The following is a 144,179-nucleotide window of genomic DNA, read 5'->3' on the forward strand; positions in this document are numbered from 1 at the left end:
GTCGTCAACCCTTTGGGAAGGGGAAGAAGAACAAGAAGAAAAAAAATAAGAAGGTGCAATCTCATGCTGGGACAGTAGCACGGGGTCAGACCAAGAAGCGCAAGCATGACCAGAGCCAGGCAGAGTGCTTCTTTTGCAAGAAGCACGGGCATTGGAAGAGGAACTGTCCTCAATACATTGCCTCCCTGGACCCGAACAGGCCAAAGAAGAAGCAAGGGTCTGCAGGTCAGTAGGAGATTTGATGAAGGCGAGAGGTTCCTGAATGTTGGAGATGGAAGCAAAGTTCCAGTTCTAGCTTTAGGAATCATGAGTCTTGTAATCAATTCTCGTAATGTAATTCTGAGTGAATGTCACTATTGTCCAAGTTTTTTATTAAATATTATTTCTGTAGGCCTTTTGGCCATATACGGTTATGATTTTTTAATAAAAGAAAATATTTGCAATATCATTTTGAATGGTGTTACAATATTTGTTGGATAATTAAATAATGAAATTTACTTACTATCACAACCTGTTAATGTGGTTCAAAAATTCGGTAAACGCTCTAGAATAGATAATGTGTCAGAAGTCTACCTTTGGCACTGTAGGCTAGGTCATATCAATAAGAACAGGATAAACAGGTTGGCTCAAGAAGGAATTCTTGAAGTTAGTGATTGTGAATCACTTCCAACCTGTGAGTCCTGTCTTCTTGGAAAGATGACCAAGTCACCTTTTACTGGAAAAGGTGAGCGAGCCAGTGAACTCTTAGGTCTGGTACATTCTGATGTATGTGGACCCATGAGCTCAAGTGCAAGAGATGGATTTTTCTACTTCATAACCTTCACAGACGACCTATCTAGGTATGGGTATGTCTATTTAATGAAGCATAAGTCGGAATCATTTGAAATGTTCAAACTATTCTGAAATGAGGTAGAAAAACAAACTGGAAAGTGTATTAAAACTCTTCGATCTGATCGAGGAGGTGAATACCTTTCCAATGAGTTTCTGACGTATCTAAGGGAGAATGGGATTCTCTCTCAGTGGACTCCTCCTGGAACACCATAGCATAATGGTGTGTCTGAAAGGAGGAATCGGACCCTGTTAGACATGGTTCGATCCATGATGGGGTTTGCTGATCTGCCGATCTCCCTTTGGGGATATGCGCTCGAATCGGCTTGTTACCTTCTAAATAGAGTTTCGAGTAAGTCTGTAGCTAAAACGCCATATGAGATATGGATAGGACGTAAGCCAGTACTCTCGCACCTTAGGGTTTGGGGGTGTCCAGCTTATGTTAAACGTTTAATTACAGACAAGCTTGGACCTAGGTCTGACAAGTGTAATTTTATAGGGTACCCAAAAGAGACCAAAGGGTATTATTTCTACCTTGCTGATGAGCAAAAGGTGTTTGTCAGCCTTAAGGCAATCTTTTTAGAAAAGGAGTTCCTTAGTGAAGGAACTGTTGCCTCTAAAGTCGAACTTGACAAAGTTCGACAAGTGAAAAAACCGACACATGTTACTGAACCTGAACCGGATTTGATTAGATCAGATCCGGAGCCCATTGATTATGCACCCTTAAGGCGGTCTGGTAGAGTACCACATCAACCGGACAGATATTATGGTTTCTTGGTCCGGGATGGTGATCCTATCGAACTTGATGAAAATGATGAGGATCCGATCACCTACATGGATGCAATGCAGAGACCTGACTTTGAGAAATGGCTAGAGGCCATGAAATCCGAAATGGAGTCCATGAAGGTCAACGATGTGTGGACATTGGTTGACCCACCCGAAGGAGTAAAACCCATAGGGTGTAAGTGGGTCTTCAAAAGGAAGAGGGGCGCAGACGGAAAGGTGGAGACCTATAAAGCCCGTCTGGTTGCCAAGGGATATCGTCAACGTTATGGTATAGACTATGACGAGACGTTTTCTCCTGTGGCAATGCTCAAATCCATTCGGATTATGCTTGCGATAGCTGCCCATCTGGACTATGAAATCTGACAGATGGATGTGAAGACAGCTTTCCTAAATGGAGAGCTGGACGAAGAGGTGTATATGATACAACCTGAAGGGTTCACATCCACAGATGAGTCTAAGGTGTGCAAGCTACAGAGGTCCATTTATGGACTTAAGCAGGCATCTCGGAGTTGGAACATACGTTTTGATAGGACGATCAAAACGTATGGCTTCGTTAAGAACGGAGAAGAACCCTGCATTTATAAGTGGGCTAATGGTCCAGCAGTAGTATTTCTTGTATTGTATGTGGATGACATTCTCTTAATCGGGAATGATGTCCCTGCATTACAGGGAATAAAGATTTGGCTATCGTCACAGTTCTCCATGAAGGATCTGGGAGAAGCTTCCTACATCCTAGGGATGAGGATCTATAGGGATAGATCCAAAAAGTTGCTTGGCTTATCCCAGTCCACGTATATTGATACTATGCTGAAAAGGTTCAGCATGAAAAATTCCAAGAAAGGCTATCTACCGATAGGCCATGGAATTTCTCTCTCGAAGAGGGATTGTCTAACAACACCTCAAGAGAGAGAGCGTATGGGTAGGATTTCATATGCTTCGACAGTGGGATCTATCATGTACGCCATGACATGTACACGACCAGATGTGGCATACTCACTAAGGGTAGTGAGTAGATACCAATCTGATCCAGGAGAGAATCACTGGAAGGTTGTTAAAACCATCCTGAAGTATTTGAGAAATACTAAGGACCAGTGGCTTATATATGGTGAATCGGACTTGAGACTTATAGGGTTTACAGACTCTAGTTTCCAGTCTGATCGAGATGATAGCAAGAGTGTGTCAGGATTTATTTTTACCCTTAATGGTGGGGCTGTCTGCTGGAAGAGTTCCAAGCAGCACACTGTGGCTGATTCAGTATGCGAGGCGGAGTATATTGCTGCATCAGATGCTGCCAAAGAAGTGGTGTGGCTGAGGAAATTCATCACCGAGCTCGAAGTAGCACCCTCCCTTGTTGGTCCAGTTCTGCTCTACTGCGACAGCTCTGGAGCCATTGCTCAGGCGAAGGAACCAAAGGCACACCAGCGGACGAAGCATATTCTGCACCGCTACCATCTCATCCGGGAGATCGTAGATCGAGGTGACATCGACCTTCAGAAGATCGACGGGAAGGAGAACCTGGCCGACCCATTCACTAAAGCCATTGCGGTGAAGGAGTTCAACGACTACAAGTCGAAGATGGGTATTAGATACTGCACCGATAGGCTTTAGGCCAAGTGGGAGATTGTTGAAAATAGTGTCCCAAAGCCAATCGTCAGCCTGTTGACGGTTGTGCTCCTTTTGTATTAGTACATGAATTATAAATAAATAAAAGTTATTTTGGTATTTTTTCATCACAAATGTTTCATCTTCTAATGAACTCCTGTGTTGTGGTGAAGTCCTTAGGACTATTTAGACTCGACAAAGGAGGATTTGTCGCTTAGTCCTTAAACATGTTCGCGACCAAATGATACGTTGTTACCAAGGACGACAACATTTATCGAGCATAGGTCGTTGTGTGCCATATGGGTTGGTTGTCCTCATAACCAAAGAGTGTGGAGACACTGGTATGGCATACAGGTGAGATGTAATGGTACATCTGCACTGAACGTGACCAACTCCGGAGCTATTTCTGCTATCAAGATTTACTCCGATGGGATATGGGTATAAATGTCCCTCCGACCTGAGACCGCCACGGTGACTTGCAAGCAACTCACTGCACTTAGGCACTGGACTACCTGAATTTCTAATTCAGTGATGGAAGGTTGCTGGGTGTAGTCAAGTACTTGACTTGTCGGTGCGTGTGTCAAGATGGGATTGACCACTCCAGTTTAGGAGCTGTGTACAGTCGTGTTTCAATTTAGCAAAATCTTGGCCAGGGTAGTCCTAGTGAGGAGTCACAGGACTAATTGAGTTGAGCACGATTCGGATGATATCATCAGGGTTGACAGTTTAACCCTGAGTCATCCTAAACACAGGGGTCAAAAGGGATGAATTATACGGTAACCATATTCACGTAGGTTCTGAATGTTGCGATTGCGATTATTCGACCTATCCGGTCGTCGGGTACCATTGCTAGATGGTCACTTCGATTAGTACAGAAATTGGTTCCTGTGCTACCGGCTTAGGTTCGAACCTGCGGGGTCACACACATTAGAGGTTCCTTTCTGATTTGATGGCTGATTATGAGTCTTATCTATCTGGAACTCTATGATTGAGAATTAGGATTCTCTAATCATGAGTTCCACACATTTTGGGTACCGGGGTCAAAATTTTGAATTTCGAATTTTGAATTTGAAATTTGAACTCTTTGATAAGGGTTTCATATCGATGGTCTCTGATGCCTGATTGCCCATCGGATTTGGACTCAAAATTTATGAGAGATTTAATTAGTGATTTAATCACTAATTAACTCAATTTGATTGAGTAATTATTTTTGGATCAAGTCTAATTGAATTGGATTCAGTTTGGATTGACCCGATTAGGTTAAATATTGACCTAATCGCTAAGGTGGTTTAGTCCCTGATTTGATCAGGGGTTAGGTTTAGTTAATTCTTGATTTGATTAGGATTTTATTAAGCCTAATTAAGCTTAATTATGTTGGGTTTAATTTGGTCTAATTGTGCTCAACCTATTTTAAACTAGGTTGGCTCAATTTGAATCAAACCACCTTGTTTTAAATTCCCTGCGTCACCCAACTTCCTTGCACCCATTTGAATTCACGAGAAGAAACTTCTCGTGAAATTTTTCTCACGCAAAACCCTTCCCCACGTCCTCATTTGTGCACCATATGGATGGATAAAATAATTAGTTAGCCATTCAAATTCAAAGCATGTTTGAATTTGAATGGATAACTTATCACTTGCCCATTCATCCTTATCCATTTTGTGCGCCACATTACTTACACGAGAAAAGGTTTCTCGTGAAACTTTTTCCACACACAAAGAGCCATGCCCCTTCTCTTCTCATGCTCAAAAGGATAGGGATAAGTTGGTTTTCGTTTGAATTCAAATTTGATTTGAATTCAAATGTGTAACCTCTTGTCTTTATCCTCTCAGGCGGATAAGACACGTTCGACGTTGTTTTAAAAAGAGGAGAAAGGTGGGACGTGCATAGAAAAATTAGGAGAGAAACTTTGGGGCGTGAGGAAGGCTTCTGCACAAGGTGAAGGTCCAAAACCTTCCGAGAGAAAAAGAAAGAAAAGAGAGAAAATTGGGCGCAGGGTTTTTGGTGTGTACCCTAGGGTTTCTACCTAGGGTTCGGGAAGTGAGATTGGTGTGCCACGAGTGTCGTGAGTCCACCAAATTTCAGAGAGAGATCCATCAGCCTCTCAAGTAACTGTGCAGACGATCCGGAGCATCCGAGAAGTCAGCACACATCGATCGAAGGAGTTCGATCAACATCTGTCATCAAAAGGGTGAAATCACGAACTAGCATTCGTGAGGAGCTGATCAGACGGGAGCTTCGCGTGGATGATCCACAGAGGCCAGACAGTTGGGTGGCTGTGATGTGATGATCAGAGCCCTTCGACGGTGATCAGATTATGGTGATCGACTACCCGAAAAAGGTGATGTGTTCTGAACACAGTACTGTAAAACGTTTACTGATTCAAATTTGAATTTCAAATTTAAATGCATGCTGTTGTATCATATTTAGATCCTAGTGTAGGGTTAATTAGTATTAATTAATGAGATTAATTAATAATCTTGCTGTAAAATAGTAATTTTGAAAAAATTTTAAAATTACCATTTTGCCCCTGCACTAAATTTTCGCTTCACTCAGCCCTTCGTCTTCTTCCTCCCATCAAATCAAAAGCTCTCCATCTCTTCTCTCTCAAACCAAAGATTTCTCTCAAATATCTCCTCCCATCGATTTTCACTCTTCAAATCGTCCGTTTAGGAACCAAGTTCCTTTCCTCTTCCTTCTTCATTTGGGGCGGTTCGAGCTTGTCCTAGAATCATCCCCTCTTCTCCAAACTGATGATTTAACTCCTCAAATCCTTGCCTTTTTCCTTCCAAAATTCTTTCCTCTCTGCCTCACATTTAGTCTCCTAAGCTCCTTTCAAGTCTCTCTTGACCTAATGCTCCCAAAATGAAGCTTCCACAGAGAAAAGAATCTGTTCGCTAGTTGGAAGAGAGTGTGCACAGAAAGAGATTAGCAGTCGAGCCCTCTCCTGCTCCAATCCCTGCTCCAGGTCCTACTTCAGCTTCCACTCAGCCTCCAATCAGCCCAAGCAAGGTACCTCTCTCTGACCGAAAAGTGAAACTCGAGAAAAATATTGATTTCAAGTTTTTTGAAAAAGAAGGGTTCACTATTGGATCGAAGATTAAGAATCAAGGATGAAAATTTTACTGCTCTTTAAAGAAAATACTTATGTTGATCTAGTTAGAAAATTTTACTTAAATTTGAGCTATAGCAATGGAATAGTGAAATCTACAGTAAAAGGTGTTGATGTTATTCTTGATCCAGTCACTTGGGACAGATACTGCATTTGCCTTGTGAAGGCTATACCAATATGGAGCTCCCTATTAAAGAAGAAGGAATTATTATTATCTTAGGGAGAACTTATATTGGAAGTCTAAATAAATTGAAAGCAAAAATTCTTTCTATTGAGATGAGGCTGTTACGTCACTTGATAACCAAACTGTTTGTCCCTAGGAGTGGTAGACACGACCTTCTATCTAGTAGGGACATTTGCATTATGTACCATATGATCACACAGACCCCCCTGAACCTTCCAGCATTGATATTTGATGCCATGAGGGAAACCCTGAACAGGATCAAGGCTCACTTGCCTTTTGGTATGGCACTCACCTTAGTTTTTAGAAGGTTCGAAATCAGTTTTGAGGGGGAGGCAGTTGCTAGACTATCTCATTCCGACACCATCAACCGCCACACACTGCATCGCATGAGTTTCTCTAAGACTGATGGCGGTTGGACAAAGGATGTTGAGGAGAGAGCAGAGGATAGAGCAGAGGAGGAGGGACCATCTTCACCTCTTCATGATCACAAAGCATCCTCAGATATTTAGTTCATATCTGATCATGAGGCTGGTCCTTCAGAGTCTGTGAGGAGGCATGCTTCAGTTCCACAGTCAGAGAGCAAGGTACATCCTTCAGAGTTCAGACTAGCAGATGATCAGATTGAGATGATGTCCCAGTGTGTAGCCTCCATTCTATCTCAGCAGTTTGCCACTTCAGTCTTTGCACAGAGATCGACATCCCACTTCAGTCTTTGCACAGAGATCGACATCCCAGGATGACTCAGACCAGACTCTGATCCCTCACATTTCTTCTATTTTTCAGATACTTACTGATCAGTCGGTACGCATTGAGCAGCTTGAGGGATGTATTTTGAGATTGACAGGCAGAGTATTAGACTTACAGGGGCAAGTATTAGCTTTAGCCCATCCCCAGCCGTATGAGGATATCACAAAGGTCTCAGACCTATCTGTAGAGGCGGCTAGACTTCGAGGAGTTTTAGAGAGTGGCTTTGACTTCTTGAGGAGAGAGATCAGGGGCTCCAGTGAGAATGCTTCTACTCAGTTTAGTGCCCTGATGCAGTCTGTATCGAGAGCCTTGAATCTTTTGGACACCATCAGACTTTCTCTTATTGCACAGTCCATAGCTTCTCAGGCTCCAAGATCCTCTCACCTCTCTACTCGTGCTGGTACCTCTACCCGTGGCCAAGACAGACGTGGTCGAGGTCGTGCTCGTGGACTTGATCCTACTTCTCCTCACCCTATCTCTGATTCTTCAGATTCTGATCCCTCTAGCCATGACATCTATTAGATCTAGATTAGTTTGTCTCTTATGTCTAGGATCTATCTTATGGACCTTGTATTTATTGGCTAATTAACTCTTAAATAGTTTCTATCCATGACTTTTGTATTTTGAGTTGACTCATATGTATTGGGATACCTTTTGTATTCAGTGACTTTTGAATATAAATATATATAAATAAATATATATATATATATGTGTGTGTGTGCTTTGACTTTCAATGAATGTGATCAAATTGAATTGTTTTAATTATGAGATATGAAAAATAACTCATATTAGGGCTGAAGAATACTATGAATTGCAATATCTTCTAGATGAGCAAATTGATATATCCTTTATGTTTGCTATATTGAGGGGGAGTAGAGAAATAAGCAATCGAAGAAGGAGGCTAAAGAAGCAAAATATGGTATCAAAAAGGGGGAGTAAAAAAAATATATCCTTTTTGTCATTTTTCTTTTCTTTTCTCGATCCTTAAAATCCCTTAAAATCTTAATTGATGCTATCAAAAAGGGAGAGTAAAGAAAATTTATCCTTTCAAGATCTCTTAAAAGAAGGAGTAGAGAATCTTAATTGATGCTGTCAAAAAGGAGAAGTAGAAAATCAAAATTGAATTTGAAAAATAAGCAATAAAGAAATGAGCAATAAGCAATAAAGAAATTAGTAATACGCAAAATTGTTAAGCAAATGTGTCAAAGAACCAAAATCGTCAGCTCTTTTTTTTTATCTAATTTTCAAAGCAAATAAACTTATAAGCAAATTTTAAATTGATTTTCAAACTGCTTATGATGCATTTCGTTCAAATACTTGGCTATGATATTGAAGTGATGCATCTTCATAAATTTGAAATTCATGTTCAATGCTTTATATATGCTTTTGCTCAAGTATTTTGTCATCATCAAAAAAGGAGAGATTGTTACTCCTTGAATTGATTTTGATGATTACAAAGCATTTAAGGGGTTACTAATGATTTTGGCTTGAAAAAAGATTTATTGTATTTCAGAGGCAAAATCATAATTTTATCAAGTTATGATTCGGAAGCCTCAAGAGCAAGAGCAAAATATTTGTAATCTATTGGAGGTAATTTTAATATTTTTGGATGTGTATTTTGAAAGAAAATTATGTTTATAAATTTGAGTCGACCCCATGAGTCGACTTATGTCAAAAGGGGCTGAAGGGCACGTTATTTTTAGCTGGCACACCCAATTGAGTCAACCCCATGAGTCGACCCCTGTGCATGAGTCAACCCTATGAGTCGACCTCTGTTGCTGTGCAAGCCAAAGATATAGAACTGTCAATTTCTGTTCTGCGCCATATGAGCTGACCCCATGAGTCGACCCTTGTGCATGAGTCGACCCCATGAGTCGACTCCTGTGCATAAGTCGACCCCATTAGTCGACCCCTGCGATGGAAAAACTCCGCAACGGTTAGTTTTTAACTCGTTTTGGCTGTATTTAGTGCTCATTTAATGTGCTCCAATGGCTCTATTTCAGTCCAGATTACTCTCCACCATCATTTGAAGTTATAAAAGGCACTTAAAGGAGGGAATCAACAAGATTTTGAAAAGGTTCTTCAAGCATTTATTTCAACCCTAAGCAAGAGCCCTCTTAAAAGTTCAAGAAGCTTTTATTTCAAGTTTACCAATCCCTCAAGAGCTCATTTAAGTCTTCAACCACCTTGAGAAAAATCAGAAGAGCTTCATTCTTATTGTGTAAAGTATATTTAAAGCTTTATTTGCTCATTAAAGGAGCTATATCTGTATTTCTATGTGATTAACTGCTATACTCTATTTTGAGTTGATAGTTTATTTTGGAAGGGTTCCAAAATGTGGAAAGGTTGATCCGAACTTTGAATCGGATTGTATTGGGTTGGTTTGTATCCAGAAAATAAGTGTTCTATCTTGGAATAGCTAGAGTCGGAGGTTCCGACGTTGTATTCGGATTGAATACAGTTTAGTGGATTTGAATTCCCAAGTAGGAGCTTGGAGAGTGGACGTAGGTGCAAGGTTGGCACCGAACCACTATAAATCTTTTTGTTTGTGTTGTGCTTACTTGCTCTCCTTTTAAATTTCTTTATCTTCTTGCATTCTTGCATCCAACTTCTACACCTTGCATAAATTTTACTCTCCACATTTATCCTACTCATTGTTAAATAATCCTTATAGTGGTAAGTTAATTTTTAAATTTTTTAAAAAAATCCAATTTACCCCCCCTCTTGGGTTGCATAGCTAGGCAACAAACATTGAGTAAAACTCTTTCACAATTGCTTTTGATGTGTCACATTAACCAAAATCTCTATAAGTTTTGCTCACGTTCTAGCTGTTTGCATTCCCTTTATTCCATTTTACAATTTGTGCCTTAAAAAAATGATCTTTTGGTAAGCTTTATTAACTAAATCTAATGGCATTTCTGCCAACAATTTTGACATATGGAACTTTTTTGTCCCTCTCATATTATAACAAAGTATAGATATTTGTATTGAGTTTTCCTATCCAAATAGGACTTCATGGGACAAGCATGTTGATGTGCCTCAATATTGGTATATCTCCTCGATCTTGACCATAACTGCACTAGACAAGGAACCTATGTAGAACACCCTAGTACAATCAATATAATCCTTTAGAGAGCACTACTACATTCCTTTTATGCTATTATTTAATTTATCATTTATCACTGGATGTCTTTCCCCCCACGTACTATTCTAAGCTGCCTCTTCTCTGCAAACTAGTTGAAGTTTAGGTCTTTCTAGGATCAGGTAGGATGGTGTTTAAACACATTTGGGGCTTGGCCCAAGCTCACTATATATTTAAGCTCAACTTATGAGCCAGTTTAGCATGAGCAATTTCTTATATTTGTTTGTCAATGGCTTTTTGGGTCTGCTGGGTTATAGTTGACACTGATGTGGCTTGAATTTGGCTTGTGTTTTAAATTTTATATTGTTTAGGAGTTGTTATTGAGGCACAACCTATTCATGAACATGTTCGTTCATTCATTGCTCTGGTCATCAATTCCATCCTTTATTTCATTCTTGAACCCAACAAAGGATGTATTTCTAGGTATGGATCTTTGCAAAATGTTTTCTTCATGATAGAAAAAGGTCATGGGTTGTACCAATCTTAATTTAGAATAGTTGTGCAATGTTCTGAAAAAGAAGAACAATGTAAGCAATACAACTAGCTTGTATCTTAGTGACCAAGGTTTATACTCTTAATAATATTTGCTGATCCTAATAAACTCTACGTTTCTCTCTCCATGAATTTTTTTATAATTTTCTGAAGTCAACGGTTCCACTGAGGATACCGCTCCAATTTTACTATGTGAAATTAGTTATATAAGAAATTAAACAAGGGCGAAACTATGCAAGCCATATTGAATGTCTAGCATTTATAATGTTAGGTTGATGCAATTGATGAAGATTTTGCTATCATCCTTTTATTTACTAAATGCTCTATGTTAGCAATAATAGAATTTCAAGGTCACTTAAATGATGTCACGGTGATAAAGTGATAACTCTGAATTTTGAGGTAACATTTGGTGGTTCTGATCTCTGAAAAGAACTCATCCATGATGAAGCATCTTTTTCTTGGAGCTATCAACTTCAAGCACATAATGATTTTTTTTTAAATTGGAGTAACGATTTTATTACTCCCTTCCAAGTGTTTCTATGGAAGTTAGGGTACTCTTATCTTGAGAGAAGAGTAACTTATTTGTTAACTTTCAACCTTATTAAACATGCATTTATTTAACGTTTAATATAGGGTTTTTTGCATGTATTCTCTCTAGTCTCTAATATTTAATATGTTCAATGACATCCTTTATCCTCTCTTATATTATTCAAGATAGTTTGGGTCATTCAACTTTGTTTTATTGTATACACTGGTAGTCTCTATGTTCTCTTATTCTATACATGATATTACTTGAGGATTTTATAATTGGATGTGGCTTTTACCTTTTAGGGGCTTCAATAAATGCTTTTGGGGCAATTGTTTTGGGTGCACCTGTTGGCATTAAGTAAGTATAGTGATACATACTTTATCAATGCTGGCAGTTTTTTTTCCTAATATTATGTTTCAAATTTTGATTATTATAAACATTAGTGGCATAGGATAAAAGACACTCAATTTAAAGCCCCTTTTTTGAGCATTCAATTGAAAACTATTTCTTGAATGTGTTATGGATAAATTTAAAATAAGTACATTATTCATCACTATTAAGGCTTTGATATTTTTTTTATCGGATGCAGGTATTTGACAAAGACAATCTACTGGTCTTTCCTCATGTCCTTATTCACTGTAAGTGACTCATTCTTTGTTGTTTATAATTAACTCGGGTTGAGCTTAGCAAAATCTAAATGACAATGCAAAACCTGCATAGATAGATTTGTGGTTTGCTATTATGCAGATGATTTGTTTTACCAACTTATGTATTGTTATTTTAAGCATTCGAAATCACAAAAATCGGCAAAAACCTTGTTGCTTGTTAAAGCCCTGTAAAATACCTGTGAATGTTGACTAGGAATTACGCCAAAGGATTTTGATATGAATGAGTCTACATGTAGGAACTATGAAAGCAATGCCATTGCTCACAGCCCCATGAGTTGGGGGCTGCAGGGGGTTACCTGCTACTGAAAGAGTGTGGCATTGTATGCTGTGCAGAGCAGATGCTCCAAATATGGCTTTTAAAATATTATCATCTCTTCATACAAAACCATTTTCAATTCAGAAAGACTATAATTGACTTACTATTTGAAGCAGACTACTTCCAAAACAATTTTTATTTTTTTTACTTGATTCTTCAGATGTAGGATAAAATGAATTTACAATACCTTCTGCTCTCTCTCTCTCTCTCTCTCTCTCTCACACACACACACACACAAGTGGTCTTATCTTGGAAACTAAAAAAAATTTGTGACTTTTAAAATATGTGTTATCACATAGGCTCTATTTGGTTGTCAAGAAACTTAGAATATAGAAAAATCAGCCAGAGGAAAGAGAACAAAAGAAAAGGAAAGAAGAGAAAATTGTTTATTTTCTCATGTTTGGTTATACAAAGAAAATTGCAAATAAAGTTGTTGAGGAGGTAGTTAAGATATGATAAGTTATCTTAAACCAATAGTTTGCATTCCATTTTCTCTCAAAGTCACTATGTTTTTGAAGAAGAAAAATTCTAGAGTTGTTAGAGACAATTTGGTCCCATATTTTCCCTTTAATTTTATCTTCCTGAATTTTCTTTTTGCTACCAAAAAGAAGATGCTTCTCTTACAAACTTTCTTTTCTTTCATTTTTTTTGGCAACCAAATAGAGTTTTAGGTTTGTTTGGTTCCAAGAAAAGGAATGGAAAAAAATGATAAATACGGGAAGAGATGAAAGGAAAAGGCAAGGAAATGAAACCAAGTATTTTCTTATGTTTGGTTGAAATAAGAAAATTGTAGAGTTGTGGAGAAAGTGGTTAATATATGATTAAGCTATCTTTAATCCTTTGTCTACTTGTAACTTCTTAGAATCACTTTGATAATACCGATACCAGCCATGGCACTGGTTTTCTATTGATCAACATGGTCCTAGTTCACTACCGTACCAACTCATGTATGGTGTTGCGTATCTATAGTTCTATACTATATCTGATGCCCTTTTTTGATTTTTCAATTTTTTAAACCTTATTGTTCTCTAGAATGAATATTAAGTTAATTTTATTTTTGTTTGTCCATGTTTAAGGGGGTGAGCCTTGTGCATTGGTGAGGTTGCACCGTTGTGACCTAGGAGGTCATGGGTTTGAAATATAGAAACAACCTCCAAAGGTAAGGCGGTGTACGTCTGGCCCTCTCCAAAACAATGGTAGGAGCCTGAGGCACTGGCCTGCACTCTTTTTTCCATGTTCAAGTAGTTTTTAATGCATGTGTGATGTGGGAGTGCCGGTATGGATTCAAACACTTGTGACTTAAATAGTGTTTAAGAAACTAGAAACAAATAAAAGATAAACAATGCAAATCATTCATAATATTGTACTAGAATAATGAGTTCGAGTAAATCATCATCCTCTCTTTCAATTCCAGGTGGAGTGTCTGTGGTGCTTGTGTACATGTGAGCCTTGGTCATAATAAGAAACTTGGATCTGATACTAGCTTGGATGGTGTCCCCATCCTTGCTGTTCATATGGTAACTAATCTTGACTTGGATAAGCCTCCTGCTATTGTGGCTGCATGTATGTTTGGTAGTTGGAGTCCGGCCATTCCTGCTTAAGGTAATAGGCCCATAATGTGACTCGTGACTATTCCTATATTGGTAGAAGGGGTCATACCTTGGAAAATGATGACTTGGGGTTTGCATATGGATTGTATGTGGCTTGACTATACTATCAACTTCGGCTATCCGATACACTTGTAGATACGGCTCCAGTATATGATGATGACTGTTGTCCACTCTAGCTACTCTATGCACCAATAGATCCATCTCCTCTTTGTGACAAAGATGACTATTGGGTAGATGCTTGTTCGTATGAGTCTATAGGAGCTTCAATATCTACTTGCAATCACTGGGAAATCTCTTGACACTCTTATCTCTTTGATGCTGATGATCTTGAGCTTGTCTCATTTCATAAATTTTTCCCATGATTTGACCATCTAGCATGCCATGTCTTGCAACAATTCTCCATTCCCTCTTCCTCTTTGTTTCTAGCTCTTCCTCATATCTCTTTCTTTCTACTGGATCCAAGTTCTGATCTTGCATGCCACGTCTTGCACTAGTTCTAGATCCTCTCCAATAGGATAATAGCTCTTCCTCATGTCCTTTTTTTGCTCTGGCCCTGTGATCCTGATCTTGCATGGAATGGGTGCATCTTGCCTTGCCAGTGTGGACTAAGTTACAATAAATAATCAAATATGTATGTGTTGTTGATTATAAACTTTTATATGATTCTTTTAAAAGAACTAATTTTTCCATTAAGAAGAAAGGTATAAAGCACATGCCTGTTCCATGCACTTCATCCATGCCCCATAGTTATGCAGGGAATGTGTTAAACTTTCCTAAAATTCAACCTGCTAATTACAATTTTCACCTTTAAAAAGTTATTTATTATTGATGATGATTTAAAATTAGCAATTTAGATAATCACCAAATTATCCTTAAAAATGAGCTTGTAAATTATCTACACATGTTCCAGTTTTTTCTTCACATTTAATCTGAATTTTATGATTTCATTTTTTTGTCATGTCATTTCTTCTGAAAATCATGGAAAATTGAATTATTTTTATAATTACTAAAATACATGATAACTACCTTATAATATATCCAAATTATCTACTTTGGATCCCTTTTTTATATTTAATCTAATCTTATACTTTTATTTTTTTAAATGAAAAAGTAGTTTAAAATTTACAGAAATTCTGAAAATTAATTTTTCAGTGTTTTTATAGGCACCCCATGGGTGCTACATATATTTTTTTGTGAATCAATAGAAGCCTTTTTGGTGGGATAATTTCCAATTGATGCCAACTTTGAGCATTGGTTTGGGTTCTCTTAATTCCCTGGAAACTCATCCAAATTGTGCAACAAGTTACTAGCATGCTTGCACTTCTAATGTAAGCATGCTACAAATCTTCCCTGCCCTTTTTTTTCAAATAATTAACTTAATTTAAAATCATATTATTTAGTAAAACTAATATGTATGTTGCAAAATAAAACTATTTTTAGAGTGATATCCCTTTTACAACATATTCAAATTTCGTGTCAAATGGAAAAATGTAGCATCAATTGCCCCTTGTTTTTCCTTTTTTATCCAATTAGTGGCAAAAATATGTGGGGGTGTGGAAAGTCACTATATCCAGTGGGTACCCAGAGGGATCAAGTAGGCCCAGTAATGGGAGGAGAGGCATGAAATCCCTCCTTGCACCTCCTCTCCTTACCTCCTGTTCTCCTTGATTCTCTTTCTATCTTTGGCCCCCCTGCGCAAAAAAACCATTCTTTGTCGGTCAAAAGTCATCCCATGGAGTCGTAGGTAGCATAAATGAGAGAAAGAGAGAGAGAGAGCTGACCTCCCCCTCATATTTTTTGGAATTAAACCTAAACCAATTGGTTCAGACTTCGTAATGGCCAAGTTGGCGATGATATTGGCCTGAACTAGCCGATGCTAATAGATATGTATAATACCAGCCCAAAATCTGAGAAGTCCAAATCCCACAAAAAAAAAAATTGAAGAAGACTCCATACAGGAGTCTTCTTCCTCCCGACCGGCTCCTAATCGGAGCCGGAAAAACCCCAGGGAGAAGTCAAACTCCTTCTCCTTTGGCTCTATTTAAGGAGGAGATCTCTCCCCTCTCCCTCCCATCAAGAAATCGAGAGCCAACGGTGAGGATCATTGGAATTTTGCTCGCGGAAGCCATCACTGTACTCGCTCCTAATTCTCGTCGGAGATGTCATTAGAGCTCGAGGTAAGCCCTTCTCTTCCTTCCTATTTTTCTTCCCCACCTTTCCATGGCACTGTGCACCCTCGCCGGTCGTCGGGCTCGTCAGAAAATCCATAAAAAGATGAGATTCTATATTGTCCTGTTTGGGCGAGCACTTTTCTCCTCTTTTTCGGCCATTGGCGCCGTTGTTTGCGGCGTCTCACCCCTATGATGGGACCCTCATCTCTCTATCCCTCCTCTCTGAAGGTCTTGGCCACCGATGACCAGCCAATGATCGAAAAATAAAAAGAAAAAGGGGCGGGTCAACTATTTTTTGAAAAAAAAAAAACTCATCGGCCGAACCTTGCCACCGGCCATTCCTTGCCCCACTGCCATCGACCGCCGCCGTCGGACATCCGGCCACGCCATCACCCCTCGCCGAAACTGAGCCACCGAGCCCCACTTGGTCCGTCCCCTGTTCGGTCGAGAAGAGAAAGAAGAAAAGAAGAAGGAAGAAAGAAAAGAAAAGAAAAAGAAAAAAAAGGGGAAAAAGAAAAAGAAAAAAGAAGAAGAGAAAGAAAAATAAAAAAAAAAAAGAGAAAGAATTTTCTCTTTCTTTCCTCTCTCCTCTCTTTACCTTTTCTCTCTAGTTTCTCTCTCTAAATTCTCTCTTTATTTTCTCTCTCTAGACCTTTTATCTCTTTTTATGGATTTTATCTCTTTAGGGTCATTCTCTCTCTTTGATTGCATCACAGACCATAGGATAAACTTGCGATGAAAATATGATGACCTGAGATTGCTTCAAAATTCGTGCAGTAGATTGGATCTCGATCCGATCCTTATTCGAAATTGATAATATCGATCATAATTAATCCATATTAAGTCACCCTGATATGACCTCTGATGATCTCAATCATGATTGCCATTTTTGAAAGATACGAAGATTCTCTCTCTACTTTCTCTCTCATGATCGACTTTCTCTCTCTAAGAAGATCTATGAATCCTGTACCGAGTCATGTCTTCATCTTTTAGGGGCTCATATTGACTCTAACAAGATGATCCAAAGTTGCTTTGATATCCGTGCTATATGTCAACCTCATTTGATTATATCAAGTATCTTTCAAATTCATTATTAATGAACTCTATTGATTGATCTTGATCTAATCTGTACTTCATAATTTTTTGATCAAGTCATTTAAATCTGACCCTCAGATCAGAGACCCTGAATTATCCTGATATCTGGATGGTCCGACACATCCGATCAATAGTCCTCTTTCCTTATGATTTAATCTTATTATATTTATGAAATAGAAATTGATGATGATTTGATATTTTAAATAGGATTAGCTGATCCTTCTAACGAAGTCTGAAGATCTAAGATGAATGAGGTAAGTAGATCTTATACTCCTTATTTATTTTTAAATAATCATGTTTCTATGCAAAGAATTATTATTGATGAAATTATATTTTTCATAAATTAAAGATCAGCACATGTGAAGTCAAAAATTATGTTTTATTATGAGCATTGATTTCATAAATATATTTATGAAAATAGCATGATTATGAAGTATGAATTTTATTATTTTTCCCATCTATGTACACATATGTTTTAAGAAAAAGATATAAGGATTTCAAATCTCTCAGATAGCTATGAACGAATCCTTTTGGGAAGGTCGACATCCGGAGCTAGCATCCACATGAAACATGGCCCTGCCAGCGAGTATAAAGTTAGCACATGAAACAAGAACTCTATCGATTAAGAAATATGACCCTGTCACAGGTATAATAGTAACTTTATCATGAATATCTGGGAGCAATATTTTGAAACTTGACATGAATACATGACAAGAATAATTTATGATTCATGATTGTGAAATATACATGATTTTATGCATACATGATTGATTTATGATTTATTTTATTATATGCTCTATGAAATACTTTATTTTGTATTATCTGTTATTTTTCAAATATTACATTATCATGAAAAACTTATGCTTGATCCGATAAGGAAGCACAAGTTCTACTTACTGGGCTAGTGTAGCTCATATTCTTTTTATTTTTTTTTTTATACAGAGAAATAAGTTTAGGATCAGTGAAAAAATTCAGGCTTGAAGATCTGCATAGCAAGCTTAGAAATTTGATAGCGAAAGTTTAGTTTATTTTATGATCACGGATTTATAGTTATTTATGAATGTTGAGATTTGGGTTGGTACTTGCTTTTGGATTTAGATGCTCTGAACCAATATTGGTTCAATTACTTGATGAATAATGGAATTGAATCTTTTTATTTGATGGATTTTAGATGATTATGATGGATTGACTTTGTGTTATCGTGGGCTCCATCCCTCGGTAGCATGGCCGTGTTATGTCTTAGATTTGAGACATGACATTTTATGGTATCAAAGCTTAGATTATGATCATTGGAGATTATGATATAAGTGATTAAGACATGATAGAATAATATCAGAGCTTAGGTGTAAGACCACTGAGATTATGAAGTGATAACAAAACTTTATGTATGATCAATAGGATGTGACAGAGTAGAGTATGATGGATAATATCAAGCTTAAGATTATGATCATTAAGGACGTGATAGAATGATATAAAGTTTAGGTTATGATTACTAGAGAATATGACTTAAGTAGTATTTTTGCTTAAGATTATCATTATTCGGGATTGTGATTTTAGTGATATTTGAACTTGAGGTTAAGATCATGAGGAACATGATAGATATAAAAGAAAAGATTCAATAATTTGATTTCGAATCAATAGGTATTATGATGAATTTATGCATAAGTGATATATGAAGTCTATAATAGAATTGACGAGTTATATCTTGAATTTCAATTAGTAGGGTTGACCTAAGTATGAGAAGAGTTGACCCTGGAATGAAGTGCGAGGTATTGATAAGTTGTGTTGGGTATATTCGATGATATTAGAATGTTAAACTTATATGGATAAAGGACATGATAACTTTGCTGATTTTGATGTTAATCTTTTTGCAAAGAAAGGTTGGTTTAGAAGTTGTCTAAATGATTGTAAGGTAAATCAAAGGTTAACTCAAATTAATTCTAGACATATTAGATTCTTGAAGAGTGGTGAAACTTATGTAATAAGTTCAAACATAGAAAGTGGATGAAGATTTAATTTTGATGTGTTATGCCTAAGAGATAGTAATGACAAGGAAACCTAAAATTTTACACTAAGTTTTATATGAAATATGAAAGTTAGATCTATTTTTGATTGATTTAACATACAAAGATATTTTTATTTTTGATAGATTTAGATAATTTGGTAAGTTGAGATTAAAGTGCGCAGCAAAAGTGAGGTGGTCCGAATTGATTAGAAATATTAATCCTTTAAACCAAAAGATATTATAGAATACATTAGTTATAAATAAGGAAGAATTTTATTGATAATGAAAGGATACTATAAATCTTTATCAAATCTGATCATAGTCCCATAATTTTTGCCAGTAGATTATTTTATTGTAGATAATGCCAAGAAGAATCCTAGATATCTTAAACAACATAACTTAATTTCGAGGATGAAATTATTTGAAGGGGGGAGAATATAATATCGGGCCCATTTGGGCTTTAGATCGGGCCCAAAATCTGAGAAGCCTAAATCTCATTAAAAAAATTTGAAGAAGACTCCCTATGGGAGTCTTCTTCCTCCCGACCGGCTCCTAATCGGAGTCGAAAAAACCTCGGGGAGGAGTCAAACTCCTCCTCCAGCTCTATTTAAGGAGGAGATCTCTCCCTTCCCCCTCCCATCAAGAAATCGGGAGCCAACAGTGAGGATCGCCAAAATTTTGCTCGCAGAAGCCGTCATTGTGCTCGCCCCTAATTCTCATCGGAGATGTCACCGGAGCTCGAGGTAAGCCCTTCTCTTCCTTCCTCTTTTCCTTCCCCTTTTTTCCACGGTATTGTGCACCCTCGCCGGCCATCGGGCTCATCGAAAAATCCATGAAAAGATAAGATTCTATATTGCCCTGTTTGGGCAAGCCCTTTTCTCCTCTTTTTTGGCTATCGGCACCGCCGTTTGGGGCATCTCACCCTTAGGATGGGACCCTCATCTCTCTATCTCTCTTCTCTCAAGGTCTTGGCCGCTGATGACCGGCCAATGATCAAAAAATAAAAAGAGAAAAGGGGTGGGTCCCCTATTTTTCGAAAAAAAAACTCGTCGGTCAAACCTTGCCACCGGCCATTTCTTGCCCCACCACCGTCGACCGCCGCCACCAGACATCCGACCATGCCGTCGCCCCTCATCGAAATTGAGCCATCGAGCCCCACTCAATCTGTCCCCTGTTTGGCCGAGAAGAGAAAGAAGAAAAGAAGGAAGAAAGAAAAGAAAAGAAAAAGAAGAAAAAAAAAAAGAAAAAAAAAGGGAAAAAAGAAAAAGAGAAGAAGAAGAAGAAAAATTAAAAAAAAGAAAAGAAAAAAAAGATAGAATTTTCTCTCTCTTTTCTCTATCCTCTCTTTACCTTCTCTCTCCAATTTCTCTCTCTAAATTCTCTCTCTATTTTCTCTCTCTAGACTTTTTATCTTTTTTTATGGATTTTATCTCTCTAGGGTCATTCTCTCTTTGATTGCATTACAGACTCTAAGATAAACTTGAGATAAAAATATGATGACCTGAGATTGCTTCAAAATTCGTGCAATAAATTGGATCCTTGTTCGATCCTTATTCGAAATTGATAACATCGATCATGGTTAATCCATATTAAGTCACTCTGATATGACCTCTGATGATCCAATCATGATTGCCACTTTTGAAGGATACGAAGATTTTTTCTCCACTTTCTCTCTTACTTTCTCTCTCATGATTGACTTTCTCTCTCTAAGAAGGTCTATGAATCCTGTACCGAGTCATGCCTTCATCTTTTAAGAACTCATATTGACTCTAACAAGATGATCCGAAATTGCTTTGATATCTGTGTTGTATGTCAACCTTATTTGATCACATCAAGTATCTTCAACTTCATTATTAATGAACTCTATTGATTAATCTTGATTTAATCTGTGCTTCACAATTTATTGATCAAGTCACTTAAATCTGACCTTCAGATCAGGGACCCTAAATTATCCTGATATCTGGATGGTCTGACATATCCGATCAACAGTCCTCTTTCCTTATGATTTAATCTTATTATATTTATGAAATAGAAATTGATGATGATTTGATATTTTAAATAGGATTAGCTGATCCTTCTAACGAAATTGAAAGATCTAAGATGAATGAGGTAAGGAGATCTTATGCTCCTTATTTATTTTTAAATGATCATGTTTCTATGCAAAGAATTGTTATTGATGAAATCATATTTTTCATAAATTAAGGATCAGCATATGCGAAGTCAAAAATCATATTTTATTATGAGCATTGATTTCATAAATATATGTTACTCCATGAATTGATTTTGATGATTACAACATATTTGAGGGGGTTACTAATGATTTTGACTTGAAAAAAGATTTATTGTATTTCAAGAGCAAAATCATAATTTTATCAAATTCTGATTCGAAAGCCTCAAGAGCAAGAACAGAAGATTTGTGATCTATTGGAGGTAATTTTATATTTTTTGGATGGATATATTGAGAGAAATTCGAATTTAAAGAATTAGATCGACCCTATGAGTCGACCCCTATCAAAAGAGGCTGAACGGCATGCTATTTTTAGCTAGCACATCCAAAGGGGTCAACCCCATGAGTCAACCTCTGTTGCTGTGCAGGCCAAAGATACAAAACAGTGATTTTCTATTCTGTGTCACAGAGGTCGACCCCATGAGTCGACCCCCTATGATGGAAACTTCCGTAACGGCTAGTTTTCAACTCTTTTTGGCAATATTTAATGCTCTTTTAATGATCTCCAATGGCTCTATTTCAGTCCAGATTTCTTTCTACCATCTATTGAAGCTATAAAGGTACTTAAAGGAGGGAAAAAGAAGAAAGATTGAAGAGACTCAAGTATTCATTTTAGCCCTAAGCAAAAAGACCTCTTCAAGAAAAAGAAGCCTTCAATTCAAGTTCACCAGCCTCTCTAGAGCTCATTCAAGTCTTCAACCACTTTGAGAAAAATCAGAAAAGCTTCCTTCTTATTATGTAAAGTGCATTTAAAATTTTATTTCCTCATTAAAGGAGCTAAATTTATATTTTCGTGTGATTAACTTACATACTCTATTTTGTCTTGATCTTTAATTTTGGAAGGGTTCTAAAACTTGAAAAGATTGGTCCGAACCTTGAATCGGATTGTATTGGGTTGGTTTGTACCCGAAAAATAAGTATTCTAGCTTGGGATAGCTAGAGTCGGAGGTACCGATGTTGTATTCTTGTTGAATACGGTTTAATGAATTTGAATTCCTATGTAGGAGCTTGAGGAGTGGATGGAGGTGCAAGGTTGGCACCGAACCACAATAAATCTTGTTTATTTGTGTTGTGCTTACTTGCTCTCTTTCTAAATTTTCTTATCTACTTGCATTCTTGCATCTAATTTCTACACCTTACTTAAATCACTCTCTACATATATCCTGCTCATTATTATTTAATCCTCATAGTTCTAAATTAATGTTAAAATTTTAAAAATCCAATTCACCCCCCTCTTAGGTTGCATAGCTAGGCAATAAGTGGTATCAGAGCTCGGTACTCTAGCCCTACTTTGATTTAACCATCAAAGAGTTAAAGATCTATGGCAACTCAAGTTGGTGCTTCACTAGCCGAGGGACAGTCTACAAACCAACCTCCACTTTTCAATAGGTTAAACTACACCTATTGGAAAGCTCGAATGAAAATTTTTATTCAGGCACTTGACTATGATATGTGGAGTATCATAGTTAATGGACCACACACACCCATTAAGATAATTGATGGTGTAGAATCAACCAAATCCGAAAGAGAATGGGATGAGATTGACAAGAAAATGACTGAACTCAATGCTAAAGCCATTAATATTTTATATTGTGCTTTAGATACTAATGAGTTTAATCGTATTTCAATATGCTGTCCGCTAAAGAAATATGGGATAGATTAGAAGTAACACGTGAAGGCACTAATCAAGTTAAGGAATCAAAAATTAACATGCTTGTGCACAAATATGAACTCTTTAAAATGGAGCATGATGAATCAGTAACTGAAATATTTACTCACTTTATGGATATTATTAATGGTCTAAAAAGTCTTGGTAAGTCTTACTCTAACAGTGATCTTGTGAGAAAGATTCTTAGGTCTTTACCAAAGATGTGGGAGGCCAAAGTGACTGCAATCCAAGAAGTCAAAGATCTAAATATTTTATCCTTGGAGGAGCTTCTAGGATCGCTAATGACACATGAGCTAAGCATGAAACAACATCAAGAAAAAGATGTCAAGAAGAAGAGGACAATCGCCCTCAAGTCCACTACTCAACTCGATGAGAAATCTGAAGAAATAGAAATAAAGAGCAAGATAAAGAAATGCCCTCATCACTTGAAAGTTTAAAAGATTTTTGAAGAAAAAAAAATAAGGGATGAGGATGAGGCCACCTACCAAAGGAGAGCATAGCAAGGAGAAGGATAAGGAGCAACCCTTTATTTGTTATGAATGTAAAAAACCATGGCACTTCAGGTCCAAATGTCCACAACTTAAGAAGGGCCCTAAGAAGTACAAGAAAAAGGCTATGGTGGCTACATAGAGTGATAGTGATGAGTCAAGCTCCGAAGAAAAAGATTCACATGAGCAAGCCAACTTGTGCCTTATAGCACATGAAAATGAGGTAAACACTGAAACTCCTGATAACTTTACTTTCGAAGAACTTCAAGAAGTATTTTATGATCTAGTTGATGATCTAAACAAGTTAGGGGTAAAGAACAAAGAATTAAAATCAAAGAATCAATCTTTACTAAAAGAAAATGAAATTATTTTAAATGAAAAATTGATCTTGACACAAGAAAATCTAAACTTGAAAAATAAAATTGCTAAGTTAAAATCTATAATAGAAAAGTTCACTCTTAGTTCAACTAAACTTTAAATGATACTTGATAATCAAAAGGCTATTTATGATAAAGCCGGTCTTGACTACAATCTTTTAAAGAAACAAAAATTTTTGAAAAACATCTATGCGAACTCATCAAGCAATAAATTTTTAAATATTACTTGCTTTAAATGTGGTAAAGTAGGACACAAATCCTATACTTGTTTCTCTAACAAATCTGAAAATTCTAATGTACAGAAAATATGAATTTCAAAAGGAACCACTGTGACTAACCAAAAAGGATTCAAGAAAGCTTGGGTACCTAAAGTAAAAACTTGATTTTTGAATGCAGATGTGTCTTGCATTCCAAGGAACAAATCGAAAATGATATCTTGATAGTGGGTGCTCAAGACACATGACCGATGATGAATCCCAATTCATCACACTTGATGCAAAAGATGAAGGGATGGTCACCTTTAGAGACAATAGCAAAGGAAAGATCATCGGTATAGGTAATATTGGTATCACTCCCTCCAAGTATATTGAAAATATTTTATTAGTAGATGGTTTGAAATATAATCCATTGAGCATTAGTCAATTCATGTGTTCTTTTTGGCATATAGGGATGAAATTTTTCATGTGTTCTCAAAATTTTATCGAAAAGTTACTAATGAAAAAAAATTTTTAATTCAACATATTCGAAGTGATCATGGAATCGAATTTGAAAATCAAAATTTTGAAAATTTTTATGATGAAAAAGATATTGACCATAACTTTTCAGCACCTAGGACTCCCAACCAAATGGGATAGTAGAAAAGAAAAATAAAATTTTTGAAGAAATGATCTGTACCATACTATGTGAAAACAACCTCCCAAGGTACTTTTAGATGGAAGCAATTAACACGGTATATTATATATTAAATCATGCTTTAATTAGACCAATTCTAAAGAAAACATCTTATGAGCTTTGGAAAGAAAGAAAATCAAATATTGCATATTTACACATTTTTGGTTGCCGATGTTTTATTTTGAACAACAATAAAGAAAGATTAGAAAAATTTGATACAAAATCTAATGAAGCTATTTTTCTTGATTATTCCTCTTCTAGAAATACTTTGAGTTTTCAATAAAAGAACTTTAGTAGTAGAGGAGTCAATACATGTTGTTTTTGATGAGACTAATGATCTTCTCTCAAAAAAGATTGAAGATATTGATGATGCAAATCCTCTTATAGAAGGGATGAAGGAGCTCACCTTGAAAGACTCAATAATTCAAAATGAAGAAGAATATGAAAACAAACAGAATGATGAAGGTGAAGAACAACAAGAACAACTTCAAAGTACAAATGATCTATCCAAAGAATGGAGGTATGATCACAATCACCCCAAGGAACTAATCATTGGTGATCCTACACATGGAGTAAGAACTCGTTCTTCACTTAGAGATGCATACAATCATTTTACATTTGTTTCTCATCTTGAACTTAAAACCATAGATGAAACTGAAAAAGATTATAATTGGATAAATGCAATGCAAGAAGAACTTAATCAATTTGAAAGAAATAATGTATGGACTTTAGTATCAAGACCTAAAAATTATCCAGTAATTGGCACAAAATGGGTATATAGAAATAAACTGGATGAACATAAAAATATAATTAGGAATAAAGCAAGATTGGTTGTAAAGGATAATAATCAAGAAGAGAGAATTGATTTTGATGAGATCTTTACACCTGTTGCTAGATTTTTACTTGCATATGCATGCCTTATGAATTTTAAATTATTCTAAATGGATGTCAAAAGTGCTTTTCTAAATGGTTATATTGCTGAAGAAGTTTTCATAGAATAACCCCCTAATTTTGAAAATCATGCTTTTTCTAATCATGTTTTTAAATTAAATAAAGTTCTATATGGTCTAAAGCAAGCACCTAGGGCTTGGTATGAAAGGTTAAGTAAATTTTTACTTAACAATAGTTTTTTAAGAGAAAATATAGATACAACCTTTTTCACTAAAGAAATCATAATGATATCTTAGTTATACAAATATATGTTGATGACATTATTTTTGGGTCTACTAAAGAAACTCTTTGTCAAGATTTTGTTAAGCTCATGCAGGGAGAGTTCTAGATGAGCATGATGGGAGAACTTACATTCTTCCTCGGACTCCAAATCAAACAAACAAAGGAAGAGATCTCCATCACCCAAAGCAAATACACAAGAGAACTACTCAAAAGATTTAAAATGAAGAGCTCCAAAGCAATTGGTACACCCATGAGCCCATCATGTAAGCTTGATAAGGATGAAGGAGATAAAAATATAGACTCAAAACTTTATAGAGGGATGGTTGGTTCTTTATTGTATTTAACTGCTAGTAGACCAAATATTATGTTTAGTATTTATTTATGTGCACACTTTCAATCAAATCCAAAGGAATCACACTTAAATGTAGTTAAAAAAAATTTTAAATATTTAAAAGATACACAAACTCTAGGATTATGGTATTCTAAGGACTCATCAATTGACTTAATAGGATATTCAGATGCCAATTTTGCTGGATGTAAATTAGATAGAAAAAGTACTAGTGAAACTTATCAATTTCTTGGAGCTAACTTAATCTCTTGGTTTAGCAAGAAGCAAAATTTAGTAGCACTGTCTATAGCCGAGGTCGAATACATTGCAGCCGGAAGTTGCTATGCTCAAATCCTATGGATTAAGCAACAACTTGAGGACTTTGACATCAAACTCAATGAAACTCCTATAAGATGTGATAACACTAGTGCTATTAATCTAACTAAAAATTCAATTCAGCTTTCTAGATCAAAATATATTGAAATTAGATATTATTTTATAAGAGAACATGTCCAAAATAAAGATATAATTCTTGATTATATTTGTACGAAAAAATAATTGACTAATATCTTTACCAAAGCCTTAAGTGAAATCAGATTTTGTGAAATTAGAAGAGAATTAGGAATCCTTGATCCTTCAGCTTGAGTATCTTTCTAATTCTAAGTTCAATTTGTCAAAAGTTCATTGAACCAATTTATTTTTTTTTTTGAGCAAATTTCACATCTCTCCTTTCTTAAAAGCTCAAAATTATCCTTCAAATAATCAATCTCTCAAATAGACACCCTTCTTTCAAATTTCAAGCTTTTTTAAAATTTCTCCATCATTTTTTTTTCTTTCTTATCATGAGTCGACCCCAAGGGATGATCCTAGGGTAAACTTATAATTTTTTTTATTAAAACCAATCGGGCTCTGTTTTATTGGGATTTCACCAATTGCAAAGAGCCGACCCCTTTGCCGTTCGTCTTCCCCATTCCACCAAACAAGATCACCTCCCTCTCCACGCTCATCTCAAAATCTCTCTTCTCACCAAATTTTCTCTTTTAAATTGCCCCATTAGGATTTAAATCTCTCCTCTTTCTTCTTCGTTTGGGTGGTTCGAGCTTACCCTAGCTTCAAACTTTTTTTTCCAAACCGACGGTCTGTCTCTCCAAAATCTTTGCTTTTCCTCTAAAAATCTCATCAACTCTCCTAAGCTATTTGCAAGTCTCTTCTATCCAAAATGACTCCCAAATCAAAGCTACTGCAGAGAAGAAAATCAGTTCGAGGGTTAGAGGAAGATGTGCGCAGAAAAAGAATGGCTACCGAGCTTTTTCTGCTCCAACTCCAATTCCAGATCCTGCTCCAGCTTCTTCACAGTCTCTACTCTGTCCAAGCAAGGTACCTCTCTCCAATTGAAAAGTATAACACGAGAAGAATATAGATTTCAAATTTTTTGAAAAAGAAGGGTTCACTATTGGATCAAAGATTAAAAGTCAAAGATGGGAGTTTTACTATTTATTAAAGGAAAATACTTATGTTGATTTGATAAGAGAATTTTACTTAAATTTGAGTTATTACAATGAAACAGTAAAATCCTTGGTGAAAGGGGTTAACATAGTTCTTGATCCATTGCACTTGGGACAAATCTTACACTTGCCTTGTGAAGGCTATACTCATATGGAACTCCCAATCAAAGAAGGAGGATTAAGTGCTATTTTAGGGAGAGCATTTACTGAAAACTTGAATAAATTAGAAGCAAAAATTCTTTCAGTTGAAATGAGGCTTTTGCATCACATAGTTACCAAACTTTTTATCCCTAGGAGTGGCAAGCATGACCTCTTATCTGGTAGGAATATTTGCATCATGTACCATGTGATCACCCAGACCCCCTTGAACCTTCCTGCTTTGATGTTTGAGGCCATGAGGGAGACCCTGAATAGGTCTAAAGCTCACTTGCCTTATGGTATGGCACTCACCCTAGTCTTTAGGAAGTTCGGAGTCTATTTTGAGGGGGAGACAGTCACCAAATTATCACACTCTGATACCATCAACCGCCACACACTGCACCGCATAGGTTTCTCAAAGACTAATGACAGTTGGTCGAAGGGTGTTGAGGAGAGAGCAGAGGAGGAGGGACCGTCATCACCTCCTCATGATCACAGAGCATCTCTTGATATTCAGTTCGTATCTGATCACGAGGCTGGTCCCTCAAAGTCAATGAGGAGGCATGCTTCAATTCCACAGTCAGGGAGCAAGGTACATCCTTCAGAGTTCAGACTTGTTGATGATCAGATTGAGCTGATGTTCCAGCGTGTTGCCTTCATTTTATCTCAGTAGTTTGCCATCTCAGTCTTTGCTCAGAGATCGACATCTTAGGCTGACTCAGATCAGACTTTGATCCCTCATATCTCTACTATTTTTCAGATGCTCACAGCTCAGTCCGTACGACTTGAGAAGATTGAGGGATGTGTTCTGAGACTGACAGGCAAAGTTCTAGATTTACAGAGGCAAGTATTAGCCTTAGCCCATCTCCAGCCACATGAGGATATCACAGAGGTCTCCAACCTGTCTACAGAGGTGGCTAGACTTCGAGGAGTTTTGGAGGGTAGATTTAATTTCTTAAGAAGAGAGATCAGGGGCTCCAGTGAGACTGTCTCTACTCAGATTGGTGCCTTGATGCAGTCCATGACGAGAGCTTTGAAATAATTGGACACCATCAGACTTTCTCTCCTAGCACAGCCCATAGCTTCCTAGGCTCCAGAATCTTCTCGCCCTTCTGCTCGTGCCGATACTTCTACCATGGCCGAGGTAGATGTGGTCGAGGATGTGCCCGTGGCCTTAATCCTGAGACTCCTTATCATATCTCTGACTCTTCAGATTCTGATCCCTCTAGCCATGATATCTATTAGATCTAGCAAAGTTAGTCTTTTATGTCTAGGTTCTAGATTATGGCCTTTGAAATTGTTGGCTGATTGACTCATGGATAGTTGTATTTTTATCCATGATTTTTGTATGGCCTATGTACTTTGACTTGACTCATATGTATTGTGACACTTATGTCACATTTTGCATATATACATATATATGCTTTTAACTTCTATGAATATCTTTGAATTGATTTTTATGAATGGCATTAATTGAAATATCTTAATATGATATGAAAAATACCTCATATATGTGTTATGAAATATTATGAATGACAATATCTTCTATATGAGCAAATTGAAATATCCTTTATGATTGCTATAGTGAGAGGGAGTCTCTTTTATTTTTTTTCTTAAAAAATAAAAGTAATAATCTTAATTGTTGTTGTCAAAAAAGAAAAATAGATGAACAAAATCGAGTAATAAGCAAAATTGTCTCAAATCGAGCAATAAGCAAACTTGTCTAAAATCGAGTAATAAGCAAAATTATCAAAGTAAATTTGTTAAAAAATAATCTAATAAGCTATCTTAACACTAATCTTTAAACTACTCATGATGCATCTTATTCAAATAATTGGATATAATGTTTAAGTGATGCATCTTCATAAATTTGAAATTCTTGATAAATGCTTTATACATATTATGTTTTGTTTTTGCTCAAGTATTTTGTCATCATCAAAATGAAGAAGATTGTTACTCCATGAATTGATTTTGAAGATTACAATACATTTGAGGGGGTTACTAATGATTTTGGCTTGAAAAAAGATTTATTATATTTCAGGGGCAAAATCATAATTTTATCAAGTTCTGATTCGAAAGTCTCAAGAGGAAAAATAGAAGATTTGTGATCTATTAGAGGTAATTTCATACTTTTTGGTTAGATATGTTGAGATAAATTTGAGTTTAAAGAATTGGATCGACCCTATGAGTCGACTCTTGTCAAAAGGGGCTGAACGGCATGCTATTTTTGGCTGGCACATCCAAAGGTGTCGACCCCATGAGTCGACCTCTGTTACTGTACAGGCCAAAGATACAGAATAGTAATTTTTTGTTCTGTGCCACAAAGGTCAACCTCAAGAGTCGACCCCTGCGCAGAGGTCGACCCCATGAGTCGACCCCCTATGATGAAAACTTCCGTAACGGCTAGTTTTCAGCTCTTTTTGACAGTATTTAATGCTCTTTTAATGATCTCCAATGGCTCTATTTTGGTCCAGATTTTTTTCTACCATCTATTGAAGCTATAAAGGCACTTAAAAAAGGGAAAAAGAAGAAAGATTGAAGAGACTCAAGCATTCATTTCAGCCCTAAGCAAAAAAATCTCTTCAAGAAAAAGAAGTCTTCAATTCAAGTTCACCAACCTCTCTAGAGCTCATTCAAGTCTTTAACCACCTTGAGAAAAATCAAAAAAACTTTCTTCTTATTATGTAAAGTACATTTAAAGTTTTATTTGCTCATTAAAGGAGCTAAATTTGTATTTTCATGTGATTAACACACATACTCTGTTTTGTCTTGATCTTTAGTTTTGGAAGGGTTTCAAAACTTGAAAAAATTGATCCGAATCTTGAATCAGATTATATTGGGTTAGTTTGTATCCGAAAAATAAGTATTCTAGCTTGGGATAGCTAGAGTCAGAGGTACCAATGTTGTATTCTTGTTGAATATGGTTTAGTGGATTTGAATTTTTAAGTAGGAGCTTGAGGAGTGGATGGAGGTGCAAGGTTGGCACCGAACCACTATAAATCTTATTTGTTTATATTGTGCTTACTTGTTCTCTTTCTAAATTTTTTTATCTACTTGCATTCTTGCATCTAATTTCTACATCTTGCTTAAATCACTCTCTACATATATCCTGCTCATTGTTATTTAATCCTCATAGTTCTAAATTAACGTTAAAATTTTAAAAATCCAATTCATTCCCCCCCTCTTGGGTTGCATAGCTGGGCAACAAGTGGTATCAGAGCTCAGTGCTCTAGCCTTACTTTGATTTAACCATCAAAGAGCTAAAGATCTATGGCAACTCAAGTTGGTGTTTCACTAGTCGAGGGGCAGTCCACAAACCGACCTCCCTTTTCAATGAGTCAAACTACATCTATTGGAAAGTTTGGATGAAAATTTTTATTCAGACACTTGACTATGATATTTGGAGTATCATAGTTAATGGATCACACACACCCACTAAGATAATTGATGGTGTAGAATCAACCAAATCCGAAAGAGAATGGGATGAAATTGATAAGAAAATGGCTCAACTCAATGCTAAAGCCATGAATATTTTATATTGTACTTTAGATGCTTATGAGTTTAATCGCATTTCAACAAGCATGTCAGCTAAGAAAATATGCGATGGATTAGAAGTAACACATGAAGGCACTAATCAAGTTAAGGAATCAAAAATTAACATGCTTGTGCACAAATATGAACTCTTTAAAATAGAACATGATGAATCAATAACTGAAATATTTACTCACTTTACGGATATTATTAATGGTCTAAAAAGTCTTGGTAAGTCTTACTCTAACAGTGATCTTGTGAGAAAGATTCTTAGATCTTTACCAAGGATGTGGGAGGCCAAAGTGACCATAATTCAAAAAGCTAAAGATCTGAATATTTTATCCTTGGAGGAGCTTCTAGAATCGCTAATGACACATGAGCGAAGCATGAAACAACATCAAGAAGAAGATGTCAAGAAGAAGCCCTCAAGTCTACTACTCAACTCGATGAGGAATCCGAAAAAATAGAAAATGAAGAGCAAGATGAAGAAATGGCCCTCATCACTAGAAAGTTTAAAGATTTTTGAAGAAAAAAAAATAAAGGATGAGGAAGAGGCCACCTACCAAAGGGGAGCATAGCAAGGAGAAGGATAAAGAGCAACCTCTTATTTATTATGAATGTAAGAAGCTGGGGTACTTCAGGTCCAAATGTCCACAACTTAAGAAGGGCCCCAAGAAGTACAAGAAAAAGACTATAGTGGCTACATAGAGTGATAGTGATGAGTCAAGCTCCGAAGAAGAAGATTTACATGAGCAAGCCAACTTGTGCCTTATGGCACATGAAAATGAAGTAAACGCTGAAACTCTTGATGACTTTACTTTCGAAGAACTTCAAGAAGCATTTTATGATCTAGTTAATGATCTAAACAAGTTAGGGGTAAAGAATAAAGAATTAAAATCAAAGAATCAATCTTTACTAAAAGAAAATTAAATTATTTCAAATGAAAAATTGGTTTTGACACAAGAAAATCTAAATTTGAAAAATAAAATTGCTAAGTTAAAATCTATGATAGAAAAGTTCACTCTTAGTTCGACTAAACTTCAAATGATACTTGATAATCAAAAGGCTGTTTATGATAAAGCTGGTCTCGGCTACAACCCTTTAAAGAAATAAAAATTTTTAAAAAATATCTATGCGAACTCATCAAGCAATAAATTTTTAAATATTACTTGCTTTAAATATGGTAAAGTAGGACATAAATCCTATACTTATTTCTCTAACAAATCTGAAAATTCTAATGTGAAGAAAATATGGGTTCCAAAAGGAACCACTGTGACTAACCAAAAAGGATCCAAGAAAGCTTAGGTACCTAAAGTAAAAATTTGATTTTTGAATGCAGGTGTATCTTGCATCTCCAGGAACAAATCGAAAATGATATCTTGATAGTGGGTGCTTAAGACACATGACCGATAATGAATCCCAATTCATCACACTTGATGCAAAAGATGGAGGGATGGTCACCTTTGGAGATAATAGCAAAGGAAAGATCATCAGTATAGGTAATATTAGTATCACTCCCTTCAAGTATATCGAAAATATTTTATTAGTAGATGGTTTGAAATATAATCTATTGAGCATTAGTCAATTCTGTGACAAAGAGTACAAAGTCATTTTTGAATCTTCATTATGCATAGTAACTAGTCCCAATGAAGAAGGCGTTAAATTTGTTGGGCATAGATATGGTAATGTTTATATGGTAGATTTGAATAATCTTTTCAAGTTAAACTTGCAATGCCTAGTAGCCTTGAATGCCAAAATTAATGAGACTAGTTAGCTTTGGTACTGTAGGCTTGCACATATTAGCATGGATTTACTTTCAAAACTTATTAAAAAGGAATTGGTTATCGGTTTACCTAAATTAAATTTTGAAAAGAATAGAATTTGTGATGAATGTCAATTAGATAAACAAACAAAAGTATCATTCAAATCTAAAAACATTGTTTCAACTTCTTGGCCATTAGAATTATTGCACATAGATTTATTTGGACCCACTAGAACTACTAATTTGGGTGGAAAACGATATGGCTTTGTAATTATGATGATTTCTCTCGCTTTACATGGATTTTCTTTTTGGCACATAGGGATAAAATTTTTCATGTGTTCTCAAAATTTTATCAAAAAATTACTAATGAAAAAAATTTTTCAATTCAACATATTCGAAGTGATCATGGAATCGAATTTGAAAATTAAGATTTTGAAAAGTTTTGTGATGAAAAAGGTATTGACCATAACTTTTCAGCACTAGGACACTCCAACAAAATGGGGTAGTAGAAAAGAAAAATAGAATCCTTGAAGAAATAGCCCGTACCATGCTATGTGAAAGCAACCTCCCAAGGTACTTTTAGGTGGAAGCAATTAACACGGCATGTTACATATTAAATCATGCTTTAATTAGACCAATTCTAAAGAAAATACCTTATGAGCTTTAGAAAGGAAGAAAATCAAATATTGCATATTTACACATTTTTGGTTGCCAATGTTTTATTTTGAACAATAGTAAAGAAAGATTAGAAAAATTTGATACAAAATCTAATGAAGCTATTTTTCTTGGCTATTCCTCTTCTAGAAAAGCTTTTAGAATTTTCAACAAAAGAACTTTAGTAGTAAAGGAGTCAATACATGTTGTTTTTGATGAGACTAATGATCTTCTCTCAAAGAAGAATGAAGGTATTGATGATGCAGATCCTCTTATAGAAGAGATGAAGGAGCTCACCCTAAAAACTCAACAATTCAAAATGAAGAAAGAACATGAAAACAAATAGGATGATGAAGGTGAAGAACAACAAGAACAACCTCAAGGTACAAATGATCTACCTAAAGAATGGAGGTATGATCACAATCACCCCAAGGAACTAATCATTGGTGATCCTACATATGGAGTAAGAACTCGTTCTTCACTTAGAGATGCATAAATTATTTTGCATTTGTTTCTCATCTTGAACCTAAAACCGTAGATGAAGCTGAAAAAGATTATAATTAGATAAATGCAATGCAAGAAGAACTTAATCAATTTGAAAGAAATAATATATGGACTTTAGTATCAAGACCTAAAAATTATCCAGTAATTGGCATAAAATGGGTATATAGAAATAAACTGGATGAACGTGAAAATATAATTAGGAATAAAGCAAGATTGGTTGCAAAGGATAATAATCAAGAAGAGGAAATTGATTTTGATGAGTCTTTGCACATGTTGCTAGATTAGAAGTAATTAGGCTTTTACTTGCATATTCATGCTTTATGAATTTTAAATTATTCTAAATGAATGTCAAAAGTACTTTTCTAAATGGTTATATTGCTGAAGAAGTTTTTATAGAACAACCCCCCAATTTTGAGAATCATGCTTTTCTTAATTATGTTTTTAAATTAAACAAAGTTCTGTATGGTCTAAAGCAAACACCTAGGGCTTGGTATGAAAGGTTAAGTAAATTCTTGCTTAATAATGGTTTTTCAAGAGAAAATGTAGATACAACTTTTTCATTAAAAGAAATCATGATGATATCTTAGTTATACAAATATACGTTGATGACATTATTTTTGGGTCTACTAATGAAACTCTTTGTCAAGATTTTGCTAAGCTCATGCGGGGAGAGTTCAAGATGAGCATGATGGGAGAACTTACATTCTTTCTCGGACTCCAAATCAAACAAACAAAGGAAGGGATCTCCATCATCCAAAGTAAGTACACAAGAGAACTACTCAAAAAATTTAGAATGGAGAGCTCCAAAGCAATTGGTACACCCATGAGCCCATCATGTAAACTTGATAAGGATGAAGGAGATAAAAATATAGACTCAAAACTTTATAGAGAGATGATTGGTTCTTTATTGTGTTTAACTGCTAGTAGACCAAATATTATATTGAGTGTTTGTTTATGTGCATGCTTTCAATCAAATCCAAAAGAATCATACTTAAATGCAGTTAAAAGAATTCTTAAATATTTAAAAGATACATAAACTCTAGGATTATGGTATTCTAAAGACTCATCAATTGACTTAATAGGATATTCAGATGCCGATTTTGCTGGATATAAATTAGATAAAAAAAGTACTAGTGGAACTTGCCAATTTTTTGGAGCTAACTTAATCTCTTGATTTAGCAAGAAGCAAAATTCGATAGTACTGTCTACGATCGAGGCCGAATACATTGCAACCGAAAGTTGCTGTGCTCAAATCCTGTGGATTAAGCAACAACTTGAGGACTTTGACATCAAACTCAATAAAACTCTCATATGATGTGATAACACTAGTGTTATTAATCTAACTAAAAATCCAATTCAGCATTCTAAATCAAAATATATTGAAATTAGACATCATTTCATAAGAGAACATATTCAAAATAAAGATATAATTTTTTATTATGTTTGTACAGAAAAATAATTGGCTGATATCTTTATCAAGATTTTAAGTGAAGTCAGATTTTGTGAAATTAGGAGAGAATTAGGAATCCTTGATCCTTTAGCTTGAGTATCTTTTTAATTCCAAGTTCAATTTGTCAAAAATTTATTGAACTAATTTATTTTTTTTAGGTAATTTCACATCTCTCCTTTCTTAAAAGCTCAAAACTATCCTTCAAATAATCAATCTCTCAAATAGACACCCTTCTTTCAAGTTTCAAGCTTTTTCGAAATTTCTCCATCATTTTTTTTTCTTTCTTACCATGAGTCGATCCCTAGGGTCGACTCTAGGGTAAACTTGTAATTTTTTTTATTAAAACCAATCGGGCTCTGTTTTATTGGGATTTCATCGATTGCAAAGAGCCGACCCCTTTGCCGTTCATCTTCCCCATTCCACCAAACAAGATCACCTCCCTCTCCACTCTCATCTCAAAATCCCTCTTCTCATCAGATTTTTTCCTTTAAATCACCCCTTTAGGATTTAAATCTTCCTTCTCTTTCTTCTTCGTTTGGATGGTTCGAGCTTACCCTAGCTTCAAACTTTTTTTTTCCAAACCGACGGTCTGTCTCCCCAAAATCTTTGCTTTTCCTCTAAAAATTCCTTCCACTCTACCACTCATCAGCTCTCCTAATCTATTTGCATGTCTCTTCTGTCCAAAATGACTTCCAAATCAAAGCTACCACAGAGAAGAAAATCAGTTCGAGGGTTAGAAGAAGATGTGCGCAGAAAAAGAATGGCTGCTGAGCCCTTTTCTACTCCAACTCCAGTTTCAGGTCCTGCTTTAGCTTCTTCACAGTCTCCACTCAATCCAAGCAAGGTACCTCTCTCCAATCGAAAAGTGAACCCGGGAAGAATATAGATTTCAAATTTTTTGAAAAAGAAGGGTTCACTATTGGATCAAAAATTAAATGTCAAGGATGGGAGTTTTATCGTTTATTAAAGAAAAATACTTATGTTGATTTGGTTAGGAAATTTTACTTAAATTTGAGTTATTGCAATGGAACAGTAAAATCCTTAGTGAAAGGGGTTACATAGTTCTTGATCCATTGCACTTGGGACAAATCTTACACTTGCCTTGTGAAGGCTATACTCATATGGAACTTCCAATCAAAGAAAAAAGATTAAGTGCTATTTTAGGAAGAGCATTTACTGAAAACTTGAATAAATTAGAAGCAAAATTTCTTTCAGTTAAAATGAGTCTTTTGCATCACATGGTTACCAAATATTTTGTCCCTAGGAGTGGCAGGCATGACCTCTTATCTGGTAGGGATATTTGCATCATGTACCATGTGATCACCCAGACCCCCTTGCACCTTCCTGCTTTGATGTTTGAAGCCATGAGAGAGATCCTGAATAGGTCTAAGGCTCACTTGCCTTATGGTATGGCATTCACCCTGGTTTTTAGGAGGTTCAGAGTCTATTTTTAGGGAGAGGCAGTCACCAAATTATTACACTCTGACACTATCAACCACCACACACTGCACCGTATGGGTTTCTCAAAGACTAATGGCGGTTGGTCGAAGGGTGTTGAGGAGAGAGTAGAGGAGAGCAGAGGAGGAGGGACCGTCTTTACCTCCTTGTGATCATAAAGCATCTCCTAATATTCAGTTCGTATCTGATCACGAGGCTAGTCCCTCAGAGTCAATGAGGAGGCATGCTTCAGTTCCACAATCAGAGAGTAGGGTACATCCTTCAGAGTTCAGACTTGTAGATGATCAGATTGAGCTGATGTCCCAGTGTGTTTGCTCTATTTTATCTCAGCAGTTTGCCACCTCAGTCTTTGCTCAGAGGTCGACATCAAGGCTGACTCAGATCAGACTTTGATCCCTCATATCTCTACTATTTTTCAGATGCTCACAGCTCAGTCTGTATGACTTGAGGAGCTTGAGGGATGTGTTCTGAGACTGACAGGTATAGTTCTAGTTTTGCAGAGACAAGTATTAGCCTTAGCCCATCTCCAGCCACATGAGGACATCACAGAGGTCTCCAACCTGTCTGCAAAGGTGGCTAGACTTCGAGGAGTTTTGGAGGGTGGATTTGATTTCTTGAGGAGAGAGAACAGGGGCTCCAATGAGACTGTCTCTACTCAGATTGGTGCCTCGATGCAGTCCATGACAAGAGCTTTGGAACAATTGGACACCATCAGACTTTCTCTCCTAGCACAGTCCATAGCTTCTCAGGCTCCAGGATCTTCTCGCCCTTCTGCTCGTGCCGGTACTTCTACCCGTGACCGAGGCAGACATGGTCGAGGACGTGCCCGTGGCCTTAATCCTGAGACTCCTTATCATATCTCTGACTCTTCAGATTCTGATCCCTCTAGCCATGATATCTATTAGATCTAGCATAGTTAATCTTTTATGTCTAGGTTCTAGATTATGGCCTTTGTAATTGTTGGCTGATTGACTCATGGATAGTTATATTTTTGTCCATGATTTTTGTATGGCTTATGTACTTTGACTTGACTCATATATATTGTGACACTTATGTCACATTTTGGATATATACATATATATACTTTTAACTTCTATGAATATCTTTGGATTGATTTTTATGAATGGCATTAATTGAAATATCTTAATATGATATGAAAAATGCCTCATATATATGTTATGAAATATTATGAATGGCAATATCTTCTATATGAACAAATTGAAATATCTTTTATGATTGCTATAGTGAGAGAGAGTCTCTTTCATTTTTTTTCTTAAAAAGCGGAAGTAATAATCTTAATTATTGTTGTCAAAAAGAGGAAGTAGATGAACAAAATCGAGCAATAAGCAAAATTATTTAAAATCGAGCAATAAGCAAACTTGTCTAAAATCGAGCAATAAGCAAAATTGTCAAAATAAATTTATCAAAAAATAATCTGATAAGCTATCTTAACACTAATCTTCAAACTACTCATGATGCATCTTATTCAAATAATTGACTATAATGTTTAAGTGATGCATCTTCATAAATTTGAAATTCTTGATTAATGCTTTATACATGTTATGTTTTGCTTTTGCTCAAGTGTTTTGTCATCATCAAAAAGGGAGAGATTATTACTCCATGAATTGATTTTGATAATTACAACATATTTGAGGGGGTTATTAATGATTTTGGCTTGAAAAAAGATTGATTGTATTTCAGAGGCAAAATCATAATTTTATCAAATTTTGATTCGAAAGCCTCAAAAGAAAGAACAGAAGATTTGTGATCTATTGGAGGCAATTTCATACTTTTTGGATAGATATATTGAGATAAATTCGAGTTTAAAAAATTGGATCAACCCTATGAGTCAACTCCTATCAAAAGGGACTGAACGGCATGCTATTTTTGGCTGGCACACCCAAAAGGATCGACCCCATGAGTCGACCTCTATTGCTGTGCAGGCCAAAGATACAGAACAGTGATTTTTTATTCTATGCCACAGAGGTCGACCCCATGAGTCGACCCCCTATGACGAAAACTTCCATAACGGCTAGTTTTCAGCTCTTTTTGATAGCATTTAATGCTTTTTTAATGATCCCCAATGGCTCTATTTCAGTCCAAATTTCTCTCTACCATCTATTGAAGTTATAAAAGCACTTAAAGGAGGAAAAAAGAAGAAAGATTGAAGAGACTCAAGCATTCATTTCAGCCCTAAGCAAAAAGACCTCTTCAAGAAAAAGAAGCCTTCAATTCAAGTTCACCAACCCCTCTAGAGCTCATTCAAGTCTTCAACCACCTTAAGAAAAATCAAAAAAGCTTCCTTCTTATTGTGTAAAGTGCATTTAAAGTTTTATTTGCTCATTAAAGGAGCTAAATTTGTATTTTCGTGTGATTAACTTATATACTCTGTTTTGTCTTGATCTTTAGTTTTGGAAGGGTTTCAAAACTTGGAAAGGTTGGTCCGAATCTTGAATCGGATTGTGTTGGATTGGCTTGTACCCAAAAAATAAGTGTTCTAGCTTGAGATAGCTAGAGTCAGAGGTACCGACGTTGTATTCTTATTGAATACGGTTTAGTGGATTTAAATTCTCAAGTAGGAACTTGGGGAGTGGATGGAGGTGCAAAGTTGGCACCGAACCACTATAAATCTTATTTGTTTATATTGTGCTTACTTGCTCTCTTTCTAAATTTTCTTATCTACTTGCATTCTTGCATCTAATTTCTACACCTTGCTTGAATCACTCTCTACATATATCCTGCTCATTATTATTTAATCCTCATAGTTTTAAATTAACGTTAAAATTTTAAAAATCCAATTCACCTCCCCCCCTCTTGGGTTGCATAGCTGGGCAACAATGTATTTTATGAAAATAGCATGATTATAAAGCATGAATTTCATTATTTTTTCCATCTATGTATACGTATGTTTTAACAAAAAGATATAAGAATTTCAAAGGCTCTCAGATAGCTATGAATGAATCCCTTCGGAAAGGTCGACATCCGGAGCTAGCATCCACATGAAACATGGCCCTGCCAACGGGTATAAAGTTGGCACATGAAACAAGAACTCTATCGATTAAGAAACATGCCCCTGTCACGGGTATAATAGTGACCTTAGCACGAATATCTGGGAGCAATGTTTCGAAATTTGATATGAATACATGACAAGAATGATTTATGATTCATGATTGCGAAATATACATGATTTTATGCATGCATGATTGGTTTATGATTTGTTTTATTATATGCTCTATGAAATACTTTATTTTATATTATCCGTTATTTTTTAAATATTGCATTATCATAGAAAACTTATGCTTGATCCGATAAGGAAGCGCAAGTTCTACTTACTGGGCTAATGTAGCTCATATTCTTTTTTTTTTTTTTTTGTGCAGAGAAATAAGGCTAGGTTCGGTGAAGAAAATCCAGGCTTGAAGATCTGCGTAGCAAGCTTGAAAATTTAGTAGTGGAAGTTTAGTTTATTTTATGATCACGAATTTGTAGTTATTTATGAATATTGAGATTCAGGTTGGTACTTGCTTTTGGATTTAGATGCTCTGAACCAATATTGGTTCAATTACTTGATGAATAATGGAATTGAATCTTTTTATTTGATGAATTTTAGATAATTATGATGGATTGACTTTGTGTTATCGTGGGTTCCATTCTTCGATAGCATAGCCATGTTATGTCCCGAATTTAGGGTGTGACAGTATGTGCAGGATGTACTAACTTCTGCCAGATTCGGCACCCCAAAATTGGCACTGGTTTTTAGTCTAAATAATGTACTGGTTTTACTGTCCCATTTCTATGGTATTTCAAACCTTAAGCGCTGCCTTTTGGAGAAGAAAAACATTGTCTAATCATAAAGTCCTGTAATGCCTGTTATGCTTCTGTTATGCGTCCTTTTTCTGATCATAAGGTTCTATATCTCCTGCCTAATAATTAGGAAGCTTGCTTACTGTATCTAGAAAGAAAGCTTTTAATTATATACTGAATTCCCACCACCGTCTTTGCCTTAATATGCAAAATTCAAATCCATACGCTTACCACCACTATTATCACCTTGCTATTTTGCTTTATTATTTATTGTATTTTGCCTCACTTTGCTTTCCTTAGCTTTCACCATTTCATCATCCATGGCTCAGCTATTTTACTTCATTTTGCTCCCATTTTGAACATATAATAAATACATAAGTTTGCCGATAGCTACGCTTTTCCTCCATCACAGAATGCCTAATCTAGCCCCTTTGCTTTATTTTTCTTAATTTTTTTCCTCCATGATCCTTATGGCTTCCCACGCTGTCATTATCATAATCAATCTAGAAAGCTCATACTTCCCTTTATTTTTATATCACTTTTATCCTTTATATCAGCTTTCTTGATCGAACACTTTGCTTCCACGGAATATATTTTAAACAGATCTCCTATTTTAACAATTTTTTGAACTCTGCTGTAATCCTAACACTTGTCCACGTTGGTCATCTTGTCTTACATCAAAGGTCAGTTCTTAACTCAGCCAGCATCTAATCCATCAATTCTAGCTTCAACATCCTATTTTGCTCCAAGCAACATGGAACTTTGAACCACTATCCTTCAATTTTAGGAACCTTTCTAAGGCATTGTTAGAAAAATTCCTTTCACTTGAATTGGACATTAATTTCACTCATCTAGTCCTCATTCTCTTCTTACCGATGATGATGCTCTATTTATCTGTTAAAGTGGCAGTGTTGCTTTGCAGGCCTGATTATCAATAGTAAATATGAGAATTTTGGATTTTGTTTTGTCATCTTTGTAGTGAGCCAAAAATTAGTAAGTAGCCATGGTGATGACTGGAATAGCTTTAAAGGGAGGACATCTAATGAAAGTTTGTTAATGACAAAATAGTGGCCTTAATCTATGTTACATTGACGTGAATTCCGGGTGCAGCTGCATGTCTAAGCATGAGAGCCTTGCAATATCTTAGAATTTCTTATTGCATATCCATATCCAGTGTCATACTAGTGCCTATGTTTAAGCATCGGGTTTGGATATTTGAGGCCTAATTGAAGGGTCTAGGAAACGTAGGCCTTGATTAAACGGGCAAAGATCAGGGACTTTACTGGATGGTTAGTGGTCCTCCTTTCAAGTTAAAAGAGGCGAAGACCAGCAGGTAGCTGGCCCTGGCCACCAAAATACTAATGGACATTACTTTATGGCATATGTGACTGTTACATTGATTTTCTTCTCTACAGAATCAGATCACATCAATATTATTGAATTAAGAAACTAGCTAACAATATGTAGATCTACCACCTTGAAGTAAAGTAGTTTGAAAAAGGATGGAAAAATCAGCAACTCATGACTTGGGTATTTTGAGAAAGAAATAGACGTAGCTGAATATGGGTTAATTAATTAACCTAGTTAAGAAGATGGACTTGACTTTAGCTGTGCTCCCTGTTTTTATTAAAAGTGTTGCTAATTTCTGCTGGGGAGAAAGATTCATACTCTACAAGCAATATACACATGAGACAAGTGTGCAGATTCAGTCAAATCACTGGCAACATATTCTAGCTCATTCCAAGTAGGTATTCCCACGCTTCTCTGTGTGCCAATTCACATTCACAAGTTACTATTACATGAAGCTGCTAGTCCTTTTGCTTTCATTCTAAAGTGTTGTTCATCACTAGTTTGTTGATTATTGTTATTCCTCTTAGTTTGTTCTAGCATGTTGCATTTGCTTACAAATTGGTAGCGTCCAATATGCTTTTTACACTATGAAGTATATTGTCTTTTGCAGGCCAATGGAAGTTGTTGACTATATGATTTCTTTACCGGCACATGGAGCTTTTATTGGTGCATGGCTTGGTGCCTGGCCAATGCCACTTGATTGGGAAAGGCCATGGCAGGTGATAGTTCTTTTGTTATTTGTTCTTATCTGAAGAGGTTATAAATTGCATGTTATATATTTCATATCTCCTGTTGGCTTTTGCTTCCTTATAGATTCCAGCCCTAATGTGTCTTTGACAGTTTTGACTATCCAATATCTCTGCTGTCTAAATTTATCTTGGATTTTGCTGGATATTAATGGAGATACAAGAGAAAACTAGATGAAACAAAATTTTCAACTGCCAGTTGGAGATCCAGAAATAATGGTCTTATGGTTGATTTTAATTTAAAGGCATAAGTAGGACATTCATTTGTGTCATTTCCATTACTTGATAATATTATATCTTTAGTATTGCTGAGCAGATCTAGATTTGGCTACACTCAGGTGGATCTCCTCTTAGATCTAGTCAGGTCTATACTGGACAATGAGGATCCCATTTCGATGATTTGAGCAGTTGGATGTGATCTACTACTTCGAAACAGTCTATGCATTAGTGATCTAATATATATATACATATATACATACATACATATATATGTGTGGGGGGGGGGGGATAATAAAGAAAGAGGGTGCCATTAGTCCCATATTAGATGTGAGTTAAGGGGAACTACGGCTTATATAGAAAGGGCCCACCCTTTGTATGCGAGGCCCCTTTGAGATTGGAATCCAAAGAGGCAAAACTGTAGTTCTATGGGCTAGAACGGACAATATTTCATGTGCTAAGCCATGAGCTTTTAGCCACAATATTGGTTGCCCATGTAGGCTTCGAACGTGCGACTATAATACACTTTTCATCCGTACACAAACTCCCGCTCACCTAGAAGGCTGTGGGTATATGTGTGTGTGTGTGTGTGTATATATATATATATATTAGTGTTACAAAATTATATAATTTTTTTTTTTTTGTATGTAAGCAATGCAAGGATAGTAGATCACGGATTATCAATGTGGGACTCTTATCATCTAATTTAGAGCTGACCAGATTTGAGTGGAGTCGAGTATAGCCCAAATCTGGTTAGTATATCTGCTTTGAGCATTGCATGAAGGTGCTACAGTATATCTGCTTTGAGCAAACTCCAGCACAAGACATTGTCCTATAGGAAATTAGATTTGTACATGCCCTTGAAGCCCACATAATCCATGATCGATCTCTGTTTTCTTTTTGGTTCTTGAGATATTATGTCCGGTGACCGTTCTAATTGCATGAAATATAAAAATTGAATAAGAGGGTACTGGTGATGGTCCTTGTAAAAAAAATTTATTGTATTACATCTTAGCCTGCTTTGGAGTTGCAGGAATGTGGTCCTCTTTCTGGTGAGGTTTTGAGATTATCATATGACTAGAGCATTTGCTGAAATAGTTTAAGCAATCTACATCCATGTAGCATAGGGAGCAACACCTTCTCATTGTTTTGGTAGAACTAGAATATTGCTTTAATTGCTTACCTGAAGTATTGATGATCTAAAACTTGGCAATCTCCTGTATTGTTCAAGGGAGCTCTCTATAATTTCTAATGGCTTCTAATTATGAGGCAGCCGTGGAAAATCATGTAGCACGCCTCCCAATTTCACCAACTACTTATCCAACAAAGCCTTTTTTTTTTTTTTTTGCTTTTCAATCTTGAAATCTTGATGGTGTAGTCTTTTCTTTTCGTTCTGTTAGGTTCTAATATTTATTATGGATGTAGGAATGGCCTATTTGCGTCACCTATGGTTCTGTTGCTGGATATTTGGTCGGGATGTTGGCTTCCTCAGTGTTCATACCAGTGCTCAGAAGACAGGATCCTGTCAAAGTTGACTAACTACCAGATCATAAAGGAACTTATTTTTGAGTAGATGGCCTTGATCTCTTGTAACCATTGTCAGCTTTCTAATGTCAGGATGTGTGCTGTTAGTACTTGTGCCATTACATGAGGGTTTAGCCATGCGGTGGCAGTCAGTTTTGATTTTAACTTAAAATCGCTCGATTGTCCTCTTTTACATGAGTCCATCATCTTGTTCTTCTAAAATTTATCTACATGATTCTCCATTTCTGATGAGCTGATGGTACATAATTTATTGCTTTCCTTTTTTGGTAGAGGAAATAAATCCTAGCAACCATAACCAATAAATTTTGAGACTGCAGGTTGATAATAACCATAACCTTAAGGTTTTCCCAACCATCAACACATTCTGGCAATAAGAGGACTCCCATCTCTTGTAACTAGTCTCTTGTCAAAGTTACAATTATTTGAAGAAAACATCCCATGTATACTGATATTGTTCGTGTGAGAAGGGATAAAACTGTTGTGTTTGATCATATTAAAAGTTGTTAAATAATGTTTAAGCTATCAGGGAATGAGTTAATGATATATGTCTGGCATAACATCTCTCTCATGTGTGGTTGGGATCATGCATATGGAGTTCCAAAGGAGCAAGATAACAAACACTCCGGGTTAACTACATAAAAATCAGTATAGAAGGTGTTTTAATTCATGATCTTTGGTGACCTGAGCTTTGATACCATCATAGCAATTAACTAGTCGTCCCCAAAAGCTAAAATTACTAGAGAATTAGCCAACAGCATATTATAGGCTAAACATAAATTGATTGCCAGTCTGCCTCCTAAAGTTGCCCCTTTTTTGATGTTTCTTTTGCTTCAAGGACAATTGTGCATGCGTTTAGCTTTTAGAAAACAACATAAAAGCTCCAGACTTATGGGGCATGGTAGTGTCTTTCAGGGTAAAATAGTTTTGTGTCAAGGGAAATGATGAGGGCGGCATATCTTTGAAAGCTCTATGGCACCAATTTCGTCGAGTGAACAAATGTAGAAGTATAGCACTAGCCTATCCGAGGGCTTGTGTAGTCATCTGGTTTCCTGCCCACATGCAGCTTTAAAATGGTTTCAGCAACTTTGAATGAAGGTGCTTAATGTCTTGCATCATAGATATCTTGAGGATTAAATGAATTCAAGCTGGCAGCTAGTGTATTGATAAAGTCTCTTAGTTGGTGAACAAGGACTTGGGATATAATTTTGCCTTTGTGAGGGTTTGGGAGGTTTGAGATATTGGGAGGATTAGACCAAACTGCTATAGAGAAATTTTTTGTGCACCACGGGCAGTGTAGAAAATCCGACGTGGAGCACATCGTCTTGTCCGATTAGTTCATGTAGTCATCGCTGTCTAATGCACATTTAATGCCTGCAGGTCGGTTTTTTCATTTTAAAATTTTGTATAATGAAAATATCCCCGTCTATTGAAAAAAATTATGACATCCTATAGTGTATTATCGCTTAGGATGTCATAATATGGCCCAGGATATCATAATATGAAAAGGACATTTTTGTCCAACCATTTTTCAACGCGCATTTAATGCCTGCATATTGATTTTTTCGTTTAAAAATTTTGAATGACGAAATTACTCCTATTTTTTAAAAAATATTATGACATTCTGTGCATATTATGATGTCTTACGTTATATTATGATATCCTGTGGATAAAAATTATGACTTTCTGAATGCACATAAGATGTCATAATTTTACCAAAGATCATGAATATTTTCGTCATATAAAATTTTTAAACAAAAGAACTGATTTGCAGTCATTAAATACACGTTGAAAAGTGGTGACTACATGAACCAATCAGACGCTACGCTCCACATCAGATTTTCTACACCACCTGTGGTGCACAAAGAATTTGCCTACTGCTTATCCCAAAATGTCAACAAACCTTGTCAAGGAAAGAAGAGGAAAAGGGATTTGATCGGCTAACATCAGGTTATCTTGTTATACTTTTTTCCCCACGTTTCTATTGCATAATGGGCAGTCAACTAAGATGGAATTAATTTTTTTCCCCCCCACTCCCCTCCTTAACCATTAAAGGTTCTAGTTGGATCATCTAAACTTTTATCTGATTAATCAATAATTAAATTCTACAATCACATTTCATGCGCTTATTTTCTCCACATTATCAAGACAAATCCAGACTTAAAAATAGTACTATATGATCAGCAATCTAAGGTATGCTTATTTTGCTAAACAGCATTTATTTTTGGAGGGAGTGATTTAAGTGATTACATCCCAAATCATGAACAAGCAGATTGATTAAATGGCTTGCTTTTATACAGCCACATTTCATTCAAATAAATTATGCTCGTCATCAAGCACAGTAACTTCCTCAGAGAAGCCTATCCAGAATTTAAGCATGATCACATGTAAATCCAAATTTATGGAATTCTAAATTCAATGATTTGATGCATGAACTTTAAAATTTATATATCCGAGACCTGCAAGTAAGGCTATAGCTGAATGGTTTTTATTTGAAGGAGATTCTGTGTTCGAGCTGCGAAAGGTGTTAAACCGGGACATTCTATTCTTCTTAAAAGGAGTAATTATAATTAAATAAAAAACACATAGATCCCCTCTAAAACTTCAAATTCCCGCAATTCCATGAGCAAAACAGAGAACCAAGTTCGTCGGTCATGATGTCGGTGTTGTATCATGGCTATGATTCAAGATCCAGATCCTCTCAGTCCTGACTTGAACTACAGAGGGCCTATCTTCGAGTTACGGTCATTCATGATTGGCATGATGGTTGTAATTGGATAGGTCTAACCATTGCATTGGGGCAGCTTGCTGGTAGACTTTATTCAATCATGGCCATCATGCCAATCATTCATGGTTGTAGTTGAAAGACAAGTCCTCTCTAGTCCAAGTGGAGACCGGAGAGAATCCTCATCCCATGATGCAACCAAAAGATGCTAGCCAAAGAGCTGGAGTGCATTGATTTCGGTTGGATGACCCATCTTAGGAACTCTATCTTGAGTATGTAAATCGAATTTTATTTGAAAGGATCATTGGATGAAGATGACATTTAGCATTTATGAAGCAAGCAGACATGCACAAACACCAAGTGCTTAGTATTAGAATGTGGCATACACAATGCACATATTAATTTATTTTTAATTTAAATTATATTTTAGAATAAAATTTATATAAAAAAATAATGCTAAAAGCACTTGAATCTTTGATTTAGTGGTTAATAGTTACTGTTGGGTATAAAATACCCTCAGCCGAAGTCCTCAACAAAATCAACAACTCCGCCAGCAAGGCCGACCTTAAAGGCAAGCTTCGTCCGGACTTCGCCCTCGACTCCAACGGCTGCAAAACAGACTGCGTCCGGACTCCTACGGGAGCCGGACTCCGCCGACGACTTCAACAGCAAGGGGATTCCGCCCGGACTCCTACGGGAGCCGGGCTCGGTCCTCAACATCAACTGCTGGCAAGCTTCGTCCGGACTCCTACGGGAGCCGGACTTCGCCCTCGACTCCAACGGCTGCAAAACAGACTGCGTCCGGACTCCTACGGGAGCCGGACTCCGCCGACGACTTCAACAGCAAGGGGATTCCGCCCGGACTCCTACGGGAGCCGGGCTCGGTCCTCAACGTCAACTGCTGGCAAGCTTCGTCCGGACTCCTACGGGAGCCGGACTTCGCCCTCGACTCCAACGGCTGCAAAACAGACTACGTCCGGACTCCTACGGGAGCCGGACTCTGCCGACGACTTCAACAGCTAGGGGATTCCGCCCGGACTCCTACGGGAGCCGGGCTCGGTCCTCAACGTCAACTGCTGGCAAGCTTCGTCCGGACTCCTATGGGAGCCGGACTTCACCCTCGACTCCAACGGCTGCAAAACAGACTGCGTCCGGACTCCTACGGGAGCCGGACTCCGCTGACGACTTCAACAGCAAGGGGACTCTGCCCGGACTCCTACGAAAGCCGGGCTCGGTCCTCAACGTCAACTGCTGGCAAGCTACGTTCGGACTCCTACGGGAGTCGGACTTCGCCCTTGACTCCAACGACTGCAAAACAGACTGCGTCCGGACTCCTACGGGAGCCGGACTCCGCCGACGACTTCAACAGCAAGGGGACTCCGCCCGGACTCCTACGGGAGTCGGGCTCGGTCCTCAACGTCAACTGCAGGTAAACCCCGTCCAGACTCCTACGGGAGCCGGGCCTCACCTTTAACTTTGATTACAGGAAGACTCCGTCCGGATTCCTACAGAGGCCGGACTCCGACCGCTGCCGAGCTTCAGTCGATAGATCTGCGCCCCTTGGCGGCCCTGCTCCACTTCCTACAACGGATCCCGCACTGCTCCATCACCCCTGACAGGCCACAGTAACGGTCGCAGCCCTGCTCCACTCTCTGCGGCGGACCCTGCGCGACCCCATTACTCTCTGACAGGCTGTATCAACGGCCATGATTCTGCTCCGCTCCCTGCGGCAGGTGCTGCGTGACTCCACTACTTCATGGCAGGCCGCAATAACGGTCACGATCCTGCTGCACTTCCTGCAACGGATACCGCGCGATTCTCCCCTCCGTTGGCAAGTCACGACAACGGACGCTGCTCCACTCCTCGCAACTGATTCCACATGGCGAGCTACGGCGATAGCCACGATTCTGCTCCACTACCCTTCGCAATAAAGTCCCCCTGACTACGAGCGGCCCACTACCAGACGGTTACAAACGTCGCCATCAATCCGTTACCTCCTCCGCCTATAAAAGGGGGACCCAGATACGTTATTCTCTAAGCTCATTTCTTATCTCAAAACTCTGCTAAATTCTCCGTTCGAGCGCTCCATTCTTGTTGAGGCAGAGAACTGACTTGAGCGTCGGAGGGTCTTGCCGGAGCAACCCCACCTCCGGTTTAGACTTCCCTTGCAGGTCCCGACGGCGACCGCGACTTCCCCGACTCCAGCTTCTCCGGCGCAAGCGGATTTTTGCACCAACAGGATTGGCGCTAGAGGAAGGGGTTCGAACCTCCGCAGTACCCTTGTTCTTAAAGGAGCGCTCAACGGATCCACTTCCGACCATCTTTTCCGGCATCCACTCCTCCTTCCCTCATCTGATGCCTTCTCACGAGGCCTTTGCACAACTGCCTCCGGCTATGGTCGCCGATAAGGAGTGGCCGGATGACCGGCCCCTGACGGATTCCGTCAATGCCATCTCGGGGGAATCCCGGCAGGAGGCAACCAACATACCAGCTGCATCCCCCAAGCGGCAAAAAGTTGAAGAACCCATAACTTTTACCGAAGAAGACACCCAGGGAGTCCAATTCCCTCATAATGACGCGGTCGTAGTTTCTCTGAATATAGCGAATTACGACGTCCGTCGCATTCTCATCGACAACGGAAGTTCGGCCGACATCTTGTTCTACGATGCCTTTTCAAGGATGTCCGCTCTTGGCGGTCATCTGAGATCGATTTGCTCCCCCTTGATAGGGTTTACCGGTGACGCCGTTCCGACGGAGGGAATGATAGCTCTGACTGTGGCCGCAGGTCAGCATCCAAAGCAGTCCAGGGCTCTGGTGAATTTCTTGATGGTAAAGGCGCCATCCGCTTACAATGCAATCCTTGACCGACCCGGCCTCAATGCTCTCAGAGCTGTCGTTTCAACCTACCATTTGAAATTGAAGTTCCCCACCAACCAGGGGATCGGAGAGGTCCGGGGAGACTAAGCCCTGGCCAGACATTGCTACAACATCGCCTTGCAAAGAAGCGACCGGGCTGACCCCTATCCCGTCGATGGATTGGATGCTCGCGACGACCTCACCGAAGAAAGGGGCGGCCCAATCAAAGATCTGGTACCAGTCCCCCTGAATGATGGGAACGTGGAGCATGTGGTGTTAATTGGCTCCAGCCTGGGGGAGGAGGTGCGGACGCATCTTATTGATTTCCTCCGAAGGAACGCGGACGTTTTTGCTTGGGTTCCGATGGACATGCCAGGGATTGACACGGAAGTCATGGAACATCGTCTAGCGATCGATCCTAAGCATCGACCGACAAAAGAAAAAATCCGAAATCATGCCCCGGAGAGGCAGAGGGCGATAGCTGAGGAAGTGGATAAGCTTCTCAAGGCCGGATTCATTAAGGAAGTCAATTATCCTGATTGGATTTCCAATATTGTTTTGGTCAAGAAAGCAAACGGCAAGTGGAGGATGTGTATAGACTTCAAAAAGCTGAATAAGGCTTGTCCAAAGGACAGCTACCCCCTGTCCAGAATCGACCAACTGGTTGACGCTACCTCAGGCCATGAGCTCCTCACTTTTATGGACGCGTTCTCCGGCTATAATCAAATTAGAATGGCGTCAGAAGATGAAGAAAAGACAGCTTTCATCACTAATCGCGGCCTTTACTGCTACAGGGTCATGCCATTCGGCCTCAAGAATGCGGGCGCAACCTACCAACGGCTGGTGAACAAAATTTTCAAAGAGCAGATCAGCCGAAACATGGAGGTCTACGTGGACGATATGCTTGTAAAAAGCAAGTCCTCCAGAGATCATGTCGCCGACCTCGAGGAAACCTTTGGCGCTCTTCGAAAGTACAGAATGAAGCTGAACCCAACTAAATGCGCTTTTGGAGTAATCTCAGGGAAATTCCTGGGCTTCATAGTATCAGGGCGCGGGATTGAGGCCAATCCAGAGAAAATTCGCGCTATCCAAGAGATGACCGCCCCAAAGTTGATCAAGGAGGTTCAGCGCCTCACAGGGAGGATAGCGGCTCTTAATCGCTTCGTCGCGAGGTCGGCTGAACGATGTTTGCCCTTCTTTCAAACCCTCAAGCAGCCGAAGAACTTCTGTTGGACCTCTGAATGCCAACAGGCGTTCGAAGAATTAAAAAACTACCTCAGCTTACCCCCGCTGCTGGCAAAGCCTGAACCTGGGGAGGAATTATTTTTATACCTGGCGGTCTCTCCCATGGCCCTTGCGGCCGTCCTTGTCAAAGAAGAAACGAAAGTCCAGTGACCAGTCTACTACATTAGCCACGCGCTAAGGGACGCCGAGAGCAGGTACACCAAATTAGAAAAACTGACCTACGCCTTGTTGGTTGCAGCTCGGAGGCTCCGACCCTACTTTCAAGGGCACACCGTGACGCTACTCACCGATCAACCGATCAAGGCGGTTTTGCACCGGGCTGACGCCTCCGGAAGAATGGCAAAATGGGCGATCGAGCTCACGGAATTCGACATCAACTACAGACCTAGACCAGCAGTAAAGGCCCAAATATTGGCAGATTTCATAGTAGAGTACACCATCCCAGAGGAGGCCGAACCTGAGCAAAGCAAGGGTGACGACCTAAAGTCTCAACCGAATTCCCCCAACGAAGAAGCCAATCCCTCCGATTGCTTTTGGACCCTCTATGTGGACGGATCTTCCAACATGGCGGGTGCGGGTGCAGGCCTGATTTTGGTCAGCCCGGAGAGAGTCATCACAGAGTACGCTCTGCGTTTCGAGTTTCCTGCAACAAACAATGGAGCGGAATATGAAGCTCTGATCGCAGGATTAAGGATCGCCAAAGAGCTGGGAATAGGTCAACTCCGGGTATACAGCGACTCCCAACTAGTGGTGGGACAAGTCAGCGGGAGTTATGAAGCGCGGGAGGACAGTATGACCAAATATCTTGAGAAAGTAAAAGAGCTTACCCCCGCCTTTAGCAGTTTCGACATTAGGCAGATTCCAAGGCTGGAGAATACCAGAGCCGATCTTCTTTCCAAGCTAGCGACATCGGCTCCGGCCGAATTGCCCAAAGGTATCCTTTTTGAAGTTCTGAAACATCCGAGTACGGAAGAATCGCGGCCCGTAATGGAGGTCGACCACGAGCCCAGCTGGGTCGACCCGCTGATAACCTATCTCAGAGATGGAGTTCTCCCCCAGGACGCGAAAGAAGCTCGGAAGCTCCGAAATCAAGCCTCTCGGTACATCCTTTATGAGGGCAAATTGTACAAAAGATCATACTCCTTGCCCCTCTTAAGATGCCTCCGGCCCTCGGAAGCTGACTACGCTTTGTGGGAAGTGCACGAGGGAGCTTGCGGAAGCCATTTGGGAGCCAGATCTTTATCCCACAAGTTACTCCGCCAAGGATACTACTGGCCAACGATGCATCATGATTCGATTGAGTATGTCAAAAAGTGCGATCGATACCAGAGATACGCCAACGTCCAGAGACAGCCCGCCACCGAGCTCACACTTTTGAGTGCCCCATGGCCTTTTGCACAGTGGGGGATGGACATCCTTGGCCCCTTTCCCATGGCGTCCGGACAAAGGAAGTTCCTCCTTGTAGCGATCGACTACTTCACCAAATGGGTTGAAGCCGAACCACTAGCAAAAATCACAGAAGCGAAAGTATAAGATTTCGTCTGGAAGTCAATTGTGTGCAGGTTCGGTTTGCCTAGAACCCTAATCACTGATAATGGACGGCAATTCGCGAGAGCAAGATTCGCCGAATTTTGTGAAGATCTAAACATCTCCCACCACTTCACTTCAGTAGCCCATCCTCAGGCGAACGGCGAAGCTGAGGTGACTAACAGAACCCTTTTGCAGAGGATTAAGACAAGGCTTGAAAAAGCAAAAGGAACTTAGGCGGACGAGCTTTATCATGTGCTATGGGCGTATCGAACTACCCAGAGGTTACCTACGGGGGAGACTCCCTTTGCTTTAGCCTTCAGAACGGAAGCCATCATCCCGATCGAGCTTAAACTCCCATCGGCACGAGTCGTGGCATTCGACGAACACCAAAATTCACAAAGTCTTAGAGCCAACCTCGACCTGCTGGAAGAAAGACGGGAGATCGCTCAGGTTCGAATGGCAGCCTACAGATAGAAAGTTGCTCGATATTACAACGCCCGGGTCAAGAACAAAGCCTTTAAAGTGGGAGATCTAGTGCTTCGACGATCTGCTGTCTCGCAACCTCAGGATCGGGGGAAGCTCGTCCCAAACTGGAAGGGACCTTATGAGGTCAAAGAAGTAGTCTGGCCCGGAACTTATTATCTTAAGGAGCTCGGAGGGGCCGACCTCCCGCGACCATGGAGCTTAGAAAACTTGTGGATATACTACCAGTAACTTCATTTCAATCAATCATCGCATACCCATACATCTTTGGACAATTCAAACAAACTGTATCAAAAACAAAAGGGCAACCTCATAAAGTCGAAGGCCCGGTTCCATTTAGACCGGATGGGGGGAGAGGCCTTACAATGCCCATATGTGCCCCCACAGCCCTGTTAGGGACAGGAGGAGAACCTCGCCCTAACTTGAGCAAAGTCGAAGGCCCGGTTTCATTTAGACCGGATGGGGGGAGAGGCCTTACAACGCCCATATGTGGCCCCACAGCCCTGTTAAGGACAGGAGGAGAACCTCGCCCTAACTTGAGCAAAGTCGAAGGCCCGGTTCCATTTAGACCGGATGGAGGGAGAAGCCTTACAACGCCCATATGTGCCCCCACAGCCCTGTTAGGGACAGGAGGAGAACCTCGCCCTAACTTGAGCAAAGTCGAAGGCCCGGTTCCATTTAGACCGGATGGGGGGAGAGGCCTTACAACGCCCATATGTGTCCCCACAGCCCTGTTAGGGACAGGAGGAGAACCTCGCCCTAACTTGAGCAAAGTCGAAGGCCCGGTTCCATTCAGACCGGATGGAGGGAGAGGCCCTACAACGCCCATATGTGCCCCCGCAGCCATGTCAGGAACAGGAGGAGGACCTCGTCCTGACATGAACAAAGTTAAAGGCCCGACTCTTTTAGACCGGATGGGGGGAGAGGCCCTGCAATGCCCATATGCGCCCCCCCCAAGAGGAAAGCCTTGCCCTAGCTTAAGCAACTTCGACCGGTGGTAAGCCCAGCCCGGACTCCTACGGGAGCCGGGCTCTGTCCACGACGCCGAGAAAGGCTCCGCCCGGACTCCTACAGGAGCCGGGCTCCGCCCACAACTCCAACTTCGAGAGGGATTCTCCGTTCGGACTCCCACGGGAGCCGAACTTCACCTCGGCTTTAGCGGAGAAAGACTCCAAGCGAAAAAAGAAGGCAATGGATTGCAACAGTGACGATTGGAAAACAAACAGCGCCCGAGGGTGACAGAGGCTCGGATCCTCGAATTCAAACCTTGGGAGGGACCCCAGATTCGAATGACCCCAAGCGAACCTGCAGCCATTGACAGAATGACAATCGGGTATCTTCGAACGGCGTAAAAGTCGAAAAGGAGCTCGGCAAATAACAACCCTGCACGAATAAAAGGGGTCGTTGATGACCTTAAGACGACGTGAAAAAGACAAAAGGAAAATGAAGAAGTTCGACAGACAACTATTCGATGCAAGGTACAGACAAGGTAACAAAATTTCCTCTTCATTTAATAAGATATACGTTACAAGACCCGGTGGGTTGGGAAAAAAAAAAAAAAAAAAAAGATATACATCATTGCGAGCCTCGCGAATACGGCTTGGAAAGGATATACCGAAGGCCGCTCCAAGCTACGAACTCCTCTTCCCGTCTCTGTCCTCCTCGGCCGCGTTCTCCAGTGCGTGTAGCAGACCTATCAGCTCTCGTCCCGTCTCACTTCACTTCATCTCCGAAGTCCCAACCCTAGGGGAAAAGGGTGGGATAGATTCCCGGGGGCTATAAAGGCAACGGCGGCAGTGACGAAGACCTGTTTCAAGAAGAGCCGGAGTCACTTTGGAGGCAGCGGCGATGTCAAGGATATGCTCCACCTCCGAATGCTCCACGACAGCCGCCACCCAACATGTTCCGGCAAGGTCGGCATGCGCTACTTCTACCGTCCCCGCAACAAGTTCCACTGCCCCACCATCGACGCCGACCGCTTCTGGTCCCTCGGCCCCGGCGGCATCAAGGATCCCGCCACAGCTTGTGACGGCGGCTCTGCCCTCTTGACCGGTATCACCCCACCTTGCTACTCCAAAATTCTCGGGCAGAATAACTTTACCGGCGGCCCCCGTTATTAAACCCCTGTTGTTGAAGGAATTCTTCCTTGAGCCTCCTTTGAAACGACGGGGATCCTCACCGGCCGCTGTTCTCCTCCTCGCCTTCCTCCAAGCCCTAGATATCCCTTCAAGGAGGGCCTCCGGGGTAGAAGACATGGTGTGGGAACCCTCAGAGAAGAAGTGGGGGGCTGAAGAAGGCAGGGACTGGTGCAAGGGAAGTAGCTGAGTAGCTAGGCTCTCAGGTGAAAGAAAGGTACCGTCCTATCGACAGGATGAAGCCATGAAGGGAGATTAGGGGGTTTAAATAGCCGACGGATCCTAGCGCAGTTATGGCGGCAGGTGTTCCTGGGCCAACTGGTGCGTGCCACGCGTCCCGCATGTCCCTTCACCGCTATCGAGGGTTGATCGTTCACGAATTTCCGTAGCACAACGCTTGGGATCGCGTTCCGACAGGGGTTCCGAAAAGACTCTTCAAGTTGCCTTCACCGAAAAACGGGCTCTGACGTGCACACATTAAATGCCAAAATATCTGGAGGCGGCAGTGCACAGGATGCGAGGGGACGGCTTCGGCTGTGCCCATCTCTCTGTACTTCCTACGTTCGAAATTCAAACTCGGAAGTAGGGGGACTAGTGTTGGGTATAAAATACCCCCAGCCGAAGTCCTCAACAAAATCAACAACTCCACCAGCAAGGCCGACCTTAAAGGCAAGCTTCGTCCGGACTCCTACGGGAGCCGGACTTCGCCCTCGACTCCAACGGCTGCAAAACAGACTGCGTCCGGACTCCTACGGGAGCCGGACTCCGCCGACGACTTCAACAGCAAGGGGATTCTGCTCGGACTCCTACGGGAGCCGGGCTCGGTCCTCAACGTCAACTGCTGGCAAGCTTCGTCCGGACTCCTACGGGAGCCGGACTTTGCCCTCGACTCCAACGGCTGCAAAACAGACTGCGTCCGGACTCCTACGGGAGCCGGACTCCGCCGACGATTTCAACAGCAAGGGGATTCCGCCCGGACTCCTACGGGAGCCGGGCTCGGTCCTCAACGTCAACTGCTGGCAAGCTTCGTCCAGACTCCTACGGGAGCCGGACTTCGCCCTCGACTCCAACGGCTGCAAAACAGACTGCGTCCGGACTCCTACGGGAGCCGGACTCCACCGACGACTTCAACAGCAAGGGGATTCCGCCCGGACTCCTACGGGAGCCGGGCTCGATCCTCAACGTCAACTGCTGGCAAGCTTCGTCCGGACTCCTACGGGAGCCGGACATCGCCCTCGACTCCAACGGCTGCAAAACAGACTGCGTCCGGACTCCTACGGGAGCCGGACTCCACCGACGACTTCAACAGCAAGGGGACTCCGCCCGGACTCCTACGGAAGCCGGGCTCGGTCCTCAACGTCAACTGCTGGCAAGCTTCGTCCGGACTCCTACGGGAGCCGAACTTCGCCCTCGACTCCAACGACTGCAAAACAGACTGCGTCCGGACTCCTACGGGAGCCGGACTCCGCCGACGACTTCAACAGCAAGGGGACTCCGCCCGGACTCCTACGGGAGCCGGGCTCGGTCCTCAACGTCAACTACTGGTAAATCCCGTCCGGACTCCTACGGGAGCCGGGCCTCACCTTTAACTTTGATTACAGGAAGACTCCGCCCGGATTCCTACAGAGGCCGGACTCCGACCACTGCCGAGCTTCAGCCGATAGATCTGTGCCCCTTGGCGGCCCTGCTCCACTTCCTACAATGGATCCCGCACTGCTCCATCACCCCTGACAGGCCACAGTAACGGTCGCAGCCCTGCTCCACTCTCTGCGGCGGACCCTGCGCGACCCCATTACTCTCTGACAGGCTGTATCAACGACCATGATTCTACTCCGCTCCCTACGGCAGGTGCTGCGTGACTCCACTACTTCATGGCAGGCCGCAATAACGGCCACGATCCTGCTCCACTTCTTGCAACGGATACCGCGCGATTCTCCCCTCCGTTGGCAAGTCACGACAACGGACGCTGCTCCACTCCTCGCAACTGATTCCACGTAGCGAGCTACGGCGATAGCCACGATTCCGCTCCACTACCCTTCGCAATAAAGTCCCCCTGACTACGAGCGGCCCACTACCAGACGGTTACAAACGTCGTCATCAATCCGTTACCTCCTCCGCCTATAAAAGGGGGACCCAGATACGTTATTCTCTAAGCTCATTTCTTATCTCAAAACTCTGCTAAATTCTCCGTTCGAGCGCTCCATTCTTGTTGAGGCAGAGAACTGACTTGAGCGTCGGAGGATCTTGCCGGAGCAACCCCACCTCCGGTTTAGACTTCCCTTGCAGGTCCCGACGGCGACCGCGACTTCCCCGACTCCAGCTTCTCCGGCGCAAGCGGATTTTTGCACCAACAGTTACATAAAGGAGAAACATGTGGATAGAGTCTGGAATAAAAATGGGGCCAAGGAAATGAGCAGGGTAGAAAAGGGGTGCAGAAATTCGGATTGTCAGACAAGTCTCATGCACTGAGACACTAAGAGAGTTGGTATTATATGGCAGAATAGATAATCTTATACAATTTAGATAATGCAACGGGCTTATTTGCAAGTAACTGGCTTTGATTTTTTTATTTCATTAACAAATCACCCTTTTTGCATGATTTACATAATACATATTTTGCCATATGGTCTCTAGGCATCACTCCTACTCAGTCATGTTACAGGGGTCTTTTCTTCTAGTATTTGTATTGGATCAACTGATATCCACTTAATTTACATTTTTCTTTTAAACCAGACTTTTGATATTAAAACACATGAAATGAACTGAGGCAGCTATAACATATCATGAAAATGAAATGGAAGATGGCATCATGGATTTTTTCCAGTTTGATCAGACAGCTTTACAAATGAGAAGTCCTCTTCATGGCGTTGTTCTTCTGGATGTATGTGTTGTCTGGCTGGTACATCCTCTTGGCAATTTGGCTTGGTGGAGGGGATCAAACTGGTTGTTGATGAGGGTGACATCTCAAACTCTGTATCTGAATACTCTCTATCTGAGAAGCATCTTTTCGGAGAAAGGGTCGTGTGTCCTACAGTCTTGTAGCGGTAGAGTTGGTGAACTGGAGATGAATTTGGACTTGACCGTGTGCTTGTACCTGGGGTCCTTGGAGAAGAATGCGACGATCCTTTGCCATGCTTTTTCTTCACTTCTTGGTGCCATTTCTTGAGAGCCTTGGCTGTCTGCTCATGGAATATGGACTTCTTCATGTGCGATCCCATCTGAAAAAGAAGGCATGACATGATCAATTAAGTATTGAACTACAATGCTGATGAAGCAAAATTGAAATTCTTGCTAGTAATATAAGCTAGCTTCTAGACTAATATCAGCCATTAGTGAACTAATATTTCTACTAGCACATGTATGTGGTGCTTGATATACAAAACAATACTTAGGTTTCAAAGGATTTACATAAAATTAAAGGTCGACCTCTCATGTGTGACCACATCGAAAGGAGAAAAGTTCCATGGTAGTTACTAGTTAGTAATATAACAGATTGAACTTCAAATTTAAGTCAATGGATGGTTTTAAAATTATTTGTTTACTGTGGTATTAGCCATTCTACAAACTATTGATGCTATCACTTAAAAATGGTGTGTCTGAAATCATACAATCGTATCATGTGGAAGGCCCTCCCCAAGCATGGATAGGAGAGCCTCCTCACAATGTCTTTGCCTACTAGATACAGATGAAATTTCAGTTATACTGTTAACATGGAAGGTTGAAAATCTGAATTGAAATAAGGAGTTTGCTCAGAGGATTTATGGGATTTTGTGCAAACCTAAGGGATTTTAGAAGCTAGTCTGTGTCTCGATGACCTTGCCAGAAGTAGTTTTCTGGAATATTAGGTAACTATAACCTATTAGTTGTGTGTGTAGAAGAGGGGACATTGGGTAAATAGTTTAGGATGGGCCTCTTTCCTGATCAAGCAAAGAGACTGACAATAGACACTTTAGATTTGATCGTGAGATTCAACATGCAATGGTGATCAGGAGACTACAGAGTACAGACACAAGTCTACTACTGGCCAATGGATAGGTCGGTTTTTTAAAGGACAGAGAACTTTATTGCATGATGAACTCATTGCAGGACAAAATGATGCCACAAATGTGATGCATTCTGAAAGCTCCAAAGATTTAAACATCATGAACCATGCTTGTGCTGATCAGAGTCTGATAAGGTCAGCAAATCATACTAACAGCTGGGACACATTGATATAGGACAATGTTCAAGCACGTGAAACGTTTGGAACTGGTATGTTGCTCCTTCAGTCAACCCCTTTTTCTCAAAAAAAGCTTTAATTGATTTAACCACTTTGCAAAATAATTTACACAAATAAACAATCATAAGCCATTTAAAATACTTGTGTCCATTGCATTTTTAATATTTGCTGCGTACGCTCAAGTCTTCTATTATACACATTAAGATTATACTAGTATTTTGGACTCTGACGACATATACAAGCTCATGCAGAAAAACTGGAATGCTACATTTAATGAAATTCATGTCTAAATTCACAAATTAGTCACAGATTTTCAGTACTTGCACTCATACTGCCCATAATATGGGAGGTTTATTATTAACTAGTAAGTTGGGAAGCTTAAGTACTGTGTTTTCTTTAATTTCTAAGCTTTGCACCAATTTGAAAAATGATTATTTATTAATTGTAATGTCTAATTTGTAATATTGGGCCTCTAATGAGATATTTATCTATATGTGTTTGATGTCTATCCACCCTTGGACTAAATTTGTCTTTGATTTAGAGAACAATTTAATATGTTTCCTCCATTATTCAAGCCCGATGGCTCATGATTCATCTTGGACTTCTAGTTTGAGCCAGCTTAATAATGTGCTCAGGGATATCGTTTGCCTCATTGACATTGTAACAAGTGGTCAGTTTGTTTAAATTCTTGCTGGAACATAATTGATCAGCAAGAATTTATTATGAAAATAGTTTAATCTATCCAAGTGGTAACATCTCCATGACCAGTTTGATGGTTAGTAACTTGAAGGTAGCTCCTCCAAATGTGTGAGGCAACGTTCAGCTATGCTGCTGTTAACTGAACCTTGATCCCTTAGCTCGGTTGATGCCAAGAGAACCAAAGGTTGAATTGGCAGTATTAGGGTATAATAGAATTTATGAGCCTTAAAGATTTGAGAAAGACCTTAGCATTTAAAAGTTGAAATTTAGACCGGAAGCCAAAAATCTAGATTTTTCATTGGCGTTGAAAAATCAACTTTTATTCTTAGAATTTAAATTTTTGAGTTTATTGAGTTCAAATTGGAATTTATCTCTTATTCCTATCTTACGTCTTAAGTAAATGGAAGTCACTTAAAGAAGGTCTGCTTCTATTAATCCTGAATTTTCATCTACAAGAGTCTATGACCAAGTTACTCACCTATTAACCACTCACTCTCCCAACCTACTGAATTGACATATCAAACTGATTTGAAGAACCAACACGGTGGTCTCCACTTTCTCAAACACCCATACCAAGCCTATAGGTAGGGGTCAATGTAGGCAGGTTGGAGAGGAATATGGAAAGGACGTTGGGTTTTGGCGAGAGTGGAGGAAAGCTCAAGACAAGGATTTAGTGGTTTTCTTCTAGCATCAGATTAGCTATTCCTTGTCTATAATAGTTGACTTGGGCTTTTGATTCTTGAAATTCTTTTCAAATTTAGATGTGTTCTTTCTCAAGTCAATTTCAAAATCCTCAGTTTCCTTTACGCAAATTCCTCTATCACCTTTTGAATTTAGGTTGGATTATATTTTTGTGAACTTTGACATTAATTTCAAGCTGAGATATTCTTGGAATTCTAAGATTCACTTATCTTTTGAACTCTTTGAAATCAAGAATCTAGGTGTTCTTTAATCTGTATTTTGAGATACAGATGTTTTGATTCTTTCTAATCAAATGTTATTTAAGACCCTAAAATATTAACCAATTTTGAAACTCAAATTTTCCATTGAAATTTAGACTCTACAACTGTTATCACATTTTAAAGCTATTATTTATTTTAAAATATATGATTCAAGACAAATATTATGACAAATTCATCTTTGGAAATTTGGTTAGTGCTAGCCTGAATTCATGTTTGGCTTCTATGTGGATTCCTAAAAGCTTATTGATTCTCCAAGTTGAACAAACTCGGCTATCAAAAGAAGAAAACTTGGGATTCTGCACTTAGTGGAACCTTTTTCTGTCTAGTTATTTTCTTTGAAGATTTCTGATGAATGTTGCATGTCGGATTTACTTTCAAATTTAAAATACATACCAAACCTGAAAGATATAGGCGGACATTTAGCTGGTGGTGCTTTGTCTCATTTAAGTGTTCAATGAGGGTGTATGTGGACCTTAGGCTAAGTAGTATATGTAGCCTGACTTGAATTATCAACAATGATTTAAGTAGACCTTTGGCTATGTTTTACATGTGGACCTCAAGGATTCACATGGCCTTGTCTCGTTTACCCATAGGATATATGTGACCTCATTGGCACTAGCTAGGATGCCTTATAGAGTAAAAGCAAATTTCTTTTAAGAAAATGTAACTTATGTGAATTAATTGAGGAATTCTTTCTCAATGTTCTGATCTTTTCAAGATTCCAGATTCCTTAATTAGAGAACTGTGGTTTTCCATTTCATTATAAGATTGTTGCATTGAACCTTCTTTGAATACTCCAATGAATTTGATTCATATGTTATGTCATAAAAGCCATCTATTATTAATCCAAACTTGAATTCATTTCAACATGGTAAAGCTGCATATTGACTTTTGTAGCTCACCCCTTCATTATTTTCAGATCTTCCTAAATAATTAGCGAGTTGAGCAAGCTATTGAAGGAAAGAGAGGATAATTTTTTAGTGCATTTTTGGGATCTAGAGACTTTGAGGAAGCACCAACTATACAGTACTTTAGCATAATGCGGTTTTACAACATTTGAATATCTAATGTTAAGAGACCAATGTTTGATGTACCGTCCAGTATAGGGTGTACCATATTGTACTAATACCATACTGATATGCCGTACCACATCATATCGATACTATCATACTAGTCCATACCTCATACCGACACTATAAAAGATGATATCGGTACGGGATCTAGTACCGAGATGGTGAACCTTGATAAAGACTGCAATTTGTGATTAGACTTTATAGTTGATTTGTTATATTTATAGTTATGCTCTATTTTAGTCAATTTATTTGCTGTAGAATAATCTGATTTTAATATCTACATTTAATCGACTATGATAGTCACACTTTAGGATTCAATTTACCCTGTGCAACCATTAGGAATCAAAGGAAGCACATTAATTTTCGTAGAACAATCGACCAATCATCTTAGCTGGCCACCAGTACTAGTTTGCTATCCACCTCAATGGTTTTTGGCAAATATTTTTTTTAATACCTCTAAATCAGCACATGATTGCACTACAAAGCAAGAGATAGATCTGTAGTCCTTTCCATCATCATCCCACTTCCTCTGATACCCAACTCGGAAAAGCAGGCAGATCTTTAACTCCCTTTATCTCTTTGTGGCAGTTAAGACATCTCAAACTTCGAAATGAACTTATGCTGCATCTCATTTATCTCCATGTTCAGGATCCGAATGATTGTGGTCGTGTCAAATAATTTGATCAAGTTGTGTGCCAAATTACTTCCAAGCTCTTCGTTTAAGATTCCTATTCATCCAACCACCTGTTTCAGAGGATTAACCTTTCCCTACTCATATCTGGATGATTATTACCTTGTGCCGGATTACATTGGTTTAGCCAATCAGTTAAATTCTTTGGGTTTGCATGCTCGTCTTACATGACGTAATCTTTATGCTTCATGCTTTGAAGATTTGAAGAGATAATGGACATTCCCTCTTCCATTTCTTCCACTTATAAATCTGCTTGACCATTCAATTAGCTTTTACTCATTTTCTTAAGCTCTTGGATTCAACCATCCATTTGGACCATCTTCACTGAGGTTAATTGTTTTTCTACTTGCACCTTCATGGTTAGTTGTTTAGAATGGTCTCCACTCGGTACATTTTGAAAAGTGATGGTGTTTTTCTTCCTTGTTCTTTCTTGTTAAACATTTTAGTTTTTTATAATCCAACCTTAACATGGTCTCCCTTCTTTACAACTTGTGTCAAATATTAGACTTACATTTCCACAACAGAAGCCTTGCCTTTGTTAGTGTGAGATCTCACAATATTGACACCACGTGCTTTCTTCACATCAGCTTTTGTTCCTGGTTGTCCTAAGAAGTTCCATCTTTTGGACTACTTTCCATTACTTGTTACCTCCCTAATCATGCTCACTATCATGGATGGCTTGCCACTCACACTGATTGCCAAGAATATCAGCATTATCATCTTGCAGCCTCATAATGCAATTCTAAATTCATCTATTTTGTTTATTTTTTCTGCCAACTTGCTTTTGCTTTCCTAATTAACTTTATTAGTTCGCCAGTCGGTTCCTTTTGTACCAGCCTTTCCAACTTACAATCCTACGTGACTACTTATGAGTTCATTTGGCCAATGGAGATACTGCTTGCAGCTTTCTCTAGATGTACCAAACTTTATATGGCTTGTCCTATCACACTACAAGAAAATAGGGTTTTAGTGCTGGCTCTTGTAATAGCAAATAATATTTGCTTCTAAAAATAGTTTGCATATGTAATAATTGCCCTTACAAAATATGTAGACCAATTGCAGTAAAAAATGTGGCCATTAAAAAATTATTATCGAAAGGCATTTATTTTTCCAAGAACTATTTTTTTCTGTCAAAATGTAAATATTGCTGTTAAGCTTTTAGTGATGGTGTCTAGGGAGGCTACTATCCTTTTTTATTTTTTATTTTTTTGCTGCTAGTCCATCACAATAATTTTTTAATAGCAGTTTTAAGACTTTTGCCAATAAAAGTCTAAATGTTGTAGTGTCACATCAACAGTTCTACACTATGCTAATGATTAAAAATCATGCTTCATGACCTCTTAGCATCATCATTGCTTGCTTGTGGATTTACCTAGTTCGTAAATTCACACTGTTGTGGACTCAATTCTTTAAGCACAACACTCACCATATTTAAATAATTTTTTGATCTCGCACTTGGCCACATCCAATCTAAACATCATGATATTTATAATGCTACTACCTTCCTATGCGCCTTCAAAATGGTCAATCTGTCTTGCTTGTGAAAAGCTTGATTTTACAATTTGAAGATCTGAAGATGGGTGATCGAAAGGGGAATATGATAGTCCATTATATAGTAGGACCTAGGAAGTTTAAAATTAGGACATAATTCTAACAACATGATTTTGAGCTAACATCCTATTAGTGAAAAATGCCTTGATCATTTTCCTAGAACCAATGCAGGTGATAATAGATCATACAAAATTAAATCTTTTGCCAACATCTACAGCCACAAAAGATGTATTAGCAAATAATGAAAAAAGATATTTACCTGGGATACAAGCGCATAAAGTGGAAGTGTAATATAGCTGCACAAAAATTGGACTCCAACTCTGCAAAAATTGAATGGAAACAATCACCAGACAGTAAATCATAACATTAGCCAATTAGCCTTATTATATCATTAATGATAGAGAACTTTTGATTTGTCAATCAATTCGAAAGGGAAAAGAATATCACTAATCAAAGAGATCATCTGTAATTGCTCATTTGACAAATCTATTTTTTAGAGGCCAACAGATAAACACTTAAACTCAATGTTGAAATAAATTGAAGATAGGAAAATGTTTATCAGGGGAACAAGAAATTCATGTGATCCCCATAATGGGCATGTAATGTTATGAAGGCAGTAAAAGATACAACATCCATTTATTTTCTGTTTTGTTATGCCCAAATGCCCAAAATAACTATTTTGCAACTCTATTTAAAAGATCTCTGGCACACTTAATGGCCAACCATTTATTACGGTACTGTCATGAGAGAAAAAAAATCACCCCCATTCACAAAAAAGACATCAAGAATTGGCAAAATCCATTGAAAGCAAAGAATGCAGAACTGTCCTTGCCTAGTTGGGGAGTACTGAGTCGTACTAGTGGCGGACCAAGATGGTTCTGGCATTCAAAATGAGAGATCGGCGAAGGAGGGGGCGAGCGGGAGAGGAAAAGAGAGGAAAATAGAGAGAGGGGGTAGGGAGAGAGACGCAGAGGGAGAGAGAGAGATGGAGGGTGGTAGACAGCCAGTGGAGGCCACCAGAGGGCTAAGGAGGGGTGGAGGAGAGGCTTTACCTCCGCCCCTCCATGCTCCTCCCTAGCCCTTTGCGGTCTCCGTTGGCCATCCGCCACCCTCCATCTCTCTCTCCCCCTCTCCCTATCCCTCCCTCCCTTCTTCTCTCCCTTTCTTCCTCTCCCCCACCCTCTTTACCATGTCTGGCTAAGCTCCACTGGCCTTCGCCCACCTTCCCCCTCCCTCCCTCTCCCTCTCCCTCTCCCTCTCCCTCTCCCCCCCCTCTCTCTCTCTTTCTCTCTCCCCTTCTCCCTCTCCCCCACCCTTTTTGTTATGTCAATACGGGCCTAGCATGAAATGGCACAAGGGCGTACTGAACTATGGCACCGGCCAATCGGCATAGACCCCGGCACTGGCATAGTGATCCTTGCTTGAAACTCTGTACAATAAGGTGAAAAAATGGATCTATGCTGATTACTCCCTCAACATCTTTCAATTTCATAAAAAAAATTGGCTTAGCCTATAGTTTAGGTAATAGCAAGGATTGAAACACCAGGTATGCCAACACATAGACCCAAACCGATTTAGAGGGATTAATTGGGGGTGGATTAGGCCCATATTACCCCTGAACTAGACCAGAACCGGACTTACAGTGAGAAGATACTCAAGATGAACTTTTACATGAGATTTTAAATTGTTCTCTGCAAGTTCCTGTGCTTACTTTTTTGCGAGATTGGATTCAAGCAATGATCATCGAATTTTTAAGCTAGAACAACATTCTAACAGGTAAATCATCCCTACTCTTTTTCCATTTTGTTGAAAAATCTAAGAATTAGCATTTAATTGAAAAAAATTGGAGGTATGATGTTAACATGTAATATCATATTGAATCCTAGTAGTCTTTCAATATCATTTATGATTGATTTTAAGTAATCTGAATGGATTTTTGATTGTTAACTTGATAACAAGTTTTGTTGAATTGTCCTAAATTTTCTAGTTCGAGGTACTCAACACTGAACCAGCATGGAATTGGGATAGTTCCCGATTTCAATCTGGGAGAGGTGCAGAAATGGTCTGAACCAATGCAAACTGAGTGGAATTGCGTGGTGCTACTTGGTTTGGCTCAATGTTGATAGTAATTGCAAGTTCCAGACCTTTTGTTGGATAAAAGACAGGAGAAATGTCTTCCCAACCCTTTCTCCTATTGTTTCTCGTCATGGAGGGTCTTTGGGCATGGGAGTGTGAAGGAAGTGAGGCTATAATCAAGCCAATCCCTGCCCTAGCAAGGTGATTCCAAATTCAAGCTGCTATATGAGACAGTCTGAATGATCAATGAGACGAGGTTGCCAAGCATATAGAGCATTTGGACCCTTACGGTGTAAGGGGGTTTTGGTTTTGGGGATACTAGGGCAGATCCAAGCTACAAAAGCCAGATAGTAAGAGAGCTGGTTTGCAAAGGTGGGAGTTAGATAGCATTTATGCTTAGAACATCAATATCTATACAAAGCATTAAAGTTGAGACTAGAACTCCCTCAGCGCGATATTTGTAAGATGTTTAGCGTGCCATGTGGCAGCCCACCAGGTCTTCTCCCTTGGTGTTTTTTTTTTCTTTTAGTTCGGTGTGCTGTGGACTCCCTGAGCCCTCTCAAAACTTTCGGATGCCTTCCTCCCCATCTTGCAGCTTCCCTCTCCATCGATCTCCACGCCCCCCCGACGTCCTCTCTGCTCTTCTCGCCACCACCTCCAATCGGTCTTCGCCATTGCCTTCCCCTCCGATCTCCATCAGGTGCGTGCCTTCCTTCCTTCACCTCTTTTCTTTTTTTCTTCCTTTCACGCCTTCCTCCCCATCTTGCAGCTCCCCTCCCCACCGACCTCCACGCCCCCTCCAACGTCCTCTCTGCTCTCCTCGCCGCCACCTCCAGTCGGTCTCCACAGTCGGCTTTCCCTCCATTCTCCCTCAGGTGAGTGCCTTCCTTCCTTCACCTCTCGTCTTTTTTTTTCTTTTCATGCCTTCCTCCCCACATTGCAGCTCCCCTCCCCACCGACCTCCACACCCCCCCTGACGTCCTCTCTGCTCTCCTTGCCACCACCTCCAGTCGGTCTCCACCGTCGCCTTCCCCTTCAATCTCCCTTAGGTGCGTGCCTTCCTTCCTTCACCTCTCTTCTTTTTTTTTCCTTCCATTTTCTTTTCCATTTTTCCACCGATCCAACACAACACTCACAGAAGAGAGAGGGGAACATGGGGAAGAGAGAGGGAAGGGAAGGGAGCACAACAGAGAGAATGCGGGGAAGAAGATATGAGGGGGCTTTTAAAAGGGTTAGGGTTGGGGTTAGGTTAGGCTTGCATGAAGGGTGCGGGGGCCAAGGCCATAGAGGGTGCGGGGGGCGATTGCGGGGGTGGGGAAGGCACGGGAGGTACTCGGGGTCGGGGAGGGGAGGTGAGGGGGGTTGGTGGCTCCAGAGCCGAGGCAGGGGAGGGGAGAGGAGGGGAGGGGGTTGGTGGCACCGAAGCCGGGGGAGGAGAGCGGAGGGGAGGGAATTTGATGGTCGCATGGAACCAGGTGCGGCACGAAAGACGAGTGTGGCTCAGACGGTGTGGCGACGGGGCCGCGGCGGGGGCGACGCGAACAGCCGCGACCTGGGCCTCACGCGGTGGGGGCGAGTGGGGTGGAGGCGACAGGAGGAAGGGAAGGGAAGGGGGAAAAAAAAAAAAAATATTTGGGAAAAGGGAGGAAAAAAGAAAAAAAAATATTATTATTTTATTAATAATAATAATTTAAAATATTATTTTTAAATAATAAAAAGTAGTATCTTAAAAAATTAAAAAAATAATATTTTAAAAAATAAAAGTAGGGGAGGGATAAGAGACGAAAACAACATTTTAAAAAAAAATATTATTTTTAAAAAAAAAAATATTAGAGAGGGGGATAAAAAAGGAAAAAAAATATTATTATTTTATTATTAATAATAATTTAAAATATTATTTTTAAATAATAATAAAGTAGTATTTTAAAAATTAAAAAAATAATATTTTAAAAAATAAAAGTAGGGAAGGGATAAGAGACGATAACAATATTTTTAAAAAAATATTATTTTTTAAAAATAAAATATTATAAAAATAATTAATAATATTTTTTTAAAAGTACTAATTTATTAAGGGGGTTGGTGGTGTCAGAGCTCGAGGAGTGAAGAGGGAGAGGGGTTGGTGGCGTCGGAGCCCGAAGAGAGGAGGTTTGGTGGTGGTCGGATGGAGTCGGGTGCAACACGAACGGCGAGTGCGGCACGGACGGCGAGTGCGGCACGGACGACGGTGGGACAGGACTATGGTGGGGGCGGCATGGATGGCCGCGACCTAGGCCTTACGCTGCAGGGGCAAGGGGGTTGGGGGGAGGCGGCTGGAGGGAGTGTCAATTGGGTTGGAGGCGTGAAGCGACCGAATAGGAAAATGTAAATCCATATCAATCGGATGGACGGCTTGGAGTAGATGAGGTAACTTTTTCTTTCCCTCTATGAAACTTATTGAAATCTATTATTTTTTATAAATTATTTTGTATTATTATTTGGAAGTTAAAAAAAAATTGTTATTATCTTGATGTTGATTTGATTTCATGATTAGATAGCTTGAAGGTAATTAAATGATGAAAAAATTATTAGTATAGATTTAATTTAATAATTATAGGTCCTCCTATCTCAATGTCCAACAATGAAAATAATATTTATGGTATCGATATATTTTTTTATTAGAAAAAAAATGAGTTATAGCTTTCTATTTTTTGTGGATGATTTTGTAGTTTCGGATCCATATATTAAGTAAATATCTTCAAGAAGATATTCATTACATTTTGCTCCATATTAGTTTATTGATAAACAAAAAAAATATGAGATTATAATTTTTCTTTTATTAAAATTTATGTGTCGATCATCAGAACCAACCCAATAACAAAAAAAAAGAGAAAATAAGGTGATGTGGAAGAGTTTAAAAAATTGAATTATTATGTTTAGTTTTCATAAATATATATTATATAATTACAGTGTTTATTCATATACTTTTATGTTGATTACTTGAGGATAAATATTTTGGATACCCTATTATATAGTTTTCCTTTATTTTTTCGTTCGCAAGAGTCTCAATCGGATGGGAGTCTTGGAGCAGCCGAATAAAGAATTTTAAATCCATCTCAATCGATCGAGATGCTTGGAGCAGATGAGATAACACTTTTTCCCTCTCAATGAAATTTATTTAAATCTATTATTTTTTATAAATTATTTTTTATTATTATTTAGTAGTTTAAAAATTTATTAGTTTTAATGTTTATTTGATTTTAAGATTAGATAGTTTGAAGGTAATTAAATAATGAAAAAAATTATTAGTATAAATTTAATTTAAAAATTATAGATTTTTCTACTATCTTGATGGACTTTCCAACAATAAAAATAATATTTATGATATAGATATATTTTTTTAGAAAAAGAAGTCATTATATTTAACTTTATTTGATCATTTAGATGGTTCTTTTCCTCCTATTATATTTAACCTTTTAAGTTAACTTAAATAGATTTTTAGGCTAAGATAAAAATATTATTCTAAAGAGGCATGATGTGTATGATGTTAGGTAGGTTTAAGAAAAAATATATCAAATTTTAAAATTTTTAGCAAGATATTTTTAATAATTTTAGCTTCATAGTCCTAACTACGACCGTCCATCCTATAAATATTCTAAACTATATTTAAATTTATTTTTAATTATTTATATTTTTTGTAAATATTTAATTTTTTAATTATAATTGCATAAATGGACATTGTTGAAATTTCATTAAGGAAGAAGTTTGGAAGAAATTATCAAGAAACTAGGATTGGTTAAATCAATATACGAATTTGAGGTTCAATACAACATAATGAAGTTATTGACCGCACTCAATAGATAAGACTATGAATCTCATTATTATTTTTATTAATTTTTTATTATATTTCAAGAATATGTTATTATTTTGTCAAGATAAAATTTGAAAGAAATTAGAATTGTTTAAATCAACATACAAAATCGAGGTTCAATACAATATAAGAAGTTATCGATCACACTCACCAGATAAGACTGTGAATCTCATTGTCTTTTTTTGATTATTAATTTTTTATTATATTTCAAGAATACGTTACTATTTTTATAGCATTTGGTCTATACTAAAATGAATTTTAAATCAATGCGGAAAAAGATCTTGCCTTTTCTTTTTTTTTTTCATTTTTTCCTTTGTTTTCATTGATTTTTTGCATGTTTTTTCTTGTTTTTCCTTTACTTTTCCCATTTGCTTTTCTCATTCGCAATTCTCAATTTGGTGGGAGGCTTGGAGTAGCTGAATAGCAAAGTTTAGATCATCTCAATTGGATAAGAGATTTCGAGCGGTCGAAGTAATTCTCTCTCCCCCTCTTAATGAAATTTATTAAAATATGTTATTTTTTATAGATTATTTTTTTACTATCATTTAGTAGTTTAAAAAATTTATTACTATCCTGATGCTTTAAATAGAATTTTAAAACCAAAAATGAAGTTCTAGATAAGGATGATACTTGATGTTTTATACATGATGTATGTAGCTATTTGTTATACCACTGTTAAGTACCAATTACTTTACGTTGAATGATTATATGTTTCTCGAGAGTACAAATAGGATCAATATAAATTTTTGAAAAATAAGTTATATATTTCAAAAAAATATTGATTTTTTATTATTATTATTATATTTTATTATTTTTTAAACATCACTTAGGTAAAGCCCGCTGCATAGCACTGTGGATTAAAATGTTGATTTTTTTAAACATCATTTCTTGTACCATTGTTAAGTATCATTTTTTGGCAAGATATTTTTAGTGATTCTAGCTTCATAGCCCTAATGTGGGCATCCATCCTATAAATATTTTAAAATATATTTAGGATTTATCTTCAATTAGTTGTTTAAAATTTTCTATAAATATTTAATTTTTCTCTTTAATATAATTACATAAATAGATATTGTTGAAATTTCGTCAGAAAAAAAATTTGGAAGAAATTATCAAGAGACTAGGATTGTTTAAATCAACATACAAACTTGAGATTCAATACAACACAATGAAGTTATTGATTGTACTTGATAGGTAAGACTGTGAATCTCATTGTCATTTTTTTATTATTAACTTTTTATTATATTTCAATAATATGTTATTATTTTTATTACTTTTGATTTGTAGAAAAATAAATTTTGAATCTATGCGGAAAAAGGTGTTGCTTTTTATTTTTTCCACCCTTCCTTTGTTTTCGATGATTTTTCCTATATTTTTTTTTATTTTTCTTTACTTTTTTGGTTCATAGGAATGAATCGGGTTGGAGGTTCGGAACAACTGAATAGCAAAGTTTAGATCCATCTCAGTTGGGTGGGAGGCTTGGAGCGATCGAGGTAACTCTCTCCTCCTTTGAATGAAATTTATTGAAATATATTATTTTTATAGATTATTTTTTATTGTTATTTGGTAATTTAAAAAAATTATTATTGCCTTGATGTTAATTTAAAATAAAATTTTAAAACCAAAAATGAAGTTTGGGATAGAAATGATATTTAATGTCTTATGCATGATGTATGTAGCTGTTTGTTATGCTACTGATAAATACCAACTACTTTGCATTGAATGATTATATGTTTCCAGAGAGTAGAAATAGGACCCAAATAATTTTTTAGAACAAAATTATATATTCCCAAAAATATTAATTTTTTTATTATTGTATTTTTATTATTTTTTTATCATCATTAAAGTAGTGCATGCTAGAAAAAATAGAAGACATTAAAGGTTACATCTAGAATTAGATCCAAGGGGAGCGATAGGGACTTAGATCTAAGGTTTAATATTTTTTTTAAGGAGAGAGAGAACGAAGGAAAGTGGTGGAGGTGAGGGACAAGGATCAGAAGGGAGGTACAAGAAGTAGAGATGGGAGGATAAGAGGGCATGTAGTGGGAAACGGGTTAGATCTAAGATTAGATCCATGGGGTTGGAACGGGAGGTGCGGTTAGATCTAGCTCTTCCCTTGTCTCGATAAAATATTATTTGAAAAAAATAGAAAAAGATAAGTTTTTGACTCAAGAAAATGCGAAAGAATAATTTTTATAAGAAAAAAGAAAAATTTTATAGAAAACAAGTTCCATCGAATTACTGTATGGTTGTGTTTTAAAAGATAAGAAAAAAATTTGTTGGAATATATTGAAAACATATTAAGCATAAAATTAACATATAAAATTAAAATTATGCAAAGTTCGCTGTACCGGTACTGGACGGCGTGCCGGTGCCGACCGGTACGGTACGATACTGTACCGTACCGATACACGATACATCTAGACGTACCGATCCGATATCGGTACATAATATTTTTTTCGATTTTCAAATTTTTTTTTGAATTTTTGAAGTTAATAATTGATAAATACAACCTCAATATAGCATTATATTGCATATTATTGACATATTTGGGTTCAATTTGGAGTTAGATTGCGGTACAAAGACTCTTGATCCAAAATTTCAAACATATATTTATTTACATTATATTTCAACTATGTCATCTTAAAACTAAAAAAATATATATAAAATACGCATTAAAATGTATCTAAATATTTAAGTACAAAACGCAATAACTGATATACGAACCTTAAGATGTACTCTGCATTTAATTTCTTGTCGATGTCTGTGACGCTCGTAGATGTCTGGATCATCAACATAGTCTGAAGGGATATCAGTCCAACCCTCTAGCCAAGCTACACTATACTCTCGAATATTCATCCCATAAGGCATCCTCTCTGGATTGTAAGACATCTCAGACCTCCCGCTAAAATTCTTACTCTGAGAAGTATCCTCAAGATGATGGTACGGTTGTGGAGGAGCCCATCCAAATATGCCAGTAGCAAAATCTGATCCGTAAGATGCTCCAGACTGCATAGGATAGTAACCACTAGAAGATGATGCTTCGGATGCACCATATGCATATGGATCATAAGGTGGCTATGGATAATAGGATCCATAATGCGAGGATGATCCAGATACATCCATGGATCCTACTCCACGTGCAAGATCGTCCGCAGCTGCATCATGTGCTAGACGACTTCTAGGAGCCCATCGTCTATATGAAATCGACTCCCCACATCTCTACCGACTCGTCCACCATGATCCCTATCTTGTGTAACATGCGTAAACTAAGACTCACCGGTGAATAGAATATCACCCTGTGGCTGTCTCATAAATGGTCTCCTGTCCTCTAGTTCCTTCCTGATCATCAGATCCATGGCTACTACTACCAGTATCATCATCACTCTCCCTGGTGTTCGTATCTGAACCAGATAGCTCCTGTACTCTCGAGAGTGGTGCACGTACAACTATCTTTTCCTTTCTCCCCCTTGTGCCCCTCTGTGACTGAGTTTCCTGTGATTGGGAGGATGGATGCCTTCTTGTTGGCTACCGAGAGAATCGTCTACACATCTCTCGCTCAAATCTCTGAGAAGATGTATCGGATAGCGAGTCATGTGATGAATGAGTCTCTTATGTCCCCTCAGACTGGACTGATCAGCTGAACCCTATGTGGAATATTTTTTTATACCCATTGCCCTGGATCCACCCTGATCTCCCTCGCAACCACACTAGCTGGTCGTGGAGGGGATCCTGGCTCATCAAGCTCTGGCTCCTGCTGCTGATCTGCAAGCCATCCGATGATCGGATCGTCATCCTCGTCGGCATAATCATCCAGCGTCGGATCAGTATACTGCAACTGAACTTCCTCCTGAATACATTTTAGCCTCAACCTCAGATTATAGTGAACATATACAAGATCATCGAGGCTTTTTATGCCAGACGATTTCTCTATTTGCTGTGGATAAAGACGAAAGTGGACCAATTACGCTCACAGCCACTAGCAGAGACCGTCTGAGAAAGAATACAGACAGCCATATGTCTTAAATTTTCTGCTGACGTTCCAAAATGAATCCACCATTCAACTACAAAAGCAAAATTACATATCAAATTTGATGATATTATTAAGCAAAATTACATATCAATCTATATTGCTCATTATTGACATGTAATATATCTGGATTCATCTGCTTTTTGCTTACGACAGCTGATGGGACTCCAAAACTGTCTGATCCCTCTCTAAACTGTTTCGTCTGAAACAAAATATATTTATTATTTATAAATATATCAGATCAAATTCAGTTGAATAATTACATCTGTTTTAAACTAGCATACCTCTTGCAGACATAACGATGCGATTTCTGAATCGGGCACTATCTTATATATGACATTGCGAAGAGCAGCAAAAAACTCGCTATCCATATCTATCTCCGAAATAGTATACTGAAATCTCGGATTCAAGTAATAAGCTGCAGATAAATTTCAAGACTGATTAAGCACAATTTTATTTTCATGCTTCAAAAAAATATTTTAAAACATTCTTGAATCCAAACTTACCAGCTAGATGCAAATCTCTGCCCATCTGATAGTCCCAACGGCGCTCAATAATGTTAATGAATTCTTGAGCATACTTGGGATCATTCTCACTGATCATGCTTGGCTCCAATCACTGGCTAGTTAATATGTATAATGGCTCCTACAATTTGACAAAGTTTTTTTTTTTTTTTCTAATTTTTCGGAGTCTCAATGGTTTCGTTGAGACCTTCATATGCTTCGGGAGTTCTCTGAGACTTCTCAGAGAACTCTAACACCTCTCAATCATTTAAAAGCTCTCCGACCCCACCCCTCCCCCCTCCCCACTTTTTGCATGTGGGGATGTCGGCACGGTTCGGTTCACACTGAACTGGTACCGAACCGATCCATACCGTCCGATTTTGGACAGTATGGACACGAACCAGACCGAACCGAACGGTTCGGTATGGTTCGAGGTTTTTCAAAAAAAAGTCCAAAACGGACCGATAATGTACCGTCCGGCTCGGTACGCCTCGTACCGGGCGGTTCGGCTCGGTATGACGAACCTTGAAATTATGTGAAAAATAAATTTATTCTATTAAGAAAATTTTTCTCTCATTGCTTGAATTAATACTTTGAATATACTTTATTTTTTCCCTTTGTTATTTTTTTTGGACATCTAATGTCGTGATTTATTCTAATTGTAAAAATAGAATTAATTAAATATCATCAGAAATCATGTTGTAAGAAATAACTGATGGATTTGAGTTTCCTAAGCAGACTAATAATATTCGAGATAACAGTTTCTTGATATCATATATAGAAATCGTGCTGGAGCAAAAAAATAGATCATCTGAAATTTTAAAAACTTAGGATCATGCATGCAAGAATCAAATGATAAAAATTGAAGGATTTTTTTTTACTTTGTCTTCTATTTTGTTAAGGCCTGCGCTACGCCGCGGGTCTCATGCCAGTTCAGTTGCAAGAAGGGAAAAGATGTATTGGCAATAAAGAGATTATTCGTGACCTGGATCCACAAGCCTATCCTAGAGGGACACAAAGTAATAGAGAATTGATTTGATGCTATAAAAGGATAAGAAGAGGGGCATGCAGAAGAAATCAGAAAGTGGTTCCGCTTCAGCCACATCCCTCCAAATACAGCCTCCAAAACCTACTATTCAAGCATGATTGACAATCCACAGAGTCGATCAAGGTATTGATCCTCTTGGATTGAAGGACATGATGATGACTTACTTGGTGCTATCAGAGAGGAGCTAGAGAAATGAATAGAGTCCTAGCAAAGCAAATGGGACAAATGGGTTGAAAATGATGTATGAGGATAATATGGGGCCAGGCAGGTGAAGCATCATCAATTTTTTGATATATTATGACAAGAACACATTCTTCTAGAAATCAATTTATGCTTCCAACAAGGTTCATGAAAGATAGTATATTCTAAGCTCGATGAAGGAGGTTATTGAAGCAATGGAGCACCGGCATGTAGCAGGCTATTGCAGATAATGGATCTAGCATAAGGCCACCAAAGAGATTCTGATGATTACGAGATCATGCATTTTTTGGATCCCACGTGCCGCCCATTGAATTTACCTAATTCTAATGGACTGACAAAAATCCAAAGGGTAAAGCAGGTGGTAGAGTAGCCTAGACCATGAAATTCATAATCAATCACATGAGTGTTAGCTTTGATAAGGAAGCACAATGAAGAGAGATCTAGGCCAGCAATCACCAACTTCACCATTTTTAGGAAGAAGAGGATGGAATATTTTTATTATTCATGGGTAATGTACCCATATTTATAGTGAATACACCCGGTCTCCTATTCCTTTGTTACAACTTAAGATAAAACAATAAGTAATAATTCTTAACACCCCCTCAAGCTGGAGCATATATATCAAACATGCCCAGCTTGTTACAAAGATAAAAAAATCGAACAGCATATAAAGGTTTGCTAAACAAATCAGTAGTCTGTTCCTGAGTAGCAATATAAGGAGTCTCAACAATTCCTGACATAACAACATCTCGGACGAAGTGGCAATCAACTTCAATATGCTTCATTCGTTCATGAAAGACTGGCTTGTTAGCAATGTAAATGGCAGCTTGGTTATCACAAAATATCTTCATTGGCTTTATGTGAGAGACACCTAAGTCACATAGCAGCGATCTCAGCCACATAATCTCACATGCAGTATGGGCCATTGCCCGGTATTCAGCCTTTGCACTAGATCTGGCCACCACATTCTGTTTCTTACATCGCCAGGTAATGAGCTTGCCTCCCACATATGTGCAATAGCCAGAAATGGACCTTTTATCAGAAACTGACCAAGCATAATCTGCATCGGAAAAAGTCTCTACCCGAAGATGACATGCCGCAGATACAATAGGCATTTCTTAGGAGATCCCTTAATATACCTCAGAATTATGATCACAGCTTCCCAGTGACACATCTTGGGTTGTTGCATGAACTGACTAACCAAGCCAACAGCATAACAGATGTCCGGTCGAGTAATAGTGAGGTAGATCAGTTTTCCAACTAACCTACGATACTGGATAACATCATGGAAATTTTCTGCTTCTAAGTTCCAAAAAACAGGTTGAGTGACAATAGGAGTTTCAGCAGGTTTGCATCCTAGAAGACCTATCTCTGTCAGTAAGTCTAATACATATTTTCTCTGGAAAAGAGACACTCTTTTTACTGAATGCAAACTCAATGCCTAGAAATATTTAGGTCGGCCTAAATACTTAATAGCGAATTGTTGCTGCAGATATTCTCGAACAATACGTATGCCATCTTTGTCACTTCCTATAAGTAAAATATCATCGACATAGACAACGAGAACAACAAGACCAGTAGAACTATGCCGAATAAACACTGAATGATCAGAATGGCTCCTCCTGAGACCAACAGCCCCAACAACTTTGCAAAATTTACCAAACCAGATGTGCGGACTCTGTTTTAGACCATAAATAGCCTTCTTGAGCCTACATACTCTCTCCTTGAGCAACATACCCCGGAGGTTGCTCCACATACACCTCCTCATGTAGATCACCATACAAGAAGGCATTTTTAACATCCAGTTGCAACATCTCGCAGCATAAGTTAACAACAAGTGAAAGAACAACCCGAACAAAGTTGAGCCGAGCAACAGGAGAGAATGTCTCAAAGTAGTCAACACCATAGTTTGTGTGAAACCTTGGGCAACCAAGCGCGCCTTCTATTTATCAATAGAGCCATCAGGTAGATATTTAACAGTGAACACCCATCTGCAAGCAACTGGCTTCACCCTGGATGGAGGAGTGACAAGATCCCAAGTACCACGAGAAACAAGAGCTGCCATTTCTTCATCCATTGCTGCCTTCCACTTAGGATTAGAGAGAGCTTCCTATAATTGTTAGGAATAGCTACAAAAGATAAAGACAAGGCAAATGTACGAAAAGAAGAGCTCACATGGTCATACAAAACCGTATCAGCGATGGGGTGAGCAGTGGAGGTCTGCTTTCCTTTTCGAACAGCAATAGAAAGATGTAAATCGGAAAAGGAAGAAGTGGATATCTGAGGAGCTAATGGTACATCATTAAATGGCAGATCTCCAACAGAGGTTGACGACGGCAAGGGCTGATTGACTCCTTGTTCCTTATTGCGCCGAGTGTACACCTGCAAAGGCTTTTAAGGGCGACCCTCAAATGCATCATCATCCTCAGGTGGGAGCAAAGGAAGAGGAATGTTGTGAGTCAATGTGTCCGATGGCATGGAATGTTTAGAAAAGGAGTTATTTCAAAAAAAATGACATCGGGGAGACATAAAGACGATGTTGGGATGGATCATAACAACGATAACCTTTTTGACTATATGAATGCCAAGAAAGATACATCGTATAGAGCGAGGAGACAGCTTGTCATGACCCGGTCCCAAAGCGTGAACAAAACAGACAACCAAAGATTTTGGGGGGAAGAGGAAATGGTTCCACATATGGATATCAACAACAAAAAGGACTTTTACTAGACAAAACTAATGATGGAACCCTATTGATTAAGTGGCATGCCGTTAGAACAGCATCTCCCCAATATTGTTTTGGAACGGACATATGTGACATTATTGTTCGAGCAACTTCTAGTAGATGTCTGTTCTTTCTTTCAACAACACCATTCTGCTGAGATGTGTAAGCACACGAAGACTGATGAATAATGCCCCTAGAGCTACAAAAGGATATCAGTGGAGTAGATCGAACATATTCCATACATTGTCTGTATGCAAAACTTTAATAGAGGAGAATTGATTTTGACTTCATTATAGAATTTTGAAACACATCATAGATTTCCGAACAATTCTTTAACAAGAAAAGCCAAGTCATTCTTGAATGATCATCAATAAATGTGACAAAATAACGAAAGCCCAAAAGGGCAGTAGTAAGACTAGGACCCCAAACATCAGTGTATTAGATCAAAAGGAGCTAATCTCCTATTATTTTCACGAATAGGAAAAGAGACACGATGGTGCTTGCCTAACTCGCAAGCCTCACACTCAAAATGAGTCAGGAAGAAGGAATAGAAACAAAAGGAAATAACTTAACCAGTGCATGATGCCCAAGCCAACAATGCCCTAAAAAAGGAGAATCTACTGTCAAAGCCTTTGGTGCCGCAACTGGAGGCGCATGAAGTAGTATAGACCGTCAGATTCAAGCCCTCCAATCATCTTCCTCGTCTGGAGATCCTGAAAAATATAGTGGAAGGAAAGAAGGTAACTGAACAGTTATGTTCACGAGTTTTTTTAGACGCTGATTGAAAGAAGACTAATGAAAAATTGAGGAACAAAGAAAACATCATTCAATGTAAGAGATGACGAGGGTTTGACGATACCCTTGCCAGAAATCTTAGATGGCGATCCATCAGCAAGAGAGACAGGAGCTGGAGATGATGACAGGTGAAGAAAAAAAAAAAAAGAGAGCGAATACCTGTCATATGGTGAGAGGCACCAGAGTCAAGAATCCAAGGATGACCTTAGATGACAGTAGAAGCACTACCTGATGTAGTGGAGACAGCATGAAGAGATGATGTTGTACACCTGAGAAGCAGCTCATATTCGGCCTTTGAGAGAGTCAGAGATCCATCTTTAGATTCACCAGTTGTAGTAAGTGTGCCACTTTGGCCTCAAGGCCAGAACTAGAATTTGCTTGTCTTGACCTGGGGGTATCCGGTCACCAAACTTTTGCCAGCATTGATTAGGGGATAATTCTATTGACCACAATGAATGCAAGGAGGCCACAAATTCTGCCAGCCTCGCCCACATCCACCACCCCCACGTCCTCGACCACGACTAGCAAGGTGTGTTGAATGTTCCCCCGCTAACAGCGGATAAGTCATTGCCCGAGGGAGAAGGGCTGACACGAAGTACACAAGACATAGCACTAACCAAGGATGGAAGAACAGGATCGGAAAGAATACGGAGTAGGCTAGGCTGAGCGAGTCATCTAGACTTGAAAGAAACTTGGCAACAAAAAATTCTCCTCATTGGGCCTTTGCAACCGAGATATCCACAGAGAGGATGATACACTTGAAGTTCGTCCAGGCACCCTTTCAAATCTGCAAAGTATTCATGAATGGATCTGCCATCCTGCTTCTAGATAAAGATTTTCTCATAGAGTGCATAGATGCGTGAGACATTCTTGTCATCAGAATACATCTGATACAGGGCTTCCCACATCTCCTTTGCTGTTCCAAGAAAAACAACATTGGAGCTGACATAAGATTCCATACTATTGAGAAGCATGGTCATAACAAGATAATTATTCGACTGCCATTCAGTAAATCCTTTGTCATTGGGGCTAAGAGGATCTGCATCCAGATGATGAAGTTTCCACTGCGAGCCGACGAGGAAGCGAAAGGCACATGACCACTGGAGATAGTTAGACCCCATCAGCTTGATGGTGGTTCTGAGAGTGGTGGTCAACGGCTTCATATCAGCAGAGGAAGCCATCGCAGTAGAACAAAAAAATATATTGACAAAAAAAAAACTCAGCAGTTAGCGCATAGAAGCAGATGAGCAACAACGGAGGCTTTTTATGCGCCCATCATGTCAGATGAAGAAGTCCGATCGAATGGAGATGAGTTATAAAAGATCAGACACCAACAAGGACCTTCGAGGCTGACAGCGAGAACAGGAGAAGGCTAATCAAAATTCTACGGATGTCGGAGACAGTGGTCGAAGGCAAGGAAGCCACGGATAGATGCCAGGCCAGAGACTGGTGGAGGAGCCGCGCATGGCCGACAGAGCAACCAGACACGACCGCAGTCACTGGGAGCGATGACCGCACAGGTTCTTGCACGAGATCGGAAGGTGATCAGACCAGGCGCAGGAGGGGAAAGACGTCTGCGAGCCGTGAGATGTCCACGAGCAGTCCGCGACCAACGGAACCATGGAGAGGTCCGCGAGCTGTGAAATCGATAGAGGAACGTGAGGGTGGAAGAAGAGGGAAAGGGTGGAGATGATGTCGTGAGCATGAACCCTAATCGGGATCGTGCTCTAATACCATGTTAGGAAGAAGAGGATGGAATATTTTTATTATTCATGGGTAATGTACCCATATTTATAGTGAATACACCCGATCTCCTATTCCTTTGGTACAACTTAAGATAAAACAATAAGTGACAATTCTTAACAACCATACACTCCATAACATCTTAGAGACTTGTTGATAACAAGGTCGGGCTATGGCCTATGTTCATAAGCGCAGTGGTTTGACAACAGGTATGCCCATCATGGCATGAAGGGAAGCCATGTGGAGGAATTAGGAACAGACTAGCAGTTCTTGAAACGACCAGAAACTAGTTAGGGCACTCACATTACTATATCGAATGCTAAGGACTGCTGGTAGCAAGAGGCATCCCTAAATGGACTTCCTTTACTATATGACGATAACAACAAAGGCCGAGATTAGATAGGTCAATTTGTGACATGCTGAAGATTATATCAACATCATAAAGAGATGGGATACCTAAATGTGGAAGGATTTTTGTCTAGCTGGTAATCCAAATACAAACCTTGCCCACCCAAATGTTAATATAAGTAGTTGTGTGTGTGTTGGAAGCTTCCTAACATAATCCAAAGTTTCCTATAAGTCCTAGGAATAGGCTTGGATGAGAAAGTTTTAACTTTCTTGTTCAATGTAATTTATAAGATAGAGCCTGACATAACTACTGCTGCTTGACACATTCATTAGGTAACTTGAATTTAATAGATGTAATGATCCGAAGGCAGCGAAGGAAGAATTTCATCAACCCACTCAACTCGAATCTCTCAAAAAAAAATAGGAAAAATGTAAGAGATGGCGAAAGTAGAGTCTAATTCCCGCTTTCTTTCATTGATTCCTAATAAACTAAGATACATAGCCTCTAGTTAAAAAAGTGAGATCTGTCCTTACACAATTCAGATCAGATTCTTTTTTTAGTTCTAATAGGACTCAGCTTTCATAAAATAGACATGAGCAATGGAAATAAACATAAAAAAGTTAAAATCCTATAGATGATAGATCTCGATTTCTACATCAACTTTACCTTCAATTGCTCTACCTAATTCTTTTTGGAGCAGGAGATATGCCAAATCAAAGTTTTCATTAAAAGTAAATTTCAGTTTGACTATCCCATTTCATGGCTCAATGATGGAATTTGAGCATGCTAGCTCTGTACAATGCACCACCCTTCAAGGGGCATCGACATGTTGTAGAGCTTGAAAACTTATCTGATTTAAAAGAAAAGATCATCTCAATCAAACATCATACAAATCAAACATCATACAACCAAATAATGACCTCCAGAAGTTTATCATATAATGCAACTTCCTAATGTGATGGATCTCGGTCTTGGACAATATCCAACCTTACTTGTAATAGCTAAAGTATTGAGTTTGGTGATCCTCTTCAATCAAGACTCCCCTTGTCTAGCAAATTTAGCTCCTGTTAAATCAGAAATAAGGATAGAAAAATACTTATGTAGCATTTGCAAGGTCTATGTTTTCTTGTATTTTAGAGGCATTGATCATAAACTCCTCATCCTTTACGAGTCAATACTACCTCCATCATTTATAGAAGACCATGTATTGATCCTAAAGATATGGGTTCCCAAGGATAACTTGGCAGACATCCAAATGAACTAGTTCTCAAGTTATCCCATTACTATACCTCTTGGTTACTGTGAATTTAAAGGTACATGGCTCAATGATCTTCAGCTCACATCCAGTTGAATCCAATTAACTGGGTAGGGACATGGATGAGGCTTGGTTTGCAACCCTAGTTTTTAAACCAAACTTTCAGAAATGAAGTTCTTCTAGCTTTTAGGATCTACAATAGCAGTGATGATACTTTGCTCCACTTGGATCTCCAAGTGGAAAATTTCTCTCACGCCTCTAGATCTGCATCAGTTTGCCTCAAGTTTTCTCATCATTAGACTTAATTATGCATCCACTAGCTTAGGCCCAACAGCTCCTCAACCTCTGTCGCATTGAGAACCATCTTTCTTTTCACTTCAGATCCTTGTCCTGTCTTCTATCTCGACTGCAACTTGGATGAAGCTTCCAACACTTTCCCTTGGTATGTTTATTAATCCTATAGTGGTGGTAATAATTTTTGAGTCATGTTGGCTTGTTTCTTACTTTGCTCTTCCTGGCTTGCTTTTTCATCACATTTCTTGAACTTATCACCCTTCCTCGTCTTTCCTAAGCCAATTCTTTTCCTTGATTCCCATGGCTTTCATGCTGGCTTCATTGCTGTCTTTAAATGTGAAGAGCTTCAACTCCATCTAAATACTCTTGGAGAACTCCAACATATTTTATGAAGACTATGATTGTTGATGGAGATCCCTAGTGAGATAGCTTGCTTGTAAAACTTGGTGCAAGCATGAATAGATTGATCATACTTTTGCCGTAGGTACTACCACTTAATCCATTGATCCTCTTTAGCTGATTGGATAGAATTGCTTCTTGATTAGGCCCTTGGATTTGCTCCATGCCAAATTAGAAATGTCATCATTTCTTGTATATCAATCCCAGATCCCACCAAGTAAAAGCATCACTAGAAGGCTTGAGATGGACAAAAGCTACCTCCGGGAACTAGTATATCCATAGATAGTGAAGTAGATCTCTAAGGTCCAGTCAGTTATCCAGTTTCTTTGCATTGATAGTTCCATCGTATATAGAGATCTCATTTCGATCTTTGACTTTGAAAGGTTGAAGAGGGTGATTTTGAGTGCCTATAAATTACTTATCCTTCTCACTAGATGGTAGATCCTTGCCTTTAGACGTAGGACTACAGGAGTTGCTAGTGATTGTGGTGAAAGTGTCGCCAATTATGAAATGCTCTTGATGGGTGGGGCTACATATGAGTTGGGCTATCTTTTGATGTACTTCAAGCACCTGCATGTATCGCTTGGACATTTGGACCATAAACTAAGCCCCAGAAGATCCACACTCTGATACCAACCTGATCTGATCGGGAAGAAGAAAGAATTCTCACAACCAACTCAACTTAAGTCTCTCAAAAACTTTAGAAAAAAGTAGAAAGACAGCAAAAGTAGGGTCTAGGTTCCCTTTGTTTCATTAATATCTTATAATTGAGAAAAATAACCTCTTTTTATAATAATGAGATCAAAGATTTTAAATCCCATAGAATAGGACTATCTTGATTCCTCATCTTCCCATGGAATGGGATGTGCCACCATCCCTCCCCATCCTGACACTTGAGATAGGAGATGTTTCAAAACGTGTAGATTGAGATGTTGGGACCAAGGTTTTAAGTCCCAATGCTATAGGGGATCATCCTGGCCGTCTCATCCAATTTCTGTGAGAAAATGAGACTTAGATGGGGTCAGGGCTTTGAAATCCATCCAAGTGGGGAGAGAAGAATAAAGAGGAAAGAAAAGAAGGAAAGATGAAGAAAAGAAAAAAAATAAAGGAAAGAAGATGAAGAAAAAGAAAAGAAGGGAGAAAAAAAAGAAAGAGAGGAAGGAAAGAAGAAAGGAAAGAGAAAGAAGAGGAAAAAGAAAAAAAGAAATTAAGGGATACAGGATAGAAAAGGAAAGGAAAAAAAAGAAGGCAAAAGAAAAAGAAAGGAAAAAAAAGGAAAGAAAGAAGAAAATGAAAAAAAGAAGGAAAGAAGATGGAGAGAGAGACGAAAGATATCTATCGAGATGTATAATCGGGAGTACTGGTTGGATGGGTTGGGACAGTGCGGCATCCCGCTCTATGAAGAAACTAGGACAACCCCATCCCATAAGATTTAAAACATAGCTGGGCCGATGGTGGGACGGTCCCATCCCAACATATGGGAAGGTATCCCATCCTGATGTCCCATAGGATATCCCGGAGACTTGAATCGTTAGCAAGATCTATCTTTGTACAATTCAGGTTGGACTCTTTATCTAATTCTAATAGACTTAGCCTTCCCAAAACAGACATGACTCGTGGAACTAAATATGAAAAGCTAAAATTCTACAAGAGGTAGATTTTGACTTTTATATTGACTTTGCTTTTAGTTGCTCCACCTAATTCGTTTTGGATTAGGAGACACAGTCGATCAAAATTTTTTTGAAAAAAATTTGCAATTTGACCGGCCTACTTTTGAGCCCAAAAGATGGAATTGGACTTGATCACTCAGTGCACCCTACTCTTTAAGGGGCAATGTCACATCATATAGCTTAAAAAGTTATCCAATTAAAAAATGATCATCTTGATCACACATCATATGACCAAGTTATGGCCTTCAGAAGTTTAACATACGATTTGACTTTCTGATATAGTGGATCTCATTCTTAGACTATATCTAGTACTACCTATGGTGGCCAAAATGGTCGACAATAAATCTAGTGATCCTACTGGATCATGCCACTATAGAGAACAATACTTTTATCTTGTTAAACATGCAAAATAATGCCATAAATATTGTGTTTCACAAACTAAAGCATTTAAGACAGCATTCCTCGGTCGGTATGGGGCGTATCATACTGTATCGATATGTATGATATGCCGAATCGGCCCGTATTGATACAAACATACCATACCATACCGCATACCAACACTATAGTGGGATTTAATGGATACAAGGTCCAGTACCGAGATGACAAACCTTGATTTAACGAATGCATGTATAGTTTCAACCAAGATTTTAAAGCCCATGGGATGGAGATGTCCCCGATATCTCCATGGAATGGGATTCCTGCTATCCCATCTCGTCCTGATAGCAATCTCGACCATGTATTTCGGTAGATATCCTCTGTCTCTCTTCCTTTTTTCTTTTCTTTCTTTTTCTTCACCTTTCTTTTCTTTTCTTTTTCTTTCATTTTCTTATCTCTTCCTTTCTTTTCTTCCTTTTCCTTTCTCTCTTTCCTTTCTTTTTCTTCTCTCTCTCTTCCTTTCTTTCTTTCATTTTTCTTCTTCTTTTTCCCATTCATTTTTTTTCTTTCTTAATCTTTCTTTCTTTCTTCTTTCTTCTCTTCTCGCATGAATGGGTTTTGAAGTCCTAACCTTGTCCCAATCCTATTTTTTCACAACTGGATGAGATGGCCAAGATGCCCCTCCATCCTACCAGACATAAAACCTTGATTTCAACTAATGTTTTATGAAAAAATGGTGTCTAATATGCAATATTTGTGATTGCATTTGTAGCTGAAGGATGGTTAATTTTGATGAGACATCCAAAGGCCTCACGAGGATAGCAATTCGGATCCTTGCATAGACAATCTCCTTGAATAGTTGCAAGGACAGCCGATCAACTTTCACATTCATACATAGCAAGCAAAGAAACCCTTGCCTAGAAACGATTAACTGCACTAGATTATGTGTACTACAGTGTACGCTCAAATTGGTGGGCATCATGGATGTAGAACTAAAGTATAATGACTTATTGTACAATGACTTATACATACTAAAGATGACCCCATGATTGGTTGGCTTGGGAACCAACAAAGCTAACTAGGCTTGAAGAGCCAAGATCATCCCCTAGACTATCCAGTGTCGTAGCAAATCAAGTGGAGTAAATTCAAAATAGTGGATAGAGCAAAATTTGCTAGACTAACAACCATTAGATGCTGTGCAGCAACAACAACAAAGGTTGGGAGGAGCCAGTCAAGATTAGATAGACTTTATGTTTGAGACCTTAAGCTAATGGGAGATGCTAAGGAGAGGTTACCACAGTGCACAAGCCAATCAAGGTGGTGGATCTAAACAAGCCAGCCAGCAAAGTCAGTCAGGTTTGGCTAACAAAGGAAAGAGGGCAATGCCTCAGGCATCCCCTTAGACCACAAAAAAGGGAAAACAATTATAAAATTAATTAGAGAGCATTGATGAGGAACCAATTCACTCATATTCTAAGACAATTGAGCTTTTGGATGATTAGTTGCCTAGATCATCCCATGATATGATAGTCATGATAAAGATAGTTCAAGCGATGATGAATTTGGTCAGCATGATGGTAGTGGATAAGATGGGGTTATGTATGACTCATAGTCAAGGTTTTATGTTCCGACGGATAGAGGGCGTCCCAACTGTCCCGATTTGTTCTTGTGAGAAAATAGGACCGGGACGAGGTCGGGACTCCGAAACCCATCCATGTAGGGAAAGAAGAAAAAAGAGGAAAGAAAGAATGGAAGATGAAAAATGAAAAAAGTGAAAGGAAAGAAAAAGAAAAATGAAAGAAAGGAGGAGAAGAAAAAAAAAAGAAGGAAAGAAGAAAGAAAGGAAAGAGGAGGAAGAAGAAAAAGGAAAAAAAAAGAAAGGGATGCCGAAAATAAAGAAAAAAAGGAAATAAATGAAGCTAGAAGAAAAGAAATAAAAGAAGGAAAAGAAAAAAAGAAAGAAAAAAGGAGAGAGATCGAGGATATCTACTAAGATGCATGATCAGGATGGCTGTTAGAACAGGACGAGACAGTGGGACATCCTGTTCTATGGAGATACCGAGACACCTCCGTCCTACGGAATTTAAAAACTTGCTCATAGCTACATTGTATAAAGCCATTCACTAGTGAGTCTCTTCACACTTGTGCCATGTAAAATGCAGACTACAGGGCATGACATAAAGCCCATGAGGATATAACAATAAATAGGAGAAGCGTGATGATGCAGCACATATAATAGAAATGTTGGATGTTATGATCTGGTGGATACTTTAGATCATCATTGTATACCAAATCCAACTTTGTTGTGCCACCATACAATCCGTAGGTGTACACTTCGTCTAAGTCTTCATATGCAAGTGGCTACTACCTTTCACAAGCTCAACTAGATAAGAGGTATCCAAGTCATCTTCTCTGAGATGAGATGGCCAGCCTATTATCAAGCAAAGGATCAGTGATATGATGGAGATCCAAGTCAAACAGAACATCGGACACGAGGATGCAACATCTAGGTTGGAGTCAAGTCCTAGGTCTTAATTATGAACAAGATCCCAATGTCTATGAGTGACAAAGATAGTCCAAGAGGACCCAGATGAGATTCTAAATTATCTCTTTGATTTATTAATTTTGCACAATGCACATGTTATAAGGGATCTTGGCGATACTATTAAAGAAAAATTTGAAACATACCAAAATAAAAAATAAGACCCTAAATCTAAGTTTTGAGAGCTTAACACAATTTAAAACAAAAAGAAAAACTGAGAAAACAAAAGAATAAAAAAGGTTTTTACCTTGAACCACTACAATATCATGGTACCATGTCAACACGGCATGGTACAACATCGGGCTGGTACCTAATTGATACAAGTCATGGTACCAGTTCACAAAACCTTGCTTAACACACATGTTAAGTGTACCTTCAGTTCTACATTATGAGATTTTATGTCATAAAATACAATAAAAAAAACCTTATCCGCATCGAAAACCACAACTGCGATACATAAAACAATATTCATACCATATTTTTTTGCAAAATATAGCATCAAGATTTAAGATAATAAAACAGGAGAAAGATCAAACAAGAACAATTTCCTAGGCCAAAAGTAGGCCATTGCAAGAGACTAGTGGCTATGTCAAAGCATATTAGGTTGATACCCTTTATCAATATGGTGCACATGTACAAATCCATACAATATCCACCCATGCAAGGTACCAATTTCATCTTGATTTTTCCAAACCTTGGGTAATAGTTAAAATTGTTTGTCCTAAAATGTATAACATTGACAATAGGTGGTAACCTGTTATTGGATTTATGCAAAGACCTACTACAAGTATATTCCTATATTATTTTATGTTATTCTGATCAAACATACTGCCATCACTTTGTACTCAACAACATACCTATCATTGAGTCATTTTATCCAATATTCAGGTTTCCTTTTATTCTGAAAATATGAACATAGCTAGAAAGTATGCTTCTGAAAATAAGCTACAAAATGCAAAGGCGCCTCCAAAAAATCAATTGATTTCTTTGCTGGACCAAGTCCTTTTTTTTTTTTTGGTAGCAAGCTGGACCAAGTCCTTTGCAGCGCCAGCACAGCATTGGAGAAAGAAATAAAGTTTGTAGATGACATAAATTTCTAGCACAATGAAAGAGCAATGTTTTCGAAGCTTACCCAAGACAAATTCGGGCAATGATGAGATCAAAATTCTCATGGAAGCAAGATTTTAACCCAAATTCATACTTCACAAAGAAAAAAGAAGCAATTATTTGAATTGCACTTAAAGAAGAAAAACATATCACTACAAGAAAATATTAAGATCTGGAAGTGAGAAGTCTTACCCATATCCAGAAAAAATATGCAAGTTGAAATGCATTCTGCATAAATAAAAAAAAACTAAATTAATTTGAAAAATACTTTGTTTAATCAAACTATGAAATATGCTAAGTCATACAGCAAAATAAAACATGAGAAAATAACATATATGATGGAAAAAATAATGTCAACAGGTTAAAAATGGGTTGTGAAATAAATTTATTGTCATAAATATTTATATAAATTTTTATTTCATATGTACGGTATGCAAAGAAAAAATTTGCTATGTGCCAAAAATAACATGACATGGATAGGAAACAAAACTGTTTATAGGACTGAAATTAAGTGAAAAAAATTGACACCCAAATGATTTTTTGGTTTTCATGTGCTAGTAGAACATGCCAGAAAAGGAATGCCCTTCAAACCTGAAACAACGTAAAATGAATGAGAAACAGAACTAATTGGGGACGCGCAAACCAAAAATGTTGGTCACTGAGTTGCACAAGAGGAGTTCCTTGAATCACTGAATGCCTCTCTTGAATTTCAACTGCCATCTGAGTGATAATAGCCTGAAGCTTTGTTCCAACTGCTAAAATTATCTATATGACAAATCAAAAAATGGTAAGACTAATCATATAAAAAAAAGTAGAATATCTCAATGCTTCAATAACCAATTAGGCTTACAATTAGAGGAATTATTGAAGCCCAGAACAGTTCTTGCCATCCTGAAGGGAAAAAGAAACTGTCAAATAAATTGGTCTGAGGTTTTGTGGTGGATGGACATATCTTCCTTTTTCTGGGTGAAAATGCAAAGATGAAGCTATGACTTACCATGAATATTAAGAAGCAGAACTATTACAGCAGAAGTCCATAAGTGAGGACTGGTCACAAAAAGTCAAAACAAAGTTCAGAAAGGGAAGCCAAAGGTACAACAACTGCGTCAAGGAAAGAAACATTGCACCTACAGTTCTAGTCATAGTTTATATTAAAGATGGCGTTCACGATGAAAATGTCCATCAACTCAAACTGCCACAGGTCTTTAGAATGGTTATAACCAAGACATGCCATACCACACCAAATCGGGTGGTACAAGGCATACTGCAACGTATTGGTCCAATATTGGTACCCAATACAAGGGGCATACTGACACTTGGTATGTTGAACCAACCCGTGTACCGGGCATACTGACACAGTGATATGGTGGCACCGGTATAGGGCCCGGTACGGAGATGGCATACCTTGGTTATAACAGCGTCATGGTGTTGCAACCTTTTTAAGAAAGCAAATCTTTTACCATAAAATGTTGATCTGCTGGTTGCTGGAGTCAATTGACATGGCAGTAAACATAATGATAATTTTGTATTTATACAGAAATCTATTTATATGTATATAAAGTATGAACACTTAATATACAACAGTAATTTGAATTGAGCAAAATGTAAATTTCTACCAATGGCAAGTGTAAGCCTTACACAAATTTCTCATAATGTTTATAAAGTATATGCATACATATATGCATGTGTGTACTTGCATATGGTAGCAAGTGTGTGTGCTTGCATATGGTAGCAAATGTGATGAACCAGTTTGTTATTACTACTCCTAGTTTAGTTGGCCAGTTGTTCATTATTTGAAACTAGGTTATTCAAGAGTGCTGATTGGGCTAGTGATTCATCGATGAGCATTCAGGCCCTACCTCTTTACCATCTGTGCATCTCTCTCATTTGTAGGGGAAAAGCATGTGAGAGACTTCTTTCATCAGCTGATTCTCTCTGCTCCAGTCCTGAAGAGCAAGAAGTAGGATGTTGTTTTCTCCTCTATACTAGGCCCAAATATTGTGGGATGGCTCATGCTGCGTCACCTCAATGATGGGCTTTGTCATCTTATACATGATGGCATTATTCTCTTACTACTTCTAGTTACAAAATCTGGAGTCTTATTCAGATCGCTAGCCTTTTATCTTTTTTTCTTCTCACAAAATTGTGCAAAGCATATTACAGAGCAGACCATACTCCTTAAGCATTTTAAAGACCTATACCATAGCATGCATTTTCTTCCTCCTCCTCTGCTTGCCTGACAGATGGGCATGGTATATGAAAGTTAAAACCTTAGGGGTTGCTTATACTTGGAAAAGCCGATCTTGACTCTACAAGGTCACATGCAGTTCTATTGATATGTGTGATGTGTGAGTATGCCTATTTATTAGAAACTAGTGGCAGGGTAAAGCTTTTCTGTTGTCCAGAACTTCACATGCAACTATATGTTTTTCAAGGTTATCTGTCAGTAATAAAGATTTAATATTTCGGGTTACAACTCTAGTAGATGACTTGTGAAGAAATCTCAGAATTTTGTGCATCAAATTATGATACTTTGCAGAGCATAAGTAAATTGCTCAAGACATCTAGACAACTGAAATAATTAGTCTTTGACTGGATAGAGGACAACCAGTCCAAGTGATTTCCTTCAAAATGAGAAATGAGAAAGTTCAGAGATCTTAATACCTGATTCCCACAACCACCTTAAAGTCATCCTCCAGAGACCTTTTAATATACTTTTGAAAGTTAAACCTACTTCCTGGAGCCAAGTGAACCTACAAAATGTCCAATTGTTAAACATGTCTTTAACATAAGAGATTTTTAACCAACAGCTGTTGAAAAAAAAACATACATTGATAAATCCATGACGCATTGCCAAATAATCTGTCTTACGAACAGACCTGAAAAATTGTCGAAAGAAGCTTACCTGCAAAAGTTGATAGTTAAAGAGATTGTCATATATATGCATACAAATGGATTGTCATATACATGCATATACACATAAGGTTGGGCATTTGACATACAGCGCCGAAAAAAATTATGTGGTAATATATGAATTTTAAATATGGCCATTTTTTCATATTAGTTGAAAGAAATTGTATATAAGTGCCAAACAATAAACAAGTATCATATCTCGTGTCAAAGAGTAGGTGCAATTGTCAGAATATATCAAATAGCAACTCTCATCATTTGTGAAAGAAATAGGAGCACGTTTTGTTAAATTAGCAAAGTCTACTTACAATATATAATAAGATTGGAATTCTATTCCAAAAACTAGTATGCTGCTTCACAAAAGATGTCTCATGAGCAAATCTGAATCTTGAAGGATCTGCATTATGTATACAAGATGAGTTCATTAAGACAGTCAAATACTAAAGGAACTGGGATTAGAAACTCCATGAGAAAGAACAAGGATTATAAATTTGGAAAAACTACAAATATACAATAATTCAATTCTTTACTCCACCTAGTAACCTAATTATGGACATTCATATAAATTATGTTTTGCTTCCACAGAATCAACACTACTTTCATTTTTCAAAATTCTGGGTAGTTTTAATCTAACCATTGATTTAGCCAAGGCAGAATTGGCATTTTGGACATTTACCAATCCAACCAGTTACAATCACTTTCCCAGTTGAATCCTCAATCCTTGCTGAGTAACATATTTTCTACTTTTAAAAGGACAAAAAAACACAGAATAAATATCTCCATTTCTTACCTCCCCATGAGTCCATGACACCACCAACCACCACCCTGCCCCAAACCACCATTTTGCTTCCTCAACTTCCTTGTGCTCCACCATATAAGATCACTTCCTGTCTTCTAGACTCAATTGCCTCCTCCACCACCCTTCCACACCTTGCTCATCACCACCAACCACCAACCTGCATTGACCTCCTTCCGACCACTCTACCCACCCTTTCCCACCAGTCCACCACCACTAGACAAAGTGTTTGCTGCTCAATTTCATCAAGTCTCGCTCAAACAAAGGATTCACTAGAGTGATTGATCAATTGTGAGAAAAAAAGAGGTGATAGTTGCAAGGCTTCTGAGTTCTGAATAATTTTCAGAGGTGGGGGTGGGGGGCTTAAAACTTATTAAAAAAATTCATTACTGATACCCTGCAGAACTTGTATTAATGGAGGTTAACAACCTCCTCATCTTACTTTCAACCTACTCCTTATTCAACCAACTAAAGCTTCCTGATGACCTTAATATGATTGCATTCTTAGCAGTCACACCAAAGCAACAAAGGAACAAAAAGAGAGAAGGTGTGCAAGGCTGCAAATTGGCTAGAGAAGAGCAGCAATTGGAGGAAAGGCAATGGTTGTGACGGTGCCTTTAACGGATCAGGGAAAGAGAGATGAAAGAGAGAGAATTTGAAGCAGGGATGGCAAAGTGATCGTAAGAGTTGCATGGAAAAGGACATCAAAGGATGAACATGGGGCCACGAGAAATAGGAATACATGGGGGAACTATCCATTTCAATTCTCTTATCTAAATCTTTGGTTACTTGATAGGTTATATGGCATTTATAAGAAGATCAAATACCTCCTAGATGTACCACAAGGATATAACTCATTGTAGTTGGTTAACAAAATTAATCTAAGCCACTTGATCTGACATATGGACAGCCTAAAGTAAAAAGGTGGCATCAAAGAAAATATATAGCTACTTCTGTATTAGTATAATAAACAGCCCTAGCTAGATCAAGAGGAAGAGTCAAAAGGGAAAGAACAATAATGATTTACTAGTTGATTCATTCATGGAAATGATGAACATAAAATCTATGAAAACAAGATCCAAGATATTATGGACATTCTCAAAAGAAATGAAGAATCTACACATATAGATTCAAACCCAGGTCTCAAAAGCATGAAAACAGACATTAATTCCCACTAAATTGATAATAATGCTGATAGGTGGGAATAGGAGGCCCCATAGTAGTGAATTTACTCATCTGCTTGAAATATAACTCATGCATGCTATGTTCACCTAGGAGGAAGCACAACATAAGTTTATATTAATTACACGTGTGAACAATTAGATAGAACATTGAATCCAGTATGATATGGCTTGCATACCAAAGAACTAACAGAGATGGAAGAGAATGAAGTGTATAACGAACTTAGAGATAGGACCATGGCATGATTATCATCAAACAATCATTCAAAAATCAATTATGGAGCAAACCCTAAAGGTTTTAGGTTTATGCCATCAATAAGACCCCATACATCTATTGATTTACATGACACATGAATGACATATGGAGGGATGATTTGATTATATGCCATTAGAGGTTGCTTAGTCACAACCATGGTTTTATGTCCTGGTGGGATGTCTCAGCCATCTGGTCCCGTTCCTATTGAAAAACAGGATAAAGATGGATTCGGGACTCCGAAACCCATCCATGCACCGAGAGAAGAAGCAAGATGAAAGATGGAAAGGAAAGAAAGATGAAGAGAAGGAAAAACTAATGAAAGGAAAGATGAAGAAAAAGAAAAGAACGAAAAGAAAGAAAATGAAAAATGAAAAAACAAAGGGAAAGAAAAAGAAAAATGAAAGGAAAAAAAGAAAGGTAAAAGAAAAGAAAATAAAGAAGGAAAAAAAGATTAAAAAAAGAAAGAAAAAAGGAAACAAGGGGAGAGAGATAGAGGATACCTACTGGGACGCATGCTCAGGACTACTGTCGGGATGGGATGGAACATCAGGGTATCTTGTTTTATGAAGAAACCAAGATACCTTTGTCCCACGAGATTTAAAACGTTGGTTGCAACTGCACCTGACTCAAGTACAGATCATCTTAACAATGTGTAGATGGCATATCAATATTACTAGCCACTTATTAAGTGTGCTATGTTCCTTTTTGCCTAATTAAGTGGTAGTCCAAGCTTTAATTAAATATAAATGCTGTTCAGTCCAAAACTAAGACTGTGCAGTATCTCTCTTGTCTGCCACATGTGTGTCTCCTTTATCTCTTATTTCTCACAATAAGAATTAAGAACCAATATGTAGTTCAAAAAAAAGGAATATGTGTTCATTTGTCCAATCATCAATGAAATAGATATGCTGTTCAGTCCCAAACTAAGACCGTGTAACATATCTCGTCTCCCACATGTATGTCTCCTTCATCTCCAATTTCTCTCCACAAGAACCAACTTGTACTTCAAAAGAAATATGTGCTAATTTATATAAAATGTAAGCATCAATCTCATTTTTGGCAAAGTATAGCATGCTAGTTAGTGCTACACTAGATAAAAATATTTTAGAAACTAAGATAAAAGTCTTCTTGCTAGAGTTTTGGATTTAGTGATTTATGACATCATAAAATTATGAGCTTTTCACAATTGAGAAAATCCCTGGGCACTTAAAAGTCACTTTTTTAACCAAATTCTCAAGATTTTTTTTGTTCTTGAGCTAGAAAGTTGACCTATTCCAATCAAATTTGAATTTTTGTATTTTATCCAATGGGGGTAGTTTTTATTTTCAAAAAGTAATTGGAGATAAAAAAATATCCAGGTTTTTATAACTCAGTTCCCTAATTGAAGCGCATGATGCCATCAAAAGAAGGCTGTATGTTGAATTTTTGTGATCATTCTGCAGTGGATCTTATTCAGGAGTCAAACAACATAAAGTTTGCTGTCTCCTGACAATAAGATGATTGGGCAGACTCCTATCAGAACAGATCTGCAGACCTACTGTTTGCTGCTCTTTAACTGCAGAATTCAGCAGTTGCTGTTCCCTTTGGCCAGTAAGTCTTCCATGTTCGTTAGATGTTCTGTAATTATTTTTCTCTTATAGTGAGATATTTCTTTAAACGTCTCTTGCTCAAGCTTACCTATTTCTAGTTGGAATTTGATATCACAGCATTGGAGCAGAAGGTTATGAATATTGAAATCTCTATGGAGATCCTTGGAGTCTAGATGACATCCATCAAATATGTCTAACCAAAAACTATCTTCAATGTGCAAAAGTAGTTGAAATAGTTTTGAAGGAAAAAGGGAAGCATGAATATCTCATCCTTCAATAATGTGAAAATGAAGGAATGATGAAAGGAAAATAGTCAATTTACGATAATGCTATGGAATAGCATGGAGACACGTGGTCATCTAATCATGTATAATATATAAGTTAAAAAATGATTTTTTTTCTGTAAGGAGATCATGTTGATGCCTTTGAGAAAGAAGATTACTTTACTTCCATTTTAGTTTCTCCTCCTTAAGAATTAAACATTTTTATTCTACAGAGAGTTCTCCTTATGTTTCTGAATAAAATAGTTAACAGTGAGGTCAGGAGACAGTGCTCGTCAAATTATCAACAGAATACAAGAATAGGTTTCCTGGTGTATCCTTCCATTCTGTTCGAGAATTAAAAGCAGGGTTGGGTACCTGCACATTCTTTTTTTTATTTTATTGAGATTAGGAGAGGCTACTCCCTGCTTCTTTCTACCCTGTACCCACCCCCACCCTTGGTGGCTGACTCTGACCAGAATCAGACCCACCCCCTACCCATTGCCCAAATGGCGAGGGGTGATGCCATCTGAGCAATTCTTCAGTGGTTACATTAATATAATTTGATATGATTGTCTTTAAACTGTTGAGAAACTTCAGCTAATATCAGTTGCTTTTATTATCTTCTTCACATTTTTGGTCATCAAAATTTCTTTATATCTTCTATTAAATTATGCTAGTTGAAGTTTAAATGAGCAATATTACTTGAGTACTTTCTAGGTTAGGAGATTTTCCAGTCTTTTAACTAGAGTTTTTATTGGTTCCGAGTGATCATACAAGAATATTTTCTTGTATGATGTAATCATTGTTGGAGGTCTTTAATTGCAGTTTTAAATATGCTCAAAGAAAAGATTAATTAAAACCTAACAGTAAGTTATTTTAGAACCCATTTAATAATGTCTTTGCTGCTAGTGATTCTTTATAAGTCTTAGGGCCTTGGTGAACTGGAAGTGAAAAAATTGTATTTGCCACGAAACCTTCTCATTTTGGCCTTGCAGTCCCTTGCTAAGGGACACAGAGTACCATCTCAGGCTTATGCCACAACAGGATAATTGTGGATGTGTTTACCTGACTCGAGGCTAATAATATAGCAAAGAGCTCAACTAATGAGGGAGCAGTGAGAGGTTCTGCATAAATCTCGTGGTCTACCAAACTAACTGCAAACCTATATAAACCTTTGTAACTTTCTCTTCCTTTCCTGTCAGCATTTCTAATGAAAAAAATAGCGATTATTTACATAAAAGGGACAAAGGATGAAATCTCCTCTCTGATCATATGAACTAATTCCACATACTTGCAGGGTCATATGGAGATAATACATGAAAAGCCTACTTTTGGTTTATTATGTACCAAACTCCTAAAGCTGAGTAAAATAAGAGCAGTGAGGTTACTTCTCGAGTTGGTGGTTGTAACAGAATCCCTACTGGGATGGCAGATTAAGCCAAGAGAAAATCAAATAGCATAACAGAAGATCTATAATCAGTAAAATACCATTAGAGAATTCATAATATGTGGACGAAGTCTCCTTCTCCCACTCCTTCCATCTGCGTATCTGCATAAAAGAAGCATTCAAGACATAGTTAATGTTCAATTTATCAAGAATGAGAAACTTACCATGTAATTTGAAGTCACTTGAAAATAGTATGTAATAAAATTCTAAGGTCCTACTCACCTTTGCTCTTCCAAGGGCCATCGTAATAGCACTATAAGCTACATGAAAGACAGCCAAGAAAAATACAAATATGTGCAACTGATGCAGTGCATTCAATGAAACAAGTGGCACCTTCCCCTGTTGATAGGAATGCAAAAGCAAATGAAAAAAGCATAAAAGGTTGATAGTCTAAATTCATTACTTGATACAGAAAAATAGTCCAATTCTAGGGTCTGTACTTGGGATTGCCGAAAGAGACTCAATTATAATGCAAGTACAAAAATAAAATTAGCGGAAAAGACATGCGTTGTATATACACTAATTATTGCTAGAGTCCCTTCTATCGGTTGTGATGGAATGACATATTCATGTAGAAACATGTAATTATTAAATTGGAATACATCAAAGTAGTTCTACACATTTGAGGTATCTTTGTGGGAAGGCATATCGTCATATTGGCTCTTCCATTTTCTCACCGAAAAAGAGCTGCAATCATATGAAGTATGAACAATGTTTGATAGTCTATGAAACACTGGTACTCCTATTTGAGGCATGTACCAACACCAGGTACATTTCCGATGTGGGTACATTTCCAGTGCGACACCGATACTCCTATCTTTGTATTTTTGAGATTGCAAGTTTGTCCCTTGATGAACTAGATATGGAGAAGAAACTTTTTGCTGATGATGCAGAGAATGAAACAGCTAAAACTATTATCACTTGATTATCAAAACTTGCTATTTTGATTTCTTCTGCTCATTTTAGACTGCTAGTTTTTTCTTTTTTTTAATTGCAAGTATTTGTTTGTTTTTTATGATGATACTTATAAATTTAGTTGAGATTTAAGAACTTAATTTTATTAATATTCAAATATTATAATATGATTCAGTTTTTTCATATATTTTTATTAATATTAGAATATTATATATATTCAAATATTAATAAAAATATAAAATATCTAGCCATATCCGTATCGTGGTTTTTTCAATTTTTGCCGTATCGGCGTATCCGTACCATAAAGTACCCATACTGCATACCAGTATCTATGCTTCCTAGTTGATAGTTTAAATACCAATAGCAACCTACGAACGAGGGTGCAAATTAACTAGCACAAACATACTCTATGACTAGAACAAATATCGTAATTACAATCATGATACAAGAGACTTGTATCATGGTCTGCCACTATTACAATGCATATAATAGAAATGTGCCTGGTGCAAGTCAGCTCTGTTAATACATGGTGGGCTTAATTTTATTTTCAGCTAAACATAGATTAACTAGTTAAGCAATATTATTTTAATTTCATCCCCATTTTTCTCCACAAAAGACTTCCCAACCATTTCACAATACAATTGATTCATTAAATTAGAGGAAAAACTCAAAACAAGGATCAGCTCAAGTGTTTTTATAGGTGGGTCTATAGCAGCCAAAAATGCTTGCTTTATATTCTAACTAAACCTAGGACCATGAACTTCCCCAATGGGACATATACTAGCAGTGGTTACCTGCTGATAGGTTGGAGGCAAAGTTTGAGAAAATACAGGGAATGATTAATAATTTAATACCTTAGCTGCACCCAAAAAAATAATGCATAGTTAGGATAACTGTGTTGAGCTGATCCTAAGTGCAGACATTTATGACCCTCCTTGACACTTGTAGAGATATCTTCTTGCTTTTTATCATATGCTAGTTAATTAGATAACTCATGCTAATACTATCTCTTCATGCATACCATATGATATCTAAAAGCTAATATTTGTCGCGTAATTATAAACTTCTACTTTGTTCTTCTCAAAAACAACGTATACGGTTCTACTTTGAGCTTCATCTTTTTGATTGTTTTATCCAAAACACTGCCAGTTTATGCTAAGATTCTCAAGAAAATTGAAATATTTAACATAAATTTTATTTCAATATGGGAGTATTGCTCCCATTTTGGGTATATGTTTCTTTAAACACTATGGGCTTTATTTATGAGTTCCTTGCAAATATGTAACCAGTTCGATGTCATATTGTTTTAGACATATCTTTTATGTGCTATACTACTTTAGTTAACCTGAAGGGCCCTTTCACTTGGTGTACAAAAGCAAGGATTAAGTGCCAGTGGCCCAGTGCTGGTGGTTATGTGAGCCACTTATCATCTTGGTATGGTTGCCACACCATGCTGAGATTAAGAATTAATAAAGGACTTAATGACACTTAGTTCTAATTAGGAATATTCGAAAGACGAATTAATAGGTTTCATGCTGACCTTTGCCAAGTTGACACGCTGACCTTTACCAAGTTCTAGTACTAGCCTAAACACTATGTGCTAGAGTGCATAGACTGTGCCAAACTGGACCAGTCGATTACCAGCATGGTTCATCCCATTGCTCGATACATAAACACTACCACCCCTATGGCTTTGCCTCTCCCCTCTCAATGCATTTGAAGCCTCCTCCTCTGGCTGCTCTTGGCACCAGGTGACATGTTTGAAGCCTCATCTGGTCCTCCCCACTCCAGGCGAGGTCTCGCTCTCTCTCTCCTAGGGTTCGCTCGAAGGCCAGATTTGAAGCTCAAAGTGCCCTCTCTCCCTTCCTCCTGCAACCCCTTTGAAGCTCTGTTCGATGCTCCATCCTCTTTCGAAATGCTTCATTCCCATTCAAAACCCTAGGTCCCTGTTGCAAGGGTAGTGCAAGAAACATCCGCGTAAGTCTCCCTGCCTCCCCCTCTCTCGATCCCCATCGTCGAATCCAGAGCTCCCAAGAGACCTCTCCCTCTCCTTCTTCCTCTCCCCCTCTCCCTCCCCTCCCTCTCTCCTTCTCCATCTCTCCCTTCCTCTTAATGTTTCGGCATGCCCCAAAATGGCACCGTACAAACCCACACCATATTGAACTAGTCATTGGCTGGCACAAGTCCTAGTACTGGTTAAGCAAATTTTGCTGGAAACCTTGCAAGGAAGCATATCTTATTGTTTGGGATTTCATGCTTGTTATGCTTAATTGAGATTTGAGACACTTTACATGAATATGTTTTCTATTTGTGTTCATAAGTATGTGTATGTGCATGATACATTTGACTTGAGAGACAACTAGTGTGTCCACAATTTGCATATTGCATTGCTTTTAAGAGCCAGATGTGTCTGTAGATATTACTGCATGCACCTGAGACGTTACATTTAGGGAACTAGGCCTTCTATAAATTTTCTCTTTGGCTTTGCCAAAGTGGTTATTGGTTGAGACATTGGCCAACATTAGCTCACACTTTTGCAAGGACGTGGAATAGAATATTGAGCAATCAAAGATTTTTAAATCCCCTTCTAAAAATAGTTGTGTCATGTGCTGAAGCATTTAATGCACCGCCGCATTTTTGACTATTTAAATATTTTGATAAAATGCACTACTAATGTAGACTTGATTGATTTGCTTTTAGAATCAAATCAAAGCGCAAAAAATGCACAATATATGAAAGTTTTTAGGTGACTTAGTTGAGTCACAAGTGACAAAATAGTTTTTTGACTAGTTACTTATTGGTACTCTCCAATATTAGGACATAGCAGTAAACATGATTAGAAAGTAAACCAAGACATTGGTGTTTGTTGATGCATTGTCAATGTTACTATTATATTATTACTAGTATGAGCGAGCTTGTATAATTTGATTCAATGCATTTTCATTTGTTTGATCATGTAATAGGCCATGATGGTACATGCACATTACTGGCTACTATTTGGTAATGCACATCACAAGGATACCATTACATATAGGAGACGGATCTCAACGTTATTTGGAAGATGATGTTGTTCCTGCATATGACCACACATATGGAGCAAGATCGCTGGACATATCTAGATTTGAGTCGTACACCAGATCTTATTGCGGACAACCAGGCTATGACCTGCATGGATATCTTTCGCGTGAGATGTCATATTTGAGTACCATCCTCCACAACCTTAGCCAACTTACGGATCAGATTTCACTACCACAATCTTTGGATGGCCAGTCAATATCAAGTAGAGGATCAACAATAGGGTGGCTATCCAGCAAATGCATATTTTAGGATGCACAAATACTGAGCAGATTACTAGGAAGCTTGGAGTAATATCCTAGGCCTGGACAATGATTGCAATCTCGACATCTATGAGGGACAGACACTCCACAAAATTTTAGATTGGCATATATTTTGGACTTTAAATTCTTTAAATGGACTCCATTTGTCATATGACTCATATCATATGTATATTCACTTATAAATACTTTAATTGTACTTTAAGTCTATTTCACGACCAAAAGACATCAAAACAACATCAAAATCAAAAATAAACAACCACAATGATCAAAATAATAACTAAAAGGATCAAAAAAATTTGAAAAAACAAAAAACTTAAGAAAATGGCGTACTGGTTAACAAACTAATATGCCACACTGTACCAAGTGTCAGTACGAACATTAAACTGATACCATTCTATATCGGTGGCCGACTAGTATGGCACCCAGTAATGGTTCGATGAACCTTGTTGTTCCACATTGTATGAGACCTTGCTAGAGGACTAGGTGGTGCATCCAAGTTCACAAGGACCAGAAGAACAATGTTAACAGATCAATTTGGGTTGCCAAAGATGGATCTAGGTGGTGGTCTTCTAACACAATACAACATAAAGGATGTTAAAAACATCAACTACCAGTACTGGCTGCTTTGCATAAAAGCTTACCTGTAAGGACAAGAGAACAACAAAGCTAGGCAAATGTGGCAAGTAAAGAATGGAAAGGCTTCGTTTGAGTTAATGGACTTCATCAATAAGGACTTTATTAATCATATACAACATGAAGAGATACTAAAACAAGCATAGGACTGGAAAAGCTCTTCACAAGAAAAACACGATAAGGCTCCATGTAACAACCCAGGACGTCAACCAAAAAGGCTTATCAGAAAGTGTTATTCAGGACTCTTGGCCCTATAGAAGTATCCAAGATCTACCTAGTGCATGGTACCGATAGTGAATCCATTGGGTATTGGTACGGGTAATGGTATTAATATTGAAAACCTGTTATGAATAGGTCCCTTCATCAAAGACCAGTGTTGAGATTCATTAAGGTGTAGATCAAGGAAGATACTTTACTACCATCAACTACAAGAGAAGGTTTGCATCATTGGCTCCATAACCTATCAGCATCTAATCCGAGCCACATCATTATTCTTAAACCTCCACAAGTATAAAGGGCAATTTGCAACCATAACCACCAAGCACTTCATACAATAATGTGAAGGAAGCATTGAGGTAAGACCTAATAGGACTGGCATGAGAACCACCTCCTTGAACTTTGGTGAGTGTCTACCATATCCCCAGTATGAGCATAAATCTCATCTTTGACTATCAAATTTCAAATTCCAGCAAGTTTGTTTTGTTGGCTTACATGATGTCTAGGTTATTGATAATATTAGAGGATTTATTTTGAATATCTTGTTGAAAGAAAAGAGTGTCCAATCCCTTTATGTCTGATGCATCAGTTAAAAAGTACCAGCCAGCAAGACAGTGCATCATTAAGCTATGATCGGCTTGACTATATGATATACAAAAGGCTTAAGAAGATTTCTGCAAAGAGACTAATAGATGGATTCTGAGCCTGGGAAGTCTCCATCAAGATGTTGTATGTGGGGTGTGGATATGGCATGCTACCTACCATTTGGGCACTTTCTATCAAGAGCAAAGGACCATTGAAGCTTGTCTACTTAGATATGATTCTATAATGGTTTCCAATACATGTTGATGAATACTTGAGATTTTCAAGATGTTTCATGAATATGAAAAAATCCAACGGTTTGTCTTATTTCAAGTTATTCGAAAGAAAAGTTAAGGGCATATATATATATGTATATATATATATATATATATATATATATATATATGGGGCATTGCACAAGATAAAGCACTGAGTCATCTGTAGGAACTAGATTTATGATAAAAGCCTATCTAAGAACATGGTTCCTTCTAGAGTCATAAATATGAAGGCTTCATTTGAGCTATTTGCATAAATGAAACCTGGATCGCTAATTGTCTTGAACCAAGTAGTTGAGGTCATACCATCGAACCATCTAGGAATCAAGATGGTTTGGATAGGGGCAAAGCTGCTCCAAACCAGGATGAACAGACCAGATCCACCTGGTTTCTAGCAGTTCCAACCTGTTTCAGGTGGTCCCAAGGCCGAACTAGGTGATCCATTTCTCTTTCTTCTCTCCACCTAGTTGCAAACTTTCTCCATTCCATCACTAGTTGCAATATCTCCTCTCTCTCGCACATGATTTGCTGTCAATGTCATAGTCACCTACCCCTCCCAGTTGCCTTGAACTTCATCAGGCCCGTCTATGTTTTGCCTTCACTCCTCCACCTTAAACTCTCTCTCTACACCTCTACAGCATCTTTAGATTCATCAACCACAAAGGCACTGGTGAGATCACCACCGATGAGATCTACTAGGCCCTTGATCACCTCGGAATTGGAGTCAAACCCATCGGGAACCTCTCTCCCTCTAACAAGCATGATTGAGCATATCATGTGTTGGTGCAGTGCCAGTGCTATACCAATATCGTACATACAAGGTAGCTAGCCTGTACAAGTCCTGACCAATTCAGCCAAACTCGAAATGAAATCATTAATTGATTATTTTCAAGCATTTGGTTCCACATGTTCTGTTCACACTCCAGATCAATTGAGAACAAATTTTCAAGACAAAACTAAGAAGCGTGTATTTGTAGCATATTCCCCATAAAGGAAGGTCATTTGTGAATATCAAAACACAGTTTAAAATCTCAGATAAAACTTCTTTTTACTATGCTCAGCCTGCACTAAACCATTTTGCAGGCTCAACAAAGTGAAAAAAAGTGAAGAAGAGCATATCAATTTGAGGCCTTTAAGTCCTTTTGATGGTGCATCTTCCTTACGACCGAATTATGGGAAAAGGGGGAGCAATAGTGAGTCACTTACCCAAGAAAAGCCGTATGCTAAAGGGAAATGATGCATATCATCACAAAAAGGAGTTGTCACTTTGAAGGTCTAAAAGGAGAGAAAGAGGTCAGATAGGTAAAGACCTTCTACAAGAGAGCTAACCATTTCCATTTTGATGAAATCAAAGAGGGTCCAGAATAGGAATCTACCATGATAAAAGATACGGTAACACTAATGAAAAATGAGATCCAGGCGTTGGTCCTAAATCCAGAAGGTGTTCAGCCTCTCCATTTCATGCAGGTTTACAAAATCAATTGATGGTATCTTTGATATATACAAAGCCAACCTCAATGGTTAGACTATGAGCCTGATGGCAAAGGTGGCATCAATTTGCATCGTTATTTTTTAGTAACATCAAAAATGTGAAAGGTATGGCAACTGGACATGAAGAACACATTCTGATAAGGTGATCTAGATGGAGCAATTATCTAGATATATGTCAAGCTGGTTTCTTAATCAGGTTCACTGACTCATGAAGGCTTTATATGGACTCCAACAAGCCCCACCAGGATGGTATGCTAAAATGGTTCAACATTTAGCTTTTTGTGGTTATACTGCTTCAAATGCCAACACTAGCCTCTTATTACAAAAGATGGAATAATCACATATTTTAGTACTGTGATCTGTAGATTACAAGATAATAATCGAAGAGAATGAAAAAAAGCTGATGCATGACCAGTTGGAGATGGTCCGCATTACATGAGAGGACCAAGTGAATGGGTTGGTCAAAGTAGGGTTTGGGTCAACAATTCACCCTTGTTCTCTTGTTTACAGGAAATAGGGTGGAAAAGGTGTTTCTTGGTATTTGAAATATCCAAAAGACTGAAAAGAATTTCTGTTGATGATCTTTCAATGAGGTATAGGTCCAAAGAACATGTTTCTAAAGATAATTTGTCAATTGGTGCAGATCCCTAGCAGTCCTATAAGAGAAATTTGGATCACATATTTTTATTTATATCAAAAGCATTATAGAAGCTAGATCTCGAAGATTAAAAACAGAGATCAAACATAACTGAAGAGAGATCAAGAAGAGGGGGGGGAGAGAGAGATAGAAATCCTTTGTTCTTTCAAAATAAATGTAGTATAGTGTTTTTCTTAGCCATCCTAGTAGTCCCTTTTACAATATTCTGTAACTTGTTTTACAAGTACAGTAGGACTCTTAACAACCAAGCAACAGATCAATAAATCCAAAATGTTTCCTCAACAAGAAACTTTAGAATCCCAAAATACCCTACAGAAAAAGACCCCAAAGATTAGCAGACAATCTTCTCCCTTTCTTACCCTATGGATTTGGAAAAAAAAAAAAAAAAAGAGTTTTAGAATGATATCAATTCAAGAAAATAAAGTATATTAGATATTTATGCTAGGACATAACATCATGTAATTGCATAATCATGATCTTTTATTTTCAAAGCTTTTACGAATGTGGCTACTGGAACCACCATAAGCAACTTGATCTGGCAGATTAACTTACCGAAGAACATGAAGAACCAGCTGAAGTTGCAGCCAAGATCCTTCGCTTCGGGTTTGAATCCAAGAGTGCATCCCATAATAGTCTACCATGGTTTCTTTCACCCCTCTCTGCTGCCAATTCCTCCTTTTCTAGGCGGCATGGCAACATGGTGCTTGCAGCTTTCTCAGGTATACAGACTTTCACAATCCAATTCTGTCCAAGAGTCAGCAGTAAGGAAATGAAACCAAGGATCATCAACTCTGCAATGCAATGAAAGAATGGAATGTATGAGTCTTATATTAGCAGCAATTTCATTTTGTAATAATATCTAAAATCCATAAAAGAAGATGACACAATGTCATTAATTACTAGAAAGAAATTAACAAGGCATATGATGTTCAGAATAAAAAGGCAAGACTACAAAAATTAGGATCCAACCAAAAACATACTAATCAGATTTAAATTATTCATTTATAAGAAAATATTAGCGCATATGAAGAAACATTTGAAATTTTGAATTAATAATGACTGGGCAGTTCATAATCATAGGAAAGACAAGTTTGCTCTTACCAGCTTTAACCTTCTCCAGAGCTTCAAATAAAGCCATCTTGTGTTTCTTAGTAAGCCACTGAAATTAAAGTCCACGGAGCAAAAGTCAAAAACTCCAGACTCCAGTTTATACCAAACAATGAAACAAAATATGCACAAAAAAAAAGTGGAAAAAAACAGCATCAATTTTCTACCTGACACAGATATGAACAAGTACAAGGTGCATATTTCTACAACACATGAAAATCACAAGGCAAGAAAAATAAAGAGTCTAAAATACCAGGCTTTAATTGTCTAAGTGTAGTAAAGGAGGAACCCCTCAGATTCCTTAACATTTAAATTACATTAAAAAAAGAAAGCTTTTTGTGATAGCAAAGCAATAAAACTCTTTTATGTATAACTCGAAAAAATGACTAAAACAGTATGGAAAAGCATTGAGCAAGAAATCAGGCAAACTCAGGAATAATACAACTCTGACGACCTCTAATCCAGATATAACCAATACAAGCAAAAGCTCAATAAGCAAACCCAGGCCAACACAAGCCAAAAAGAAATTTTAATTCTTCTGAAAAACCATTAAAAGTAGCAATAGACGCAGCAGATACTAAGGATAGAAAAGAACACATATTTTTTCCATTAATAGAGCAAGTACATAATTATGAAGAAGAAAAGCTCCTTATAGTAGCAGGATTTCTTTTTTTTCTTTTCTTTTTTTCTTTTTTTGCGTTTTGGGTGGGGGGAGGGGGAGGTTGTATTTATAGTTCTAGAACACTTTTTTAAAAAAAGGAACATAATAATAAAAGTAAAAAAGAGAAATTATATATTTATGAATCTCAAAAGTCAAAACAGAACAAAACTCTCAAAATAAAATGCGAAGATAATTTTTTTTCATCATCTAATGAGTACAGCTATATTTGAGCAGGAAAAAGATGACAACCAGTCTTCTATGAAAAATGAAACATGTAAAGCTGACACCAAAATAAACCCAAGAAACTTTGATTTTTGCACATAGCTAACAAGTTATAAGGAATGAAAAAGGGTTCCATGAATAACCTTGAGAAACCAATACTATGGATTTAATGATGACTTTGTACTTCTAAAGACCTACTGTCCAAAACTGACATAAACAGATTATCCTTGTACTTAAGCCAAAAAAAAAAAACTCAAGAAAGGGGAAAATATTTTGCTAAAAACCCAAAAAAGGCAGTTTTTTTTATGCAATAAATAGTAAAAAGAACAAAGCAATCATATATTTCTTAGATACCTCTCCGAGGTGATGAAGACCCTTTTCCAAAAGCAAGGAGATGAGGATGATAACGGCACAGACGGCAGCAATGGCCCATGTCGAGGTCTGGTCCAGATCCCTGGAGTTCCCTCCAGCTCCTCCAGCCATTGCTAAGATCCAAGTCCAGGAAAAACCCAGCCAGCTCCAGTTACTCTTGCTCCAAAGATATGTCGCTAGATTTCATTTGAACTGCTCTTTAGACAAAGCAGAGCAATGGAAGAAGTTTGATGGTGATTCAGAGAGAGAGATTTGGTAGTGAGAGGAAGAAATCTTCATTAGTTTTGTCAAATGGACACTAATGGGTCCGAGCTTTGGGCAATGTAACACTAATAACAGAGCTGTGCCTGACAAGGTTATAACACTGCTTACACCACTTAATGGAATGTGAATTTTAAATTTATACTCTCACAAATACTTGGGGCTCATAAAGGAAACCTGCTCTTATTTTTTTTCTTCCTCTGGGGGAGGACCTGCCCATATTTGGCAACTGGGCAGACAAGGGATTATGGACCTTTTTCTGAAGAAAAGGGATTATGAAACTTCTGCAAGATTTTAGATATCTTGTACAATACAAGACTAGGTGAAATTTGTTTGATTGTGGTCAATATTTTGGGACCACAAAAACTTTTCCTAAAGGAAGGTTTATGTACGTTAAGCAATTGTGAACTACACATGCTTGTACATCTAGTTGATAAGGTTTTTAAAATCTTCATATGGCACCATCTTCGTGTGTGATTAGTAACTAGATGAATCAAAAGCTCAATCATCTCTAGCTAAAATAGAATGTAAGAGAGGGTTGAAAAAAAAAAAATCTTGATCATTTATTGATCTCCTATTGACTATCCTTCAGAACTTACACTTTTTTCTGACTTTGCTGGATGCATCTGCACTCTATATTGAGCTGTATTTCCATCTGCTATAACAAAAAACAGAGAAGATAGATAACAAAGAAAATAAAAATTTCTCCAGTGATATACAGGTTTTAGTATTGACCAATATATTTATATTTCTCAGTTTGACTTTATGTTAGCTGAAACAATAAGGGACAAAATTTTAGAACACATCAAATTAGAACATGTCAAACATCAATACCAATCAATAGCTTGTCTAAGATGAGAACATTGTCGATAGCATTCAAATATTTATTCTCCCCTTCTTCTTTCCTTTCTTTCTTTATTTTTTTCCTTCCTTCTTTTCTTTCTTTTGCTCGACCTTCCTTTAATTCCTTTCCTTTTCATTCTTTTCTTCTCCATTCCTTTCTTTATTTCATTTATCTTTTTCTTTTCTTTCATTTTTTTTGCTTTTCTTTATCTTTCTTCTTTCCTCTTTCTTCTTCTCTCCTTGCATGGATGGATTTCGGAGTCCTAAAGCTCTAAGCCCATCTTGATCTTGTTTTCTCACAAGAACGGGACAGGATAGCCGGGATGCCTCCCATCTTACTAAGATATAAAACCTTGATCGTATATAGACATTTGACAATCCTAAGAGAGTTTCATGATCTGAAATGCAATTTTAAAATAATTCCCTAACCAAGTTGATATGATGATTAATTTGGTCTGCTAGGGTTCACCAAGGTTACGTTTAGTTGGGCATAGTTTTCAAGAGTGCATAGAAGACCATGCTAGCTGAGTAGTTTTTCTAGTTGATTCCAATGTTATTTGTCTTTGAATTGTATTAAACCATGCTTGAATTGCATTGATGTCACTCTCTTGGAGAGTTACACATAGAATAATCTTTTTTCAGAATTGGGTGCGAACCACTAGTTTACTAAGTTGCCAATGGGTGAAGGAAAAAGCTTTGGTGCAGTACTTAGTCATACAAAAAACTTAATTTTTGCTGATGTGTCTATTTATGACACAATAAACATCACCTATTTTTTGCATTCATCATAGCCATGATCTGCCATACTGCCCCTACCGTCCGGTATCAGGCACACCATACCGTATCAGTCTCATACCCTACTAACACTCGATACTTTATCTCATACTGTACTAAACTGTATACCGATACTGTAATAGGATGGTACCGGTATGGGATCCAGTACTGAGAAGGCAAATCTTGATCATACCAATTTCAAAAAGTAACACCAGTCATGGCTGCATATGGCATAATAAATCTTCGTAGCAATTTTATATTCAAACATCTTGTGTATAGCACTGATGCTCATGGGTTATATCCATCCATTTCTTGCTGGTAGAAGAACTTTCCATCATTCCATGTGCATAAATGGACACCCCTTAGTATCACTGTTATCAACAGTTTCAGAGATTTTTTGCAGGTGTAAAAATAAGGAAAGATAAGGTTGATGAAGGTTGGAGTGTTGGAGAAGTTGAAGTTTGTCAAGAGGTTGGAAAAAAAAGAGAGGAAAGTTTGGCTCAACGGACGGTTGCTCAAAGGAAGCAAAGTCTAAGGCTAATTTCATGAGGCAATATGATTTTATTAATACAAATGGGACTCACAAACTTTATTATACATGTGAGCCATTTTCAGATACACAACTTGGATCCTAGCAGGGTCAAACAAAACGAGCTTGTCTTATTGAAGAAAGAAAAAGATTATAGGATGAGGATGAGGACATTCCTTGATGTTGCCATACAGGATTATTTTCAAACCTCTCCAAACTCCCATTTCAGCAAGAGATAATTCAGCTTTCAATTCATCTAGTCACTAATCACTCACCAAAATGGTGATATATGAAAATTTAAAAACCTTAGCAACAGGGTAGTTGAGAATTGTTTGCATACAATGTTGAGAATTCTATTTGTTTGAGGAGTCAAGAGCTTTATAGACAAATAGAATTCTCCATTTTTTTTCTCATTTGAGATTTACTGATATTCTGTCTATGCTATGACTACCAAGCTTAAATTCTCTAACAAATACAGGATTTCTTTGTCCTTTTTACTATCTATTACATCAAAAATATCATTTTTTGGGGTTTAAGCAAAATATTATTCCCCTTGCTTGGGGTAGGATTTTACTCAAATAAAAGAATATTCTATGTTAGCCAGTTTTGGATCATAGATCTTTAGAACTACAAAATCAGAATGTTGCACGGAAGCATTTTTCCTTTTACTTACATTTTAAGTGTTCTCTTCTTCCAACTTATTTTGCTCTTTAAAATATCTTTTTGATTATATCACTTCTCTCGATTTTGGGAAAATAAAGCCTCGCCCTTTTGGAAATTGAACGCCCACCATATGCATTACAAGAGTCTCTTAATTGAACAACAAAATTAAGGGTTAAGCTGCTTATCCTTGCCTGGATGTTAAGAAGCTCATTATTCTTCTCTTATGGCTTGAATTAGATGCTTTTTCAATCTTGCCTGACGAATTGGTTTGCAGCCTAACTCCACGATTTATCAAATCACTTTCTAAATATACTAAGCAAAACCCAGGTTGCCTTGGTATTTGCTAGCACATTCTCTAGAAATTGGAGTATGAAACTTCATGGGGGCGTGTGTTAAGTCCTACATTGGTTGTACACTAGATAGATTCTTGGGTACTTACACAAGACCAAGAAACCCAAATATCACATTTCAATTAGCCTTTTTGGGCGAGGTTCTTGATTGCTACAAGTGGTATTAGAGAAGTCCCAGCCCACGATCCATGTAGACTATGGGAGTTTGGTTATTGCGATTGGATCTTTCGAAAGACCTGATCCAAAACTGACATAAACAGAATATCCTTTTATGTGAGAAAAAAAAAAAAAAAAACACTAGCCCAAGCAATGGGAAAAATATTTTGCTAAAAATCAAAAAAGGTGATATTTTGATGCAATAGATAGAAAAAGAACAAAGCATCATATATTTCTTGGAGAAGCTTTGTAGTTATAAAAAAACATTAAACTCAAACAAGAAAAGAAAATAATAGAACTCTATAAACTAAAAATCTCTCAATTCCTCAAACAAAAAGAAATGACCAGTGAATATGTATTTTTCAAGAAGAAAACAAGTCTCAATACATTAATTATTTTGGTAAATACTCCATAGGTTAATACAACAATACGTAATATAATAGAGAAAAACCCTTTCTTTTAAAGATACATCCATAGTAAGAAACATGAGAGTGAAAATGAAAACCTTGAATAAATTCATTCAAAAAAATCTTTGAATAAATTGATAGTTTGAAAAAAAAAAAAAAAGATCATTTTACAAGCAATAAAATTAAACGTAACACCCAAATAACAAAAATGAGATTCCATCTTTTCCACTAAAAAAAATATTTAACAAAATCCAAGTTAGAAAAAATTCGAACTTGGAACACACCACGTCAGATTCATGGTTCGAATCCTCACATAGAAGGATTTCAAACTTCCTACCACCTTTTCACTCAAAAATCCAAAACAACAAGAAAGAGAAGACAATGCTATATCCTTTGACAAAAGACATACATCAAAAGAATCTAAAGAAAACAAAGAGTGATTGAAGGAGATATAAAAAAATAGTAGATTCTGTCTTTTGAATACCTCTCCAAGATGATGACAATCTTTTTCCGTAAGCATGGAGATGATGATGATAATAGCATAGATGGTGGCAACAGCTTATGGAGCATGGTTCACCGAACCAATCCAAACTGGATGGTTCAAAATGTGTTGAACCATATCAGTGGCCTATTGGCACGGTTCCAGCATGGAATCCGAAACATCGAAGGACAGAGAGAAAAGAGAGGGGGGAGGAAAGAAGAGGGAAATGCCGGGGAGGCCATCGGAGGCGACCAGAGAGCTGCTATGGCTGCAGATGATTGTGGTGCATAGGAGAGGATGAATTGGAAAGACGAAAAGAGAGAGAGGGAAGAAGAGGGAGCGATGGTGGTGGCCGTCAGAGGGCCAGGAGGCCCCCGGAGAGCCCTCCCCCTCCATAAAGTTGAAACAGGAGCGAATCATGATTTCATGATGAAAATAAGGGTGAGTTGCCCTTGTTTCAACCACACGAAGGAGGGAGGGGGAGGGCTCTCTAAGGGCCTACCCAGCCCTCTGAGAGCCACCATCGGCCATGATCAGCTCTCCCTCTCCCTTCTTACCTCCCTCTCTATCTCTCCCTCTTTTCCACTCTCCAATTCACCCTTTTCCACATACCATGTCATCCATGGTCCTCTAGCAGCACCATCATGGCTAGCGAACCGCTCCCTCTCCTTCCCTCCCTCCCCTCTCTCTCTCTTTTTCTCTCTAGTTCTCCCTCTCCTCCACTTTCTTTGACATGTTGGTTCAGATCTGGTATGAGCCGGTATAGGTAGCATATCGAACCGTGCCACTGATTGGCTGGCACAAGATTCTGTTTCAGTTCTGCGAACCTTGCCATGGAGTCTAATCCAACTCCCTAGAGTTCCCTCTTCTTCTTCTCACCGCTGTCAAAATCCAAGTCTAGGAAAGGCCCAAAGAAAACGAAGAGTGATTGAAAGAAGATATGAAGAAATAGTGGATTCTATCTATTAGAAACCTCTCCGAAGTGACAATGGTCCTTTTCCACAAGCATGGGGATGAGGATGATAACAACATAGATGGCGGAAATGGCCCATGGAGTCCAGTCCAGCTCCCTAGAGTTCCCTCTTCCCCTTCTCGTCATTGCCAAAATCCAAGTCTAGGAAAGGTCCAACCAGCTCTAGTTCCTCTTGCTCCAAAGATTCACTGCTAGATTTCACCTGAACTACTTCTTAAGCAACGCAGAGCAACAGAAGGACAAGTTCAAGGATGATTCAAAGAGTTAGAGATTTGGTAATGGGAGGAAGAACTCTTGTTCGAGGCTAATGGTTCAAGCTTTGGACATTGTAACGGTAATGACAAAAGCATGCCTAGCATGGTTATAGCACTACTTTATGCACTCAAATGGAATGAGAACCTAAATTTATACTCTCTCGCAAATACTTGGGGTGGGTAGGGGTCACCAATATTTGGCAGGTCAGCAAACTAGGAATTATAGATCCTTTTCTAAAGAAAAGGGATAATGAGACTTTTGAAAGGTTTAAACATCTTTAAAATACAAGGCTAGGTAAAAGCTGTTTGCATGTGGTCAATATTTTGATACCACAAACATTTTTTAAAGGAGCATGCCTAGCATGGTCATAGCATCACTTTATGCACTCAAATGGAATGAGAACCTAAATTTGTACTCTCTCACAAATACTTGAGGTGCATAGGGACCACCTATATTTGGCAAGTTGGCAAACTAGGAATTATAGATCTTTTTCTAGAGAAAAGGGATTATGAAACTTTTGAAGGGTTTAAACATCTTTACCATACAAGGCTAGGTAAAAGCTGTTTGCGTGTGGTCAATATTTTGATACCACAAACAATTTTTAAAGGGGAACTAATGTAGGTTACATGGTATGTAAGCAATTCTCAACTATACATGCTTGTATATTTAGTTGTGAAGGTTTTTAAATTTTCATATGCCACAATCTTGGTGAGTGATTGTAACTAGATGAATTGAAAGCAATTATCTGTTGCTAAAATGGGAGGTAGGAGAGGTTTGAAAACAAATCCTCATTGTTTATCGATCTCCTGTTGACAATCCTCCAGGACTTTGAGATAGACTATTTTCTGACTTTGCTAGATGCATATAGAGTAAATATATTAAGGTATATTTTCATCTGCTATACCAAAAAAAATAAAGATAGATAATAAAGAAAATAAAAATTTCTGAACTGACAAATTGGTTTTGATAGTGGCCAATATATTTACATATATCGGTTTATGTTGGCTGAGACAATGAAGGACAAAATTTTAGAATACATCGAATCAAAAGGTGTGTAACATCAATAAAAATCAATAGCTTGTCTAAGATGAGAACATTGTTACAATATTCAAGTATTTATTATGTTATCATCTCTTCAAAAGTTGTTGCCATTGGCTAGTAAAAATTATAACATCTAATTATTTATATACAATCGACAATTCTAAGAGAATCACATGATCTGAAATGCAAATTTGAATAATTCTTGAACCAAGTCGATATGCTGATTAATTTGGTCTGCTGGGCTTTGCCTCGACTAGGTTAGCCAGATAGTTCGGGAGACTGCATATAAGACCATGCTGGCTGGCTAGTTTTTCTAGTTGATTCCTATATTACTTTACTCTTTGAATTATAATGAACCATGCTCGAATGGCAATGATGTCACTCCCTTAGAGACTTACACAGAATAATCTCTATTCAAAATTTGGTGAGAACCACCAGTTTACTAGGTTGCCAGCAAGTTATGGGATATAATAAATTGAAGTAAAATGCTCTGGTGCAGTACTCAATCATACAAAAAACTTAGGCTTTGCCGATGTGTCTACTTGTGACTCAATAAACATCCAACCCCTTCTTGCATTCATCGTACCAATTTCAAAAAATAACACCAATCATGTGACTGCATATGGCACAATAAATCTTTTTGTAGTAATTTTATATCAAATCATCTCTTGTGTACAGCACTAATTCTAGTGAGTTATATTGATCCCCTTCTTGCTGGTGGAAGAACTTTCGATGTGCATAACGGACACCCCTCAGCGTCACTATTATAATCAGTTTCGGAAGTTTTTTGCAGGTGTGGAATAAGAAAAGATAAGGTTGATGAAGGTTTTCGCGTTGGAGAAGTTGAAGTTTGTCAAGAGGTTTGGAAAAAAGAAAGATAGAAAGAAAGAAAGAATCCCGGCTCAACAGTTGGTTGCTCAAAGCAAGCAAAGTCTATGGCTAATTTCATGAGCCTATATGATTTTATTAATACAAAAGAGACTCACAAACTTTATTATAATTGAGATTCATTTTGAGACCTGCAACTTGGATTTCAGCAGGATCAAACAAAACAAGCTTGTCTCATTTGAAGAAAGAAAAGGATTGTGAGTCATTTTGGACAAAAGCACTCTCTCAAAAAATCTAGAAAGAAAATTGTGAATGCAAAGCTACTGCTAGAGAAGCAAAATTCTATTTCCTAAATAATAATGTCTAAAATAAAGTATGAAGTGATTTGTAGCATGACAATGGACAATAAATTACAGACATCCTAACAATCTTCCGAACTGTAAGGAAATAACAGCTGTAAATTTAACCAGACAACCCCAATATAATGGAAACAATGCTAAAGGTTAACGTACGACCACGAAGCATAGAAGATGACTTGCCACCAGGTGGTTAGGCATGCATGAGTTTGAATTAGAGTGCCATCCAGAAATAATTTTGCAGACAGAGACAACATAATCACAAATTATGCAGAAAAAAATTTATTTATGCAGCTGGTGAAAGAATTTCAGTTGACAAGCTTTGTATTACAGTCGCATACTTCATTAAGGACTTCACATCAACAGAATGCAACTGGTAAAAAAAAAAAAAAAAACCTTTGGATATAATAAAATAAAAAATATATTCCCAGTTTATACCCAAATTTTAACTTCCCTGCTAGATTCCTCAACAACTAATCCTTAGATCCATTAGTGGACAAACAGAAACAAGTTTCACAAGAAAACAGACCGAATCCATACAAGATTTTGAAAGGGGCATCTCACCGGCCAGCAAAATGCTGGTTCCCAGCCACTGCGCCTAGCAGCTTAACAGCCACAGGGGACACAATGAACTAGGGGGGAGGAGACGCCAGCCACCGGTAGGGCGCGGCAACAGAGAAACAAGGAGTAGATAGAGGGAGGAGCCGGACAAGCCACAGCCAGAACGGAGGCCAGGGAGGAGGGAGAGGGAGAGAGAGGGAGAGAAAGAAAATTACCGGCTGGCCTCGCCTCCACCAGCGTCCGCCACCACCGTCGTCGTCGACCGTCGAAGAGAACGCCAGAGAACAGAGGGAAGTATAAAAAAAACGCTTAGCGTTTCCGGTTGGAGAAGAAAACGCACGAAGCCCGCGAGAGCCGCCTAGACTTTGATGACAGCGACACTAACAACATCACGACTTCTAGCTTCTCTTGTCCGATAATTTGACTTTTTCACTAAATTTTGGTAGATACAAACAAGCATTCACGTCTTTGTTGGCTTTCAGCAATCTAGTTGGGCTTTGGACTGATAACGGCCAGGTCCATATCTCTTTTGGTTGGCTGAACCCCAAGGTGGCGGCATATTTTGGATAAATTATTAGATCCACCTACTGGACCAGGCCAAATAGTTAAATAATTCATGACCAAAATGGGTATAAAAATTCATTCTGTTATCCACCGTACACGTGCTATGAGATTTAGACCCGTCCACTCAATCTGGTCCATCTAGCAAACTTCATCATATTTGGTATGCCTTACGGTGTATGAAGTACTACAAATAGAAGTAATTGCCAGAGGCCCAACGACAAAATGATATGTTCATGTGTTAGCATGTTCAAGATCGACTTATTTGATTTGGTTTTGCATTGCCAATCTATGGGGCATTAAAGCCTGATTATGTTATGAGACCCTAAAGGGGTAAATAAAGATTGATCCACTATCTCAATATAGACCAAGTAATGGTGACACGTAACAGCTACATTACTAGATTGCTTTACCAATTCTAAAATTTCTTGCAGCATTAAATACAAACTTTCATCATACAACTTTTCTCTCCCACTTCTTGGTACTTTAATCACGTTCTAAACTTTTCTTACTTTCATAATACATAAAAAGGAATATACACGTTGGTATTCATCAAGGGATCACCTGGTCATGATAACATATTCTGCCTTGCACCTTTTTTTAAGGATCACCTAATCACGATAACATATTCTATCTTTTGCATTTTTTTTTTAAAGCATAATTGATGACTTGAATATGATAAGAACCATAATATTATCTAGGATATGGGTCCTCCACAATGATAAATGTTACGATCTAGATCTAAAATTACGATCCAAAGATTGCGGCAACAATCGTTGCATACTCATGGAGAACTTTCCTTACAAATATATAAGATATCTCATCACAATATCATAAAGTAATAGCAGAATAAATAATCAATAAATTAGTATTCAAACTTAATATAAATAACTAAATCAAATATCTTATAAAATAATATTCAAAAATCTTGCATTAAATTTCGATAAATTCTAATTTAAAATAAAAATATCAAATTCTATTTTCGATAACTCTCTCATAATGAATTTTCGAGTCAAACTAGCATTCTGAATCTATAAAAATAATAAAATATAAAATAATAAGCTAAACAGTCCGATAAGCAGTGAATATAGTAGCTAAATAAATCAAACAATAATGATATATTAAAAATAAACATATATAGTATATTAATTCATAATACATTCTAACATATACAGTACTATCCAAAGAATAAGCATATGGATCGAATCTCTTCAAAATTCAAATTTCATTCATAAATCAATTCTTTTCAAAATATTTGATTTACCTCACTAGCCATGAACTATGACTATACTTATTCCCTATGGCTAAGCTAGATAATGAGCTCAGAATAGTCAAAGTATCAATATATAAATCGACATACCAATATATAACCTCCAATAGTTGGAAGTTGATATATTAGCATATAATCCCTACTACTAGGATATTGATATATCAACATATAACCCCACTGATAGGATATCATAGCAACATATAATTCTCATTAGCAGAATATTGATACACTAGTATATAATTTCCATTGGTATGGTGTCAATATATCAATGCATAACCCTCACTTATAGGGTATCGATATATCAGTGCACAAATCCTACTAATAGAATATCAATGTACCATTGTACAACTCTGACTAATAAGATATTGATGTACTAGTATACAACCCTCACTTGCAGGGTGTCCATGTATCAATGTATAACTCATACTGATAGGATATTGATACACTGGCATATAACCTCTACTAGCATGGTTTCGATATATAGTTAAACTACAAATAAAAATTTATCTCAAATTAAAGCTCTTTTTTATAAAATCAATTTCATGTTTCAAATCAAACATTATGTCAAACCATCTTGAATCAAAATCAATTGATCGTAATCCATAATAAAACTAATACCTTTGATAATGCATCAAATAATATTTTATAATAAGATAAATTCAATGAATAAATACTGTAAATCACAATTAATACAATTCAAAATTCAATGATGTAAATACTATATAATTTATTGATAAATCTAGAAAAAATAAATCATTATCTATCTTTTCAAGAATCCTCCTCAAAATCTAATATTCAAAAATTATATTATATTTCATGATTAATTTAATAATAAAAATTTTAAATGCCAACATCCTCATAAGGTTAGCCAACCGGTAGTGTCTGGCATCTCAATCAGCTAAATCAAGATAATTTTATCTGATCATAATTGAACTAGAACATAGATAATTCAATAGAAATCATGAGTGATCAATCAAATAGTATCCGATCTGGCTAGGATGGGTGCTGCATGCTGTCTGGTAACTATAAGTCAAGAGTCCTTTATCAGGATTGATCAAACTTATTAAAATAGAGTCTTCTCGAGGATCCAAAAAATTTTAAGAGAGAAAAACAATCTAGAGATAGAAACTTTGTAGAGAGAAACAATCTAGAGAGAAAAGAGGGAGAATGAGAAGAGAGACAAGCTCTCTTTTTTTTTCCTTTTTGATCTTTTTTCTTTCTTGTTTTCTTTTTTTTCTTCCTTGGGCTTTTGGCATAATAGGGGATGGTCATCTTCTTCCTTAAAACAGAGCAAGAAGATGAAGAGCATACTGGCAAATAATTGGCGGCCGATAATCAATGGCCAAAAACAGAAAACTAGCGACATGTGCCGGTGTTGGGGATAGTCAGGAAAAAGTGAATCATGATCAAAATCACTCCAAAAAGAAGAAATAAATAGGGGATCTCTTCTAAGCTTTGTTTCAATGAGATTTTGGCTGATGAACAGGTTAAAGGCAAGTAAAGAAAAGGTAACAAGAAATTGGATGATTCACCTAGGGCTTCGACGAGCCTTGGTGATCGTTTTCTGGCGAGCTCAGTGATCCTAATTGATGTATTTCTATAAGAGAAAAGTAAAGAAATATATATATGAAGGCTATGGTTTGGGATAATCGACTTCAATGGAGTATCCAAACCCTTAAATAGAAGCCAATAGAAGGGATAGAGATCGGAATCAATTCGAATCCTAGTCAAATTTTGACTCTTTTCAATCAAAGAAGAAGGAAAGGGAACTCCTTTAAGAGTTTTGCTTTCCCTGATTAGGATTTCCAGTAGATGCAGAGTATGCATGTGCTAGTCTTTTTTTATTTTAAGCTTGCTTTAAATCTATGCATAATTCATTTTAGGCCAATGGTTAAATGGACCATGCTCTCTACAGTATCGCAATAGACATTTGAATCCTAGCATGAAATTACTTAAACACATGTCAAAGTTTTTATGCTAGGTTTATATAACCTAGAAAAATAAAAACTAGATCAAAAATTTTGACCACTTTCAAAGATGGATGGCTAATGTTAATGATTGGTTTTGATTATATAAGATCTAGCCAACCAATCTTATCCTAGTTAGTGAGCTTCCCTTCCAAGAAAAGAGGACTAGAGTGCATTTCTCGAAAAAAACTATTCAAGGAGAGAGAACGGAGAGAGAGGAGATTAGGTAGGAGACAGAGAGAGGAGAGAGAGAGATCGGGAGGAGAAAAAAGAGGATAAAGGAAACAGAGCACAAAGGTGAGAGAGAATAGAAAGAGTGGGAGAGAGAGAGAATAGGTGGGGGAAAGATGGGATAATTTTTAGGTTTGAACTAGATTCATTGCCAAGCTCGGGTTTTAATTAGTTAGGTCCAGATGGAACCGGGTATCAGCTAAAACTTGGTCCAAAATTTGTTCATGCCCTATTTTTTAAAATCAAGCCCAATCTGAACAATCACAAGCCTAGCCCAAGGTCTGACATGAAGATGGCTATTTTTAACTTTGTTGGATGTATTTACAATTGATATATTTGAGCTTTATTTTCATGAAAAAAATCAAAATACATAATAAAGAAAATAAAAATTTGTCAAGTGATATACTGGTTTTGGTATTGGCCAATATATTTAAATATGTTGGTTTATGTTGGCCTAGAAAAAGAGGGACAAAATTTTAGAATACACTAGACTAGAAGGTGTATAACATCAGCAATATTCAATCATTTGTCCACAAGGAAAACATTGTCAATAGTATTCAAGTATTTATCATGCTGACATTTCTTCAAAAGTTGTTGCCATTGGCTAGCAGAAATTGTAACACCAACTTTTATAGATACACACAAGATTGGCAGTCTAAGAGAATTCTATGAACCAAAATGTAATCTTTAAAAAGCTTTCAAACTAAGTCGATATGCTGATTAATTTGGTTTGTTGCGGTTCACCTCGGTCAGGTTTAGATGGAGATAAGTCAGGAGAGAGCATAGAAGACCAAGCTGGCTGACTAGTTTTTCTAGTTTATTCCTATATTATTTTACTCTTAGAATCATATTAAACCATGCTTGAGCAGCATTGATGTCACTCCCTTGAAGACTTACACCTAGACTAATCTCTTTTCAAAATTGGGTGCTAACCGCCAGTTTACTAGTTGTCAGCAAGTTATGGGATATAATAAATTGAAGGAAAAAGCTCCAGTGCAGTACTCGGTCACACAAAGAACTTAGTTTTTGCTGACTTGTCTAACTTATGACTCAATAAACATCCACACTTTTCCTGCATTCATCACACCAATTTCAAAGTAATGCCAATCATGTGGCTGCATATGGCATAATAAATCTTTTCGTAGCAATTTTACATTAAACCAGTTCTTATATATCCACCCCTATCTTGCTGGTATAAGTAACTTTCCATGTGCATAAATGGACATCCCTTAGAATCACTACGATGATCATATGAAGTTTTTTGCAAGTGTAAAATAAGGAAAGATAAGAGGCTGATGAAGGTTGGAGGGTTGGAGAAGTTAAAGTTTGTCCGTAGGTTTAGAAAAAATAATAATAATAATAATAATAAAAGCCCAGGAAGCAAAGTCTAAGGCTAATTTCATTAGCCGATATGATTTGATTAATACAGATGGGGCTCACAAACTTTGTCATAAAGGTGGATCATTTAAGATCCACAACTTCGATCTGGGCAGGGTCAAACAAAACGTGCTTGTCTTATTTGAACAAAGAGAGAAATTGTAGGATGAGAACTAGGATATGATATTATAACACAAGAGAAGGTTGACCTGTACGGATTTAAAATAATAGATAGAGCAAGCTGACTTCAGATATCATTGTACTTTAGAAACTAAAAGATAAGGATCTTTCCCATTGGAGATTAACAAAAGAAAGAGTACTCACGCAGGCCGTTGCAATTGTTAAACCGGTTCATGATCTGATGTGGCACAAGAGGATTGGTGTGATTGGAGGGAGGTTAGCGTGATTCAGAGGGTTGGCCATTCATAAGGTGCCACGTCAAGCACCACATTGGATTGCTTCAGAAGAAATTATCCCTTGACGTTAAATAATTCTCTTTTTCCATGGAGTAGAATGTTTCTTAGCAATGACATGGCAATTTATCATGACTTCTAGCTTTACTTCTCTGTTGTGATAGTTTTGCTCCACATATATGGTTATTTCTCTAATTTTTGATTGCAAGATGCACTACTACAGATAGGGTCTATTGTGATGGGTCTAATTCGCCAGAAAGGTCTATCGTAGTGTTTGAAATGACGCCAAACAAGCTCGCACCACAATTAGTATTTGTGGCGATAGTACCGACCTATTGTAGCATGTGCCATTCGTCAAAATAGATAGGCTATAGTGATGCATGTCATTCACCAAAATAGGTAAGCTACTGTGGCGGTCATGCTTCACCAAAAAAAGATATCTTGGCACACTTGCTTTGCTAATATAGAGTTAAATAATGGTGAATTCTTCATCTATTGTAGCGTATTTGATTTGTTATAAAAAGCTATTTTGGCAAACAAGACACGCCAAAATAACTTATTTTGATGAATTTGAGGCACCACAATAAATGTTTTTTTTTTTTTTAAATTTATGCATAATTCATAACTTCTCATAGCATAACTATCAAAATAAGTTGCCAAATGCATTCATTTCATTAAACAATTCATTTCATTTCAAAAACTACTAGGCATCCATTGTTAATACAAATTACCAAAAGTAATTTTCTTCTAAAAACTACTAAGCATCTATTGTTAATACAAGTACCAAATATAAATTTTCTTTCAAAAACTATCAAACACAAGTTATCAAAAGTAAACAAACTAACTAATAGATCCAAAAGTTCTTTAGAATGTGTTGTCCAAAAACTAGCCAAATCCATGCACGATCGTGCAGCAAGAAAAGCATCGATCATGTCTGCAATCAATAAAAAATAAACATAAGATAGATGAATAACCTCAAAAGTTCAATGCATGTTTTATGTAAAGGGACATACAAAGTAAATAAAGTCAATGATGGCACTAGAAATTTGGCTCAAGCTTGGGTCTCATATTTGGGGAAGAGATGTCGTATATGTATAGGCTCTACAAGAAACACGAATGCAAAGTTGCATATATTATCATTCTAGCAAAGATTTAATAAAATTAAATTTCAAACAATTTTCATGAAAGTGGCAAAAGAAAACAAACCAGAAAAATCACTTGATGACCCAATGTCATTCACCCCAAAAACAACAAAAAGAAAAACTTATAATTCAATATTTTGTTTTACAAGTACTTCCTCAATTATAGAATATAAATTTAATAGCTCTTACCTTACCATTCAGAGAAGCCGAAAATAATTTTTACATAACAATTGCACTAGTATACATACTCTTTTCTCCTTTCTCAAATATATTTGATAGACCATATGAACTCATTATCCATAGCCAAACTTTCGCATCAATCATGAATTTATATATCAAGTGATCACAATAAGGATCTCTTAACTAGTTAATTGGACAGGATACGCTAAGTACTGCTAATAATTCAAACAATGAGCTTGCTTTCAAGGACACAAGAAATGAGTCTATCATTAGTAGTGAGCTAGTAAAACTTAAGGATCCAAGCAATGTGCTGATAACCAAAATTGAAATCATAAACAGCATTGTGCTACTAGCACCTAAGCATCCAAGCAATCAACTGATAAGCAAAATTGAAATCATAAATAGTAAGATGCCACCAGCACTTAAGCATCCAAGCAATGAACTGATAAGCAAAATTGAACATCCAAGCAAAATTAATATCATAAAAACTACGGAGCTAGCACCACCTAAGAATCCAAGTATTGAATTGATAAGCAAAACTAAAATCATAAACTCTAAAGAGCCAACACCACCTAGAGATCCAAGCAATGATCTTATAAGAGAGGTTGCCTGATTATATCTCATGATCCATGTAAGTAGTGGTTTCTGCTACTCATTCTAATTGCCTTCCCTCGTATTTATTATGTAATTTGTGCATTCATGCTTGTTATGTAACTGAACAAGTTAGAACATACATACTTGTTTGAAGAGTTCTAACTTCTAATATAAATGATTTTTCATGTCTTATTTTGCAGCTTTTGGATAATGCAAGTATGATGCTTGATGACACAAAGTAATGCAAAAAGACCTCACATGAAGATAGCTATCTAGATGCTAGCTTGTGTATTATGAAAATATCAACAAATTGTTAAGGAAAGCTTTTTCTTAATAATGAAGATAAAATTATTTTGCTTTTACAAGCTCATGCTCAGCGAGATGCAATTTTGTTTGCCTTTAATAGTATTTCACCCACTAACTTCATTACTTTAACAAATGCATTGACATAAAGCAGAAACAAATACTTTGACCTTAGAAACTTAAATCTTTCACTAAATTAAGATTTTTGTTCTTAAACACAATTGAAAGAAACACATCATATTATGAAGAGAAATATAACAAAGATAGAAAAAAGCAAAGCATGCCAATTACGTAGAGAAACAGACCATATTATGAATAAAAAATCTGATTTTTGTGGGTTGCCAATTCAAAGATAGAAAAAAGCAAAGCATTTTTAGCATGTCAACTATGAAAGAATTTGTGATATCAAAATATGGAAACTTTCCCTTACACACTCCCTAATCAATAGATAAAATGCACATAAAAGCAAAATAGGAATGGTTAGGTAGTACATATGGTCCACATCAAAATAATGTCGGGCTGGTTAGGTACTAACCCTTGGTTGTGAAGGTGGCTGACTATCTGGCATATAGGGCTACTGATTGTCTGTCATGTAGGGCTGCTCACTATTAAAAATGTAGAGATGTTGGTTGTCTGTCCTATAAGGTTGTTGATTGTCTGACATATAAGGTTGTTGGCTATTAATCTGGTTCATAAATTGCATCTCACAATCATCATCCGATCAAGTGGATGTCAAAGAACCTACCTCTGCACTCTGACCTAAGAACCGTGCCATGAAAGCCTCAAATAGATTCATGCGGCTTTCCAAGTTGTTTTGATTGTTTTGTAGTTGCTCTTGCAATGTGGCCACCTGCTTTTGCATCATATTCCACTGATCAATTGGAACATGAACTGTGCATTGTGTCTCAACCGATGAAGATTCTCCACATTCACAAAAATGTTCAGAACGTACTATTAATATACGTGCATATTCCTCATCTGGGTGTAAAGGCTCTTGACTCGGGGGGGTGGATTATGACTCTAAGTCGGCTAATCCTCATCTGAGTGCAAAGACTCTTGACCGGGGGGGGGGGGCAGGTGGGCAGTGACTCTAAGTCAACTAATTGCAATTGTATTTATGTAAGAATTAATTAAATAATGTCAGTAAAAAGATCTCTAATTTAGGTGGGTATGCACCAATTATATACGTAACAGTATAAGATAACTTATGATTAATCAAATTAAGAGTGATAGTTAGTAATTATAAGATTTATACTCACAAAGACCTCTCGTGATGCATTATCATGATACCCACATGGTGTTTTCATCGTGCCATATGTATGTCTCCATACAATGCTCGATGGTGCCATCTCTCTAATTTTTCGATTCATCTGCATCCCAAAAAATTAAAAGCTATGTTATAGCCATATTTTACTTTAGTTCGAAGTTTTTATGCTATAATTAATGCTTGCAACTTGCAAAAAGGTTTATGATTTTGCTACAGCTCCATATTAATACTAGCTCATACTCTACTTGTGAGAATAGTTTTGTCCCAATCATTTTTTTCATGACTTGCTTTGACCGACTCATGGAACAAGACTTGCTTCGTTCCTATATGTATTTCAAGTAAAACTAGATTGTTAGTCATCTTAGAAGAACTATACATATGTAGAGTATAATATCAAACAAAATTATTTTACAACCTGTCATTCATCCTTTCCAAACTCCGCCACTAGTGCAAGCCACTTAGCTATCAGCATGTCATCTGGTATGTGGGCCCATCTTTCCTCATCTATTTCATATTATTTATATATCATATGATTGATGAGGTTTTTCTAGTCTTTGTACCGCTTCCTCATCTTGGAATCGCAATACTAGCAAAACTTCTCCTATTTCCCTTCCAGAGTGTCTCATTTCAATTTGCCAGCCTGCTCCAACAACTGAAACTTAGGAGGACTCTCATTGCTGCATCTAAAATGCTTCTACAAGTATAAAAGAAATAACGCAATTAGTTATATTTTTTTATAATTTCAGATCATGATATCTTTCATAAAATAGGATCTTAAAACTTTAAGTTTAGTAATATGTAACCAATATACCTATTCTACTTGGTTTGCTAATATAAACGGTTCATCAGCTTGTAGACGCCTAGCCAAGTAAACACTTGTAATTCCATATCTATCAACCTTGTAACCAACACCAAGGTGCCTTACATCATACCATTCACACTTGAATAAATACAAGAATTTCGATCCTATGTAGGATAATTTCCATATCTCTTCAATGAAGCCACAGTATTCTTTATCGAAAGAGTTATTATCTTCGATACAAAGAACACCAAAACTTTGTGTGCCCATAGTTTTATTTCGTAAAGAAGTATGGAACCTATGTCCGTTAATGTCGAAACTTTGATATAACTTATAGGTGAAATTCAGACTAGCAGCCAAGTAAAACAAATCATCTTCAACATTTGCTTGATGATGCAAATGGAGAACCTAAGAGCCAAATCAACTATCAAATATATTTAAATATTTACTTAAATCAACATATTATGCATGTTTATATGCATATCAGATTATCTTGTTTTGAAACCAATTTAGAAATTCCTCATTGTATCTCTTTAAGAAAGCATTATTGTTTGTCATATGGAATGCTTCTTTGGTATTCCCTACAAATGTAGTTACCAAGACTTAAGCATTTCATTGTTGTTCAAATGTGCATGAATCTAGAAGAGAAAATTTAAGATATTCACTCAATAAAAGTATTCACTAATTGAGTGTTGCTAAGGATGTATAATTGGACCACATGCCATTATTCATGTGTTAAGCTTCCATTTGTGAATGCTCCAAATGGATTCCCCATAATGGAGAAGATTTCTGACATATCATTAGGGACTTGTCCAGCACGAATGTCACCATATCAAGAATGATGGTTGAACTTAGTCTCAATATCATCCAAATATTTAGAGCAGAATGTTAAATATTCATCAGCTATATAAGCCTCTGCAATTGAGCCCTCAGAACGTGCCTTATTTCGAAAAACAACTTTAATATCCTGAGATATCGCTCTATTAGGTACATCCATCTATACTGCACTGGCCCCGCAACTTTGGTCTCCTTTGCTAGGTGTACTATTAGGTGAACCATGACATCCAAGAACAAAGGAGGAAAAATCATCTCTATTTTACAAAGCATCAAAACTGCTTGATGTTGTAATTGGTCAAGGTCACCAGATATCAAATTCTTCAAGCACAAATCCCTAAAGAACCCACTTAATTCAATCAATGGTTCACAAACATCCTCAAGCAAAAAGCTTCTTGCTACTATGGGTAATAAATGTTGCATGAATACATGACAATCATAACTTTTCATGCCATGGATCTTACGCTCTTTGACATTCACACATCTACTCAAATTTGACACAAATCCATTAAGATTTTTTAAGCCTGACAATATTTTGCACACTATAGTCTGCTTTGGCATCGATAAAGCGTACCATGCTGGAGGTATATATACCTTATCTCCTCTAACAATGGGATGTAGTTCAAGCCTAATAGCCATAACAACAAGTGTTGGGATTCAGATGTGCAGCGAAAATAGATTTTAAATTTTTTTAAACATGTTACATCAATTGTAAATATGTGATTCGAATCCCAAATCCAAAATCACCTTGATAATGTCAACCAAACATAAATCTTATAGTATCTAAATGAGAGATCAGAAACATATACCATACATAAAATCTAAATTTCCTGTTGATTGATTTTTTTGAGATATCCAAATATGTGTCCTTCAATGGTGATCCACACGGATCTCGATCTAGGACTCTCCTCAATCTAGATTCACTGAATTTTTTTCTCAAGAAATTCAGCAGTAGCTCCTTTCTTTGCATCACCAACTCTTGATGAATTATTCTCTCCTTCCTTTTCTCTTTTGGATATATAATTCTCTCATCTCTTAGCCCCTTTTACTGTCCAACATTTGAATCTATTGAACCACATCTTAGATCTTATTTTTGATCTCATAGATGCACTCAATCCCATAGCATTTCAGCCCCTTCTTAGACCTAAATCTTGACTCAACAAGGAGTCATGATTGGACTCTAATTTTCCTCAATCACCCAACCCTTGGGTGTGCCTATCTTTGAGCCATGAAGACTCTATCATATGAGGAATGGAGTTCTTCTTATGAGGGACTCCTCTCTAGTTGGCGTGAAAAAGCTTGGACATGAAGACCCTCTTCATGTGGTGCAAATTGGCTCTGATTTCTTTTGATGTGAGAGAGCACCAATGTTTCAACGTAGAGTCCCATTTATATCCAACACTTGGATGCCAATTAAAACCCCAAAAGACACGTCCAACTCTTGGACATCAAAACCAAGTGGCGTGAGGTCTTTAGGTGAACATGAAACAAATTTCATGCATTAAGGAGGATTAAATAGCGTGGACTCTCTTAACTCACGTTGGGAAAAGAGGGAGGCGCCATCTCATGGTGCTTAGAACTCTTCTATGTGAAAACCAAAGAAGAGCCCATTTGAGATGGCATGGAGTTATGGCGCCACCTCATTAATTTCTCCTATATTAATCCAAGTGCCACATCATATGGCATGGAAATTAGGATGCGTGAAACTCTTTCATGCTAAAAAATGAGAAGAGGCACTACCTGAATAAATAGCATGGGGAATTTATGGTGTGGAGAAGCCATTCATGCATCCAACTCTTAGATGCCCGCAATTCAAAGAGCAATGGACTCAATCTAAGATAAGCCTTTAACCATTCAAAAGCCAATTATGAGTTCAATTGATTTTGGTCTTGACCATTCAAAACCCAATGCCAATAAGAATACAAATAGATTAGGGATTAGGATTTAAACACGTGCTAGCATGTTTAACTCAAATCCTTTTAGGATTAAATCCATACTAAATTAGGTTCAATAAAATCTAATCAAAAGTTCTAGATCATTTTTTTTTTATATGTGACCCATTGGGTTCCACATTTAGCCAGCAGTAAGTCTAGACTTATATAGGTTCAATAAGACCTAATCAAAAGTTTTAGACTAATTTCTTTTTTATATGTGATCCATTGAGTTTCACATCTAGCCAGTAGTAGGTCTAGACTTATGTGCACCTAATCCAATTAGGTCTAAAACACATTAAATTCAAATACATCAATTAATTTAGAACCCTTCTAATTAATTTATTGAACTAAATTCTTTAATTTATTAGGATCCATAAGTCAAGATTGACGTCTAGCAATGTGTTATGACTACCTAGAAGATATGAAATTTGATGAAATACCAAAATTATTCTTCCGTAATGAGTTACCATGTAATGCAATTCTTTGATTATACAACATCAGGATAGGCTATGGGCATGGAATCATATCAAGCCCAAATACCTATCCATATGTGTCTCAATCTGATGATGATGACTCAATTGATGAACTAATAGAAACTCTTTCTAATATTCATCTCTGGTTGATGAACCAAAGACTCTCTGAGTCATATCCTATAAGGCCATATAGGATGTTCTCTTCTCTTATAAGGAGTGATCGATTTCTTATTGACCACTCACAACCTTCATGTATACTTTACCATATCCAGAACATCCTATATATATCTCAGAGGGTCATGCTAGGGAATGAGCCAAAGTATGGATCCACATACATAAGGTACCATAGTGATCTCAGGTCTAAGGATCACTTACACTACTTCTATTGGAGAATCATCTTTTGACATGCTAATAAAGCTCTATCAGATTTTTTTTCTGTGGATCAGTTCAGTGAACTCATTTTCTAATGAGCACCTACATTCTTGAATTAGTGTCACCATACAAGTGATTGCGAGATCAATCACCCTCTCCATCGAGCATACATAGGATATACCAGTCTTACCGATATCATCGATCTTCGCCTCGATGATCCTATGACTGAAAATATTTTAGATTGGGGCTATCAAGATTTTAAGTCTTACTGGCATGATCTCATCATAGTCCTAAAATCATTGTCCTAATCTATAGAGTTCGTCATAATCATAATTAAATATGATACAGCAAATGACGAAACACAATACCTCAAAAATATATAAAATAACCAATGTCATGCATATGAGTAGAAAGATAATACAGAATAGTTCTATCACATCATCCATACGATTGGCTTGTAGGATACTATTCTTTCAACAAGATTATAGTGACTGCTCAAGATATCTTTTGATTTTTTATTTGTATTCATTATTGTCCCAACAATATTATCATAAATATTTTTCTCAATATGTATTACATCTAAATTATAATGAATTACCAAGACACTCCAATATGGTAATTCTAAAAGAATACGCTTCTTTCTCCCGTTGTAAATATATTTGAATGGTTGTATTTTGTCCTAACTGCCCTTCCAGTTGAACATTAATTCATATTGGCTAATTGATTTACTATATCAGTGCCAGATAATAGAATTGGCCGATCTCTAATTTCAATTGTACCATCAACAGAGGCTTTTGCCTTGCACCATCTATGCTTGCACCATGTATCAAATCTTTCTTGCACCCTTCAAGTGTTGACTAGTAGTCTCCTTATGACAAACTAGACAAGCCATATAACCTTTAACAGACCATCTTAACAAATCACCATAGGCTGGAAAGTCATTTATCATCCATAGTATAGATGCATGCAAGGTAAAAGTAGCTTTTGTATGTGCATCATAAATTTGAAGCCCTTTAACCCACAAATCATTGACTTTAAAGCTCATCAATCCCCAAATCATTGGCTTTAAAGCTCATCAATCCCCATACCTGGGCTATGTGGACCTGCAATAAGCAACGATAATAGCAAATAAGACTACTTCATACATAGCCACGGTGGCAAATTATATGGCACTAAGACCACCGGCCATGTACTATGTTAGGAACTCATCAAACCATCAATTGCCAAATCCAATCGAATATTATGTGGGTCACTAGCAAATTTTGGATATAAACTATCAAGCAATTTTCAAGCAAGCGTGTCTATAGGATGCCTCGTAACTCCATTATCAACTCTTTTCTCATGATGGCATCTCATAAGTTCTGCAACTTGTGAAGATATAAAAAGCCTCTGCAATCTCGATTTGATAGAAAAATACCTAAGCATTTTATGTGGAATGTTTTTCCTCCCATGTGATCGATTCAATACTTTCCTTCTACACATCCACAAAATGGATATGACTGTGCATCAGCAAGATTACCCAAATATAGTACATAGTTGTTCTTACACATCATATTTTTTATATGTTAATCCTAAATCTATCACATATTTTTGACAACTGTAAAAAAAAATTAGAATTATTGCCTTCCCATCTAGAATTATATCCCTCAACAACTGAAGAAGGGCATTAAATGAAGTATTACTCCATTGATGAAATATTTTCAAATGTAGGAGCTTTACAATAACAACAGACAATTTTGATATTCCACAATCGAAGTACAACTTTTGTGTGATACCCCAATCTAAAAACATAGAATGAACCAACAACAAAAAAAAATCTTAAGGCCAGCATGTGCTCTGCACGTGTTGGAAAAATAGGAAAGGGGGAGAGGCGAGTCCAAAGAGGACTCATCTTCCACTTCTCCCTGAACTCGCGGGATAAGTCGACTTTGAGAAGGATTTTAGCATCCTCCCAGCTCTATTTAAGAGCCCTTCTACCCTCTCTTTGATCCATACCAGAAGATCAAGTTTTGGATGGGAATCATGTGGGTGATTGATGGGTTTTGTTTGACGATTTTCACCACCATCACTGATCAAATACCATCAAAATCAAGGTATTCTTTGAATTTATTATGTTTGTTGGTCATTAATCCATGGTTTTTGATCAGTGAACTACCTAATTTTGGTCAAAAGGAGCTTGGAGCATTTTTCCTATTTTTCTCGATTTTATTCTTGATTTCCATCGCTGGTTGCCACCGTCGATCGTCGGTGGGATGCCGCCTATGGTGTCACCATGGCCACAGTCATCATTAACCATAGCCATTGCCGGCGGTGGGTTTGCTATCCGAAAAAGGAACAGGAGGACATAACTCTCCTGTTCCATTAAAAGAAGGGAGAAGAGAGGGATGCGGGACCCCTCTCCTATGAAAAAAAGGAAAAAAAGAGAAAAAAAAGAAAAGAGAGTTTTTCTCTCTTCCCTCTCTCCCTTCTCTTTGAGTCTGAATCCCACTTTCTCTCTCTAGAAGGTTCACTTTCTCTTTCTAAGATTTTCTCTCTCTAAGATTTTCTTTTTAGATCATTTTTCTCTTCTTACAATTCTCTCTCCATGATTGATCCAGTAAAAGATATTTTTAATGATTCTAATCTGATCTTTATAAAAAAAGTCCTGATCCGTGGTCATCGAGTGTGCCTACACTGACCTTGATCAGATCCAGACACTGATAGATCTGATCACCTTAGATCTCAATTGGACTATCTATTTTCTATTCAAATCATGATCTGATAAAGTACTTTGATTCGATTGACCAATCTAGACTATAAGATATGACTACCGTTTATCATGCCTCACTTGATTATTCATATTCTTGCTGATTATTAGGTTTAATTATGTTTAGGAGTATCGTTGCTCAATAAAAAAATATCTAGTAATAGATACTATGAATCTGATATATGAATTGAAGATTTTGAAAAAGAATTTATGAAATTATGTGGATTTATTGGAATGCATATAAGATAACTAATGCTTCATTTTTTTTTAAATTTATTAATAAATTATAAAATATTTTTTATATTGAATAATTTATAGTTTATAAATTCGATGTATTGTATTTTGGGTTACTGAATATGTCTTTTTTTCTGATATGTCAAATGATTTGTGATTGATCGTATTGATTTTGATATCAATTATATCATTTGATTTCGATATCATCTTGTTTATGACTTTTCAAATTAGAATGTGCATTTATGTTTGATCTAAGATGGATTTTAACTCACAGTCCAACTATATTTCGAACCCCATCAATAGGGGTTAAACATTAGTACTTTGATATTCTATCAGTGGGGGTTGTGCGCTGATATTTTGATACCCTACCAGTGGGGGTTATAAGTTGATGCTTTGATATCTAGCTTGTGGAGGTTGCACATTGGTATTTTGATACCCTACTAGTGGAGGTTCTATATTGATACTTCGATACCCTGTCAGTGGAGATTATATACTAGTATTTTGATATCCTGCCAGTGAGAATCATGTGCTAATACTTTGATGAAGTGAATTTCAGTGCAGGGATAAAACGATAATTTTAAAACTTTTTTAAAATTATAATTTTATAGTGAAAATTATTAATTAATCTAATTAATTAACATGTATTAATCCTACACAAGGATCTAAATATGATATATATAGCATGCATTTAAATTTAAAATTTAAACTTCTACAGTAAACATTTTACTGTTATGTGTTCAGAACATATTACCTTTGTGCAGGTTGTCGATAGCTGCAGTCTGATCACCGTCGGAAAGGTCTGATCATTGTAATGCAGTCACACAATATGTCTGGCCTTCGTGGATCGTCCACATGAAGCTTTCGGTCTGATCGGCTCCTCACGAATGCTAGTTCGTTGCAGAACCCTTTCGACGGCTGATGCTGATCGAACTCCTTCGATCAGTGTCTGTCGATTCCTCGGATACTCCAGATCATTAGTAGAGATAGTAGAGAGGTTGATGAAGCTCTTCCTGAAGTTTGGTGGGCTCACGACACTCGTAGCTTACCTTCTCACTTTTCGAATCCTAGGTAGTAACCCTAGGGTATACACAGAAAACCCTGTGCCCAAAATCTTTTTTTTTCTCTTCTTTTCTTTTCTTTTCTTTTCTCACGCACAAGGCTTTTCTCATGCCACCTTTCTCTCACAGATTAGATGTACACATGCCCCACCTTCTCATCCCTTTTAAAATGATGCAAGACCGTGTTTTTACCGCATTTTTACCGCATGAGAGGATAAAGCTAGGTGGTTGCTCACTTGAATTCAAATCGAATTTGAATTCAAATACCAACCAACCTATCCTTATCCACTCAAGACGTGAGAAGGGAGGGGTGTGGGCTTCTTTGTGTGTGGAGAGTTTACACGAGAAATATTTTCTCGTGTAGAGCAAAGGGCGCACAAATGGATAAGGTGGCGCATGAGATTAGTTGCCCATTCAAATTCAAACTTCATTTGAATTTGAATGGCCAACCAACCATCTTTATCCACTCAAAATGGCACACAAAGGAGGGGCGTGGGAAGGCTTCTGTGTGGAAGAAAATTCATGAGAACTTGTTTCTCGTGAATTCAAATAGGCGCAGGTGATGTGAGGTGGCGCAGGAAGATAAGTCAAGGTGGTTTCAAATCTAATTGAACCAACTTTATTAAAATAGGTTAGGCACAATTAGACTAAATTAAACCCAACATAATTAGACTTAATTAGGCTTAATAAAATTTTAATCAAATCAGAAATTGACTAAGCCCAACCCTTGATCAAATCAGGGACCAAACCACCTTGGCGATTAGGTCAACTCTTAACCTAATCGGGTCAAATCCAACTAAATCCAATTCAATTTGATTTGATCCAAAAATAATTACTCAATTAAATTGAGTTAATTAGTGATCAAATCACTAATTAAATCTCTCATAAATACTGAATCCAAATCCGATGGACAATCGGGCATCAAAGTCCATCGATATGAAACCTTGATCGAAGAGTCCCAAACCAGTGGGACTCCTGACCCCGGTACCCAAAATGTGTGGAACTCGTGTTCAGAGAATCTTGATTCTCGATCACAGAGTTTCAGACACGTAGGACTCAGAGTCTCCAAGCATTAGGACTCTTGGTCGAAGAGTCTCAGTCCAGTGGGACTCTTCACCAACCATCAGATTACATAGGAACTTCTAATGTGTGTGACCCCGCAGGTTCGAACCTAAGCCGGTAGCAGGAATCAATTTCTGTACTAATCGAAGTGACCATCTAGCAATGGTATCCGACGTCTGGATAGGTCGAATAGTCACAATCGCAATATTCAGAACCTACGTGAATATGGTTACTGTATAATTCATCCCTTTTGACCCCTGTGTATAGAACGACTCAGGGTTAAACTGTCAACCCTGATCAGATCATCCGAATCATACTCAACTCAAATAGTCTTGTGACTCCTCACTAGGACTACCCTGTCCAAGATTTTGCTAAATTGAAACATGACTGTACAAAGCTCCTAAACTGAAGTGGTCAATCCCATCTTGACACATGCACCGACAAGTCAAGTACTTGACTACACCCAGCAGCCTTCCGTCACTGAATTAGAAATTCAGGTAGTCCAGTGCCTAAGTGCAATGAGTTGCTTGCAAGTCACCATGGTGGTCTCAGGTCGGAGGGACAGTTATACCCATATCCCATCGGAGCAAATTTTGACAGCAAAAAATGCTCCGGAGTCGGTCACGTTCAGTGCAGATGTACCCTTACATCTCACCTGTATGCCATACCAGTGTCTCCATACTCCTTGGTTAAGAGGACAACCAACCCATATGACACACAACGACCTATGCTTGATAAACATTATCGTCCTTGGTAACAATGTATCATTTGGTCGCGAACTAGTTTAAGGACTAAATGACAAATCCTCCTTTGTCGAGTCTAAATAGTCCTAAGGACTTCACCACAACACAGGAGTTCATTAGAAGATGAAATAATTTGTGATGAAAAAATATTAAAATAACTTTTATTTATTTATAATTCATATACTAATACAAGAAAGAGCACAACTGTCAATATGCTGACAATTGGCTTTGGGATACTATTCCCAACAATCTTTCACTTGGCCTAAAGTCAATCGGTGCAGTATCTAATACCCATCTTCGACTTGAAGTCATCGAACTCCTTCACCGCAATGGCTTTAGTAAATGGGTCGGTCAGGTTCTCCTTCCCATCAATCTTCTGAAGGTCGACGTCATCTTGATCCACGATATCCCTTGGCAACCAGACGGGCTTTATAGGTCTCCACCTTTTCGTCTGTACCCCTCTTCCTGTTGAAGACCCACTTACTGTTGCCCAGCTATGCAACCCAAGAGGGGGGGTGAATTGGGTTTCTAAAAATTTTAGACTTAATTAATTACTTATGATGAATGAGAACAAAAACTTTAATTCAAGATTAATTACCTAAAGCAAGAATGCAAGGATATAATAAAGAAATAAGAAGAACCAATAAAGCACACCACAAACATAAGGATTTATAGTGGTTCGGTGCCAACTTTGCACCTACATCCACTCCCCAAGCTCCTACTTGGGAATTTCAATCCACTATACTTGTATTCAACTCGAATACAAAATGTCGGAAACTCCGACACTAGCTATCCCAAGCTAGTCTACTTGTTTCCCGGGTACAAGCTAACCCAAAATACTCCGATTTCAGGTTCGGATCAACCTTTTCTTGTTTTGAAAATCCTCCAAAAACAAGAACAATTACTCACAAAGAGTAAGAAAATTTAGAGCACAAATTAATACAATATCAGCTCCTTAAATGAGCGAATATAACAATAAAAATACTTTACTCAAATGAAGAAACCCTTTTTGGATTTTCTAAAGGTGGATGAACGCTTGAATGAATGCTTGAGAAGGGAATGATCTTTGATTGAAGACTTCTTGAAGGCTTTGAAAGATCTCTTGATCAAGGTTGAATAATAGGCTTGAAAAATCCTCTCTTTGAATGCTCTTACTTTTCTCTTTCACAATCTCTCTTGTATATTGTGGATCCTCTCTCCTTTTCTTTTGGGTATTTCGTTGATCTCAGGCTTTCTCGTGTAGATTTTGGATCCTTTTGTATATAGGTTTGATCTCTCCTTTTTGATCTGTAATTTCTTTCACCATTTGAAATATTTTATAGCAATAAGAAACAAGAGAAAACATATTAGGCAGAAAAAGAGCCGTTAGAGCAATTTTAGAAAGCATAAAAGGCAATTAAAATGGGCAAAAAACTAGCCGTTGCTGATATTTTCCGTCGCAGGGGTCGACTCATGAGTCGACTCATGCTTCAGGAGTCGACTCATGAGTCAACTTCTGTTGCAAAGACCAGAGAATGAGTTTCTGGAAATTCTTGGCTCAAATCAGCAGGGGTCGACTCATGAGTCGACTCATGCCTTGTGGGTCGACTCATGAGTCGACTCACAGGTCGTGCCAAGCCAGAAAACTAGCGTGCCAAGGAGAATTTTTGCGTGCCAATCAGCTCATAGTGCCATGAGTTGACTCATGAGTCGACTCATGCACTTCAAATCTTCATAACTTCAAAAATATAAGTCCAAACACAATAAAATTTTCACCAATAGATTACTAATCATTTGTTCTACCAAATGATACTGTCAAATTAGGATTTTAGTGAAATTATGATTTTGCCTCTGAAGAGCATAAGGACTTTTTCAATTTAAAATTATTTGTATCCCTTCAATCTGCTTTGTAATCATCAAAATCAATCTAGGAGCAACAATCTCCCCCTTTTTGATGATGACAAAATATTTGAACAAAAAGCATTTATGTGAATCAATAATTTCAAAAGAATGCATTATACATTTATATGCTTGAAAAGAGTAAGATTCTTTTGGCATGTAATATAAATGATCATATACAAAAATAGTTTCTCCATTTTCTTAAAAATTTGAAGATATGCTCATTGGAATATGTGATTTTGGTGTTAGAGCAGAAAACTTGTTTTTGTTATCAGAGCAAGTTGTATTTTGAAAATTTGCTCATTTTCATTTGATTTTAGTTTTAGCATCAGAGCAAAAATTAATTATGTGCTTTAATTGCTTTTGATACAAAAAATAATTATGTGTGCCAAAGCATGTTTAAGAGTTGATTTTGAAAGTGTATTAGCTCATTTTGAGTTTAAGATATATCAGAGCAAGAGAAAAATAAATTTTGCAATGTATCGGAGTAAGGAAAATAATTTTATAATGTATCAGAGAAAATTTTATAATGTATCAGAACAAATTTTATGATGTATCAGAGCAAGTTAAAAAATTTTAAGATGTATCAGAGTAAGTTGGAATTTTGAAGTATATCAGAGCATATTTAAATTTTTAAAGTAAATCAGAGCATATGTAAAGAACTAATTTAAAAGTTACATAATTGCATTGTACTTAGCATTGTACTTTTGATATTGTTCTTTAAATTCTTCAATTAATTTCTCATAATTTGTAGTTTTGCTTTTGATGGGTTGCTTTTTCTTTAATTGCTCATAATTGAATTGCTTTTTGTTTAATTTCTCCCCCTTTTTCTCATAATTTAGGGTTTTGCTTTTAATGAGTTAATTTCTCATTTAATTTCTCCCCTTTTTTCTCATAATTTAGGGTTTTGCTTTTAATGAGTTGCTCCCCCTTTTTCTCATAATTTAGGGTTTTGCTTTTAATGAGTTGCTTTTTGTTTAATTTCTCCCCCTTTTTGACATCATCAGACATGGTTAACTTCTCCTTTTTCTGAAACATTCTTTAATTTCTCCCCCTTTAGAGTTTATCACAGATGTTTGCTCCCCCTTAATATAGCAATTATCAACAGCAAACAACAACAAAGAGAAGACAATATTTCAACAAGGAGAATATATATATAACCAAAATATGATCAACATCATTACAAAAGGTAGAAATATAAGTAAAAGATGATTCCATAAAACCATAATTATTTCATTACATAGTTCATATTATAATAATCAACCAGCTAATTGTCAATACATGGCCCCAAAATACAGATCCTAAAACAAGACACTAACACCTAGGATCTAGTAATGATCAAGACAAGTCAAGGATCGGAGTCATCAGATATGGTATGAGAAGCTGATGGATCAGAAGTGCGTCCTCTACCCCGTCTACCTCTGGCACGAGCAGGAGAACGAGATGAACTGGGAGGCTGAGTATGCTGAGATGCTAAGGACTGAACAGAAAGGGTGAGTCTGATAGAATCAAGTACGTTCAGTGCTCTGGAAACAGATTGAAGTAGAGCAGTGAACTGAGTGGTTGCATGCTCACTCGATCCTCGGATCTCTTTCCTCAGTAATTCATATCCACCTTCTAGTGCTCCTCTGAGCCTGCCAGTCTCTGCAGTGAGGTCTGTGACCTCAATAGTTGACTCCTGTGGCTTGGGATGGGCCAAGGCAAGGACTTGCCCCTGCAAGTCTAGAACTCTGCCAGTCGGTCTCCAGACTGTGTCCTCAAGCTGCTGGATCCGGATGGACTGATCTGATATCATCTGAAACATAGTGAAGATGTGGGGAGTAATGGTCTGATCAGAAGAGGTGGCTCCAGGTGCAAAAGAAGTACTACTCCACTGGCTAGACAGTAAAGAAGCCACACGCTGTGATATATGCTCGATCTGATCGTCAGCCAGTCTGAACTCTGAATGAGGTGCTCTGCTCTCTGGCTGATACACTGGTGTGGGCATCCTAGTAAACTCTGAAGGGCCAGCCTCTGTATCAGGAAAGAACTGGGTATCTGGTGATGCTGCCCTGAAGTCATGTACAGGAGAAGATGGACCTTCTTCTTCTACTCTGCCTTCAGTTCTGTCTTCAGCTCTTGTTTCAGCTCTATCCTCAGCTCTTTCTTCAGAGCCCTTGATCCAACCACCATCAGTCTTTGTAAATCCCATTCGGTGCAGGCTGTGTTGGTTGAAAGTGTCCACATGAGATAGCTTGGTAGGTGCCTCCCTCTCACAGCTAACTCCAAACCTCCTAAATACTCTAGTAAGGGCCATACCATAAGGCAAGTGTGCCTTGGATCTGTTCAAAGTTTCTCTCATGGCCTCTATCATAAGTGCAGGGAGGTTTAGGGGGGTCTGAGTGATGACATGAAATATGATACATACATCTCTGCCAGACAGTAGATCATGCCTACCACTCCTAGGAAAGAAGAGCTTTGTTACCATCTGATGCAGGATCCTCATCTCAATAGACAAAATCTTTGCTTCCAATTTGTTTAAACTTCCTGAATAAGTTTCTCCTAAAATAATTCTGATCCCCTCTTCTTTTACTGGGAGTTCCATATAAAAATAACCTTCACTAGGCAAATATAATATTTCTCCCAATATACTAGAATCCAAGCAGATATCAATTCCCTTGACTGTTGAAGTCACTGACCTATTTCCATAATGTAGGTTCTGGTAGAATTCTCTAACTAGGTCAACATAGGTGACTTCCTTAAGGGAGCAGTAGAATTCCCATCCTTGGTTTTAATTTTGGTAGCAAAAGTAAAGCCCTCATCTTCAAAGAACCGAAAATCTATATTTTTCCCGGTTTCTACTTTTCTATCAGAAAGAGGATTCACACTGGGGCTTATGGAGGATTGAGAGGGACCTTGAGCAGATACTGAAGTGGGAGCAGTGGAAGACTGAGCATGCCTTTTCTTTCGGACAATTTCTTCAGGCTCACGGATTGACTTTCTTCTTTAGGGAAGTTTCATCTTCGGAGCCATATTCAATATAGTAGCAGACAAGAAGACTTGGAGGAACACGTGAATGAGTGGAGGAGGGATCACAAGAGTAAAGAGGAATTTTGGTGGAGAAAAGAAGTGGATTTGTGAAGATCGGTGAAGTGCTAGGGCACATTCCAACCGCGCCAAACAATGCGAGAAAGCACAAAAAATTCCTTTCTAAGGTGGCGATTTTTGGTGGAGAGGAGGAGGGAGAATTGCTTCGAATTGGATCCTTGGATTTGGAGCAAAAGAATTGGAGAAGTCGGCTTTTGGAAGGAGGACGATGAGAAGATGAGTCGTCTCACAAACAGGGTCCCTTATAAAAACAATGAACCCGATGGAAGTTGGTGGGATTTACAAGTTTGCCATTGAGTCGACTCATGGGGGTCGACTCATGAAGTTCAGAAAATCAGGAAAAATATGAATAAATTCCAAAAAAATTTGAAATTTTGGGAGAATGAGTTTTGCTCAAAGATAAGTTTTTAGAATGATAAACTTGAGCTTTTGGGACCAGGGTAGATGTTGGAAATTGAGCTCTAATAGTTTTTGACATCAATTCTTTGGAAATTGAGAAAAATTCAGGCATATGGATCTAGAATTCCTAGATTTCTCCTAATTTCACAGAATCTATCCTCACTAAGGGCCTTTGTAAAGATATCAGCTAATTGATTTTCAGTGCAAACATATTCAAGAATTATATTTTTGTTTTGAACATGTTCTCTTATAAAATGATGTCTTATTTCAATATGTTTGGATCTTGAGTGTTGAATTGGATTTTTAGATAGATTTATGGCACTTGTGTTATCACATCTTATTGGTGTTTCATTAAGTTTGATTCCAAAGTCTTCGAGTTGTTGCTTAATCCACAAGATTTGAGCACAACAACTTTCGGCTGCAATGTATTCGGCCTCAGCCGTAGACAGTGCCACCGAATTTTGTTTCTTGCTAAACCATAAGATTAGGTTAACTCCAAGAAATTGGCAAGTTCCACTTGTGCTTTTTCTATCTAATTTACATCCAGTAAAATCAGCATCTGAATATCCTAATAAATTAATTTGTGAGTCCTTAGAGTACCATAACCCTAGAGTTTGTGTACCATTTAAGTATCTAAGGATTCTTTTAACAGCATTCAAATGAGATTCTTTAGGATTAGATTGATATCTAGCACATAAACAAACACTAAACATGATATCAGGCCTACTTGCAGTTAAATATAATAATGAGCCAATCATACCTCTATAGTATTTTAAGTCTACACATTTACCTTCATCATCCTTGTCAAGCTTACTTGAGGGATTCATTGGTGTGCCAATTGGTTTGCAGTTCTCCATTCCAAATCTTTTGAGTAGTTCCTTGGTGTACTTGCTTTGGGTGATGGAGATCTCTCTTTTGATTGTTTGATTTGGAGTCTGAGGAAGAAGGTGAGTTCTCCCATCATGCTCATCTCGAACTCCCCCTGCATAAGCTTAGCAAAGTCTTGACAAAGGGATTCATTAGTAGACCCAAAAATTATGTCATCAACATAAATTTGTATAACTAGCATATCATTTTGATTTCTTTTAATAAAGAGGGTTGTATCTACATTACCTCTTGAAAAATTATTATTTAGTAAAAATTTGCTTAGCCTTTCATACCATGCTCTAGGTGCTTGTTTTAATCCATATAAAGCTTTATTTAATCTAAAGACATGATTAGGAAAAGCATGACTTTCAAATCCAGGGGGTTGTTCTACATATACTTCTTCAGTAATATATCTATTTAAAAATGCACTTTTAACATCCATTTGAAATAATTTGAATTTCATAAAGCAAGCATATGCAAGTAAAAGTCTAATAGCTTCTAATCTAGCAACAGGTGCAAAGGTTTCATCAAAATCAATTCCTTCTTCTTGATTATATCCCTTAGCAACCAGTCTTGCTTTATTTCTAATTACATTTCCATGCTCATCTAATTTGTTTCTAAAGACCCATTTTGTGCCAATTATTGAATAATCTTTAGGTCTTGAAACTAAGGTCCAAACATTATTTCTTTCAAATTGATTAAGTTCCTCTTGCATAGCATTAATCCAGTTATAATCATTTTCAGCTTCTTCAAAAGTTTTAGGTTCAAGATGA

General features: G+C 37.7%; 1 protein-coding gene and 1 long non-coding RNA gene across 9 annotated transcripts; one reads left to right on the forward strand and one right to left on the reverse strand.

The window, feature by feature from the left end:
- Window positions 1-42,959: 42,959 nt before the first annotated feature.
- Window positions 42,960-45,309, forward strand: LOC140857550 (uncharacterized). Its single transcript, XR_012141008.1, has 3 exons — window positions 42,960-42,987; window positions 43,204-43,312; window positions 44,981-45,309. It is a non-coding gene; the product is annotated as an uncharacterized lncRNA (long non-coding RNA).
- A 13,299-nt stretch (window positions 45,310-58,608) lies between these two features.
- LOC105033667 (MLO-like protein 9) lies at window positions 58,609-118,006 on the reverse strand. 8 transcript variants are annotated; one of them, XM_073256678.1, is made up of 17 exons: window positions 117,831-117,966; window positions 109,998-110,053; window positions 109,120-109,313; window positions 107,877-107,934; window positions 107,328-107,566; window positions 98,890-99,006; window positions 98,709-98,769; window positions 93,444-93,532; window positions 93,056-93,130; window positions 92,890-92,978; window positions 91,223-91,272; window positions 91,076-91,116; window positions 90,817-90,990; window positions 90,418-90,453; window positions 90,251-90,318; window positions 65,526-65,586; window positions 58,609-59,289 (listed from the first exon to the last, which is right to left on the reverse strand). In XM_073256678.1, the coding sequence occupies exons 3-17, from the start codon at window positions 109,246-109,248 to the stop codon at window positions 58,879-58,881; spliced, it is 1,698 nt and encodes a 565-aa protein (XP_073112779.1). In that variant the 5' UTR covers window positions 109,249-109,313; window positions 109,998-110,053; window positions 117,831-117,966; the 3' UTR covers window positions 58,609-58,878. The 8 variants fall into 8 exon arrangements, with proteins under 8 accessions (XP_073112779.1, XP_073112776.1, XP_073112781.1 ...); XM_073256675.1 differs by having other exon boundaries at window positions 109,120-109,329; XM_073256680.1 differs by having other exon boundaries at window positions 109,998-110,056; window positions 117,831-117,936.
- Window positions 118,007-144,179: the final 26,173 nt, after the last annotated feature.

This window comes from Elaeis guineensis, chromosome 4 (assembly GCF_000442705.2).
Source record: "Elaeis guineensis isolate ETL-2024a chromosome 4, EG11, whole genome shotgun sequence".
NCBI classification, from domain to species: domain Eukaryota; kingdom Viridiplantae; phylum Streptophyta; class Magnoliopsida; order Arecales; family Arecaceae; genus Elaeis; species Elaeis guineensis.

Coding starts and splice junctions, on each gene's coding strand:
- LOC105033667 (XM_073256677.1), bottom strand. CDS start 109,248: ATGGCTGGAGGAGCTGGAGGGAACTCCAGGGATCTGGACCAGACCTCG. Junction 107,935..109,119: donor GTCTTCATCACCTCGGAGAG/GTATCTAAGAAA, acceptor CTTTAATTTCAG/TGGCTTACTAAGAAACACAA. Junction 107,567..107,876: donor TCTGGAGAAGGTTAAAGCTG/GTAAGAGCAAAC, acceptor ATTGCATTGCAG/AGTTGATGATCCTTGGTTTC.